Consider the following 121,896-nt stretch of genomic DNA (forward strand, 5'->3'; position numbering starts at 1 on the left):
AGGTTCGAAAAAATTTTGAAACCCACCACTGCCCTGAAGACAGCAAAGCATGAAAGGAAAAACAGTAGCAAGATAGAAGGTTTACCTAAGGATGGATTCTGCCACTCTTGTCAGGAAAGATTGAAATCTGGTGCCTGTGTGTGTGTTTGTGCTATTTTCACTGCAGTATTCTGCCTTGGCTGCCTTAAGGGGATTTAAAAAAACAAAAACAAAGGCAGGAGGGCGATTTTTCATATATTCAGTCATACGTTTGAGTTTCTTGATTGTAGATTTCTAGACCTTCAATGTATTAAGCTTAGATCACATATGCACTGAAGGAAACAAACTCCATCTGAAGACAAAGGAAACCCAAGCGAATTTCAAGGTTTTGCTCCAGAGCAAACAGTTGCCATGGAGATGGCAGCGTGCCAATACAGGTGCCACGTTTCAACATCCTATTTTCAAATTCTGGATGGTAAGCGTGTTGTTGAATATGTCAATGTGTCCTCAATTAAGGCAGCGGTTCTCCCCCAATTCCATGGGAGTAAGCCTGTTTCCCTTAAGGGCTCTCTCTTCTAGGGCCACTCAGTTAATAAAATAAACAAATAGCTTAATGGGGCCAATCTCTGGTTCTCACCAACTTTCGGCTTTCTGCTGGAATATTTTCATAACCTGAGGGAGAGATCCCTGTAGCCCAGGTGAGATTTGATAAAGGGCTAAACGTAGCAAACCTCCCAAGGAGTCTGTTTCGTTGCGTGGCACGACAAAACCGCGCTCGACTAAGCCGCGCCCGATTAAACCGCGTCGCTGACGTCATCAACAGGGCGACAACAGCGAGCGCGGAGAAAGAAGGGCGCTTTAAATAGCGCTTTGAAAGCAAGCCGATTCAACTTAAGGTAAGGGTTAGGTTTAGGGTTAGCTTTAGGGTTAGGTTAAGGGTTAGGGTTAGGTTTAGGGTTAGGTTAAGGGTTAGGTGTCAGCTTCTGCTTTGCTGTTGCTTCAGCTGCCATTGAAACGGGGAGGGAGGGCATAGTATTTGGGTGGGGTTACTTATTATGCTGGAGGAAGATTCTGGAGGTCTTTGGATGGACAGACTACGCATGCGTGGATGTTTTCCCACCTGGGTTAACGGCACCGACATTCCATCTTCGTGATGCCTTTTGAAGTTATCTCACACCTGACACTTGAAGGACTTATGATTGGACTAGGCCTATGATGCCAGGGGGTGTGGAATGGGCTATTCTATATATCAACTGCTTTCGCGCCTAATTAACCAGACTTTGCTATGCAACCGCTCTTTAACCATTTTTAATTAGTAAAAGTACATTTGATTTTCCACAAAATGGAGTCTCATGGCTTTCTTTCCTAATTATTAAATGGAGAGGTGCTGACATTAGGGTTAGGTTTAGGGTTAGGTTAAGGGTTAGGATTAGGTTTAGGGGGTTAGGTTTAGGTTTAGCGTTGTTAGGTTTAGGTTTAGCGTTTACAGCGTGCTTCTGTCTCCGCGCTGTTGTCGCCCTGTTGATGACGTCAGCTACGCGGTTTCGTCGAGCGCGGTTTAGTCAAACGCGGTTTTGTGGTGGAACCATTTTGTTGTTGAATCTAACAGTATGTAAAGACAATAAATAAATGCTTGCATCAAAATGTGGTGGCACTTGTCAATTGTGGCAAGTCCTACAACGTTCGCTCTTGCCTATTTTATTTTTCCATTCCTTTTTCATTCCTGTAGATCAGTGTTTCTCAACCTTGGTGACTTGAAGTCCACAGGACTTAAAGTCTCCAAGGTTGAGAAACACTGCTGTAGATTTTTCTTATTCTCAAAGGGGTTTTCGGGGAAATTCTTGGATCCTGGATTTTAAAAGATTTTCATGAGAGAAAGAAAAGTTATTGCTGCCCATCAGTTCATTGCTAAACTCATTCAGAGTTCTTACGCACTCTGTTATGAATTGGATGGCTGGATCTTCAAAATAAAACTGATCTCCAGAAAGTACATGAGTATATATATATATATATCATCTACACAGTCCAGAGCATTACCACTATTTCATTACAGCATATTGTGCCTAATGCCTGGATAGTTTTATTTGATAGCAGTTGTAGCAGAGATGTATCTGGCCTTTTGGGGTTTGATTTAATGCTATCTGGTGAAAAAAAATTGAGTTGGGCTGATGATTCTGCATTTCTGGGAGAAGCGACATAACTTAAGCAGAAGGAAATCGTGTCGGTTCAGGAATTATATGGGCCCTTTTTCAAATGGTATTGGCAGAGAATTATCTCTGTTGCTGTCTTCTCTACATCTCCACCATCACCATTTTCTCAGTCAAAGGGTTGTTAGACTGGTTGAAGCATACCACTGGGCATGACCAGTTCAAAATGAAAAGAAAGTTCAGAGCTAGCGAACCATAACCAGACTAAAACTTAATAATGATACATTTGATGTGATCAAAATATGGTGCGTTTTACAAAAGCAAAATGTAGAAAGGATAAAATCAGAATTGGACAATAACTAATCAAAGAGATCTGGGTAGCCTGGGAATCTGATTTTTTTTTTCCAGAAAATTTTTATTTTTTTATTCTCTTACATACATTTTAAGTATACATTCACATAATTCTTCTTTACATTTATCATTCTTATACATTTATTATTTCATTTAATAGGATATAATGTACAGTTTGGGTTGCTTTGTTTACCATCCCTTCCTCCTGTTGTAACACCACTTTATTTTCCCTTTCTTTTCTCTCTCCCTCCCTTCTCTACTTTCTTCCTTCCTCCTCTCCTTTCCCTTCCTTCTTCCTGTACCTTTCTCCTACTCCTGCTCTTCCTCTTCCTACCCTCTCTCCTCCTCTTTCTCTCCTTTCCATCCTCCTCTCCTTACCTCTTTCTTTTCACCCTCTCTCCCTTCTCTACTTTCTTCCTTCCTCCTCTCCTTCCCCTTCCTTTTTCCCTTACCTCTCCCTTACTCCTACTCTTCCTCTTTCCCTTCCTACCCTCTCTCCTTCCTTTCTCTCCCTTCCATCCTCCTTTCCCTTTCCTTTCTCCCTCCCTCCCTTCTCTACTTTCCTCCTCTCCTTCCCCTTCCTTCTTCCCATACCTTTCTCCTACTCTTGCTCTTCCTCTTCCCCTTCCTACCCTCTCTCCTCCTCTTTCTCTCCTTTCCATCCTCCTCTCCTTACCTCTTTCTTCTTTCCGCCTGGGAATCTGATTTGATGGAGTTATAAATGCATGCCAGTTAATGGCTGCAATAAAATTAAGTGAGCAACCACAAACCTTTTCAATATAAAATGGGTAAATGTTTCAGGCAATCCTTCATGACAAGTTTTTGTTTGATTGGAAACCTCATAATTTCCTTTCAAAAACAGTGGTGGACATTAGGTCTTCCAAGAGTTAGGTGTCTTCTCAATTTAGGAATTTTTTTAATTTGTTTTGGGTTCCTAGCCGCCTTGAAAAATGGTAAGTCATGGCCTCAAAGCCCATCTTTTGACATGGCAGCCAAGTCGGATATTCTTGGCACTCTGTTTAAAAGTATAAAATTAATTTATACTTTTAATTTCTGTGGCCAGGCACTTGTACAAGATTCTGGATGACTTAACAAAGGTTGAAGCAGGCAATATGTACAATTTAAAGCAGTACATATAGCCACACTAGGAGATAAAACCATGATAATTTATAACAAGCCATTTAGGAAATCAAGCTTATTTTTGTTGGTGACCTCGGCTGGGTATCTTTTGAATTTACCAAGCAATTTCAGTGTTGATAGCTGCAGAATTTTATCTAAACATCGTTTTGTATCACGAAACTGGTCTTCATACTTATATGCTGCTGCTTCTCAGACAGAGGTTCTTCACTGCTAAAAGGGCCATGTTTTTCTGCTGTAGGACATCTAAAAATGTTGCAAGAGATTGTCCACTTTTCAAGAGCCTGGCATATGAATCATGTTTCCATCTACATATTAGGCAGGACAAAGCTGAGTTAACAGGTCTGACCCAGTGGTGGGTTTCAAAAATTGTTCAAACCTACTCTGTGGGTGTGGCCTCCTTTGTGGTAGTGGCTTGCCGCCCATGTGACCGGATGGGAGTGGCTTGCCACCCATGTGACCGGAAATGAAGATGCCGACGACACTTGTCAGAACTATCTTAAATTACCACACACACAGCACTGGCATGCATAAGAATAGGATGTCAACTTGTTTTTTAAAAGGCATCTTTGGTTTGCGTTAAAACAACTTCAACACACGCAATGTTCTGATTGCACCACAAACGCAGTAGTCATCCTTACCTTCCACAGAGGCACTGAGTTTTATAAATATGAGCATGATAGTGTAGAACAATCATATCCAAGGACCAGTGGTGGGTTTCAAAATATTTTGGAAGCTCTTCTGTAGGTGTGGCCTGCTTTCCGGCTCCACTGGTGGGACCTCTTCTAACCGGTTCGGTAGATTTGACGAACCGGTTCTACCGAATAGGTGCGAACTGGTAGGAACTCACCTCTGGAAGGAGGGCACATTTATTGTAAATATAACTATCTAGTCCTTTTGCTGTAAGTCTGAAGGTATCAGACGTGTGACCTAAAACTCTCACCTCCATCCCCATTAAGTCAGCGCAGCATGATTCCATTGGTTTCTTGTTTGTTGTTGATTTAAATTAATATTGGACTTATACTGTTGGTAGCCTTTTTGGTCCTATTTCAGATGTCCAGTTCTTCTTCTTTCTCCCTCCTTGTCTTTTTCTCAGGCCTCTTCTGCTCCAGAAAAGTGTCCAAGTGGTACATTACTCCAAAGATTATAACTTTTCTTAGGAACTACACATTCACTCATTCTATTGGCTGCCCATCCGACCATAGGGTAACTCTGGGCAGTTTACAGTCATAAAACTATAGCTATACCTATACATTAAGATATAAATAAATTAAAACCAAACATTAAAATATAAGGTCACGTGGGGAGGGTGAGGTAGAATGAAAGGAGGTGAGATCTGTTGTTAATCAACCACCACCATTGTGCTGTTTCTCCACTGGGGCCTGTCAGGGTGTTTAGGCCAGTGTTTCTCAACCTTGGCCACTTGAAGATGTCCGGACTTCAACTCCCAGAATTCCCCAGCCAGCGAATGCTGGCTGGGGAATTCTGGGAGTTGAAGTCCGGACATCTTCAAGTGGCCAAGGTTGAGAAACACTGCTTTAGGCCCTTATGAAAGCATAGGAGCCAACCTCACATCTGGGGGCAGGGGGCAGGCAAGAAGTTCCAGATTGCTAGATATATCCTTCTTGATATCTGAGAGAGAAAAGCTGGGCTAGGCTTCATCCCTGGAGCTTCCTCTTTGAATATTTTGAGCCATTTCTTTTCATGGTTCTCTACTAGCAGTTTGAAATAACAAAGAGAAAATTCCTACCGGACAATCTAAGAAGAGTGAGGCCTCCTTCTGCCAATTTTCCCCGAGAGGTTTCCTGCCCTACAGCCAGCCTGCCTTTGTCCACTGCACTATTTTACACATGCTTCTCCTCTCAGAAACTGGCCAGCTTCAGCATCCCTCCTGGGACTTGGAAAGAAAAGCAGAAAATCTTGTTGAGTCACAAGCTCTCTGAGTAACCTGGACAAGTCATTATCCTGACATCAGTCTTTTCATCTTTATTATGGAATGCGGGTTAAGTTTACTATAATATTTGGCGTAGTCTCAAATGTTTGCTCTGAGGTGACAAGTCTGAGTATAATTGGAGCATGTATGCACACAAAATAATTCTCAGTGTACAGACCAGTGATGGGATTCATTTTTTTTTACTACTGGTTCTGTGGGCGTGGCTTGGTGGGCGTGGCTTGGTGGGCGTGGCTTGGTGGGCGTGGCAGGGGAAGGTTACTGCAAAATCCCCATTCCCTCCCGATCAGCTGGGACTCGGGAGGCAGAGAATAGATGGGAGCGGTTGCAATCAGAGGTGGTATTTACCGGTTCTCCAAATTACTCAAAATTTCTGCTACCGGTTCTCCAGAACCGTTCAGAACCTGCTGAATTCCACCTCTGTAACAGACTAAGATACTTTTAAAAACATTGTCCATATACAGATGGTGTGTGAAACTGTTATTTTAACAAAGTTACAATTATACAGACCACCCATGAGATCCTTTTGTAAAACAGCCACATTTCACTTATAGTGTTTTATCTGGAGCTGAGATAACTATTATACTTGGAAAGTTTTCATGTATTCCCAACACTTTGTCTTTTTGTCTTCTTTCTACCGAAATCTATTGAAAAGGGTAAACTGAAACAGGAGCACTACTGGTTGGGGAGATAATGATTAGATTAGATTACATTTAATGAATTTATAGGCCGCCCAATCCCGAAGGACTCCGGGCGGCTTACAACAAATACATTTAAAAAATAGAAAAGTTAAAACAGAGAAGCATAGATTTAAAAAAAAAAACATCATCATACACCCAGTCCAATCAGGGTTGGACCTCGGTCATGAGGTCAACAGCCCGGGGCCTGCCGGAATAGCCAGGTTTTAATAGCCTTTCGGAAGGCCATGAGAGTGGGTAGGGTCCGGATCTCTGGGGGTAGCTCATTCCATAGGATCGGAGCGGCTACAGAGAAGGCCCTCCCCCGGGTGGTTGCCAGCCGACATTGTCTGGCTGACGGCACCCGGAGAAGGCCAACCCTGTGTGATCTTATCGGTCTTTGGGAAGTGTGTGGCAGAAGACGGTCTCGCAGATATCCGGGTCCTAGGCGATGTAGGGCTTTAAAGGTAATGACCAGTGCCTTGAATTGCACCCGGAGACCAATAGGAAGCCAGTGCAGCTCGCGGAGGATAGGTATAATGTGTGTTTACCTTGGTACACCAAATATCGCTCGCGCGGCTGCATTCTGGACTAGTTGTAGTCTCTGAACACTTTTCAGGGGCAGTTCCATGTCGAGCGCCAAACTGAAATATAGTAGGAGGGGTTTCTCAGGGCAAGGTAGATGACATTTCTTTCCTTCTTTATTCCTGCTTTCTCCTCCTCCCTTTTTTTTTAAAAAAAAATTAAGGGTTGCTAACTAATGAAATAAAACTATATTTCAGTTTTTAAAGGAATGACATCTTTTATATTCTGCTTTTTGAAGAAATAAATTGAAAGATTCGTTGCTGTTGTTAAACCAGGAGTTTGAATCAAAGGCCCCATCATTTTTTTAAAAAAGAGCCGTGGTTTGTACTGATTTGCTAGCCGCCCTGAGTCCCCTTCGGGGGAAAAGGGCAGCATATAAATATAATAAATGAAATGAAATGAATGAATGAATGAATGAGATTATAGTTTTTCCCTTTCATTTTAAATAGGAAGGAATTTATGAGTCAAAAAGGCTGGGAAAGAAATACTGTCTCTTCTGCAACTAATGCTTGCCAGTTCGAACGAAGACTACAATCTCACCTGGAAGAAAGTGAAGCAGGTGGGAAAATATTGATTATAAACATGAAAAAACAGACAAGCGGGTTTTCCATCTGCACTATGAAAATGACCAGAATCTGCAATGAAATTGACAGATGGCAGGAGCGGAGTTGGCAGAGGGGGGGTGGTTGTGCATTGTAAAGACAATTTTTTGGGGTAACATTATTGTCCATTTTGCAATCATCTTTACTTATATCCAAGCAGAGCATCTAATTTTAGCTCTGTACTGGGTGCTTCAAAATTTCCAAAGAAGACAACTATTTGTGGTGTTTGAGAATTGGGATAGAGAATCGGGTGTGGGAGAGGTCAGACCAGAGGTGGGTTCCTACCAGTCCGCACCTATTCGGTAGAACCGGTTCGTCAAATCTACCGAACCAGTTAGAAGAGGTTCCACCAGTGGACCCGGAAAGCAGGCCACACCTACAGAAGAGGTTCCAAAGTTTTTTGAAACCCACCACTGGTCCTTGGAGATGATTATTCTACACTATCATGCTCCTATTTATAAAACTCGGTGCCTCTGTGAAAGGTAAGGATGACTACTGCGTTTGTGGTGCAATCAGAACATTGCGTGTGTTGAAGTTGTTTTAACGCAAACCAAAGATCCCTTTGAAAAAAGAAGTTTACATCATATTCTTATGCATGCCAGTGCTGGGTGTGAAGGTAATTTAAGGTGGTTCTGACAAGTGTCGTCGGCATCTTCATATCCGGTCACATGGGCGGCAAGCCACTCCCATCTGGTCACATGGGCGGCAAGCCACTCCCACAAAGGAGGCCACACCCACAGAGTAGGTTCGAAGAATTTTTGAAACCCACCACTGCCTCCTTCCTATGCTAACTGAGATATATCTTCTGTCTATGGATGTACTGGAGCTGCCAGTTGTCCAAGTCACTGTACTCTTCCAAGAGTTAAACTACATCTTTACTTTTGTTCTATAAAATAATAATACAAATTGATTAGTCATCTTGTATTGACTAAGAATTGTATTGACTCAAGAACGGAAACAGAGGTTGACATGTAATGTTCTCGTTTTTTTTTACTTGCCTCCTCTTCATGTTTTTGTTATTATGTACTTGTAACTTTGTTGGAACGTACATTTCCCAAAAACTGTGATTCAGGTTTTCTTTGTGCTCTTCCAGTATAGCGAGTACATTGCAAGATTTCAATATATTAAATACTGTATATTTTCATCTTAATGCTCTTGCATAAATCTTTCCACTATGATCTATCTGGGAAGTATAGATTAAAAAGTCATAATCTTGGTCGCAATTGCTCTAGTGGTTTTGTGTGTACCTCTGGAAAAGCTTACAAGGAAATGTTCTGCCATGTGAGCTGTGGGATATGATAAATTAGTGCACAATTTCTTCATGTCAAATATTTATTTTATTTCTTTAAAAAAAAAACACACACACAAATATTTCATCATTTGTCAATCATTAAGACATTGAAGTACATTTTTTTTTGTATGTGCCCCTCCCTCCCTCCCTCCACCCCCCCAACCCCCCTCCTCCTTCCCCCCCCCCCCCAACTTCCCAGAACCCGTACACGGTATGGATTTTTAACAAACACAGTCTAAAATCTATTGAGAAAAAAGAAATAAAGAAATTAATGACATTCTACATTGACCTTAGCTTCTTCTTACTGAACTAACTTTTAACAGTTTAAATCATTTCTGATCTTAAGCATAGGCTAACTGGAATTTCTTGGTCCCGTATTTATTTTGTATATAGTCAATCCATTTTTTCCAGTCTCATTTATATCTCTCATTTGAATGATCTTTAAGATATGCCGATATCTTAGCCATCTCGGCTAAGTTTGTCACTTTCAATGTCCATTCTTGGATTGTAGGCAAGTCTTCCTTCTTCCAATATTGCGCCACCAACAGTCTTGCTGCAGTTATTAGGTGCAGAATCAAATTAGTCTCTAAATTAGTGCACAATTTCTAATACCTCCTCCGAATCAGAAATTTGCAAAGCAAAATACCAGATGAAATCTTTTTATAAGGGTGTTACCAAGTGAGAAAGTGCAGGTGTCAGAAAGAGGTGAGTGCATCTCACTGTGTGTGTGTGTGTGTGTGTGTAGAAGCTCACTGGTGCTATTTGATGTTTACAGTGAAAAACACATCTGTGGAGGCTTTTGCAGGCTGGTGGGTTTCCATGGAAACACTAGTGCCAGCATCCCAGTAGTCTGTTAATAAATGGATGTCTCTATTATTGTTATATCTCAAAAGTCAAGAGCATGGAGTGAAAATAAGCCTTGTGTTATTTCTTTGGGTGTAAAGGAATATTAATTACCAAAAAACTCCCATAATGGAATATAAGCAAAATGAAGAAAGACCCAGGGGTGTTAATCCAAATGATATCAGTGATATCCAATCAGCACACGTGTTTGGAAAATACACTCCAGGACTTCATTTCACTGGATTTAAAGTGCTGCTTCCAGTGCTGAGCCAAGAGGCAGCAGAAGTCAATGGTAGCCATTCAGACCTCAGAGCCTCCAAGGTTTGTCAATTTACATTACTAATCAAGGGTGGGATTGAGGGATTTGAGTTTCTTTCGCCCTTCAGGCAGTAAGGCCAAAATAAGAAATAAATAAACAACCCGACTTTTTCGGGGTTGATACTGAAATTAGCCTGTTTCAGGCTACCCAAGAACAGAGTCTGCTATGGAGCTCTCCAAAGAAAGATGCAATGTTTTATTTGTTACCTCCTCCCCTCCACAGAAGGAGCGAGATTCCCTGTCCAGAGATGTTATGCAAACTGCTATGGCAAAGATGGTGCTTTCCCCACAGAAAAGGGACAGTAGGAGACACATTTCTCTTCCTCAAGGAGAGTGAGCACAATGGCAGATCATTTAGCTCAGTGTTTCTCAACTTTGGCCACTTGAAGATGTCCGGACTTCAACTCTCAGAATTCCCCAGCCAGCATTCGCTGGCTGGGGAATTCTGGGAGTTGAAGTCCGGACATCTTCAAGTGGCCAAGGTTGAGAAACACTGAGCTAGCTGTTCCTCGGAGTAGCTGAACATTGAGGCCAAGAGCCCAAAGCAGAGGAGATGAAATCTAGAAGGGTCTTCCAAATAAATTAGGAGAAAAGGTGCCCACATCACACAGAGCAGGCCTGCTTAATTCTTTGGGTAATCAAGCTCGACCCATTAGGGCCAGCTCTAAACCTATTGGAAGGTAGCTTTTATCATCCAGTTTTCAAAAGAATTTATCTGAAAATTGGTGTCTTCTCCATACTTTCCACTTCAGTCCTCCCTCCTTTCCTCCCGCCTTCCCTCCCTCCCTCCCTCCCTCCCTCTCTCTCTCTCTCTCTCTCTCTCTCTCTGTGTGTGTACATCAAGTGGAAATAAAATCCAAGATTCCACCACACATATTATTTGTAATTGCCAAGGAAGGTAGGGGAAAGGAAGGAAGCATTAACATAATAATTCCAAAGCTCGATGTCCAGTGGCCATGAAACAATTTACGTGCTGTTTTCATAACAATGCAGGAATAATTTGCTTCTCCCAGATGTCCTTTCATTTTACCCCTCTGGTCTATAGTCCAAATCCATTTAGTTTTGCCAAGATCAACCACCTTTTATAACATTTTGTCAGTTAAGATTTGAAACATAGTGTACCTGGTGTTCCAAAAAACAATCTTAAAAAGTCAAACTGGCTAAAAATGCAAAGAGGAGGGAAATACGATGGATATTAAAGTCATGTCTGCATCATATTACAATATAGGAGTAATCTGCACAAGTGCAGAGGAGATATAAGGCAAAAAAAAGACATGTTAAGTTGAATTGGGAAGTTTCCTAAAGCTTACTGAGAGAATCCCTCAGAAATTGCAGTAGTTGAAGCCAAATCTCTTCGCAAATTTCTGTGCCATTCATAAATTTCCAACTGGTATGGTAAAAAAATACCATAATGTTTTAGGCTAAATATGGATTTTGTTTGTATTACAATCTTATAATCAGAATGCCTGATTTTGCATTTCATGTGATTAAGTGTGATAACAGTATGATAAATGACCGATTAGCCAATTGTAACAATAAAGGATATTATATCATTAATTTTTGGCAGAAGTTAAATTAATGTCATTATTCTAAAACTGTAAAGAAAAGTAAGTTATTTTGCCAGCTCATTCAAGTTTTCATTATAATACAAATAACATGTTCTATATTTGTTTTTTTTTAATACAAACTGCCTTGTCTTACATTAAATGAAATAGCTTCTTAATTGTTTATTATTTAAAAGTAAACATGGTTAGATTTTTACCATGAGCCAAACCCCATGTAATTTTATTGAAGTAACTTCAATGACTGAATCATTCATGCTAATGATTTTGAGAGAAACACCTCTGGGGCCAGGAGGCATCCACTTTGTTTGCCAAATCAAGTTGTTGCATGTATCATGTGAGGAAAGTACAAGAATCCTGATTCTGCACTGCTGGCAGAAATGTCTACACAAGCATCTTGATATTCTAGTTATAAACAAAGTTTATTATTTTTCAAGAGAGGTGAAGAGAAGGTAGGAAGAAAAGAATTAATTAGGTCCAAGCAAATCGTCATAAAACAGCAACAGCTTTAGGATTAAATTGAAGCTTTACATGGTTTGGCTCCTAGGGAACGTTCAGAACCACCTTCTCCAGGTAGAATCATCCCAAAGGGTGGTTATCTATCCTCAACCTGAGAAAGATGAGTTCATGGGCACCTGCAGAGAGTGAAGAGCAATGCCTTGACAGAAAGAGGAGAGATTCATTTCCAAAGAAGAGAAAACGTGGCTTAAATCCAAATCATGAAGAATGGATATTAAAACATAGGTACCTGTTCTGACCCCCCTCGTCCTACACCAAAGCACGCCGAGACAAAGATACTTCAAGGATTTATTAACATACAGACAGCACTTTGGCAGCAATCCAGCACTGACAAGATGTTGGCAGCAATCCAGCACAGACTAACCTTGGCAGCAATCCAGCCTGCCAAGCTAGCTACGAGAGTTCTCCAGCTCTAGTAAATAAGTTGACTCCTGAAAAAGGGCGTGTGCACAATCATTCCTTTTATAGTCTTGAGAGGAGCCTAATTACCACCAGTTGAGGGCAATCATCTCCTGTAACTGTGTAACTGTTCCTACGCCTATTAGCTCTCCGTTGCCGGGTATCCAGGAACAACTCCCTTGTCTCCTCCCCACTGGTCCAAGGCTCAGGTGCCTCCTGGTGATTTGAACTCATCTAGGGTAGATAGATGCTCACTTATCCTTTTCTTCCCTATTTTAACTTGTGTTGCTAATTTGTTTTTTGTGGTGCTGTTTTTGATAGGTTGGATTGTGGTTTTTTTTCCCCTTTGTGTAAAGACAGTTGCAAAAAAATGAGTTAAATAGTCCTGCTTTCTCCCTGTTGCTTGTCACCTTCTTGCCACTTTCTCCCAGCAATGGACCAATTTCCTTTTTTTCATTTTCTGAGGCTGGTTACAAGTCATTGTCACAATCCTCAACAATCAATTCATTCAAAATATTGTTTTTAATCTGCAATCACCTCTTCTTTAAGCATCTCACCCAATTATAGTCTCATCAGCCATACCTAACAAGAGACACCATACGGATCTTATAGCAATAGCAATAGCAGTTAGACTTATATACCGCTTCATAGGGCTTTCAGCCCTCTCTAAGCGATTTACAGAGTCAGCATATCGCCCCCAACAACAATCTGGGTCCTCATTTCACCCACCTCGGAAGGATGGAAGGCTGAGTCAACCTTGACCCGGTGAGATTTGAACAGCCGAACTGCAGAACTGCAGTCAACTGAAGTAGCCTGCAGTGCTGCATTTAACCACTGGGCCACCTCGGCTCGGCTCGGTAAGGGATCTTGCCCTTACCCTTAGGCTGCCAGGCTGAAATCAAACAGAAGAGCCCAGAAGAGATAGCCAGCAAACTGGTTCACCTGGGCAATTAAACTCACTATTTGATTTGAAGATGGCACAGCGTTTATCAACCTGGCAACTGATTTCTTCGTAATGAGATAAACCTATAAATGAACCTCCAAAGATTGATTGACTTAATTGGGAGTTGAATCAGTTAGATTGCAAACGTGAATGTTTAACTAGATTTCAGATACAGTCTTTCTCATTAAAGGTTCCCGTGGCTGATTGCTTTCCATGCAAGTCAGTTAACATGTTAGAGCAGAGCCCCCAGCAAGAAACCACATAATTGAAATAGGTATTAATAAGTAATAAAAGTTCTCTCTCCAACTACTGAATGATACGCGGGGATAGAAAGAGAAGCCAAGATACATGGTTTTGTGTTGGGTTCTACAACCCAAGGCAACAGCTCCTTGTTGTTCCTAGCAAGTCTCCTTCCAAGTGAGGATGCTGGCCAGGAACATTTATTTTATTTTCAGTTCCCATCGCACAATCCTAAAATAACTTATGCAGCACAAAGCTTTTGAAGGTTAACATGATTTTGGAAATGCTGTTAAACACTGAGCAATTTAAGGGATAAGAAGGAATATATAAATGTGCATAAATATAAACAATTTCATTGTATTTAATAGCAATACCAATAGCAGTGAGACTTATATACCGCTTCATAGGGCTTTCAGCCCTCTCTAAGCGGTTTACAGAGTCAGCATATTGCCCCCAACAACAATCCGGGTCCTCATTTCACCCACCTCGGAAGGATGGAAGGCTGAGTCAACCTTGAGCCGGTGAGATTTGAACAGCCGAACTGCAGATAACAGTCAGCTGAAGTGGCCTGCAGTACTGCACCCTAACCACTGCGCCACCTCGGCTCTTTAAGTACAATGACAATAAAGATTATACTTACAAACCATTTGTATGACCAGATCTGGTATGAGTTTCCAGACAGCATATTGTTGCAACAATTTGCTATTAAAATTATCTTTATATAGCTGCTAAATATCATGCTGTATAAACATCATGCTGTTAACAACAAAACAACATGAAGAAGAAACTGGAATTTTGGATGTCATCCAGATGGCTCGTTTTCTCCATTTCATTAATCAAAGTCAACTGGTGGTGGAAGATGATGTTCCTTCTACACCATCAGAATCTACCACTACAACTAAGACAGAGGGGATTAGAGAGTAAAGAAAGATTTTTGTTATTGGACTTTATTACTCTGGACACTCAAAATGTGACTCTTAGTGCATAACAACAATGATAAAATAAGCAAATGGTTTTTAAAAATTAGTTAGAAACAATTAAAACCGCAAGTGCTCACTCACCACTTGTGATCCCCGTGACGTGCGGTGAGGTTTATGGCTGGTGAGGCAGCAAATTTTTTAAACTTGTGGACTTCAACTCCCAGAATTCCACAGCCAGGCATGCTCTGTTCCGATTTAAAGTGACAGCATTTCTTTTTCTCCTTTGCTAAATAAGTTTCCTTCTTTCTTTTTCTTCTCCCTTCCCCTCCTTCCTCCCTCTCTCTCTCCCTCCCCCCTCTCTCAAACACACACATACACACACACACAAACAAAGTTGCACTAGGATTCAGAAAATTTAGGTTTTCCTCCTCAGCCCATGTTAGCAATACCACTAGCAGCATTTTGGCTGGCAGGTGTAAGTAGAAATGGAAATTCATTCTACTGAAAACATTGTTTTTGCTTATGATTGGATAATTAAAATTTCAGAAGACCCAAAGTCATAGTATTAGAGTGTTACATAGTGCATAAACTAAAGAACTGTCTCAATATGCTCCCTCCCCCTTCTCTCAAACACACACAAAGTTGCACCAGGAGGATGAAGTTTGAATTCCTCCCCCTCCCTCCCACCCACACATACCTTTTCCAGCTGTTTCAGAGAGGATTTCAACTCTGCTCTTGCCTGCCATCAGGAAAAGAAAAAAAAATGTAAAAGGAAAAAGGCAAGAGCTGAGGTCAGGCTGAGCTAGTTGCTGCCAGAGTCACCGTGTGGATGACTCTGCTTAACTGTTTAAAAAAGCCTCTAAAAAGCGCCCTCTACAGGAGGAGGCAGGAGAATGATGTGCCTCATCTATGTTGGTAATTTTTAGGCTTTTAACCCTTGCTTAACTCTGCTCGAGTGATCATAAAACAGCTAAAGTCAGATTAGATGAGGCACCTCGTTCTCCTGCCTCCTCCTGTATGTGGTTCATTCATATGCAGTCCTCCCATCTGTACATAAAGCACTAACAATAACTATTAGTGTAGTTTCAGCTACAAGTGTATGTTTTAATGCAGTGGTCTCCAACCTTGGCAACTTTAAGACCTGTGGACTTCAACTCCCAGAGTTCCTCAGCCAGCTTTGCTGGCTGAGGAACTCTGGGAGTTGAAGTCCACAGGTCTTAAAGTTGCCAAGGTTGGAGACCACTGTTCTAATGGGCATCTATCATTCAGCTGTACCTCCCCACTTAAGGAATTTGAAAATTCTTAAAAAGATCACGAGTTTCAGCTTCTATAGGTCAACTTCCTCATCCTCATGTATGTGTTCCTAAAGGCCAACAGCTCAGTTCACTGAGCCCTTCTCCACGTCCGAGTGACATGCAATTCACAAAAATGGTCATCATGCTTCCCGCTGGTGCCTACTTACTATCAGAAGGCAGAGAATGATATTAAAATTCAGTTCCTCTTTGAGTTTGCTGGGGTCATTAAGCAAATCATTCGATCGTTAAGAAAAATCTGTTGATCCCCTGTTGATTTTGCTTTTTGGAAACTTCTTGGAGAAGTCGTAAAATGGTGATCCCATGAGCCCTGGATGCTGCAGCTGTCATGAGTGGTTCACCGACAAATGCACGCCCAACAAATGCGTGCCAACAAAACCGCGGTGACAAAACCGCGACGTCGAAAGAGCACCCACTAAAGGGGGTCGACAAATGCGCGCCAACAAAAGCTTGCCATCAGCAAACAACACGAAAACAACGTAAAAACAACGTTAACAACCCTAACCCTAACCTAAAAAACCCTAATCGCGCTTTTGTGGGCACGCTTTTGTTGGCGCGCTTTAGTGGGCGCGTTCGACGTCGCGGTTTTGTCAACGCGCATTTGTCGGGCGCGCATTTGTCGGGTCACGGTGTCATGAATGTACGCTGGTTGGCAAAGTGTCCAAATTTTACTCAAATGACCATGGAAACATTGTGATGGTTGTGTTGTATAGGTTTGTTGTGTGAGGGGAACGAAGCAGGAGCCATGGAATCAGAGAGTAAGATGTTTATTAGTAGGTGACAAGCGATTCAGAATGTGTTACAACTGTCACAGTATTTATACTCTCAGGTACCAACTGTCATTTAACTGTCATTACAACCACCAATCACAGGCTGTGCTTCGCCCGACCAATTAGAACGCAGCACAGGCTGTTGCTGGGCTATAACACTCCTTCCCCCCCAGTTATTTGCATACGTGTATTTTATTTGCATTTTTCGTGTTCATGTTCAATTGCAATTACAATTTATTTATATTTTTGTGTTCATGTTCAACATTTACAATTTATTTGTATTTTTGTGTTCATGTTCAACATTTACACTTTATTTGCATTTTTTTGTGTTCTTGTGTTCATGTTCAACACCAACATTTACAAACTCTTTTACAAACTCTCCTTCCCCCCAGTTATTTGGCACATTTTCATATTCACATTTGCATATTTAACAGGTTGTAAGTGAAAAAGACTGGTTGTAAGTCACCTTTTTCAGCACCATCGACTTTGAACAGTTCTTAAATGAATGGTTGTAAATCAAGGACTACCTGTAGTGGTTAAGGAATCAGGCTAGAAACCAAGAAAGTTCTAGTCCAGCTTTAGACACAAAGCCTAAACCTTGGGCCAGTCTCTCTCTCTCTCTCAGCGCTAGGCGCTTTTTCTGAAAAACTCTTGCCAAGAAAATCAGAGGGACTAATCCAGGCAGTCACCAGGACTGGAAAAATAGTGACTCAAAGGCCCACATCCACACAAAAAGCTTTAGTACATAGCAGAGGTACATAATTAATCAATCAAAGGATAGGTAAGTTGCCCACACATAAACTCAAATCAAATTCTGCCAATAGAATTGCTTTAGACTGAAAACTTAAAGAAAAAAAATTCACCTTGAAATCTGAAAGTTAAACTATTTAACTACATTATCAGCTAAGGCTTGGGAGAAGGGAGAAACCCACAGCGGAATGCGATACAATTAGTTGCGCTTGCCAAGTGAAGCTAAGGAAATAAAAGCATTCTTGCTACTCGCTTTAATTATTTCTTAATAAGAGCGCAAAGCTGTTTGAAAACCTTTGACAAAAATATTTGAAATAAAGTCTTGCACTGATTTTTTTCCCCCAATTATGAAAACTCACAGGATGCAATCACATCAGCCTACCCAACAGTGGGTATTTTTGTGGAAGTAAAATGGAGATCCCTCTGTAAACTGCCTTGAACTCCTGGAGAAAAGATATATATATCTAATAAATAAATAACCACGGAATGCTGCAAGATCCCTCTGAAAAATATTGGCTGTAGGTATCGTATGGACCTCCCCATCATGACATTCATTTTTATTTATTCATTCCATTTACAGCCCACCAGATTCTCTCCTCCAATTAAAACAAGCTTTTGCTAATAGAGATATTGAGTGACCGAAAGTAATTTAGCAAACTTCTGCAATTGGGGTTCGCTTTGAACCTGGGTCTCCATAACCTTAGGCAAATATCTTAATTACTATCATATGCTGGGCAATAATATCATATTTTAAAATTATCAACATGCTGTTTGGCAACTTAATCTGCTTAAGCATTTGCCTCTAAAGCTTGTGGGTGTTCTGACGGTTTTGTAGCCTCTGAAAGATTTTTTTAAAAAAATAAATGATTTCAATGGCATATAATCAAATGTCTTTATCAGCAGCTAAAAGAGACAGATAAAAGCAATTACAAACAATGTATATGATATCTGGGATAAAGAACTGGATAGTCCTATGCTTTTTAAATCAACAATAGTAGGCTTCAATAGAGTCTTTATTTAGTACAAAAAATGTTTTATCCAGTTTTTTTGAGACATGTCAAAAAATGTGTAATGATTGTAACCCCCATGATGACTGAGGACGTCATTTGGGAATTACAAATAGAATGTAAATACAAGATTTTTCTATATGTCCTATTTTCACATTTTGATCAGAAGAGATCAGGTTTTTAACATGCTTTTGCAATCATGGCTATTAAGAATACATGTGTTCTATTTGGCTATATCCCAGGTATATTGAATTTGTTGGCATATGGAGGGTTATGAAAAAATCCTATGAGAGGCGGAGTCAAAATAATGTTCTTGTAGCATTGAAAAGAGAGGTCTACATCTAACTTATATCTATGGATTGTAATACTGGATTGCTGATATTGTGAGTGTTTCATGAATTTTGAACGTGCTCTTTTTGAGAGACAGCTGAAGAAGAGACTCACATTTTCTGCATCATCAATGTTTCTCTAATTATCTATATATGTGCATACAAACACACATTTCTCCTTTGTCCCAATTACTCATCAAACATGAGTTTTAGGGGTGCTGATGTATTAAACTGTGCTGTTTCACAGTATTTGATATGCAAAGATACCTTGCTCCCTTACACATGATTAAAAAAAGTTTGGTGGGTGCTCAGGGAATAGTCAGGCACAGGAAGGGTTTTGTGATTCCCAGTGTTTTCTTTTCTGTGGGAAATGGGCCCAAATGTCTCTTTGAGTGTTTGCCGAAAGAATTATCCTAATGTATCCTGCATAAGTATAATTCTTTTAGCCAGCTCTAATGCTGGAAATCACATAATTAATTCTCTCAAGCTTGAAGAAGCTGTGAATTTCCAGAAGATGGCGGTAGAATCATAGGCTATCTGTTGGATGCTGCCTCCTTTAAATGTGCTGTATTGGGCTCTTACTCAGTAAGGCAAATTCAGAGGAGAGGTTGACGTACTTATAATCCTCAAAATAAAATGCATGTTTCAGGAATTATGCAAAAATAAACCAGTCTGTACTTCCTATTAAAATATTTTACAGACAGAACATAGTGAAACAGACTGGCTCCAAGTTAGCAAAAGAGTATGACAAGGCTGCATATTCTCCCCTTATTTATTTAAACTAAATATTCAATGCTATATAAGCTGATCTGGAAAATTAATGTGATGTATAAAACTGAAAGAAGAAATATCAATAACTGTTGTGGCCCAGCAGGAGCCGTTGGAGCTGCCACCAGACTCCAACAGCGAGGGGCCCTCTGAGTCGGCTCTGGAGGATGTGGAGGACCCTGGACAGGGTTCTGACTCCGAGCAGAGAAGCTGGTTGGCCACCAGGAGGCACCTGAGCCTTGGATAGTGTGGAGAAGACAAGGGAGAGTGAGCCGGAAGCCAGTAGTAGCTGTTGTTCCTGGATGCCTGGCACCGAAGAGCTAATATGCGTCAGGAACAGTTGCGCAGTTACAGGAGGTAATTGCACTCAGCTGGTGGTCATTAGGCTCCTCTCCAGACTATAAAAGGGCTACTTGTGCACACGGCCCTCTTTGCAGAAGTCAACACAGAATCGAATGTCGGAGAATTTTGTATGAGCTTGGCAGGCTGGATTGCTGCCAAGCCTTATCTGTGTTTATTGCTGCCCAAGCTTGTCTGTGCTGGATTGCTGTCAAGGACATGTTTCTCTGTTAATTAAATGCCGTAATTAATCTCTGGCTCGGAGTGTGCTTTGATGTGGAATGAGGGGGGTCAGAACAAATAACTATGCTGATGACATTATCTTGATACCTAAAAATGCAAAGGATCTGCACTTCCTAGTAATAAAAGCAGAGCAGCCCAATGGAAAAAAATGGGACTCAATTTTATAAAGAAGATAAAATTAATGACAGAAGGTAGAATGACCAGCCTCAGGATTGACAATGAGAATATCGAAATAGTGGATCATTTCTGCTTTTTATGGTAAATATTATTAGTAGGTACAGTACGAGCTGTTAAAAAATAGGCCAGAGAGTAGTATATGGCAGAGCAGTTATGAAGGCCTTGGAAAAGATATTCAAATGTCACGATGTGTCTTTACCAGCAAAGATCAGAAGGGTGGAAGTCATAGCATTCCCAATGACACTCTATGGAAGTGAAGATTGGACTTTGAAGTGTGGGAAGTTATCACCCAGCCCGCTCCCAGAAAAATGAAATATCCTAGGAAATATTGAAAAGGCAGAATATTTCTCTGGATATGAAAAGAAAGAAACATGTTTTGAAAGACAGAATAGCTGCCTGTAGCTTCCTGCCCATCCCCACTGTTAATGGGCCATTAAGAAGGCCAAGCTAGTCCCTTTTACATAATAAAGACTTCTCCATTGCAGCCCCAGGGGGGATGAGAATAAAGGCATGATAATATTGGCCCTTTACTCAACTGACCACATGGCATCTGAGAACTCAAACAAACCTGGATTCAACACACAGCCTAGAGAGTTGCCCCTGCATGGCCCCATGGGAGTCTGACAACCAATCAGAATACATTTCTTACACAGGAACAGGAAACAGAGGGGTGGGACTGAAGAGGTTATAAAAAGCCTAGCAAGCCCCTCCCTCAGCCCTTCTCTTCTTCTCCACCAACATTGAAGCATGTGATCCCCTTTTCTGTTCAGGGCTCAAGCCATGTGGTCCTGTCCACCAATAAACCATCTTTCCAAGCAGCCTCCATGTCTCCAGTGTCTTTTCCCCCACTTGGAGCCGAACCCAGAAGGACATTTCTTTCATCAGAAGAAACAGGACAAGAACAGGACTGATGCTTTTGAAATTTGTTATTGGAGAAAATTTGGTATAAGAACATCACTGATAGCCAAGAAAGCAAGCAAAGGGCTTGTTGAAGAAATCAGCTCAAAAGTTCTCACAAGGGGCAAATGATTAGGGTCAAATTACCCTGTTTCAGATATATTATGTGAAAACCTAACTGACAAGCATCAAGGTGGATTGACTCGCTTACAGCAGCTAGGATCATCGGAAGACATGAATGACTAGGTTAAGGACAGATTGTCACAGAGAAAATCTGTCTATTTGGTGGCTAGGAATTAAAATGATTTTATGGCACACAAACGGTCACACTAATGTTACTCCTTCTTTTTTCTTTCTTTGCTTATCTTCTGTGAAATAATTTAGGGTATTTTATAAAAACAGAATTGTAAATAGCTACATTTTTAAATCTGAGGTCAATGGGTGGATGGATGCATGGATAGATAAACTGAAAAATCAATTACTAAATTTACATGGTATATATACAGTATTATTTACCCAATTCTAACTTCGACAAAATAATTAGTTTTAGACATGAGGGAAGCAGGTTGCATAAATATAGTTTATTATTTTATGAATGACAGTACTGCAAAGCTTGAGAACCTTTGTTTTATCCTAATTTGTATATAATTGAAGCCATGCAAATGTTTGGATCTCAGTAGGGTTTCCGGACTCCATTTCTAAGGGAATTTCTCACAGCAAAATATTAAATTCTCTTTCTCTATAGAACATTGTAGCAGAAAGGAATTATAGCTGTGCCAGTCCCATGAGAGTAGTTTCTTGCTTTAATATCCTGCCATCTAACTTGCAGAGAAGATACTACTAGAAGATAATAGTTAATTATCAATTTAGACAAGAGGAATATGTTGCTCTTCTGAGCATTCAGTCATTATTTTCAGCTTTTGAGTTTGGCCAGAAATTGATGTGGTCTACGGAGAAAGAGATCATAGTCATTGTTACTTATTCCTGCTATCAAAAATAATCATCTATTATTATAATAAGGAGATTATGAATGAAAGATAGAAATGTATAGTAGGGAAAACACTAACTGCAAAGAAACCGATTCGGAACTGCTGTATGATATACGATGGAACTTATTGTTCCTACGTTGTTTTTAATGTTATATGATTGTTTTTGTTGATGTGTTTATGTGTTTAAAATAAAAAAAAATTATCGTCAAAAATAAAAAATAAAAAGAAAATAATCATCTATTTTATGTTATTGAACCCACACATCAATCTATACATGATCAGAAAAATTGGGAATGACTGCCCAGCCAGAATCTGAATTTCCACTAGGAGAAAATGTACTGCCTTCTACAGCATCTCAGAGATTCTTTAGCACACAGTAAATTCCACATTCTCAGTTGTGTTTCCCCATCCTTCCCTCTCAAGAATGCTGTTTTCCCTTTTTTCATGGGAATGAATATTAATGTTTTGGGTTGTTATCTCATTTATTAAAACTCCAGCCTGGAAAATGGAACACCTGAGATTTTTTTAAACCATGTGTTTACCAAAGGACTAAGACTTATAATAAATGTGAACATGTACAAGATGTTCTACAGATGGCACCTTCCACCAGCGAGAATTGCAAAAATGTTCCTGGAGTGTTCACCTATCTGCTGGAAATGCAACAAACAACATGGAACATACTACCAGATGTGGTGGACGTGCACAGCTGCGAAAAAGTATTGGGAAAAAATAAAAGATTGGCGAGAGGAGATTACTACACACCAAATTGCACTAAAAGCCGAATTATTTTTGTTAGGGATTATAAAAGGAAATTATGAAACAAATATTAGAAACGTAATTTTACACATCGTTATGGCAGCGAGAATTATATTCTCACAAAACTGGAAAAATAATTATATACCAACAGAAGAAAATGTAATTAAAAAAATATTGGATTGTGCAGAGACGGATAGGCTCACGAAAGAACTAAAAGAGAAAGATGAATCTGAATCCTACTCCTTATGGGATTTATTGTACAATTGGCTAGAGGAAAGGAGGGGAAAAGCAGGGAAGCAAAAAAGAAAGGAAGACAGATCAACAAAACAATAGACAACTACAAAACCAGAAAAGATTTAAAAGACTAAAATATGAGATAGACTATAGCAAATAAATATTACGCAAAATGACATAAATGTAGTAAAAACTGTTACACATAGAATATATAGAATATTCCATATAGAATGAAAAAAATGTATGAAATAATGTAAATGCACAAATATATAAAGTCATAGTTAAAAAAGATTTAATATATTATATACTTTACAAAAGGACATAAATGTAGTAAAAACTGCTATCCATAGAACATTGTTCTGACCCCCCTCCTCCGTCCAGGAACAAAAGCCGAAACCAACGTAATTGAGAAGGTTTCTTTTAATCAGTCAAGACTCTCGTTGGCTGCAAGCCACATAAACAAAGAGATAAGCACTCTGGCAGCAAGTCCTACAAAACTAAGCAACAATGCAAACAAGCTCCCACGGCAAACCAATTCGCCAAGTCGGTTTCTCTTAATCGTGAACGTTGACTTCTGCAAAAGAGCGTGGCACAAGCAGTCTCTTTTATAATCAGGAGAGGATCTTAATAAGCATCAACTGAGCATAATCATCTCCTATAATTACGCAGTTGTTCCTGCCGCCGAGTAGCCCTTCGATGGCGTGCATCCCGAAACAACTCACAAGTGTTTTCCGGATCACTCCCTCTGATCCAAGGCTCCAGTGCCACCTGGTGGCCAACCAATCTCTCCTCGCCCTGCTCGGAGACGGCACCCTGTCCAGGGTCCTCTAACTCCTCCAGGGCCGACTCATAAGACCCCTCGCTGTCGGAGTCTGGTGGCAGCTCCAACGGCACCTGCCGGGCCACAACAGAACATATAGAATATTATATATAGAATGAAACAAAATGTATGAAATAATGTAAATGCACAAATATATGAAGTCATAGTTAAAAAAGATTTATTGGTATAGATAAAACAGACACAACAGATAGGTAAAAAAAATGTAATGTGTTGCAAAGATGTGAAGTTTGTACCAACAAAATAAAATTTATTTAAATTTTTTTAAAAAAAGACTTACAATAAATGCCAAAAATAACAAAATGTTTCTTTCAATATATAAGGAATAAGAAGGAAGTTAAGAAAAAGTTCAGTGGGAGAAGATTCAAGACGGTGACAGGCAGCGGGGAGAAAGTAGAACTCTTAATTCCTGCTTTGAATCTGTCTTCATGCGAAAGGGAAAAAAATAGTGCATCGTATCAAGGGCAACACTGTGGGAGATAGAATAGGAGGGCTGGTCAAAATAGGCCCCAAAATAGTAATAGAACATCTATCCACTTCAGATGAGTTCAGATTGCCAGGACCAGAAGGTTTACATCCCAGGGTAGTGAAAAAAGCTGGCAGATGTAATCTCAGAAGCACAGAACAAAATCTTTCAAGGCTCATGGAGAACAAGGGATCTGTTACACTGGACTGGAAAAGAACTGACGTGGCTCCAATTTTCAAAAACAGGAAAATGGTAGAACCAAGAAACCACAGACCGAGCAGCTTAACATCAGCATCTGGGGAAATCCTAGAAAAGATCATCAAGCAGAGGATTTGTGAGCATCTAAAAATGAACAAGGCAATTATTAGAATCCGTCGTAAGTGTTGAATACTAGCGCGGGAAATACGAACGCGTGTATAAAGGACTCCTTTCCTGATTGGTTCACGGGCGGAGCCGGTTCAATCTTCACCCTGATTGGTCGAGCTACTCGACGCCCCATTGGCTCCTCGTTCAAACCCGGGGGTATAAATGTTTGGCGCGAACCACGCCACGTTGAATCGCAGTTTACTATGAGCTGAATAAAGTCACTTCCTCATACTTTCTTGTCGCGTCCTTCCCTTCGCTCCAAGACACAAAACTGGCGACGAAGGTGGGATTCCGATTCCCGCGACCACGGAGAAGAACAGCCAGCTGCCACCGCGTCTGAACCAGCTCGAACGCTATCTCAGACTGAGAACCCCGGCAGCGAACGCGAAATTTTCTCCGCCTTTCCTCTCTCTCTCTCCGCCTCCACACCACGATGGCATCGTCGCTTCCTCCTTTCGCGCCATTCGGCGTAGCCACCGGAGAATCATGGGACGGGTTCATGGAGCGGTTCGAGTGTTACCTGATCGCCTCGAAGAACCAGGCTCAGACCGACGAGGAGAAGTGCAGCTTCTTCCTGTCCTGCTGTGAGCCTTCCATGTTCGCCTCTGCGAGAGCCCTGGCCGCCCCGAGGCCAGCCTACAAACTTGGGTGGGACGAGCTGATGTCCAGGCTGAGGAACCACTACGCTCCCTCACCCTCTCTATTTGCACGCCGTTTCGCTTTCCGCCGCCGAGTGCAAAAGCCCAATGAATCCATCAGCCAGTTCCTGGAGGCCTTGCGCACTGTGGCCGCCCAGTGTGATTTTGCAGACCTGGAGGAGAACCTCGCGGAGCAGTTTGTGTGCGGGGTCCGCGACGTGCAATTGCGCAGCCGCATGCTCCGGAATCACAAAATCACCCTGTTGCAAGCCGTGGAGACAGCACGAGCAGCCGAACTGTCCGAACAATCCACGGCAGACATGGAACGCCTCCAGCTGAACCCCTCCGCGCAAGCCGCCGCGGGGCCGTCCACCCAGACGCACCTCGTCGACGACCTCTCCCCTGCCGAAGACGAGGAGGAGGAGGAGGAAGAAATCGTCGGACAAATGAGGATGCAGCCGAAGCGGAGGCCACCCCAGCAACCACCGACGCCCGCTCAGCCAGCCGTAAACGCACCTTGCCGCGGATGCGGCGGCCGCCACAGCCGCGCAGCCTGCCCGTTCCGTTCTGCCGTCTGCCGCCGCTGCCGAGGAGAAGGGCACCTTGCCAGGGTCTGCCGGGCTCTCCTGCCAGCCCCATCGTTCATGCAGCCCAGCGACCAGCGCCAGGCATCGCAACCGCAACGCCGCCAACAGCCACGTTCCGCGAGGCGAGCTGAGGACTGCCATTCAACCTACCAGCCCTCCAACGCCGACTGCGTGGTCTACCAGGCATCCCCCGTTCCCGCTGGTAGCCGCAAGATAAGCACCGCCGTCCGACTCGAAGGTCAGCTTTGTCAAATGGAGGTGGACTCCGGGTCTTCCCGCTCCCTCCTATCTTGGGCTTTGTTTTCCCGCCTTTGTCCCGGGGTTCCCCAGAGCAGATTGCGCCCCGTCGGGGTCTCCCTCCTAGACTACCAGGGAAATGGGATTCCCACAGCTGGGATATTCCACATCCGGGTGGAATACGGGAATTTTAAGGGGAGGCTCCCAGTCCTAATCGTCAGGAACGACCTGCCCGCTCTCCTGGGGTTGGAATGGTTTCCCGCCTTGGGCCTCACCATAGAAGGGGTGCACAGGGTAGTTCCCCTCTCCGCAGATAGCGTCCTAGACGAGTTCGCGGATGTGTTCGATGGGAGATTGGGTTGTTACAAGGGCACCCCCATTTCCCTCTGCCTTGATCCCCAGGTCGCTCCCGTTAGGCTGAAGGCACGCAGGGTCCCTTTCGCATTGAGAGCAAGGGTAGACGCTGAACTGGATAAACTTATCGAGCAGGGGGTACTCGAGCCCGTAGATCACGCCCGTTGGGAAACCCCCATAGTCCTCCCGGTCAAACCCGACGGATCGGTGAGGATATGTGCCGACTACAAGTCGACCATCAATTTGGCCCTGCAGGCAAACCCGTATCCGGTTCCCGTAGTGCAGCACCTACTCCACTCTTTAGGACAGGGCCGCATTTTCGCCAAGCTAGACATGGCACAGGCCTACCAGCAGCTTCCCGTAGACGACGATGCGGCTACAGCCCAGACCATCGTCACCCACCGCGGGGCCTTCCGTTGCCGCCGCCTACAATTCGGCGTCTCGGTCGCCCCTGGGATTTTCCAGAGCCTCATGGAGCGGCTGCTCCATGGGCTCCCAGGCGTCGTTCCCTACTTCGACGACGTCCTGGTCGCAGCCCCCAGTCACTCGGAACTCCTGAAAACACTGCGGGAGGTCCTCACACGTTTTAGGGAGGCAGGACTGAAATTAAAGCGCAGCAAATGCGAAATTGCTGTTCCTAAAGTCGAATTCTTGGGGTTCCTCATTGATGCACAAGGCATCCACCCCACTCCTTCCAAAGTTGCCGCCATCAAAAACGCACCCGCACCCACCTCTAGGGCGGAATTACAGGCCTTCCTGGGGCTTTTAAACTTCTACGCCCCTTTTATCCCCCACAAGGCGTCACTAGCTGAGCCGCTACACCGACTACTGGACCGGTCGGCGGCCTGGAAATGGGGTAGCCGTGAAGCACACGCGTTCGCGGCTATAAAGGATATTTTAACTTCATCGGCAGTCCTAATCCAGTACAGCGATAGGATGCCTCTAATTCTGACTTGCGACGCCTCCCCCTACGGCGTAGGGGCGGTTCTGAGCCACATCCTCCCGAACGGCTCAGAAGCCCCCATAGCTTTCTATTCCAGGACACTCTCCTCCACGGAGCGGAACTACAGCCAAATCGATAAAGAGGCCCTGGCTGCAGTCTCCGGCATTAAGCGGTTCCATGACTACCTCTACGGTAGGAATTTCACCCTGGTCACGGATCACAAGCCCCTCCTGGGGCTACTGGCGGGCGACAAGCCAACTCCCCCCATTTTGTCCCCCCGCATGACTCGGTGGACGGAGTTCCTAACAGCGTATTCGTATACGCTGTTATACCGTCCGGGCAAACAGCTAGGGCACGCAGACGCTCTAAGCCGTTGCCCTCTGCCAGAGACGGACACAGCCCACGTGCCCGCGCTCTCTGTTCTGTCCATCGCCGAATCCGACCTCCCCGTCTCGGCCGCGGACGTTGCAGCCTGCACAAAGGCTGACCCCGTCCTATCTCAGGTTGCTTCATGGGTTTTGAGGGGGTGGCCCACGGAGAAGGTAGCGGAAGAATTCCGTCCATTTAAAGTGCGACAAGCCGAACTCGCCCTTCACGGGGGGTGTCTTGTCTGGGGGGATAGGGTAGTGATCCCCACAGCCCTGCGGGCACGAATCCTGCCTGCACTCCATAAAAACCACCCAGGCATAGCGCGAATGAAAGCGTTAGCCCGTAGCTATGTGTGGTGGCCCTTGCTAGATTCCGAAATCGCAGATTATGTAGGCCGATGTAGAATATGCCAAAATTCTAGGCCGAATTCCCCCACAGCCGCTCCTCGCGAGTGGGAAATCCCTAGAGGCCCATGGTCCCGCTTACATATTGATTTCGCCGGCCCCTTTCACGGCCGAAACTTTATGATAGTGGTAGATGCTTACTCTAAGTGGGTGGAGCTGGTAATCATGACCTCCACCACAGCGGAGAGTACAGTGAGGGCCCTGCGTAAGATGTTCGCTACCCATGGGTTACCGGATGTGATAGTTTCCGATAACGGGCCCCAGTTTACCTCCACCACGTTCCAAGAATTCCTGGCCGAGCAAGGAATCAGACACGCGGCCACAGCCCCCTATCACCCAGCTAGTAATGGCCGGGCGGAGCGCGCAGTTCGCTCAGCGAAAGAAGCCTTGGGCCGCATGGGCCAGGGCGACTGGCAAGATAGAGTGGCGGCTTACCTCTTGAGCCAACACTCCATACCCTGCCCAACGACTAATAAAAGCCCCGCGGAGCTCTTGATGGGTAGGAGATTGCGAACACCCCTAGACAGACTCCATCCACTTTACGCAGGGGATCTGCCGAGCAACCTGGGGGCCCTCCCTTCCCACGCGTTTAAGTTAGGGGATCCTGTATGGGCCCGCTCTTTTTCTGGGGATCCATGGTGGGTTCCCGCAACCATCACAGCCCTGACTGGCCCCTGTTCCTTCAGGGTCGGCCTGGCCGACGGAATACAATGGAGGCGCCACGTGGACCAATTAAGGCGTCGTCTTCCCGCGGAAACAGACGGCCCAAGTCCCTCAGACACCCGCTCTCAGCCGGAGCTACCTTCGTTGACTCTTTTCCCTTCGGACCGTTTCCAACCGGGGAACGGGAGACAAGCCGATGCGAACTTTCCAAACAGGCGCACCTCACCCGGCTATTCCCTTCCTCAAACCCCTTATCGAGACTCTGAACCTACACCCCTACCGGACTGCACGGAGCCGCCACCGGACACTCCGGCCGCCACGGAAACACCGCCCCGGACAGATGGACTTCGGGCACGGGGCCCGGGGCCAGCACTCTCTCACGGGACCGCACCGCAGGTTCACCGCCCCACCACAGACACGCCTCCGCCGGCGGCTTCCACCCCGTCGACGGCCGCCGGGGAGCCACGAAGATCGGGACGAGAACGCCACCGTCCCGCCTACCTACAAGACTATGTTTGCCCTTCCTAAAGGAACTCTTTGACTGGGGGGGGAGGGGTGTTGAATACTAGCGCGGGAAATACGAACGCGTGTATAAAGGACTCCTTTCCTGATTGGTTCACGGGCGGAGCCGGTTCAATCTTCACCCTGATTGGTCGAGCTACTCGACGCCCCATTGGCTCCTCGTTCAAACCCGGGGGTATAAATGTTTGGCGCGAACCACGCCACGTTGAATCGCAGTTTACTATGAGCTGAATAAAGTCACTTCCTCATACTTTCTTGTCGCGTCCTTCCCTTCGCTCCAAGACACAAAAGTAAGTTTGTTAAAAACAGATTGTGCCAAACAAACCTTATTGTGGGGGCCATGGTGGTGCAATGGTTAGAATAAATAACTGAAGAGCCGAGGTGGTGCAGTGGTTAAATGCAGCACTGCAGGCTACTTCAGCTGACTGCAGTTCTGCAATTCGGCTGTTCAAATCTCACCGGCTCAGGGTTGACTCAGCCTTCCATCCTTCTGAGGTGGGTAAAATGAGGACCCAGACTGTGGGGGCGATATGCTGACTCTGTAAACCGCTTAGAGAGGGCTGAAAGCCCTATGAAGCGGTATATAAGTCTAACTGCTATTGCTATTGCTAGAATACAGTATTACAGACTAACACTGTCCACAGCCAGGAGTTTGATCCTCACTGGCTCAAGGTTGACACCCATTTATCTAGGATGGGCAGAGGGTTGAGCTGGAGGACCTCCAAGTTCCCTTCCAGCTCTATGATTCTATATTTGTATCATTAAAGCTGTGCAACACCTATGTACTGGGAAGAAAACAATTTTTAGCTGGGTGAGAACATTTCTGAAGCCACCTTCTATACTATCAGTTGGTACAGGAATTCTCATCATTGTTAAAATGCATGATAGGTTTTTACCATTGGTAAAAAAAATACAGCAGAAAATCCTCAGATTCATCCAAGACAGATCATCATGACATTGTTGCAGTTATCTTAACTTCGTGGAGAATGCTCTGCTCTGTGACACGATGGGCATATAATGTGCAACTTTATATAAACACCGCTTTCCTTGATTTAATATATCTTGGCAAATATTAGCATAAAATCAGAGCTAGCATAAGGCAAATGTCATTTTCAAAGCTGCTGTGTGTATTATGACTATACTGTATTTCTTTTTTTCTGTGACTGCTTCAGTATTCTGTATGAGGATTACCTCATCTGGCCCTGCTTTTAAACCCCAAATTAAAAAAATTGCTTATGGTGCAAATGGTTAGTGGTGCAGTGGTTAGGGTGCAGTACTGCAGGCCACTTTAGCTGACTGTGAGACTTATATACCGCTTCATAGGGCTTTCAGCCCTCTCTAAGCGGTTTACAGAGTCAGCATATCGCCCCCAACAACAATCCGGGTCCTCATTTTACCCACCTCGGAAGGATGGAAGGCTGAGTCAACCTTGAGCTGGTGAGATTTGAACCGCCGAACTGCAGCTAACAGTCAGCTGAAGTGGCTGCAGTACTCCACTCTAACCACTGCGCCACCTCGGCTTCATAAGAATGATGTAAGGTCCACGAAAGTCAATTTGTGACTGAAACTCTGAAAATTTGTAGCTGAAAGAACTGAATCAGAGAGAGCATTCCAGACTTTGACAACTCTATTATGGAAATCATATTTTTATAGTCAGGTTTAGAAGGATTTACATTAAGTTGAAAGCGGTTGATAGCGTGCCTATTATTGCAATTAAAACAAAAAAGTCATAAGAGCCGAGGTGGCACAGTGGTTAAATGCAGCACTGCACGCCATTTCAGCTGACTGCAGTTCTGCAGTTCGGCTGTTCTAATCTCACCGGCTGAAGGTCGACTCAACCTTCCATCCTTCCGAGGTGGGTGAAATGAGGACCTGGACTGTGGGGGCAAGTTGTTGACTCAATTTGCTAAAAAAAATTGTAAACCGGCTTAGAGAGGGCTGAAAGCCCTATGAAGTGGTATATAAGTCTAATAAATAAATAAATAAATAAATAAATAAATAAATAAATTTCTACTAACTTTGTCTGTTTGGTTTATGCTGATTTTGATCAACATTTTTAACCAGATAAATTAAATGTTTGTGTGTGTTTGTGTTGCTAATTTAATTTTTTCATTCTTCTTGAGTAATTTTAATGAAAAAGTGGGATATAACTATTTTCAGATTAATGAATTAAATACCATTGAATGTCTTCGCCTCATTTGGGTTATCACAAAGTGGTTTTGAAAGGCCCAAATTTATAGTTAGTTCAAAATGCAGCTACCAGAATACCTACAGGAGCAGCTGTAAAAAATAATAATAATCATGTAACATCAACCCTGAAGGAGCTTCTGCCTTCTATCATTAGAAATAAGTTGCTGGTGTTGATCTACGGTCTCTTAACAGAATGTGGTCAAGAAACTCTCTCCCTGAGTGTCAGATTGTCAATGTTTTCCTATCAATTGGGGAAATGCATCAAACAGGAACACAAGGCACAGTATGGTGTCTAGAACGTGGGTTGCTGCCTGCAATATTACTGACTTTTTAAATTGGATTGAGATTCATCATTTAATGAACGATGCAATAATAATAATAAGGAAAAAAAACAATGTGTTAAAATAATTTGGAAATAATTTGCTTTTTAAATTAGAGCTCAGTGTAAGACTAAATGAAATGAAGTTTGCTTGCATAATCTTTTATTTTTTAGTTGTTTTGTTTTATACGTGGAATGAAAAAGTAGATTTTTAAAAAAAATAACAGTAGCATTTGCACAAAGGTTGCCCTGCTTATCCCACGTAGACTTCATAGAAACATGGACAGATGGTAGTAGGCATCAGCATCAAGGATCCGTAACAAAAGCAACAAAAAAACCCCACTATTGCTAACATGGGAACCCAACTCTGCAACAAACCCAGATGCCGAGGTGGCGCAGTGGTTAGAGTGCAGTACTGCAGGCCACTTCAGCTGGCTGTTATCTGCAGTTCAGCGGTTCAAATCTCACCGACTCAGCCTTCCATCCTTCCGAGGTGGGTGAAATGAGGACCCAGACTATGGAGGCGATGTGCTGACTCTGTAAACCGCTTAGAGAGGGCTGAAAGCCCTATGAAGAGGTATATAAGTCTAACTGCTATTGCTATTGCTCTTTCTTTCTTCTTTCTTTCTTTCTTCTTTCTTCCTTCCTTCCTTCCTTCTTTCTTTCTAGAGCCGAGGTGACGCAGTGGTTAAATGCAGCACTGCAGGCTACTTCAGCTGACTGCAGTTCTGCAGTTCAAATCTCACCGGCTCAGGGTTGACTCAGCCTTCCATCCTTCCGAGGTGGGTGAAATGAGGACCCAGACTGTGGGGGCGATATGCTGACTCTGTAAACCGCTTAGAGAGGGCTGAAAGCCCTATGAAGCGGTATATAAGTCTAACTCCTATGTCTAATTTGCACCTACATTTATATCAATACTACCATCCCAAGCCCAATATGCTTAGCCTATCCTATTTTTAAAGAAAAAGTAGTAATAATAATAGGAGGAGGAGTCATTCTTAACTGGCAGACAAGCAGCCAGCTGGGCAATTTCCTCCCTTTTCAATTTTTGAGAGACCCCCCCCCCCCCCAGGCTTTATACGTTTTCAGTTCTGGTTGACAATTGATTGATTCACCTAAGCATTTAAGTGTGTTGGTGTTGTTAGGTCACCTCTGGTTTATTTATTTATTTGTTTAAAACTTTTATAAGCCGCCCAATCCCAAAGGACTCCTGGCGGCTTACAAACAAAATATAAAAATAGCAGTAGACTTATATACCGCTTCATAGGCCTTTCAGGCCTCTCTAAGCGGTTTACAGAGAGTCAGCATATTGCCCCCAACAATCTGGGTCCTCATTTTACCCACCTCGGAAGGATGAAAGGCTGAGTCAACCCTGAGCCGGTGAGATTTGAACCGCTGACCTGCTGATCTAGCAGTAGCCTGCAGTGCTGCATTTAACCACTGCGCCACCTTGGCTCTTAAAAACATAAAAACAATACAATTTAAAACAACAATCATCCATCAAGTTCATTCTAGTCGGGGCCGGACCACAATAGCGAGGTCAACAGCCCCAGGCCTGCCGGAACAGCCACGTTTTTACGGCTTTCCTGAAGGCCATGAGAGTGGGTGTGGTCCGGATTTCCGGGGGGAGCTGGTTCCAAAGAGTCGGAGCAGCCACCAAGAAGGCTCTCCTCCGAGGGCCCACCGGCACCCGAAGGAAGCCCAATCTATGGGATCTTACTGGTCGCTGGGAGGTATGCGTCAGCAGGCGGTCTCGAAGGTTGTCCTTATCGCCCTGGTTTAAATATTTTAATAAACTATTATAATTGCATTAAATGAATGTTGTTTAATAGCTTTACGTTTTTAGGTGTAATTTTAGGTGTAATAAGAGCCGAGGTGGCGCAGTGGTTAGGGTGCAGTACTGCAGGTCACTTTAGCTGACTGTGATCTGCAGCTCAGCGGTTCAAATCTCACCGGCTCAAGGTCGACTCAGCCTTCCATCCTTCCGAGGTGGGTGAAATAAGGACCTGGACTGTGGGGGCAAGTTGCTAAAAATAAAAAATAAATTGTAAACCGCTTAGAGAGGGCTGAAAGCCCTATGAAGTGGTATATGTCTAATAAATAAATAAATAAATAAATATCCTGCTTTAGGATTACAGTTAAGATGAAAGATCACTTTCACATAATAATTTGAATTGCTAGACATTGATCTGGTTTCATGAGATTGATAATACAAACTAGGCTACAAGAAAACGTTCGGTTTTTCTTCTAAAGCATATTTTTTTGCTCATGTTGAAAGTAGCACAGCGGCGTTAAACTATTCTCTATTGATTTCCCAAAGCTGTTTGAGTGAAAAGTCTTTTTAGCTAATTGGAAAACAAATACACTTTCTAGAAGAGAATTGTTTAATAAAGTCAAGCCAAGCAATTACCCAAGTCTTTGCTTTAAGTAATGGTGACAGCTGACAACTCAGTGGCAAATCAATTGCTAGTAAGTTTATTGTCATGGATCAGGAGGGCTGTTTCCACCGGTTTTGTACTAGCAGTTCTTTTATAATGTCATTGCATTCAGGATCATTTTGTTGCAGTCTTGTTTAACCCATTCTGTAAGTTCAGCAAGTAAATACTGCAGCAACTGGTTGGAACTTAAGAGGCAGTATGTTATTTTTAATTTGCCACTGGGAGGGGAAAAATCACCAGGTTTATTCCTACTGATGTGTTACATGGTCAAATTCCTCCATATAAACCAGAGGTGAGTTCCTACCAGTTCGCACCTGTTTGGTAGAACCGGTTCGTCAAATCTACCGAACCGGTTAGAAGAAGTTCCACCAGTGGACCCGGAAAGCAGGCCACACCTACAGAAGAGGTTCCGAAATTTTTTGAATAGCAATAGCAATAGCAGTTAGACTTATATACCGCTTCATAGGGCTTTCAGCCCTCTCTAAGCGGTTTACAGAGTCAGCATATCGCCCCCAACAACAATCCGGGTCCTCATTTTACCCACCTCGGAAGGATGGAAGGCTGAGTCAACCCTGAGCCGGTGAGATTTGAACAACCGAACTGCAGAACTGCAGTCAGCTGAAGTAGCCTGCAGTGCTGCATTTAACCACTGCGCCACCTCGGCTCCTTGAAACCCACCACTGCCCCCCCGACACACAGACACAGACAGACACAGAGAGAGAGAGAAAGAGGAAGAAAGGAAGAAATAAATAAAGAAAAAAGAAAGAAAAAGAGTGAGAGAGAGATGAAAGAAAAAAAGAAAAAGGGGACAGAGAGACAAAAGGAAGGAGGGAAAGAGAGAGAGAGAGAGAGAGAGAACACATGGCCGGCAAGCCACTCCCACCAGGTCACATGGCCGGCAAGCCACTCCCCAAAGGAGGCCACACCCACAGAGTAGGTTCCCAAAAAATTTGAAACCCACCACTGGTATAAACCAAGATATCAACAATTACAACAAGCAGCTAGCAGCAAGATGGATGGAGTTACGGTGGTGATGAGCCCATTGCTGGAAGACCTGAAAGATCAGGTTAAGGATAAATCATAATAGGAAGAAATCTATGTGGCCAGTCCCTCATGTACATTGTTCAGATTCCTGACACAAAGGAGATTGCACTCCAAAAGTTAATTATTTATCAGCACAAAAATTCATGTTTTTTACATTTTCATAGTACTGCCTCGGGGAAAGGTCTTAGGTATCCCCTAAGAATACAATAGTTGAATAAATAGTTTCTTATTTTCTATAATTTATTGAAACAATGCTGTACAGGATCACTGAAACATTTCCTCTCAGCTGTACGCATTTTAATTAGCAGTCAATGTTCATCCAATTATCTTTCTCTGAAAAGTATTTGCAAAATGATGAGAGCCTGACTGTGTATTTGCAAAGCATCTCATTATTAATGCATACAGCTCGCAACAATATTCTCTTGCTAGGGTGTGAGTATAATTTTTAGAAGGAGTTTGCATCTGTGTTGCTTGAAAATAGTTTGGTAGGAATTAAGCCAGTGTTTCTCAACCTTGGCAACTTGAAGATGTCTGGACTTCAAGTCCCAGAATTCCCCAGCCAGCTGGGGAATTCTGGGACTTGAAGTCCAGACATCTTCAAGTTGTCAAGGTTGAGAAACATTGAATTAAACAATTACAGACTATGAGTGAAATTTAATTACACCATTTTTTTTTAATCACAAACAACTCTTAATTTTCCATCAAAGCCAAAGAAGAGTGCAGTTGTGTCTTTCTTGATTTTGCCTGATGCTCTGGTTTGGATCACACACCTCACTGCTTCTCAATCATACATTTTTTTCCAGCATCATTTCATTCCATTTTCCCGTCGTTTTCTATATGGAGTTTTCCAGGCATGCATCCAAATTTCATTTCCTTTCTAGCTCTCTATTCCTATTTCCATAAAGCTTTTTAGTCATTTTACTTTATCTTGATAATCATCCAGACTAACTACTTCCCTTTTCTCTCCCCCATGCCTCTGAACCTTTGTTATATGTAATCCTCTTCTATCTTCTTCTCCATACTCCTGTCCCAGAATACAGCAGCTTCTGTCCATCTTAGATATTTCATAAGATACATTAAGATATTTCATTGATTTTCCTTAAATTGGTTACAAACTTGTTCTGTCCCCCCTTCTCCGCTTTTTAACAGATGGCAGGCAGACAAACTTAAAAGGAACTTTCTTTATCAGGTTAATTTTAAGATTTTATAAATCCCTAAGAAACAAGGTAGATTTGGCAGAACCAAATTTCAAACTATACAATCAAGCCAACTGTGTAACTTAAATAACAACTTAGATGATCAATCAATCAATTAAAAAAAAACATAGGACTTTGTGAGCTTTGCCCATTTCATCATGTGCACAGAAGGGCTAAACGAATGTAGGATTTAAGAGGGGATGCGAGGAAGTAATGGGAAGTCAGGGTGGTTATGCAGATGGAGATTATATATGAGGCAGACTACAAGTACTTGCATTTTGTTTCCATTTGATTAGAAAAATGATGCAAGCACTATTTGCACCAACATAAGTTGCCCACCTCATGCATTTGATTAAGTGAGCTGTGATTTGATTAAATAAGTTTATGTCTTTCAGTGCAGTATGTTAATCATAGGGCTACAGCAAAGGTGCTGTAGACTTATTCTGATTTTTAGCTAGCATACATTAACATAGTTCTTTGTGTTAATTATTTCCCTCTGTAGAAGAAGGGAAAATTAAAATGTGGGAGTTATCAGTCGATGTCAAAAATAGTCTCATTTGAAGAACAGTTCTAATACAAAATTTAATTCAACTTGGAAGCTATTTATGTATCATACACCAACTTTAGATTTCTCAAACTTTAATATATTCTTGTTTGAAGTTTTAAATAAGGAGATGGTTCTTTATTCTGACTTATGGTTCACATTATAGTGGCTATCCTTTGAATTATTGAGTGGCAGTTGACTTTAATAATGTTCTGAATTTTCAAATTGACAGATAACTTCAATCTTCAGCATTAATCTAAATTATTTTATCACATTTTTATTTAATCATATATTGCTTGTAAAACATATTTTCTATTCTTTTTTTCCTTTTCTTCTTGGTTCTGTTTTTTTTTTTTTAAATTTCCGCTGCAATAGGTATGGAGGGAAAATGAGAATGTGAGAGAGATGATAAATTATCTAGATAGATAAATGACAGATGATAGATGATGGATGGATGGATGGATGAATGGATGGATGGATAGACATAGATAGATAGATAGATAGATAGATAGATAGATAGATAGATAGATAGATAGATGATAGATAGATAGATAGATAGATGATAGATAGATAGATAGATAGATAGATAGATAGATAGATAGATAGATAGATGATAGATAGATAGATGATAGATAGATAGAGATAGATAATAGATAGATAGATGATAGATAGATAGATAGATAGATAGATAGATAGATAGATGATAGATAGATAGATAGATAGATAGATAGATAGATAGATAGATAGATAGATAGATAGATGATAGATAGATAGATGATAGATAGATAGATAGATAGATAGATAGATGATAGATAGATAGATGATAGATAGATAGAGATAGATAATAGATAGATAGATAGATGATAGATAGATAGATAGATAGATAGATAGATAGATGATAGATAGATAGATAGATAGATGATAGATAGATAGATAGATAGATAGATAGATGATAGATAGATAGATGATAGATAGATAGAGATAGATAATAGATAGATAGATGATAGATAGATAGATAGATAGATAGATAGATAGATAGATAGATAGATAGATAGATAGATAGATAGATAGATATGGATGATATATAGGTAGATGATAGATAGATTAGATAGATAGATAGATAGATAGATAGATAGATAGATAGATAGATAGATAGATAGATAGATAGATGATAGATAGATAGATAGATAGATAGATAGATAGATAGATAGATAGATAGATGATAGATAGATAGATGATAGATAGATAGATAGATAGATAGATGATAGATAGATAGATGATAGATAGATAGAGATAGATAATAGATAGATAGATAGATAGATGATAGATAGATAGATAGATAGATAGATAGATAGATAGATAGATAGATAGATAGATAGATAGATATGGATGATATATAGGTAGATGATAGATAGATTAGATAGATAGATAGATAGATAGATAGATAGGTAGGTAGGTAGGTAGGTAGGTAGGTAGGTAGGTAGGTAGGTAGGTAGGTAGGTAGATAGGTAGATAGGTAGATAGGTAGATAGGTAGATAGGTAGATAGGTAGATAGGTAGATAGGTAGATAGGTAGATAGGTAGATAGGTAGATAGGTAGATAGGTAGATAGGTAGATAGATGATAGATAGAAGATAGATAGATAGATAGATAGATAGATAGATAGATAGATAGATAGATAGATAGATAGATAGATAGATAGATAGATATGGATGATATATAGGTAGATGATAGATAGATTAGATAGATAGATAGATAGATAGATAGATAGATAGATAGATAGATAGATAGATAGATAGATAGATAGATAGATAGATAGATAGATGATAGATAGATCATGGATGGATGGATAGATGATAGATAGATAGATAGATAGATAGGTAGGTAGGTAGGTAGGTAGGTAGATAGGTAGATAGGTAGATAGGTAGATAGGTAGATAGGTAGATAGGTAGATAGGTAGATAGGTAGATAGGTAGATAGGTAGATAGGTAGATAGGTAGATAGGTAGATAGGTAGATAGGTAGATAGGTAGATAGGTAGATAGATGATAGATAGAAGATAGATAGATAGATAGATAGATAGATAGATAGATAGATAGATAGATAGATAGATGATAGATAGATGATAAATAGATAGATGGATGGATGGATGGATAGATAGATAGATAGATAGATAGATAGATAGATAGATAGATAGATAGATAGATAGATGATAGATAGATGATAAATAGATAGATAGATAGATAGATGGATGGATGGATGGATAGATAGATAGATAGATAGATAGATAGATAGATAGATAGATAGATAGATAGATAGATAGATACAATAGATGATAGATAGACAGATGATAGATAGAGGAATGGTTGCTTCAGGTAACCATTTTCCTTTCCTGGTGATCTCACAAGTTGTGGAGTAATGCATGGCCTTTTGGTTTCCACTTACTTATATATTGGTATTAATCTTCAAAAATTATCGTAGGCAAAATAATGCAATTATTCTTATTCTTTCTACAGGAATCTTTTGAAGATTATTCTTATTAGAGAATTGGTTGGAAACTGTGTTTTTCCATGCTATATTCTTCCTTCAGTTCCTTAGAGCAGTGTTTCCCAACCTTGGCAACTTGAAGATGTCTGGACTTCAATTCCCAGAATTCCCCAGCCGGCATTCGCTGGCTGGGGAATTCTGGGAGTTGAAGTCCAGACATCTTCAAGTTGCCAAGGTTGGGAAACACTGCCTTAGAGTACTTGGAGCATTCAGTGAGACATCCAATACTTCTCTCAGGAATGATCCTAGCAGCATTTTGTTGTCAAATAGACGACTCGTGGTCCCTTCTTTTCTTTCACATAGGGACAAATAATTTTGTCGAGAATGACACCAACTTTGACTTGAAAGTTCTGTGAAGAAATCTGAAGAACTTGGGGCTTAGGCAATGTTTTCACAGAACAGGGCTAGAAAGGGGAAGAAAAACCCTGCAGGTGACTGAGAAAGGCTGTGAGAATGATGTGAATACATTTCTGAGTTCCTTATCTATGTTGCCTGGATGATGGACTTCTGACATCTTGCAAGGTCTGGGACAAGGGTTTTGCTGAAACGTAACATCTTTAATTGGAAGGCTTCAACTGAATCCTGAGGCAGATTGAAGTTCAAATCCCCCAAAGAAGAAATTCAGATCAATATTTGTGTTCTACAGGCTACGCAAAAGAGGAACTGTAATAGAGAGCAATAGAGCCAGCTTGGTCTACGGTTAAGACATCAGGCTAGAAATCAGCAGAATGTGGATTCCAGTCCCATTTTAGCCATGAAAGGCAGCTGTGTGACCTTGGCCAGTCTCTCTCTCCCCCCCTCCTTCCCTCGCTCTCTCTCTCTCCCGCTCTCTCTCCCCAACTCATCTCATAGAATTCTTGGGGAAAATAGGAGAGGAAGGAGTTTGCCGTTTTGAATTGCTTATAAAGTAATAAAGGTGGAATAAAAATCAAATAAATAAATAATAAAATAAAACTTTTTATTAAGGTCATGGTTTTCTTTGTCTCCATGCTAATGTTCAGAATATGGGAAATAAATAAATAACGCTTGTTTGCCTAGTAAAGGAAAGCAAATATTACATTATAGTTGCAGCTGAGTTCTGGTAGAAATATAGTATTTGCAGGATACAACTGATCATAAAGACCAAGAGCAAAAGAAAGGGAGAGGTTAAAATGTAGGCTAACAATATTCAGGTCTGCAGAGTTACATTGTTAATTAAAAACATTCATGTCTGCATCAAAATCAATTAGCGGCACTGTTCACTGCATCTGGGTTTAAATAAATGGGAAAAGTAGTAAAAGCAGTTCTGTGATGGACATCCTTTACTGGCCACCCAAACAATATGACGTAGTTATTTTCCTGTTGTGGTCCAGCAGGAGCCGTTGGAGCTGCCACCAGACTCCGACAGCGAAGGGCCCTATGAGTCAGCTCTGGAGGATGTGGAGGACCCTGGACAGGGTTCCGACTCCGAGCAGGGCGCAAAGAGGCTGGTTGGCCCCCAGGAGGCGCCTGAGCCTTGGGGAGGAGACAAGGGAGAGTGAGCCGGACGCCAGCAGTGAGTTGTTCCTGGATGCCCGACACTTGCGCAAGTACAGGAGGTAATTGCACTCAGCTGGTGGTCATTAGGCTCCTCTCCAGACTATAAAAAGGACTGCTTGTGCACATGCCCCTCTTGCAGAAGTCAACGCAGGAATTAATGTCGGAGAACATTATTGTGAGTTTGGCAGGCTGGATTGCTGCCACGGCTTATCTGTGCTGGATTGCTGCCCAAGCTTGTCTGTGCCGGTTTGCTGCCAAGGACCTGTCTGTCTGTTAATTCAATGCCGTAACTTATCTTTGGCTCGGAGTGTGCTTTGGTGTGGATGAGAGGGGTCCGAACACTTTCCTAAAGCAATGCTGAAAATGCTTTCAAAGATGCCTGGAGTAGTAGGGAGGAAGGGATTTAATTAACCTGACATCTCTTGAGAGACAAATTCTGCCAAGTTTAATTCCTCCCGAAAATTCCTAACTTGTCCTGCTCGCAATTTTCTTTGGAAATGGGAGAAGGCACAGTGGAATCCTTGACTTAACAATAGCAGACAAATTGGGAGTAGTGGGAACTTGGGGGAGGGGGGAGTGAGAAGGGAGAGGAGGGGAAGCGCTGGAGCCAAAGTTTTTTGCCCATATTATCATAGTTTCTTTTATTTGTCCATCTTCCATTTTAAAGCTTAAAAATAACATTGCCCTTGGCAACAGTTTTAACACAGCAGAGAGAGAAGCACTTCACAGTAAAAATGTTTCCTGGGAAAGCTGGCATAACCCATGTACTTTGACTGAAATACATGAGTTGAGACTGATTTATTGCACGCTGCTCTTCCATTGTGATAAGCCAGATGAGAGATTTAATGTCAGTGCAGAGTTGTAGGATTTGATTAATATGAATCAATATCCTTAATACGCAGATGAATAAAGTCCATATTTTATATGTGCACGACTATCACTAGTGGATAATTAATGAAGCCTCCCTCAATGTGGTCACTCCAGGAGGAAATGCTGAATCTATAGCTGTCACAATTTCCTGGCAGAGAGGACAATAGGTGTTCTGGGTATTGTAATCCTACTGTGTTTGAAGAGCGCTCAATTATGGATTCATACCTTCAGTGTTTTGTTAACCCTGATATAATGATTTCATTTCTAGTAGTGGAAAAAAAAGGTTAGACTTTAAGTGGCACAAATTGCACCTAAATGCTTATGCACAGATGCCAGGGCTAAGCTAGAATTACAAACATGGGAACTAGAGAAGTCAAAAGACAGATTATTTTTATATTTCCTCAGGTGCTCAAGACTCCTGGAGAAATATTGCACTTACTTACTTGTTTTTCAGGTCAGCGTTGACTCCTGGTGACTACCTGGGCTAGTCCCTGAAGTTTTGTTGGCAAGATTTTGTAAGTGGTTTTGTAGCAGCAGATTGAGGTTTTGTTTAGCAATCTACTTACGAAAGACCAGGACTCGAGACCACAAAGGTGCGAGAGAAACAGCTTTAATGATGCATCGAGTTCAGCGTGTTCACAGACCAAAATCTGAACTGCCTGGGCTCTGCCCAGGATGCTACTTTTATGCCGTGTTCCACACTGTGCATTCTCAAGGCGTTTCCATACACGAGACAAGCATGACATTTTGAAAAGGAGAAGTTCATTTGGAATGTTACAAACAGAGAAGTACATAGGAAAAATACAAAAAGAGAAGTTCCTATAATGTCTTAAGCTATCGGCCATTTCACCTCTGTTCTACCTGGCTTCCTGTGCCCCTCCTTCACAGCGTCTTGCCACACTGTTCCCATAATATTTTTAATACTTATGAGGAGGTTAGGAGTCAAGAAGTCAGGAAGTCAGAAGTTAGAAGTCAGAAGTTCAAGTCAAGTGCACTAAAGTGAAATGTCAAGCTAATATAAATTTATAAGGTCCATTCTATTAAGACCACCTAACCTGGCCAGCCACCTGTGCACCCCCTCCTGCCTCAGTTTCCCATTGCCTCCTTTCTAGAGTTGGGAGAGAATGGCTGGGGCAAGATTGCCTTTATGCCCAAGGTGGGGACTAGAATTCACCATCTCCTGGTTTGTAGCCTGATGCCTTAACCACTACACCAAATTGCCTCTCTGCATTTATTTAGGCTTTTCTGTTTTGGTTTTAATTTTGTTGGACTGAAATGTACTTCTACAATATTTTGTTTGTTTGTTGTTTGTTTGTTTATTGGATTTATATGTTTGTTTGTTTGTTTGTTTGTTTATTAGTATTTATAGTCCTTCTCCCAAGGACTCAGGGCGGCGTACAACATTTAAAAAAACACATATTACAAAAGTTAAAAAAAATAGAGTATCCAAAAAACAAACCCAATTAAGATTAACAATAACATTTAAAATTCAATTAAAATTAACAATAATCAATCATTTATTTTATTTTGTTCAGGCCAGGCTGGCTTGCTGGAAAAGCCAACTCTTTAGGGCGCGTCGGAAGGACCGGAGGTCGGGGATTATGCGAAGTTCCGGGGGCAGCTCATTCCAGAGGGAATAGCAGTAGACTTAGCAGTAGACTTATATACCGCTTCATAGGGCTTTCAGCCCTCTCTAAGTGGTTTACAGAGTCAGCATATTGCCCCCAACAATCTGGGTCCTCATTTTACCCACCTCGGAAGGATGGAAGGCTGAGTCAACCCTGAGCCGGTGAGATTTGAACCGCTGAACTGCTGATCTAGCAGTAGCCTGCAGTGCTGCATTTAACCACTGCGCCACCTCGGCTCTTGTGGGAAGGCGCTCCCACAGAGAAGGCTGTCCCCCTGGGGGTCACTAGCCGACACTGTCTGGCCGACGGCAGCTTGAGGAGCCGAGGTGGCGCGGTGGTTAGGGTGCAGTACTGCCGGCCACTTCAGCTGACTGCTATCTGCAGTTTCAGCGGTTCAAATCTCACCGGCTCAAGGTTGACTCAGCCTTCCATCCTTCCAAGGTGGGTGAAATGAGGACCCGGATTGTTGTTGGGGGCAATATGCTGACTTTGTAAACCGCTTAGAGAGGGCTGAAAGCCCTATGAAGCGGTATATAAGTTTAACTGCTATTGCTAACTGCTATAACTCTGTGGGATTGCACTGGACGGTGGGAGGCTACCAGTGGCAGTAGGTGGTCTCGCAGGTATCCTGGGCCTTTTCAATTTATCTGGCCATAACTTTCCACCAATGTGGTTCTCAACTTGTCCAATCTGCATAGAAATCTTTTTTTTTCATCTGACAATAATTAATGATCTTATTATTATTATTATTTATTCATTTAGTGACAAATGACAATGCAAAAACGTCACCTTGAGCATTTAATATGTCCAGATAAATTTGAAAATCTGCAGATGGGCCTCTGTTGGAAGATAAATAAATAATCCAGCGGGAAGCTGAATCACTTGACTAAGAGCCTGAGCAGGTAAAGATCCTTGGCTCTTGTGTATGCAGAAAGGACGGTCAGTGAGGCTCCTCAGAAGAAGAGGCTTGACTCAGGAAAATAGGCAGGCCTGAATCAGCAACCTTCTGGTGACCAACAACTTTCCAACCCTGGTCCTGACTTCCTGAACTTCTAATACCTCGACTGACCTTTGGAGTGGTATGCCATTATGCTCAACTTTGATTCCTGGATCTTGAATTTGTCCAAGAGCCAAGGTGGCGCAGTGGTTAAATGCAGCATTGCAGGCTACTTCAGCTGACTGCAGTTCTGCTGTTCGGCTGTTCAAATCTCACCGGCTCAAGGTTGACTCAGCCTTCCATCCTTCCGAGGTGGGTAAAATGAGGACCCGGATTGTTGTTGGGGGCGATATGCTGACTCTGTAAACCGCTTAGAGAGGGCTGAAAGCCCTATGAAGCGGTAGATAAGTCTAACTGCTATTGCTAACTGCTATAACTCTGTGGGATTGCACTGGACGGTGGGAGGCTACCGGTGGCAGTAGGTGGTCTCGCAGGTATCCTGGGCCTTTTCAATTTATCTGGCCATAACTTCCCACCAATGTGGTTCTCAACTTGTCCAATCTGCATAGAAATCTTTTTATTTTCATCTGACAACAATTGATGATTTTATTATTATTATTTATTCATTTAACGACAAATGACAATGCAAAAAAGCCACCTTGAACATTTAACATGTCCAGATAAATTTGAAAATCTGCAGATGGGCCTCTGTTGGAAGATAAGTAAATAATCCAGCAGGAAGCTGAGTCACTTGACTAAGAGCCTGAGCAGGTAAAGATCCTTGGCCCTTGTGTATGCAGAAAGGACGGTCAGTGAGGCTCCTCAGAAGAAGAAGCTTGACTCAGGAAAATAGGCATGCCTGAATCAGCAACCTTCTGGGGACCAACAACTTTCCAACCCTGGTCCTGACTTCCTGAACTTCTAATACCTCGACTGACCTTTGGAGTGGTATGCCATTATGCTCAACTTTGATTCCTGGATCTTGAATTTGTCCAAGAGCCAAGGTGGCGCAGTGGTTAAATGCAGCACTGCAGGCTACTTCAGCTGACTGCAGTTCCGCAGTTCGGCTGTTCAAATCTCACCGGCTCAAGGTTGACTCAGCCTTCCATCCTTCCGAGGTGGGTGAAATGAGGACCCGGATTGTTGTTGGGGGCAATATGCTGACTCTGTAAACCGCTTAGAGAGGGCTGAAAGCCCTATGAAGCGGTATATAAGTCTAACTGCTATTGCTATTGCTATATGGAACTTCATCTTTTGAAGTAAGCATGTTGGGTTTCCTGAGCAACACCATTCCTGTGTTGTCATGAAAGTTATACCAACCTGAAGACCTCTTACCTGTGTATGACTCGCACTTATAAAGGCTGACACAGGATATCATTTAACCACCCATCGGATTGTCTTGCCAGGGTTAGGGTTAGCAAGTAATTCTGACACGTGTTTTCACAGATATTGAGGTACGCCCCCAGATCTGTGGTTTGAGCAGTTTTTTAAATGTATCTAAATTGGCAACTAGTCTCATTATGTTCTATCTGTTGATTGTGGTTGAAAAGACTGTTGTTTTTTTTATTTATAATAGTTGCTTATCAGCTTGAAGCAGCAGCAAATAATTGTTCTGTATCAATGGAATTAGCACGCTATTCACAAAAGTGTGGAGAGGTATTATAGAGTTTACCCTTTATGTAGATTCATGTTATTGGAAACCCTGTCTTTCAGTAAAACCATAGAAAGAGGCCACCAGAGAGTGATAGTACTGCTTTTACAAGATTTACTTATATCAGCTGAACATCCAATAGAACAACTTGCCTTCAGAAGTTGTGGGAGCTTCACCACTGGAAGCTTTCAAGAAGAGACTGGACTACCATCTATCAGAAATGGCGAAAGGCCTCCTGCTTGAGCATGGGAGGGGGGTGGATTGGACTACATGACCTACGATGTCCCTTCCAGCACTGTTATTCTGTTCTGTTCACTTATGCCTTGAGTTGAATACAAGCTTAAATTGTACCATTAATGTGTAAGGAAGTTATCACCCAGCCCTCTCCCAGAAAAATGAAATATCCTAGGAAATATTGAAAAGGCAGAATATTTCTCTGGATGTAGAAAGAAAGAAACATGTTTTAAAAGGCAGAATAGCTGCCTGTAGCTTCCTGCCCATCCCCACTTTGTCAATGGGCCATTAAGAAGGCCAAGCTAGTCCCTTTACATAATAAAGACTTTTCCACTGCAGCCCCAGGGGGATGGGATTAAGGCATGATAATATTGGCCCCAACTGACCACATGGCATCTGAGAACTCAACCAAACCTGGATTCAAAACGCAGCCTAGAGAGTTGCCCCTGCATGGCCCCATGGGAGTCTGACAACCAATCAGAATACATTTCTTATACAGGAACAGGAAACAGAGAGGTGGGACTGAACAGGTTATAAAAAGCCTAGCAAGCCCCTCCCTCGGCCCTTCTCTTCTTCTCCACCAACATTGAAGCATGTGATCCCCTTTTCTGTTCAGGGCTCAAGCCATGTGTTCCTGTCCACCAATAAACCAACTTTCCAAGCAGCCTCCATTTCTCCAGTGTCTTTTTCCCCACTTGGAGCCGAACCCAGAAGGACATTTCGTTCATCAAATGAACCAATAGATTTCTGTTCTTTGTCAGATGCCTAAAGAACCCCATAGCAACACTGCAGTTACAAAAGTGAATCTCAGTCTCCTTCCTTATTTCCAGCTTGGATTGATATGGAAGGAATGTCCCATCTTCTACCTTAATCCAACAGAGAAATACATAAATTAGAATTTGTTTTTCTTCAAACAACAATACAGCACTTTTCTGTATTCAAAGGATTACAATGGGACACAGCCGGTGAAGTAATCACTGGAGAGCTCAAAGTCAGAATATTCAGCTTGGTTCCTCTGCACTATATGCATTCTTTTAAAATAAAACAAGAATATTAAGACTTGCAGATGTTAAACTCAACACATTTCTCTCCAGAAGTGCTTGAAGGAAGTCACAAGGTCACAAGGTACAGTATTATCCCTGCAGTGGTGGGATTCAGCCAGTTCGCACCTATTCGGGAGAACCGGTTGGTAACTTTCTAAGCAGTTTGGAGAACCGGTTGTTGGAAGAAATCTCCTTTTGTTTTTTCCTACTTCACAGGGCTAATCCTGTAAGGAAGGCAGGAAGGAAACATTCTGGTGTTGTTTCTAGCCTAATCTTTATTGCCCTGCTTACAGAAACTGCCTCTCCAATTAACCCTTATTACCATTGTAACAACTAAGGCGAAGTGCCCATCGACCTGAGTGACATTGACTTGGCCACGCCCACGTGATCACATGACCACCGAGCCCCGCCTACCCAGATGGTCATTAGGGCAGAGAACTGGTTGGTAAATTATTTGAATCCCACCACTGTATCCCTGGTAATCTAGATGTTTAGTGCTTGAGAGATCAGTACCAGCTCTTGTTTCCCTGACCAAAAGAATACTGGGCTGATTTCTTAGGATTGTCTATTTCGGTTGCCAAGAAACATATGTGTATTGGTCTGATCTGCACAATACTGCATAATGAAGTAAATGGTTTAGGAAGCGATAGAATAGATCAGTGTTTTTCAACCTTGGCAACTTGAAGATGTCTGGACTTCAACTCCCAGAATTCCCCAGCCAGCGAATGCTGGCTGGGGAATTCTGGGAGTTGAAGTCCAGACATCTTCAAGTTGCCAAGGTTGAAAAACGCTGGAATAGATGATATTATATCAGCTATAGGAATGCAATCATATTTTGACTTGTTTATCTGTGAAAAAAGCACAATTAGAACAGGAAAAATCTCCCCGAACCAAGGGAAGATTTTCAGCCATTGGAGAAAACCTTGCCAACTTCATCGGTTTCCCACTTCTGAACTAGAACAGAGGTCTGAATGTCAAAAGATTTTTTGTTAAAATATACATTAGAGTGTGTGTTTTTGCACCATCTGCTAAAATCCACCGTATTTTTTCCTGTACCTTACGTCAAGGCACAAGAGCTGAATTTTTTTCAGTGGAGATGACAACTTAATGGTTTGTAAACATTAGGACTATGGAGGGAATGGGGCTTTGTTTATGGAGAATATGCTGCAGCATCCCCATGATCACGTGATGACAATTTGGGTGCATGGTGACTGGCACAAACTCACCAAACCAGCGGTCATGCTAAGGCAGGACTACAAGTCAATGTTTCCTATTGATTGGTCAAAGACACCAACTGCCAGATCTTTTAATAGCAATAGCAATAGCAGTTAGACTTATATACCGCTTCATAGGGCTTTCAGCCCTCTCTAAGCGGTTTACAGAGTCAGCATATCGCCCCCACAATCTGGGTCCTCATTTCACCCACCTCGGAAGGATGGAAGGCTGAGTCAACCTGGCCGAACTCCACTCTTTCCTTTTCCTTTCTGTCCTTCTTCTAACTTCCTTTCTTTTTCCTTTCCTTTCTCTTTGCCTTTCCTTCTTTTCCATTTCCTTTTCTTTCTCCTTTCCTTTTTCCTTTCCTTTCTCTTTTCCTTTCCTTCTTTTCCTTTTCCTTTCCTTCTTTTCCATTTCCTTTCTCTTTTCCTTTCCTTTCTCCTTTCCTTTCTCTTTTCCTTTCCTTCTTTTCCTTTTCCTTTTCTTCTTTTCCATATTTTTTTAGCAGTAGCTTTAGTGCTCTTTTAAATAATAGACCGGGGGCTCGAAGCCGTCATGGACTGGATGAGGATTAACAAGCTTGTGCTCAACCCAGAAAAGACCGAGTGGCTGTTGTGTTTTCCTCCCAAAAATTCGGCCATTAATCCAACACTCAGGCTGGGGGGTCAAATTTTACACCCCTCAGAGAGGGTTCGCAACTTGGGAGTCCTCCTGGATTCACAGCTGTCATTCGACCATCATATAGCGGCTGTGACCAGGGGGGCATTCGCCCAGGTACGCCTGGTGCGCCAGTTGCGACCCTACCTGAACCGGGAGGCCCTCACAACAGTCACTCGGGCCCTCGTGATTTCTAGGCTGGAATACTGCAATGTGCTCTACATGGGGCTGCCCTTGAAGAGCATCCGGCGACTTCAGCTAGTACAGAACGCAGCCGCGCGAGTGATTGCGGGTGCACCCCGATTCACCCGCATTACACCTATCCTCCGCGAGCTGCGCTGGCTACCTGTTGATCTCCGGATGCGCTTCAAGGTGCTATTGACCACCCATAAAGCCCTACATGGCAGTGGATCTGGATACTTGAGAGACCGCCTTCTGCCAATTACCTCCCTACGGCCTATAAGATCTCATAGGTTAGGCCTCCTCCGCATCCCATCGGCCAGCCAATGTCGGCTGGCAACCACAAGGAGGAGGGCCTTCTCAGTAGCGGCCCCGACCCTTTGGAACGAGCTCCCCGTAGAGATTCGTACCCTCTCCACCGTCCAGGCCTTCCGCACAGCCTTGAAGAACTGGCTCGCCCGTCAGGCCTGGGGATAAGGACCACTACCCCGCCCGAATGTTGTATGCATGTTGCGTATTATTTTATTATGTGTTGTTGTCGTAGTATTGTATTGTATTGTATTCCCCTCTCCCTGGTTTCTGTGAGCCGCCCTGAGTCCCCCCAGGGAAAAGGGCGGCCTACAAATAAAATCAATTCCAAAAAATTCCAAATTCCAATAGAGCAATATTTATAGTTGCTTGGCCAATTTATCTGTTTCCTCCCGCAGGTGTTTTTTAAGAGTTTTTTTCTCTCGTTCTTCAGATATGATTATTAATAACAGTTCTGCTGTCAGTCCATTGTTGACAGTTCACTGTGAAATGTAAGTTAAGGGGAGTATTTTTTCAGTTTTATTACAGCTTCACTGGTCTTGGAAATGAGGAATAATAAAAGCCAAACTAACAAAAATACACGCTAACCAACAGCGGGGACAAAATGGAGGGGATTTTCAGAGATGGATGACCATTGCACATCAAGATTGGAAGAAGCAGAAATGGAATTATAAATACCATCAACACAAAAGGGAGTTTGCTCAGAAGCTGAAATGCACCAAGTGAATGAGAGGAAGAGTGGGAAGCAGAGGAGAGAAGAAAGATAGGAAGAGAGGGACAGGAGAGAGGGTGAAGGGTGGAAGATGAGGTGTATAAGGAGGAGTGGTAAGGAGAGAGAGAAGAAGGAGAAAGGAAGGGGAAGTAGAGTAGAAAAGGATGGAGGGAAGACAGGATGTAGAAGAGTGGGAAGCAGAGGAGAGAAGAAAGATAGGAAGAGAGGGATAGCAGAGAGGGTGAAGGGGGAAGATGAGGTCTATAAGGAGGAGTGGTAAGGGGAGAGAGGAGAAGGAGAAAGGAAGGGGAAGTAGAGTAGAAAAGGATGGAGGGAAGACAGGATGTAGAAGAGTGGGAAGCAGAGGAGAGAAGAAAGATAGGAAGAGAGGGACAGGAGAGAGGGTGAGAGGGGAAGATGAGGTCTATAAGGAGGAGTGGTAAGGGGAGAGAGAAGGAGGAGAAAGGAAGGGGAAGTAGAGTAGAAAATGATGGAGGGAGGAAAGGATGTAGAAAGGGGAAGGAGAGAGGGGGAAGAAAGGGTCGGATAAGGTATAAATATGGTGTATGGAGAGCGGAAGAGCCAATAACTGGGTTTTTCTTTTTTTTTCTTTGGTAGTTGATGGTAAGATGAATTGACGTAATTACTTAATAACACAACATGATATTGACTATGTAAGAGTATACATGTGATTATATGCTATGAAAATGGAAAATAAAAAAAATTCTATGCAAAAAGAAAAAAGATTGGAAGAAGCAGCTTTTTGGCAATGCCTAATAAAGCGGCTTAAGATAGAGTTTGGTCTTTGGTGTTGGGGAAGGTGTGTTATAAGCATCTCTGGATGCTTTTGAATAAATTCTTAACTTTCTGATTATGTTTGATGTTTAATAATAAATTTGATGTTTAATAAATTTATAGGCCGCCCAATCCCGAAGGACTCCAGGTGGCTTACAACAATGCATTTAAAAAATAAAAAAAGTTTAAAACCCAGAAACATAGATTAAAAAAGACCACAACATACACCCAGTCTAATCGGGGCTGGAACTCAATCATGAGGTCAACAGCCCAGGGCCTGCCAGAATAGCCAGGTCTTAATAGCCTTTCGGAAGGCCATGAGAGTGGGTAGAGTCCAGATCTCTGGGGACAGTTTATTCCAGAGGGTCGGAGCGGCTACAGAGAAGGCCCTCCCCCAGGTGGTTGCCAGCCGACATTGTCTGGCTGACGGCACCCGGAGAAGGCCCACCCTGTGCGATCTTATCGGTCGTTGGGAAGTATGTGGCAATAGCAGTAGACTTATATACCGCTTCATAGGCCTTTCAGGCCTCTCTAAGCGGTTTACAGAGAGAGTCAGCATATTGCCCCCAACAATCTGGGTCCTCATTTTACCCACCTCGGAAGGATGGAAGGCTGAGTCAACCCTGAGCCGGTGAGATTTGAACCACTGACCTGCTGATCTAGCAGTAGCCTGCAGTGCTGCATTTAACCACTGCGCCACCTTGGCAGAAGACGGTCTTGCAGATATCCAGGTCCTAGGCCATATAGGGCTTTAAAAGTAATGACCAGCACCTTGAATTGCGCCCGGAGACCAATAGGAAGCCAGTGCAGCTCACAGAGGATAGGTGTGATGTGGGTGTACCTTGGTACACCCAATATCGCTCGCGCGGCTGCATTCTGTACAAACTGTAATCTACTAACACTTTTCAGGGGCAGCCCCATGTAGAGCGTGTTACAGTAGTCAAGCCTTGAGGTAACAAGGGCGTGAGTGACTAGTGATTAAACTAGAAAGGATGTAAATAAATTTCCACATTCTAGAATTAATGGCTGGCAAGGGCCAGACTGCAAAGGCAAGCTTAATCTGTATGCACTGTGTTAGTATTTAAAGATCCTGGTTAATAACTATATTAAAATTGTAATTTGAATAAATCCTAATGCTATCACTCAAACTCCTCCTGAAATCTTCAATAAATCCAAGTTTGTTTGCTAAAATGGCTGACCTGTTTATAGTTGATGTTGAGACAAGGAACGGTACTCCAGTACAATATTATCTGACTCAAATTTCAGCAACTTAGATTTGCAATTTTCCCTAACCATTGCCCTCTGGATGAGTTGAACTATTTCACACCGTCGTTCTAGATAGTTTCCCAGGTAACTGTGTGCACAGAAGGGAATCTTTGGCTGCATTGGAAAAAGCAGTTGCGCTCTTATTATTTGGCTCAAAATTGATGAAGCATGAAGCATTACACAGAAAAATATTAAGCAGAGGTTGTTTTGAGGTTTTGTTTTTGCAATTTGAAGAAATGCAATGTTATTCTATCTCTTTGAATTGCCTGCCACTTTTGAGGTTGGGAAATATCTGAACGTAAAGACATTACATTTTTTATTTAGCAGCGCTCACAGACTTTAAGGTATAATTTGATGCTGTTGTTGGATCAATTTAGATATGGTTGGGATTGATGGTCATGCAAACATAGGAAATCATGAAAAGAGAGCTTTTTATTTTACTGGATTAATATAATTAAAAAACAAAAAAAAATGAGTACAAATAACATATATAAAATAGTTGATTCTGGTGTTTTGTTTTTCTAGGATCACATGATAATCTTTTTTGATATGAATACAAACACAGTTAATCCAAACGTCTTTAATCAATTTCCAAAATTTTGGAATACAGTTTAACAACATTTTAAATCTTAACTCCCAAGAACCCGGTCACCATGGTAAGAGTATTCGGCCCATGAGACGTGATGAAGGAGCATTACCAAATATATGCACTAACGTAACTTCAAATGTATTACTTTCCCTTAACACAAAGGGAAAAAACAGTCCAACCTATCAAAAACCCATGGAGGGAAGTATGCAGTTCAGTACCCCAAGACTCTGTTTTAGTCCCAGTACTCTTCAACATCTTCATCAATGATTTGGATGAGGGGATAAATGGAGAACTCATCAAATTTGCAGATGACACCAAGCTGGCAGGAATAGTCAACACTCCAGAAGATAGGCTCAAGATACAGAAGGATCTTGACAAACTTGAAGATTGGGCACTATCTAATAAAATGAAATTCAATGGTGAAAAGAGTTAAGGTTCTACATTTAGGCAAGAAAAACAAAATGCACAGGTACAGTATAGGTGGTACCTTCCTCAAAAGTAGTAACTGCGAGAGGGATCTTGGAGTCCTAGTGGACAACTATTTAAATATGAGCCTGCAGTGTGCAGCAGCTGCCAAAAAAGCCAGCACAGTTCTACATAAACAGAGGGATAGAATCAAGATCACGTGAAGTGTTAATACCACTTTATAATGCCTTGGTAAGGTCACACTTGGAATACTGTATTCAGTTTTGGTCGCCACGATGTAGAAAAGATGTGGAGACTCTAGAAAGAGTGCAGAGAAGAGCAACAAAGATGATTTAGGGGACTGGAGGCTAAAACATATGAAGAACAGTTGCAGGAACTGGATATGTCTAGTTTAATGAAAAGAAGGACTAAGGGAGACATGATAGCAATGTTCCAATATCTCAGGGGTTGCCCCAAAGAAGAGGGAGTCAAACTATTCTCCAAAGCACCTGAGGGTAAAACAAGAAGCAATGGGTGGAAACTAATCAAGGAGAGGAGCAACTTAGAACTGAGGAGAAATTTCCTGACAGTTAGAACAATTAATCAGTGGAACACCTTGCCTCCAGAAGTTGTGAATGCCCCAACACTGGAAGTCTTTAAGAAGATGTTGGATAGCCATTTTGTCTGAAGTGGTGTAGGGTTTCCTTCCTAGGCAGTGGGTTGGACTAGAGACCTCCAATTCTGTTATTCTATTCTATTCTATTTTATTCTATCCCATTCCATTCCATTCTATTATTATTACAATCCCATCACAAGAACCAACCTTTTAAAAACTTCCATTCATATCCATCCATTGAAGTAATTGTCAATAAAAATATTTTTGTAACTTCTAAAAAATATTTCTCTAAAACATTCAAAATCACAAGTCACTTAGCTAGTTTTGGCAAATATTTTTTTGTAATTCTTCTAAAACAAATTATACATTTAAAATTGATTTACTGATTAGTTAATTAAGGGTAACCCATCATTTTACAACAAAGATTATTCCCAAGAATCAGTCTCTCATGAAAATAAGAATTACTTTTTCATTTCTTAACCAACATTGTCCAGTGAGATCTGGACACTTTTAGTATTGAACTTTCAGGAACCAATCTCTTGTCAAGATTTCAGAGAAGACAAGTAATAGTTCTTCAATGTAGCTGGTACAACGGTATATAATCGATGTCATCTTCATTTGAGTAGGAGATTAATAGATTTTCTCAAAGCTTTTTTTAATATTCCATTTGAAAGTAGCAACTTTTAAAGAGAAAAATTGGGAGTTTCTCTGAACAATGTATATGGCTGCCCATTTCATTCTCATAACTATGTTTGGATATTTGTATTCAAACTTAATCATTAATTTGATTTACAGTAACCTAATAAATAGCAATTCTTAAGTTATTTTCTTTTTTATAACATTTATTTTTCCCAAGAGATTCACGGGTACTTTCAACCATTTAGTAATGTCACCATTAAGTTGCTTTAGACAACGTGAAGTATTCAAATCCACAAAATAATCATCCCAACATATTTAACAGAATGTGAAAACAACTTTTTAAATCATATTTCCATAGAAATATTTTTGCCAAGTTATTTAGATTTATTCCCATTTATTGTGTATAAAGATTTTTGCCATAATGCTAGTTAATAGGGACATTTATAATTGTTATGAAGGTTCAAATATCATCCTCAAAAAAAAAACACTGTAATATTACAGATTAAAGGACCGATTAGGTTTCCTTGGATCAGGAACAGTGTGTTCTAGCATAGCTGTCAAGCAGTTTTCAGAGCTATTTTGAGTTCACTCGACGAATGTATAAAAACATCCATATTTCAAGAACAAGAACAGGCAATGTCTTCAGTTTCAGGATGAACTGTCTGAAAATATTTTTAAAAGTGTTAATAGTATCAGCCGTATTGGCAAACAGTCAAAAATTTCTACCTACAGATTCTAAATATTGCATCTGACGTAGTTTGGCTTCAGAAACAGAAGAGTAGGGTGTTTGCAGATTGATATTTTGAAAATTATATAATTTTAACAGTTCACATCAAACATCCAAGCAGAAGGACAATAATATGACTCCGCTGGTTTGTTTTTGAAGTGCAGTAAGACAAGTTGATAGCAAAGTTGATGGGAAATGCATGGAAAATAAAGAAAGTTCAGGTTTTGTTGAGTTAGTTCTATCAGCACTGGAACTATTGGAATTGCCCTTGGCCCTGTTTTTATGTTCTCCATCTAAGAATACTAGATTAGTAATAGTCATCATTTAGCTGAATCAAGGGCCCTGACTCAGAGTCCTTCAAACCATGGAGAACAGTAGGTTGGGGAGCCTACTGCCAGAACAGATGAGATGGCCATAGCCAATTGTTAATTGGGTTTGGCTTTCTCCTCCTAGTCTAACTATATTAGCAATAGCAATAGCAGTTAGACTTATATACCGCTTCATAGGGCTTTCAGCCCTCTCTAAGCGGTTTACAGAGTCAGCATATCGCCCCCTAACAATCCGGGTCCTCATTTTACCCACCTCGGAAGGATGGAAGGCTGAGTCAACCCTGAGCCGCTGAGATTTGAACAGCCGAACTGCAGAACTGCAGTCAGCTGAAATAGCCTGCAGTGCTGCATTTAACCACTGTGCCACCTCGGCTCTACATACAATTTCCCATGAAGTAGATAGGAATATATTTAGCATCACTGGGAGAGAAACTTCAGCAGTGTATCCAAGGAAGTTCAGAGTCATCTAGTGCACATTTGGAACAGAGAAATTCTAATGATTATAGAGATCTTCTAAGCAGCAGAGTACCTAAACTACTCTGTAAGCGTTCCTTCATTCTGTGAGCAGGATTAAAGTAAAGAAATAACCGTACAGACTTTAAAAGAATCAGAAGCAAAAAGTTTTAAGTGAGTAGTTGAATTTGGGTTATTGTTTATTTTAAAATATGTTGAAGTTTATCAAATAAACAATACATACCTCCATAGGAAAGAGGATTGTTAAAACCTGTTAAGAAGGGCAATTGACTTATTTCATTAAACAAATAGATAAGGAGACAGGAAGTTGTGAAAGATTACAGATATACATATATGACAGAGAGAATGAGAATGCTCTTTCATAGTTCCCTTTCTCTTTTGGGATTACAATTAAAAAAAACAAAGAAAATGGCCACTACCTGAAAATCAGTAGAAATTAGAGACAATGGAAGATCATTTACAAAGCAAATTACAGACAAAGGATTAGTTCAGAGATTTAGAAGATGTTTGACCAGCTTGGGAAGAACATCACAGCAGCAGTGACTGAATCTGTAACTGCACCGATAATTGTGTCAATTAAGGGATCTGACTATACTTGAAGGGAGAACGGAAGAAAGACTTGTAATAACATTTGTAAATAATTTGTAACGAAATTTGTAAATGAAAAAGATGAATTAAAAAATTGACGAAACTGGGATACAGGTGGATGGTGACTGCAATTGGGACCAGGACTGCCATTGCTAAGTGACATAACTGTAAAGCATGAAGTCACATGAGCACATCATCTACTGATGGCAATCCAGGTAGTCCCAGGGGTCATCCATTCCCAACCCAAGACATGTGGGTTGTTAAGCAGGAAGCAAGGGAATCTCAGGTAAGGGGTATCGGGGTATAGCAAGGAATGGCGAAGGCCCTACGAGATCCGATTTGGGCCATTCACAAGAGGTGCTCAGATAGTCCAGGGAAAGAGGGTAAGGGGCAGTGGTGGGATTCAAATAATTTATCGACCGGTTCTCTGTCCTAATGACCAGGTGGGTAGGCAGGGCTTAGTGGTCATGTGACCATGTGGGCGTTGGCTAACTCAACATTACTCAGGTCGATGGGCACTTCGCCTTAGCTGTTCCAATGTAAAAAGTATCCAGCCCCACTTTAATTGTGAATGTTGTTGTTTTTTAAATTTTGTATTGTCTTATTTATCCCCCTTCCCTTTTTTATTGTAAGCCACCCGGAGTCCTCCGGGAGTGGGCGGCATACAAAACTAATAAACTAAACTAAACTAAACTAAACTAACTAAACTACCAGAAACAAACCAGGAAAGAGGGTCTTTGCTACTCCCATCTATTCCAGAGAAACTCTCCTCCAGTTCCAATTACTAGTTTTGGGGTACCCATTGATTTATTCTATTTTATTGTTTTGAATGAGGTGAGGTTGATCTATCTCCCAAAGAAAGGAAGAAAGATTAACATCTTTAGTCACATACTCTGCTTAACCAGAGGGATATGACCAGGTTGCACTATTGAAATTATTTAACTTTTTGCACTTTTACCTTTTAATCAGTAAGATTTCTCAGAAGTATTTTTAGATGGCACACGCTTCACCCCAAACGTTACTATTTCAGCCAATTTGGGACAACTGGCTGGTAAGGGACAACTGGCTCTCTATTTGAGAGACCGCCTTCTGCCAATTACCTCCCTGCGTCCCATCAGATCGCATAGAGTTGGCCTCCTCCGTATTCCATCCGCCAGTCAGTGCCGACTGGCGACTACTCGGAGGAGAGCCTTCTCTGTTGCGGCTCCGACACTATGGAACAATCTCCCCGTGGAGATTCGTACCCTCACCACCGTCCAGGCCTTCCGCACAGCCCTCAAGAACTGGCTAGCCCGTCAGGCCTGGGGATAATCTTATTTTCGCCCCTCCCGAATGCTGAGTGAATGTTGAGTTTTACTGTCTAATTTACTTTGTGCACATTTCTTTTTGGTATTGTCCTACACTCCCCTTCCTTTTTTGATTGTAAGCCGCCCTGAGTCCCCTCAGGGAAAAGGGCGGCCTATAAATAAATAAATCTACAATCTACAATCTAAAATCTAAGCAGCGCACCAACACTCAGTACTTTAATTAGACAAGAAAAAAGAAGGAAAACTTTAAAAACACAATGATTTATGTATATGACAGACCATTTGACAATATTCAATCATTTTAATGCATTCATCAGCAGCCTATTCAGTTCTACAATTCTAAAATAAATAAATAATAAATAATCCAACCACAGAAAAACCAGTAATTTAAACATGCAAAAATCAAACACTTTTCAAATAGCACTGATTTGAATATTATGTTATCATTGTTGAATGGTTCGCATCACCCCACCAAAATATGGGAGAAATATGAACGAAAGGCAGCTGAGTGAGGAGGTGATATAAAAGAGACAACTTGCAAACAGGAAATCAGTTTTTGCATTTACTTCGTTACTTTCCCCTGCGCTTCTTTTGGGATCATTCAAAAAGTAAGGCTGGCAATTCAAGAGGTATAGAGGAGCAGCAAGCAGAAGGAGGATTAAGTACTGTATTTTTCGGACTATAAGACGCTGAAGACTATAAGCTTTAGCTTTAGAGGAGGAAAACAAGAAAACAAAAATCTGCCTCTGCCTCCCAGCATCCATCCGGTATTTATCTGGCTAGTGTTCTTGCAGGAAACAGCAAACACCCTGGTCAGGTTCAGCAGATTATCGCAGCCCCGTGGCTCATCGGGGTTCCGCTCCATTGCACCCACCACCGGTCAACGGAGCTGAGCTGCCGCCGCCGCCGCTACCAGGGAACACTGGAGCCTTCGCTGCCAAGCAGTTGGATTGGCCTCCTGAAATACTACCGATCAGCTGTTCTAGGCGGTGGGATTGCCACTGCCGATTGCTACAGCCTAAAACAGCTGATCAGTGGTATTCCGAGAGGTCGATCTAACCACCGATCAGCTGCTTGGCAGCAAAGCTCCAGCGTTCCCCAGCAGCGGCGAATAGCGGCAGCAGTGACAGGCAGTGGTGGCAGTGAACTCCCCTCACCCACCGCAATATTCGCTCTATAAGAGGACAGACATTTCCACCCATTTGGGGAGGGTGGGGAGTGCATCTTGTACTGCGAAAAATATGGTAACTGTTATTCACCTATTGTTCCCCTTTCCAGCTCCTTGTTGGCATCTTACATTCTCAGTGGTAAAATGTGCTGCCAAATATTTACTTTAGCTTTAGATTGGCTTTACATATAAGATCGCACAGGGTGGGCCTTCTCCAGGTGCCATCAGCCAGACAATGTCAGCTGGCGGCGCCCTGGGGGAGGGCCTTCTCTGTAGCCGCTCCGACCCTATGGAATGAACTACCCCCAGAGATGCGGACCCTTCCCACTCTCATGGCCTTCCGAAAAGCTGTCAAAACCTGGCTATTCCGGCAGGCCTCAGGCTGTTGACCTCACGACTGAGGTCGAGCCCCGATTAGACTGGGTGCATGATGTGCTTCTTTTAATCTGCTTTCCTCTGTTTGTTTTTTAACCCCTCTTTTAAAATTTATTTTCTGTAAGCCGCCTGGAGTCCTTCGGGATTGGGCGGCCTATAAATTTAATAAATCCAATCCAATCCAAGAAGGCATCAAAAGATTGTTTCAATTCTATAATTCTTGTATGAGAGATTTCTGCGAATAGAGCTAAAGTTTTACGAATGAAGGCAAATATTCATGTCCCAGGATCATTTTGCAGGATTCAATCTGGATCGGTCACTGGGTCCGGAGTCTTCTGAAGTTTCAGACACATGCTAACTCATTGGTAACCTCACATTGCACTGAACAAGGAATAAATTCAATTTTGCAGCTACTAAGATTGTTGGATGGGCAGGCACAAAAATAACCAGGGAAATGATTGAAGCCTGGAAAACGGCCCCCTTGTCAGTCAACAGGAGTGCTGATTTACCACCAGCTTATCAAGTACTTAGGAGGTGAGGGCTTGGTAGCACAAGGAAACAACAGCCAAGGACTTAATAGCCAGCCATCAATACTTCAATCAACATCTAAAAAAGCCACACAGAACAGGCAGCATATCAATACCACACAGAGGATAGCCCAAAAGACACATTCTGCTAGAGAGTTTCCCTGAAGATAAATAAATCTGAAAGCTCGGAAGACTAAACCTCTCATCCCAGTGACTGACACAGATTACAGCTAAAGTACATTCTGAGTAATCTTGATAAGATTAATAACAGAATACAGAGTTGGAAGGGACCTTAGAGGTCTTCCAATCCAACCTTCTGCTCAAGCAGGAAATCCTAGACCATTTCAAGCAAATCGTTGTACATTTTGAATGAAGGTTATTGAAATCTTAGACCATTCCTGTAAAGTTTTTTGTTTTACTGAAAGCAAGACCTAACTTTATGTAGGGCAAAATAATTCATATAGTTAGTCCTCAATTTGTTTGACATTATAACGGCACTGAATTTCAGATTTTGCTTCTTTCTTATTAGAGAAACGAGTTTAAAATGTCTGCCTATTTGAAAAATCAAAGGCACTAGTCCAGTGTTTCTCAACTTTGGCAACTTGAAGATGTCCGGACTTCAACTCCCAGAATTCCCCAGCCAGCGCATTCGCTGGCTGGGGAATTCTGGGAGTTGAAGTCCGGACATCTTCAAGTTGCCAAGGTTGAGAAACACTGCACTAGTCAAAGAAGTATACTTGGAATTACTTTTTGAAAGAAAAAAGGGCCATTTATGCCACCATAGTTTTTAGCTGGATAATAAGATTCTAAATGAACTTTGCCAACAAAAAATATTTTGCGGAATTTTCTGGTTTTATTATTTCTATATTAATTGCCACTTGGGGTCTGTATTCCATTTTGAATTTTCTGGTCGTATTATATTATTTATAAAATTTGTCTGGTCACCCAACTCAACTTGGTGATACCAGGTACCTCATAACACAAAAATGTAAAATTTAAAAAATATTTCAGGGCTTTTATACAGTCAAAATGTCATCCATGCTAGGTTCTGACTATAATATAGATATGTGTAGATTTGTAATACTTACTTTGAGAGGAAAAGTCTTCAAGTCAGAATTATATTAAGATTTAGGACTTATTACTCAACATCGCTGATGAATATAGTTTCTTTTTGCTTCCGAATTCTTTTTAAATGTCAGTTGACTCAAAATAACGGTATCTAAATGTTATCATTGTAAGAACCTTTGCTTCTTGCTAACACGCAAATATCATGCAACAAAAAGTCATTATGAAGAGACCAGAGTTCAGATGATGAAGAACCATAATCTCCACTCAACATGATTTTGGATACATTACTAGTTGGAGAAAGTCTCTGGCTAAGAAATCTGTACATGGGTCTGGATTAGGTGAGTCGAAATAAAAGTTGGGATGGCATTTTCACATTTGTAATCCTTTGTCTGCGCCCCGAACTTTTAAAGCGATGCCTCTATTTCCATTTGGTTCGCTTCTTCCTCAAGAAAACATGCATGATTGTTCTGAAGTCTAGAAGGTTTTTTGAGAGAAATACCATCCAGCCTCTTCTCTTCCTCTTCATCAGCCTCTTCCTGAGCCCACTGGGGAATGCAGTCATGTTCAGAGTTGCTCCTAACATACCCAGGCAAGTTTATATGGGCATCATTCTGCCCTGGGCCATTCCTACATGCCTTGCTGGAAACCAGCCTCATGCGGGAGCTGGCACCCATGTGAGCGTGGCTGCTGGTGCTCTGAGTCACGTTAGTGAGGACAGAACCACAGTGAGAATTCCCACAAGGAACAGTCCTCTTCCAGTCCATGGCCAAGTGCCACTTAGCCCATGTCTTCTTGAGTTCAGCCTGCACCTAAGGAAATAGAAAATGTCCACATCAAAAATGCTAGCAAGAAGCTTATCTCACTTTTGCTTAGAATTAAGTTTTTCCTTTAATATTATATTTTCAACTGAATATAGTGCATTCTGCCACAAAAATGTATAGTTTACTGTTCTGACCCCCCTCGTCCTACACCAAACCACGCCGAGACAAAGATACTTCAAGGATTTATTAACACACAGACAAGACGTTGGCAGCAATCCAGCACAGACCAGACCTTGGCAGCAATCCAGCCTGCCAAAATAGCCACGAAAGCTTCTCCAGCTCTAGTGAATACGTTGACTCCTGCAACAAGCGTGTGCACAATCATTCCTTTTATAGTCTTGAGAGGAGCCTAATTACCACCAGATGAGTGCAATTATCTCCTGTAACTGCGTAACTGTTTCTTACGCCTATTAGCTCTCTGTTGCCGGGCATCCAGGACCAACTCCCTTGTCTCCTCCCCACTGGTCCAAGGCTCAGGTGCCTCCTGGTGGCCAACCAGCCTCTCTGCGCCCTGCTTGGAGTCGGAACCCTGCCCAGGGTCCTCCACATCCTCCAGAGCTGACTCATAGGGCCCCTCGCTGTCGGAGTCTGGTAGCAGCTCCAATGGCTCCTGCTGGGCCACAACAGTTTACTAGTGTAGCACACTGTTTAAGGTATTGGATTGGGACTAAGGGAGGCCAGTTTCAGGTTCCCCGCCCCCCAACCAAAATATTATCTGGATGGTTTTAGACAAGTTACTATCACTTCTTAGCCAATAATCCCACAGAGTTATTGTTGCAGATGAATTGGAAGAGTGTATTTACTGACCACTTCTGTAGAGGAAATATGGGATATAATAAATACATTATAATTAAAAATAAATAACAGATAGTGAGTAGGGGACTATGTGTAAAAGAATATGGAGCAGCAGTACTACAGCACATATCATGGGGAAACAAGGGGTCGCTAAGAGCACAAGCTTTGCTGACAGAATTAGTTTCAATTCTATTCCCATTGTCATGAGGATTAGAATTGATTTTAAGCAAAACAAGAAATGCTCCAGAGTAAAAGTTGCATGTATATATTGGTTCTAGTGACTGTGAAAAATTACAAGTCTTCAAAAGAATACTTTTTTGTACTCTGTGCAAATGCTAAGACTAGTAGTTAATGTATTAGTCAGACCTCTCAACTTCCTTTCTATGCCAAAAATAAATCTGAAGAGACAATTAACCAAGTTGAACAGGTATATTAAAAGGGAGAGCTGAATCATAAGCAAGATTCTGATGCATACTTTTGCATCCCACTTATTCTTCTACTTGACCACTCAGTTAAGATGGACATCATTCACTTTTTATTACTTAAATTGTTTGGTTTTTTGTTTTTTTTGTAAAACAGGATCCAATAATACCTGACTTACAAAACATGCTATCACCTTCCATGGCAACATTTCATTGAGCACATAATCACAAATAAAATGCTAGGAGTCAGGGCAACCCATATAATCTCTCTCTCACGCAGAGAAAGTTCCAGTTGACATTAATCAAAGACAGCTCCCATTATGTAACTTTGTAACCAACAAATCCCATTGATTTAAATAAATGTACTCTAAACATGAATAAATTTGGATTTAAACTGTATCTACCTGCCCCGTGCCAGCTCAGTGTAGCGGCGGACGTGATGTGCCGATGCCTGGAAGCTGTCGGGATCTGGATGGGGGTGAACAAACTTGTGCTCAATCCTGATAAGACTGAGTGGCTTTGGATGCTGCCCCTGAAGGACAGCCTAGACAGTCCATTCTTAACCCTGGGGGGTGAAAATTTACACCCCTCGGAGAGGGCCTACATTTTGGGGGTCCTCCTGGATTCACAGCTGACACTGGAACACCATCTGTCGGCTGTGACCAGGGGGGCCTTTGCCCAGGTTCGCCTGGTGCACCAATTGCGGCCCTATTTGGATCGGGAGGCACTTCAAACGGTTACTCATGCCCTTGTCACCTCAAGGCTGGATTACTGCAACGCGCTCTACATGGGGCTACCCTTGAAAAGCGTTTGGAGACTGCAGCTAGTTCAGAATGCGGCCGCGCAAGCGATATTGGGTGTACCGAGGTACACCCACGTTACACCTGTCCTCCGCGAGCTGCACTGGCTACCAATTGGTCTCCGGACGCAATTCAAGGTGTTGGTTATTACCTTTAAAGCCCTACATGGCTTAGGGCCAGCGTACCTGCGAGACCGCCTACTGCCACATACCTCCCAACGGCCGGTAAGATCCCACAGATTGGGCCTCCTTCAGATGCTGTCAGCCAGACAGTGTCGGCTGGCGGGTCCCCGGAGGAGAGCCTTCTCTGCGGCTGCTCCGACACTTTGGAATCAGCTACCCCCAGAGATCCGGACCTTGCCCACTCTCATGGCCTTCAGGAAAGCTGTAAAAACCTGGCTGTTCCGGCAGGCCTGAGGCTGTTGACCTCATTGTTGAGGTCCAGCCATGATTAGAATGAATGTATATGGTGTTGTGATTTTAAACTGTCTTTTTCTTATTTTCTTTTTCTTCTTTCTTCTTTTGTAAGCCGCCCGGAGTCCTTCGGGATTGGGCGGCATATAAATTTTAATAATTAATTAATTAATTAATTAATTAATTAATAAATAAATAAATAAATAAATAAATAATAAATAAATAAATAAATAATACAGTTATGGAAACCTATTCTGAACCTGTAATTATTTGCTTCTTCAGACATGAACATGCGTATATACAACCCATTACAACAGAGACAAATGATATAGTTGCTTCTGCTTACTGTTCTACAGCTAGGAAGGAAGAGATTTAATTCAGGTAAATTAATATATTCTGCAGCAAAGGAGGAGGAAACATCCGAAGAATTCTGAAGTGAAAGATGAAATCTAAATCTGCTTGTCTAGAGACTGGGCAGAGACAAGCAAAACCCAGGAAACCAATAAAAGAGAATATTTGTAGTCATTACCCAGGGAACTCTCATTCTACGCAATCAGTTGGGAGCAGAAAGGTTCTCTTCTCCAGGTGAGCTTTTAGAAAAGGCTAGCTTTGTTTTCCCTTTATTCTTTTGCTGCCCTCTCTGGAGGAGATGGTATTTGTTCCCTGATTGCCTTCAACCAGGTAAGAAATCCATCCCAATTTGGAGAAGAGGTGGAGAATCAGAAAGAAGCAGGTATCCATGCTAATGTTGAACCTTGGCTTTTTCTAGTTTCATTTCGTGACGTTGTTTCCTTACTAGAACAATGGGCCCTATCCAACAATATGAAATTTAAAGTGGAGAAAAGCAAAATTTTACACTTAGGCAGGAAAATCCAAAGGTACAAGTACAGATTAATCGAAACTTGGCTCAAAAAAAAAGTAACTGTGAGGGGGACCTTGGAGTACTAATGGATGATCGCTTAAACATGAGTCAAACAGCCAAAAAAGTGAATGCAATCCTTGGTTGCGTAAACTAAGATAACATGAAGTATTAGTACTGCTTTATAAAACCTTAGTAAGGCCACACCTGGAATCATGCATTCAGTTTTGGTCACCACATTACAAAAAAGATATTAAGACTTTGGAAAAAGTGCAGAGAAAAACAACTAAGACAATTAAAGGACTGGAGACTAAAACATAGGAAGAACAGATGCAGAAATTGGGTATGGTTAGTCTACAGAAAAGAAGGACTAAGGGTGACTGTTGTGGCCCGGCAGGAGCCATTGGAGCTGCCGCCAGACTCCAACAGCGAGGGGTCTTATGAGTCGGCCCTGGAGGAGGTGGAGGACTCTGGACAGGGTGCCGACTCCGAGCAGGGCGAGGAGAGACTGGTTGGCCACCAGGTGGCACCGGAGCCTTGGATCAGAGGGAGTGATCCGGAAAACACTTGTGAGTTGTTTCGGGATGCACGCCATCGAAGGGCTACTCGGCGACTAGAACAACTGCGTAATTATACGAGATGATTACGCTCAGCTGATGCTTATTAAGATCCTCTCCTGATTATAAAAGAGACTGCTTGTGTCACGCCCTTTTGCAGAAGTCAACGTTCACGATTAGGAGAAGCCAACTTGGCGAATTGGTTTGCTGTGAGAGCTTGTTTGCATTGGCCTAGGTTTGTAGGACTTGCAGCCAGAGTGCTTATCTCTTTGTTTATTTTGGGCTTGCAGCCAACGAGAGTCTGGACTGATTAAAAAAGATTCTCTTTTACATTTATTTTGGCTTTCGTTCCTGGACGGAGGAGGGGGGGGTCAGAACAGGTGACATGACAGCGGTGTTCCAGTATTTAAGGGGCTGCCACAGTGAAAACAACCAGTGGCACAGCTTTTGCCTTCAGAAGTTGTGGATACTTGATCACTGGAGGCTTTATCTGGAATGATATGGGGGAGTGATGGCAAACCTTTTTCACCTTGGGTACCAAAAATATGTGCATGCGCTATTGCACCCGCTCACATACCCACCCCATAATTTAATGTCCCCCACACACCATGCCCCCTGCGCATGCATGCATGATGCCCCCACTGCCCCACACATGCGCACACAGCTTTCTTGGAGACTGGGGAGGGCAAAAACGCCCCACGCCCCCCCAGAGGCCCTCCAGAGGATGGAAACGGCCCATTTTCTGACTTCCGGTGGGCCCCGTAGGTCCATTTTTTTTGCCTTCCCCAGGCTGTAGAGGCTTTCTAGGAGCCTGGTGAGGGCAAAAAACGGCCCAACACGCAAACTGGAAGTTTGGGAACGGACTTCCAGGTTGCCTGTTTTTCTCCCTCCGGAGGCTGGAGGGCAAAAAACAGCCCAATGCGCAAACCAGAAATCCGTTCCCGAACTTCCGGTTAGCGTATTAGGTGGTTTTTCACCCTCCGGAGGGCAGAAAATGGCTGAAAATCAAGGCGGAAAATCAGCTGCCAAGTGCGCGCGTGTGCCTCGCGTGCCCTCAGAAATGGCTCTGTGTGCCACCTGTGGCACGCTTGCCATAGATTCGCCATCACGGGAATAGGGAGGTTGGACTAGAAGACCTCCAAGGTTCCCTTCCAACTCTATTCTGTAAATAAACCTGTTTTGTTCTAAGCCATCCTCCTTTTTTATGCCTGAAAAATGAATTATGAATTACGTCCCAAAGGTTTTTTTTAGGTATTTTCCTTTTCCCTTTCTTCCAATCATTAGCTCCTTGATCTTAACATTAAGCAAGGCGTATTTCTAAGGCTCAGCAGATTCATTTTTGATAGCAAATTTAACCTACTGTACATCCCAGCTACTCTGCTAGCTACTGAAAGGCTAGCTAGCCACAAACAGAGGTAGTTTTCCATGAACATCACCTTGAAATTAGGAGATACAAACAAATTTTCTCCGTAGAGAAAAGACTGTTGGGAGAGTGTAACATGGGGGCGGGGGAGAGAGAGAGAGAGAGACAGAGGAGAAATCCCTGTGCACAAGTATGAAAATACATACATACACACACACACCACATTCCAACTGCACCTCCATTATCCACTAGAAACTTACCTCTCCATTACAGTAGCAATAGATGATAGAGACAAAAAATCCCTGAAGGAGGAATTGAGAATAAGAATTTAAAAAGGAACGTAATTATCGTTACCTTGACCCAAAAACTAAATGAATATGAATATATGAATATATTTCACAATAAAAATCTATACCTATAGCATGGACCAGGTTTATGGTGACAGAGTTAGAGTTAAGGTTATTATTGTTATAAGGATTCAAGAATCTGGACTACGACTACCATTAGGCATTATTGTACAGATTATTGTACAAAGAGCCGAGATGGCGCAGTGGTTAAATGCATCACTGCAGGCTACTTCAGCTGACTGCAGTTCTGCAGTTCGGCTGTTCAAATCTCACCGGCTCAGGGTTGACTCAGCCTTCCATCCTTCCGAGGTGGGTAAAATGAGGACCCGGATTGTTGTTGGGGGCAATATGCTGACTCTGTAAACCGCTTAGAGAGGGCTGAAAGCCCTATGAAGCGGTATATAAGTCTAACTGCTATTGCTATTGCTATTATAATAAAGTTATAGCTAAGGTGAATGTTAAAGTTTATAGTTAGTATTGACAGCAAGGTTAAGTTACAGTTGGGGTTAGGTGCTTAGTTTATATAAGGTTTAAGGCTTATTATTTGTTTTTACGGCCAAATTTTAGGGTCGAATTAGGATTAGGTTTGGCTCAGGTAGGAGATAGGATTAGGTGGATAGGAATAGGATTAAATAGTTTTGGTAAGGTTTAGATTTAGTGCTAGATTGTTGCGTGTAGTTAGAGCAATATTGGAATGAGCATTAGCCAAATGCTAACAAAATCTAGTATTATTAAATTAGTGTTACAGTTTGGCAAGGTTTAAAATAGTACTAAATTAAGGGTTGGATAATATTGGTGTTAGGGTTCATGTTTACTACCGTATTAAGGTTAGGGTTAGGGTTAAGGGTTAGGTATTAAGGTAGCAGTAGAGTTTTAGGGTTAGTTCTGCTGTTAGTGTTAAAAATAGTTTTAAGATTGATTTAGTAATGGCTTTATAATGTAAATTTAACATTTTCATTGTGTGGGTAACAGACTCCTATCACCTGGCCTGGCTGGGTTTTGTTTTATTTTTGAAGGTATAATGATCAAACATTAATAGAAAGAGTTTGTGAAAGATTTAAGATTGGTTTGGGCTTTATAAATGCCCTGGGGAAACTAGACTCAATAAATTTTGTAGTATAATGCAAGCACATAATCTCCTTCTTTTAAGAAAGAATGTGTACAAGATTTGCAATGTGTTACTATTAGTTCTTAGATTTGTTAAAACCCACAGCAAGAATATAGCTTTATCCGTAAAAGGTATCTTCTTAAAGATACCATTCCACTTTGTCAGTCTAGAAATAATTTTACAGTGATCTTCAATGATCAGGTGATGCAATGGAAAAAGTGTAGAGGAAACAGAAGAAGAGATTCTGAAATGTTATACATTTATACATTTCATTTCAAAATAAATTTAATTAGCAGATTTTGATGGAGCATAATAATTTCTGTGTCATATAATATATGTGGGTATATACATATGTTTGTGTTGTATTTATGCTGATAAATAAATAAAGGGAGACTAGTATAGATCTATTTCAAGCTATTTAGCTCTCATCAGGTAGCCATACTTTTACTGGGATTAGAACCTGGGCTGTATTACATTTTAGGCAGATGTGTTAACCACTAAGCCACAAGGTTCTCCTCCTTTATCAGCTGAGCCAGGGAAATCGGTATGTATTTAGTGTCACAACCCTTGGTATGCCCAAATTTGTGACACTAAATACATACCTATTTCCCTGGCTCAGCTGATAAAGGAGGAGAACCTTGTGGCTTAGTGGTTAACACAATTGCCTAATGTAATACATCACAGGTTATAATCCCAGTAAGGGTATGGCTAGCTGATGAGAGCTAAATAGCTTGAAATAGATCTATACTAGTCTCCCTTTATTTATTTATCAGCATAAATACAACACAAGAGAGACCGCCTTCTGCCAATTACCTCCCTGCGTCCCATCAGATCGCATAGAGTTGGCCTCCTCCGTATTCCATCCGCCAGTCAGTGCCGACTGGCGACTACTCGGAGGAGAGCCTTCTCTGTTGCGGCTCCGACACTATGGAACAATCTCCCCGTGGAGATTCGTACCCTCACCACCGTCCAGGCCTTCCGTACAGCCCTCAAGAACTGGCTAACCCGTCAGGCCTGGGGATAATCTTATCTTGCCCCTCCCGAATGCTGAGTGAATGTTGAGTTTTATAGTTTAATTTACTTTGTGCACATTTCTTTTTTTTGTATTGTCCTACACTCCCCTTCCTTTTTTGATTGTAAGCCGCCCTGAGTCCCCTCAGGGAAAAGGGCGGCCTATAAATAAACTACAACCAACCAACCAACCAAATACAACAAAGGCAACAGTAAAAAAATATTGGGTTTCTATCTGGATGATCTCTTGTGACGAGCCGATAGACAGAGATAGGAAGCAGTAGGCTTTCTCCCATATTTGGGCATACCAGGGGTTGTGACACTAAATACATACATATGTTTGTATTTATTTGCCATATGCATGTAACGTATATTGGAGGTGGTGACTCTCTGAGAGCTGTATGCAACAAAATTTCATTTGAACATATGCTGATTAGTGTACAAAGTGACAATAAAGTTATTCTATTCTGTTCTATTCCTCCAGGATTGTTGCATTTTTCATTCATGCAACAGAGATTGGAAAGCAATAAATGTTATGATCACTGTGCTGAGGCTGTATTTCATTTGCTTTGCCCCAAGGACTATATTGTTTCATAAAGTAGGCTCAGTGCTCACTTCACATCTTTAATGCAAAAGATTTTAAGTGCAAATACTGCTAAAGAATCTTGGATCGTCACATACAGTGCATATAAAAGATTTTTTTTTAAATAAACTCCACCGATAAATATTTTTTCAGGGCTTTCTTGTGCCAATCCTTTGAGAAAACCACAGAAGGATATTGTGGAGCTTTAGAAGCAAACAGATTTCTTATGACATGGGATTTGAGAACGGCAATCAATTTTGCTACAATTGCATATCAACTCCTGTGGTCATGTTGTAGAAAAAACAGGACACACAAGCCAGCTCTTCAGGGAAGGAATAGTTTATTGCACAAGTTCAGAGACAAAGGCCTGAACCCTCTAGTGACAGGCAGGCAGGAAATCCCTTATATAGTTTATCGCGTTCAGATAAAGCCATCCGTTAGTTTTGGAAACACCCCTCAAGATTTGCCCTTGGGTTACAGCAATATTATATCTACGGGAAGTTATAATGCATAGTCAGCTAACGGAGCAGAGTAGCTCGTATTTTGAGGAAGTTAAATGTGTCTTCCAGACAGTCAAGCCAGCAAATACATTAAAATAGAGACTTTGCTTCAGCAGGTTTCATGTGCCTCTAACCCGGGTCTAACCTCACCATGTCCTAAAAGCAAACCTTTGCAATTTCTATATATGAACAGTTAAAGCGTAATATCATGAAACCCTAGTTTGGTTCAGGCTTAAGGCCTACCTTGGTTCAGCCTGCCACCTCAGTCAAACTGAAAGATCAAAAGCTAGCTACATCTGGAGAACTATGGGGGATCTGGTGCTTCTTTTATGCAGCATCTTCAGCAGAAAAGAGGAACAAGAAGCCCTTGGAATCATCTCTCTTCCTAGTCTTATCCAGAGGACTTTAGGATTGCTTTTCAGAGTTTAAGAAATGTGTGCAGACTAAATTGCATGCTTACAATATACTGTAAGTATAATTTGCTTTTCAATTATTGCTGAATTTTGGAACATGCCGTTCCTTTTCATTAGTTATCCCTTGCAGCAAGAAATATGGCAATGTGGCCAGTTTTGTAACTGAACATTTGAGTGGTTCGTAAGTGATAAGTCGTAGTAGTAGTACCATGCCACCAGACCTGGAATGAGTTGAAGAAGAGTTCACAGTGCATCCGGATCTCCCAGCCCAACCCAGTGAAGGTGTGAGGTAGGCACACAAAGACAATGTAATGCACGCCAAAGACGAAGGTCAAAATTAAAGTGGATTTTGCTAGTTTTCTGGAAGAAAGTTAAGAGAAATTATAATTAGGAGGTGCTGCATATGATGAACATGGCATAAACAGCAATCTTACACATTCCAAGTTTCTTAGCTATGAAGGGTATTTGCCAAACGGCAATGTGTAAGTTTGGACAAAGCAGAGTCACTTCTGTGGAAGCTCTACCTCAGTTCCCCCTTTTTGACTTTGTGGACAAGAGGGGTGGGGGTGGGGGTGGGGGAGGGAGGGGATGGTTCTGCGCGTGTGGTGGGCAAGCACATGCACAACTCATTTGCATGAGCACCAGGCACGTGTGCCTGCCACACGCACAAATGGAGCATGCTCACATGCTGCTTGTGCAAGTTAAGGAGCTGAGGTGGCGCAGTGGTTAGGGTGCAGTACTGCAGGCCACTTCAGCTGACTGTTATCTGCAGTTCAGCGGTTCTAATCTCAGCGGCTCAAGGTTGACTCAGCCTTCCATCCTTCCGAGGTGGGTGAAATGAGGACCCAGACTGTGGGGGCAATAATGCTGACTCTGTAAACCGCTTAGAGAGGGCTGAAAGCCCTATGAAGCGGTATATAAGTCTAACTGCTATTGCTATTGCTATTGCTATGCTCATGTGCTCACCCTCCCACTTCCGCAGCCCAGCTCTTAAAGGCTCAAGGCTTGGTAGTGGGCTGCGGCCCAGGGACTGGGGACTCCTGCTCTACCTGGAGTAGTTGCTGAACTCACTCGGAGCCTAGAAATCTTTATTTATCTGGTTAAACCACAGACCAAAGATGTCCTATTCTTCAATTTGATGCTGGAAGAATATTTCTGGAGTTGTTTGGTATGATGCTTGCCATTCTTCCTATTGCTATAATCTCATGACTATCTTTTCCTGTACAGTACATACCCCTGAAGTTACAAGAGCCTTGCACCCCTAACCCTTTAGAAAAAAAAACCAGGGGTGTTCAAACTTGACAGCTTTAAGACTTGTGGACTTCAACTCCCAGAATTCCTCCTCCAGTCATGTTGGCTCAGGAACTCTGGCATTGAAGTGTGGAAGTCTTAAAGCTGTCAAGTTAGAAGAGCCTTGCACCCCTAACCCTTTAGAAAAAACCCCCAGGGGTGTTCAAACTTGAAAGCTTTAAGACTTGTGGATTTCAACTCCCAGAATTCCTCCTCCAGTCATGTTGGCTCAGGAACTCTGGCATTGAAGTGTGGAAGTCTTAAAGCTGTCAAGTTAGAAGAGCCTTGCACCCCTAACCCTTTAGAAAAAAAACCCAGGGGTGTTCAAACTTGAAAGCTTTAAGACTTGTGGATTTCAACTCCCAGAATTCCTCCTCCAGTCATGTTGGCTCAGGAACTCTGGCATTGAAGTGTGCAAGTCTTAAAGCTGTCAAGTTACAAGAGCCTTGCACTCCTAACCCTTTAGAAAAAAACCCCAGGGATGTTCAAACTTGAAAGCTTTAAGACTTGTGGACTTCAACTCTCAGAATTCCTCCTCCAGTCATGTTGGCTCAGGAACTCTGGCATTGAAGTGTGCAAGTCTTAAAGCTGTCAGGTTACAAGAGCCTTGCACCCCTAACCCTCTAGAAAAAAAAACCCAGGGGTGTTCAAACTTGACAGCTTTAAGACTTGTGGACTTCAACTCCCAGAATTCCTCCTCCAGTCATGATGGCTCAGGAACTCTGGCATTGAAGTGTGCAAGTCTTAAAGCTGTCAAGCTACAAGACCCTTGCACCCCTAACCCTTTAGAAAAAAAAACCCAGGGATGTTCAAACTTGACAGCTTTAAGACTTTAAGGTTTAGATAGGACTCTTAGAGGCGGGTGGGGCAATTGGTGAGCCAGCCAATGAATGAAAGATAAATTGATTATAGAATATATGGTTCACTGTGTTACTCGTTTCTGTAATCATTTTTGGAGAGACCAGAATCAGAAAGAAGTCTGTCAAACATTGAAATTTCTAGATTTAAATCAAATTCTGCAGACAACACCAGTAGTCAGAAATGATTCCACATCCCCAACCATCGACACTTTCTTTTAAGTTTAAATTCATACAGAGCTTGGTGTTCAAAACCTGCTAGCAATTTGACTACATGGCCTTTTAAATCCAATAGAAAACATGGCGATGCATATAGGCACAGATATTGTGTGTGCATATTTTCCCAGAGCTGGGGTTCAAAGAAGCTTGAAAAACTGTGATGTAGATCATCTAATTCAGCCTTTTAGATGATGTAGAAAATTCAGGGAAGATGTTTCCCTGTCTTCTGTCTGAGAACATCCATAACTGAGGTTGATCTATATGGTTCCACCACAAATCCACGGTAGACTAAAGCGCGCTCGACAAAAGCGCGTACGTGACGTCATCGCAGCGTGACGAAAACGGGACACTGTGAGCGGTAAATTTAAAATTAAAGCGAAAACCTTACCCTAACCCCCCCCCAAACCTAACCCTAAACCTAACCCTAAACCTAACCCTTAACCTAACCCTAAACCTAACCCTAAACCTAACCCTTAACCTAACGCTAAACCTAACCCTTAACCTAACCCTAAACCTAACTCTAACCCTAACCCTAACCCTAACCCTAAACCTAACCCTAAACCTAACCCTTAACCTAACCCTAAACCTAACTCTAAACCTAACTCTAACCCTAACCCTTAACCTAACCCTAAACCTAACCCTAAACCTAACCCTTAACCTAACCCTAAACCTAACCCTAAACCTAACCCTAAACCTAACCCTTAACCTAACCCTAAACCTAACCCTAAACCTAATCCTAACCCTTAACCTAACCCTAAACCTAACCCTTAACCTAATCCTAACGCTTAACGTAACCCTAAACCTAATCCTAATCCTAACCCTAAACCTAACCCTTACCTTTATGTGAATCGGCTTGCTTTAATTTTATTTTAATTTTAATTTAATTTATTTTAAATTTTATTTGTCGCGCTGCTGATGACGTCATGTACGCGCTTTGATCGGGCGCACTTTAGTGGACCGCGGTTTTGACGGGTCACGGATCTATATTATCTTAAACAAGCTTTTCCTAATGCTAACTCAGATTAATCCTCCTATGCCTTGAGCTCATTATATAGTCCAGCCATCTGTGAAAGTAGGGAAATTATCTTTTTTATACAACCAGTCCTTCAGAAGTCCAACCTGGCTTTTCTCCTGGCAAAAGATAACCAAAGTATTTCCAAACAGAAGACTTCTTCATTACAAGTTAAAAAAAAACATCGTATCTGATCAAATCAGTTCTAGTAGAGACTGCCTCTGGGAATACATCATACCTATATTGCTTTCTGACATCGTAGCCAACAGCATTGGTTTCCCAAATTTTTGTGGCCAGAACCCTCACAGTATTCAGGAACAGGACAAAGTTCAGCTGTAAAACAGAATTGTTTTATTCCATCATCTTTTAGAGGTATGTTTTGGAATGTTTTGAGGACATATTTAGATAAGATAACTGTTATTATCATTTATTTTTTTTACTGTGAGCACACTGACCCACATTAAAAATGAAATTCTGTTGCCTGCTCTCAAGAGAACACATCCATAACACACATATACACATACTACATTACACACACACACACACACACACACACACATATGTTGTATTTGTGCTGATAAATAAAGAAAGGGAGAGTAATATAGATCTATTTCAAGCTATTTAGCTCTCATCAGCTAGCCATACCATATATGTGTGTGTGTGTGTGTGTGTGCGCGCGCGCGCATGTCTTTTATTTGTGCTGATAAATAAATAAAAGGAGACTAGTATAGATCTATTTCAAGCCATTTAGCTCTCATCAGCTAGCCATACCCTTACTGGGATTTGAACCTGTGCTGTATTGCATCTTAGGCAAACATCTTAGCCATTAAGCCACAGGTCTCCTCCTTATCAGCTGAAGCCAATGAAGAAGGTATATATTTAGAGTCACAACCCCTGGTAAGCCCCAATTATGGGAGGAAGCTAACTGCTTCCATCATCTTTCAATCGGCTCGTCACAAGAGTTTGAATCCCAGTAAGGGTATGGCTAGCTGATGAGAGCTAAATAGCTTGAAATAGATCTATACTAGTCTCCCTTTATTTATTTATCAGCACAAATAAAAAACACAAATATAACAAAGGCAACAGGAAAAATATTGGGTTTCTGTCGTGATGGACTCTTGTGACGAGCCGATTGACAGATGATGGAAGCAGTTAGCTTCCTCCCATAATTGGGTATATATATATATATATATATATATATATATATATATATGTATGTATGTAGGTAGGTAGGTAGGTAGGTAGGTAGGTAGGTAGGTAGGTAGGTAGGTAGGTAGGTAGGTAGGTAGGTAGGTAGGTAGGTAGGTAGGTAGGTAGGTAGGTAGGTTGGTTGTATTTGTGCTGATAAATAAATAAAGGGAGACTGGCATTGGCTGGCAGATGGGATCCGGAGAAGGCCTAGTCTGTGCGATCTAATCGGTCTCTGGGAGGTAATTGGCAGGAGGCGGTCTCTCATGTAACCAGCCATTGCCGGAAGACTCAGTTTGGAAGCCGCTGAAAAAGCCATGCTGGGATGGCATCGGCGGTGGCAGCGGAGGTGCTCTGGCTCTGCAGGGAGAGCTGAGCCAGGGCATCGTGAGCTGGGAGGCGCGCAAGCGGAAGTGGAACAGCTGCTCATGCAACCCACCTCTCCAGCCATCCAGAGCGCCATTCACTAGCATTTCTAACGCGTCAAGCCATGGGAGCCGGGCGACGGCAAACAGGTGCTCACGCGGCTTGGCAATACCTAGGTCAGTGAATGGTGCTGTGCCCAGCTGGAAGGGGGGTTTGCTGGGTGGCTGCTCGTGAGCATGGTCGCTTCATGGCTGTTGTGTTGCACTGCTATGACAGCGCAACACAGCCGTTAGCCCCTGAGGCTGTGCCCAGCTGTTTGGGGTCCCGCACACAAGAGAGCAGCTGCCTGAGCAAGACTGTTGGTGGCGCAATATTGGAAGAAGGAAGACTTGCCTACAATTCAAGAATGGACATTGAAAGTCACAAACTTAGCCGAGATGGCTAAAATATCGGCATATCTTAAAGATCACTCAAATGAGAGATATAAACGAGACTGGAAAAAATGGATTGACTATATACAAAATAAATACGGGACTAAGAAATTCCAGATATCCTATGCTTAAGACCAGGAATGATTTAAGTTGTTTAAAGCTAGTTTAGCAAGAAGGAGCTAAGCTCAATGTAGAGATGTTATTAATTTCTTATTCTTTTCTTCTCAATATATTTTAGACTGTGTTTGTTAAAAATCTATACCATGTACGGGTTCTGGGAAGTCGGGGGGGAAGGTTGTGGGGGGGTCGGGGGGGAGTGGGGGGAGGGACGGATATATATTAGGTTAGACAAGATGTGTTAGATCCCAATGTGATGTGACTTCACATGTATACTGTTCTTTTTTTAACTTTTCTTTAAAAATAGGATAGGCCAAGTATATTGATATGTAGCGGAAATACACCAAGGAGCAGAGGAGTGGGAGAGAAGAAAGATGGGTAGAGAGGGATGGGAGAGAGGGAGGGAGGGAAAGGTGAGAAGAAAGGGGGGGAGTGGACGTGGAGAGAGGAGTGGTAGAGGGGGAGGGGAAGTAGGGTAGAGGGGGATGATGGAGGGAAGATAGAAAGTTGGAGAGTGGTGGAAGAAAGGGTGTATGGAGAGCGGAAGACTTATATTGGGTTTCTATTTTCTGGGGCCTTGTTGACAAGAGGAATTGATGCAATTATTGTTTTATGCTGTATGGCGTTGGCTATGTACAGTATACATGTGAGTGTATGAAAATGAAAATAAAAAATAATTTAAAGAGAGCAGCTCTTTGGGCAGCCCCAAAACAATAAGCCCTCCCCTGATAATAAGGCCCAAGCCATATTTTGTGGGTCATAAGAAAATAAGACCCTGTCTTATTTTCAGGGAAACACGGTAGTTACCAAAATACCTCTTTTCTGAACTTCACACTGAGCACTGGAAAGTAGCAAAGCTAGAACAGACGTATGAAAAAAAATAAATGATGCATCATTGTATTACAGCTTGGTTTTAAAAAAAAAAAAACCCAGTATATTTAGACTTCCATTTGCAACTAATTGCAAGAAAATAATGCCAACAGTATTGAGTTATCCTGCTGCCTAAGTGAGCCAGACCAGAAACTGGCACATCGGGCTCGGAATGGGATATCTCACTGTGACCAACTCAACACAGGCCAACTCGCTGCAGCACAATTCAGCACGGGATGACTAAAGAGTGGGGGGAAGTAGAATTGCAGCTCACGCCAGCCTTGAGGACTTCTAACTTGAGAAGGTTGAAACCTAAAGCATCACAAGGGCTGCTGCAATTCACTTGTCTCTCTCTTGCATTATCCCGAGATGAGTTGTCCCGGGGTGAATCAGCCAGAGTGAGTCGGTTGTGGCGAGTTAGACACAGCGAATTGTCCTAGAGGGGTGATGGTGAAACAGGATTCATCCCAAGAGATGCACCACAAAGCAATGTACCTTGCTGATTAAAGTACAGAATAGGACTTTAACAACGTATTTTAACTGCATCTTTTACTTTTTTCTAAAAGGGGAAATGTAATTTTATCTTTCAATAGGCAATTTAAAGTGGCAGCTTTGGAAGGAGGTAGAGTTCAGCGTTGAAATAATTCAAGCTGCTCAAAAGAATAAAAAAGCAGTGCGATAGCTTGGCATGTATTCCAAGAATGGGGTGTTTTTGTTCTCACATATCAAAAGCAGTCACAGCATCTCACTCATGATTGTGGCATAAAATGTCATCTCCTGCTCCATAAAGTACAACAAAAAGAAAAGCATCAATAAAAGTGATTGCTCAGTTCTTTGCCAGCCAAAATGCTTTCTTGCACAGAGAAAAACTGTCCAGGGGTATGGAAGAGGAATTATCAAATGAGAGCAAGCTCCTAGATTAAAAAATAAAGTAGCAATACTGTAGCTGAAGAACAGATCTGATTGTAATAGAGCTATACTTTCAAGCCACTCTCCTCTCCTTTCCCTCGAAAGACTGGAAAAAGAGAAAGGGCTTCAACTTTCAGTCTTTCTTTGAAAATAAGAACATAGAAAACTACCTTTAAGTGAAGTCAGATGTTCTCACTCGGAATTACTGTCTGCCTGCTGATGGAGGCATTTTCCCAATCTGGGAAAAGCAAGAACTGAGGCTAAGATTTGCATAAGAAGCATCTAAACACTGAACTACAAGTCCCCTCTCTAATGGGTAAATATAATTATGGGACTCAGCAAGCTTGAAAGAATAGCATAGCGACATTCAAACTATTGAAATATGGGTTGGAATATGCTGAACGATGAAGTGATGGGGGGATGATTGGTGTCTACCTTCTACGTCACAATCTGTGTTGTTAAAAACAATATGCAAATAAAAAATAACAAATAAGGATGATCGGTGATATGGGATGATGTGGGATAGTGTCAAAACCTTGTTGGACTCTCATAGTCACTAAGGCAGAAGAGGATAGAGATGCCAATCTCATTTTATACGTAACATTCTTTTGCAATTGTCTATAGATAAATACTAGGGTTATCATAACTAATATCTACCTGAGGGACCGCCTCCTGCCATTTACCTCCCAACGACCAATAAGATCACACAGATTGGGCCTCCTCCGGGTGCCGTCAGCCGGTCAATGTCGGTTGGCGGCTCCCCGGGGGAGGGCCTTCTCTGTAGCTGCTCCGGCCCTATGGAACGATCTTCCCGTTGAGATCCGGACCCTCACTACCTTCCCGGCCTTCCGCAAAGCGACAAAGACCTGGCTGTTCCGGCAGGCCTGGGGCTGTTGATTAGTATCCAGCCCCACTCTAACAGTATGCATGGTGCGAAATTTTAACCATTGTATTTTTATTATATATATATGTGTGTGTGTGTGTGTTTTTTCTCTTGCCTGTAAGCCGCCCAGAGTCCCAAGGGAGTGGGCGGCATACAAATGTCAATAAATTGAAAATTGAAATTGAAATCTGCAAAAACAATGAATAATCATTAGATGGTAAGAAAGAGATGTCATTTTCTATATCAATAGAATAGGATAGGATAGGATAGGATAGGATAGGATAGGATAGGATAGGATAGGATAGGATAGGATAGGATAGGACAACAAGGTTCAATCAGAGGTGGGTTCCTACCGGTTTGGCCCAGTTCGATCGAACCGGTAGTGGTATGGTGGCCTGGGTCACTGGAATCGGCAACAACCCAGCCCTGCCATGCCTCTGAGCCAGTTCCCCAGTTACTGCCATCACTGCCGCCATCTTTTTTTTAGTTCTGTGCATGCACAGAACAATTTTAATTGAATTGTGCATGCGCGCGCAGCGCACATCCAGCACACACGCACGAGCGAAGCTCGCACACGAGCAAACTGGCAGTAAAGCCGGCCGGACCCCACCCCCCACCCCCCGAGTTCAATGTTTACTAGATACATATATATGAGTACTCTTACCCCAATAGCCACTAAAATTGGAGTTTGGTATATCCATTTTATATTTCCAGCATTAAGCTCCCAGCATCTGTGAAATCAAGAATCTATTTTTAATAAACAGGGTAAACATAAACAGTCTCTGTTAGGAAAACAATCCAACGGTTGGGTTGGCAATATATAAATCATGTAACAATGCTATACCTGTTTCTTTAAATCATACTGTAAAATGTGATTGGTTGCTGTTTTCCTCAATCGGCCATAAGAGGGAGCCAGAATGACTGTTAGCTCTCTGTTTAATTAGATGCTGGGCTGATCTGATCTAAGTGTTTTGGAAGCTGGCTGTTAGAAAGTGCTGTGAGCTGTTGTAAGTTTTGCAACTGCTAGCAAACTTTGAGTACCAGACTGTTTGTATGATTATTTGGATTATCCCTTAACTGAAAGACATTGATGACTGACTGTCTTATCCGTGTATGACTTGGACTGTTTGATGGACTCTGATACCTCTATTTCCATGGAAGTAAAAGCCTATTTAAACTTCAGTGTCTCTGTATGTTGGTTTGTGTGTTCTCCAACACAACTCTTACAACGCTTCTCTGAACGCACTCGCTCTCCTAACGGGGAGCTTACCTAACACTCTCAATGTATAATTACTTTTGGTTAGATTAGATTCATTCTGGAGAATGTACAGAATAAGTTTCAGGATTTTAAAGATGATTTTGGGTTCCTTCACCCTTAATAAACCAAGGCAGGTTTCTGGAGAAGAATAAATAAATATGTCAAGTCTCATGTTTGCTTTGAGTCTGGAAAAAATAAGAAAATGATGCAATTTTCAGAAATACCGGTAATAAAATAATAAAACTCTTTTTCTTAGTTGAACTAGTATTGAGATGGAAGATGGAGAGTTCAAATATCGGAATGTCCAGAGAAAGTCTGAAAAAAATATGTGTGGAGGAATGTGTGTGCCAATGGTGGGTTTCAAAAAATTTTAGAACCTCTTCTGTAGGTGTGGCCTACTTTCTGGGAGTGGCTTGGCAGTCATGTGACTGGGTGGGCATGGCCAACTTGTAAAATGTTTTGAAACTCACTTAACAACGCTCGTGCTTAGCTTTCTGTTGGCTCAGAAACTCTGACATTTGAAACACGCAAGAAAGCAGCTGCCTGGCTGCCCCAAAACAATAAGCCCTCCCCTGATAATAAGGCCCAAGCCATATTTTGTGGGTCATAAGTCACATCTCTGGAGGGATGTTTATGATAGCCATGTGGGATATCTTACTTTAATGTCTGACTAGAGATAGCCATGGGAACGTGTGTTTTATTGACTCCCAGGGCAGAAGAGTTAAGGAAGCATCTTCAACACTTGTGTATTGGTCGGAATCTGCATTTGGAGAAAGGGGAGGGGTCATTATCAGCTTAATCCCATTTGCATTGCCTAAAGGTTTTCAGATGCTGCTCTGCCTCTAATGGTTTCCATCCTGCTTGATTAAAGGTTCCTTTTGAAATAATCCGTTTCAAGATTCTTTACTTTCTCAAGTTAGGAGAGGAGCCATTACATGCAGCAGCAAAAGGCAGTTGGAAAGAAAGGGTTAAACATATCGTACAGACGGCTCGAGAATAGAAAATCAGTACATTTTTGTGAAATCCCTCAAGTGTTCAGCTCAGCTATTTTATTTCAAGTAATAAAAGTTGTAGATGAAACTGGCATCATCCACACCTTATTTTTAACCTCTGGATGCTGTGAGATTCAATTCAGGGGTTATTTAAGCACACTGAGAACCATTTTGGGTCTAGTGGTTAAGGTTCTGGGCAAGAAACCAGAGGACTAGAGTTCCAATTCTGACTTAATCATGAAAGCCAGTTGGGTGCGTTTGGGACAGTCGCTGTCTCTTAGTCTAACTGACTTCACAGGGTTGTTGTGCAGAAAATAGGAGGAGGAAGGAGTATTAAGTATGTTTACTGCCTTGAATTACTCATAAAATAAAGGCGGGATAAAATCTAATAAAAATAATCTTCAGATAGTTTGGATCTTAAAACCTTAACTTGAGATTACGTTGAGGAGCCGAGGTGGTGCAGTGGTTAGAGTGCAGCACTGCAGGCTACTTCAGCTGACTGCAGTTCAGCGGTTCTAATCTCACCGGCTCAAAGTTGACTCAGCCTTCCATCCTTCCGAGGTGGGTGAAATGAGGACCCAGACTGTGGGGGCAATATGCTGACTCTGTAAACCGCTTAGAGAGAGCTGAAAGCCCTATGAAGCGGTATATAAGTCTAACTGCTTTGGAGCCGAGGTGGCGCAGTGGTTAGAGTGTAATACTGCAGCCACTTCAGCTGACTGTTATCTGCAGTTCAGCGGTTCTAATCTCACCGGCTCAAGGTTGACTCAGCCTTCCATCCTTCCGAGGTGGGTAAAATGAGGCCTCGGATTGTTGGGGGCAATATGCTGACTCTGTAAACCGCTTAGAGAGGGCTGAAAACCCTATGAAGCGGTATATAAGTCTAACTGCTATTGCTATTGCTATTATTTTGACAAAAAAAGAACATAACTGAAAAGACAGCTCTGGGAAAAGATTGAGATTAGAACAGACACCATGAATAAGTCAACGTCTTTTAGAAATGAGGTGACTATTTGAAGTTGGGTGGTAAAAATGTGAGCATCCTGGTTCCATTAATAAAGCTGCCCTATTTAGATATGGACATCCCAGGTGAAGTTGCTCCTGTTGTTGCTTACACTGACCTGTATTATTTGGACCTGGAGATTCTGTGAGGTTTAATTGCCTACAGCCTCAGGCAACAAAAGAGTGTGGAAGGCATCCAACACCATTAAAATTGAGACAGTGATATCTGCTTCAATTACGTCAAATTCCCAATGTTCAACAGTATAGGAATTGTGGCATTTTTTCTTTATTTTATGTACTCTCCTTTTACAGAGCCATTTACACTTTCCACTTCATCGTAGAAGCTGGACTCTTTCAATGCACAAGAAACACCACAAGCTATTTTGTATAGGCAGATGTACCTCATTAAGGCTTCGTAGCATGTCCTCTACTTCATTTCTCCTTCCTAACAAGCTACTGAAAGTGAGAGAGGGAATTTAACATCTGTTGGGGGTGGGTGGGAGAATTCTGGCGATCCTGGAAGTTTGCTTGTTAGTTTGTGCTGTTTTATTTTATGCTGATTAAAGCAGTGTTTCTCAACCTTGGTAACTTGAAGATGTCCGGACTTCAACTCCCAGAATTCCCCAGCCAGCGAATGCTGGCTGGGGAATTCTGGGAGTTGAAGTCCGGACATCTTCAAGTTGCCAAGGTTGAGAAACACTGGATTAAAGCATTCTATGCCTATATGGATTTTACAACTTATTCTGCTACCACATAATGAAAGAGAACAGCTGTAGCAAATAGCTGTCTGGCATTTCAATACTCTTAGAAGCATTAATTTTTTTACAGCAACATTAACACTAAGGTAAGAGAGATTATTAATGTGCAGCAACTGGCTTCCTTCCAGTTCTCTGAGTCTTAGTGTAACGCATCCTAGGGTAAAATTCAGGATATTCTGAAATCACAATCTATCAATCTAATTTTAGGGGGGGGTGTCAGGGCCGGATTTTCCTATAGGCTAACTAGGCTTCAGCCGAGGGCCTCAAGATCAAGAGGGGCCTACATTCAAATTGTTAGCAAAATTAAAATTACACTATTCTAAAAACAGTGAACACTAAAACACTGAACCGAAAATAAGGAGAAATTCTACGCATATGACTAATAAACAAACAGAAAAATGTATTGGTTAAGATCGTTCCAGCGCCGCGGCAGTTGGGGAGCCCGCCCACGTTCCCGGCACCGGTGGTCGGGCAAGAGGCGCGGCCGCTCCCAGTAGCCGCCCCGTCGACGCGGAGCCCACCAGCGGCCAGGCAGGTGAGGGCAAAGGGGCCGAACCGGGCAGCTGAGCGCAGCAGGGGAGGCGGCTGGCCTCGCTGCCTTTGCCGCAGAGCAGAGCCGCCCTCCGTCGGGAGGCCAGCTATATATATTGATATATATTGATATATATCACAGTAATGATGTCTTTTATTGTCTCTCATGTAATTTACAAACTTAAAAATGGGAGGTGAAAGGGCCTCATAAGTGGAATAACCTAGGGACGCTTTTCATCTAAATCCAGCCCTTGGAGGGGGTGCACATTTCTTATAAAGGAAATGCACCTTTAGCAACCCAGATTCTTTGAAACTCAACTTGTCTTCAGAATTAGGATGAGATAGATGAGTGTCTAGAAAACAACTGTTTTCTGCTCAGTGTAGTATAAAAGAACAACAACAATAGCACTTAGACTTACAGCCCTCACAGTGGTTTACAGAGTCGGCATATTGCCCCCAACAATCAGAGTCCTCATTTTATCAACCTTGGAAGGATGGAAGGCTGAGTCAACCTTGAGCCTGGTGAGACTCAAACTGCTGGCAGCCGGGAGTCAACAGCCGTAGCTTGCACTACTGCATTCTAACCACTGCGCCACCGAACTCCTTTCCGTATAATTGGGTTGCAAGAAAATGCAGCATATCCACAAATAATTGCCCGTATTTAAGATCAAAAACACAACTTCGATTCTTTTAGCATTTCAGAAGTTTACTTTCTCCCTCCTCCCCAAATAAAGGCATCATTAGGACAAGGCTTAGATAGGATAATTTAAAAATCCATTTAATCATTGAGGGAGAGATAGTTTGTTTTAAATCTCTTTTTTAACTGAGCACAATTGTGTCACTATCAGAGCATTGGCCGTTCCTCTCATTACAAATGTTGAAAAGGAAAAAACTTCTACAAAATCTTGGCTGTTGTCCCAGGTGGAAAATCCTCTCCCTTTAAAAGTGCCAGATAGGAGACAAAAAAAACCATAGAAAGCTGGTGGTGGCATTTTACTAGGAGCTTTCTCCTCTTTAGGATGAGGAAATATGAATGGTAGAGGAACAGTGGTGGGATTCAAATAATTTAACAACCGGTTATTTGCCCTAATGACCATCTGGGTAGGTGGGGCTCAGTGGTCATGTGACCATGTGGGCATGGCCAACTCAACGTCACTCAGGTTGATGGGCGCTTCGCCTTAGCTGTTACAACATAAATAAGGGTTAACCGGAGAGGCAGTTTCTGTAAGCAGGTCAATAAAGATGAGGCTAGAAACAACACCAGAATGTTTCCTTCCTGCCTTCCTTACAGGATTAGCCCTGTAAAGTGGAGAAAAACAAAGGAGATTTCTTCCAACAACCGGTTCTCTGAACTACTTAGAAAGTTACTAACCGGTTCTCCCGGATAGATGCGAACTGGCTGAATCCCACCACTGTAGTGGAAGTGATGGACAAAGAGATGCTAAACTCCAGTCCTAGTGGAAAGCTCAAGGAGGAGACAAGGGGAGGAAAGAGGCAGTGAGAATATTTAAGGTGCTCATTTCAGATTTGTTTCTGAAACCTTTACAGCCATACATAAGAAAATAATATTGTAAAAAAATAGCTCTTGGCAAGGAATATACATGACAAAGAATCATCCTCCCACATGCTTTTTTAAAGAGCAATAAATTATTTAACTGGCATTTTCCTTCCTGAAAGAAATGTATCATGATAGGAGCTAATCCTTTTTAATTCCTTTTTTTTATTATTTTTAGAAAACTGTGCATTCCAACTTTTTCTCCTGATAGCATTTTGATAATTTTAATAAGCCTTAAAGGTGTAAAGTGAGAACTGAGACATGTGGAACATTTCTAAAGTACTATTCCACTGGAAGAAGTGTCAACAATATGTACTTATTCATCCTGAAAATAATGGTGATCAGGCTAAGTGGAAAAATGCAATCCCTTTTCTGAAACTAAGCAATCCTGGGTAATCATCAGAGGTGGTGAGGAAATGGACAATGCACTTGCCTTCAATTTCATAATTTGTGTGCAGTAAATGAATAGATTTGGTCTCCATAGTGCTTAATTCTGACTTATTTGCACTTTTTGTAGTGAGTCTTTAAAATTGTTTTGATGCTATTCTGAAGGGTTCCACCACAAAACCGCGTTCGACTAAACCGCGCTCGACGAAACCGCGTAGCTGACGTCATCAACAGGGCGACAACAGCGTGGAGACAGAAGCATGCTGTAAACGCTAAACCTAAAATTAACCCCTAAACCTAAACCTAACCCCCCTAAACCTAACCCTAAACCTAACCCTAACCCTTAACCTAACCCTAAACCTAACCCTAAACCTAACCCTTAACCTAACCCTAAACCTAATCCTAACCCTTAACCTAACCCTAACCCTTAACCTAACCCTAAACCTAACCCTAAACCTAACCCTAAACCTAACCCTAAACCTAACCCTAAACCTAACCCTTACCTTAAGTTGAATCGGCTTGCTTTCAAAGCGCTATTTAAAGCACCCTTCTTTCTCCACACTGGCTGTTGTCGCCCTGTTGATGATGTCAGCGACGCGCTTTAATCGGGCGCGGCTTAGTCGAGCGCGGTTTTGACGGGTCACGATTCTGAAGAACATGCCATATTAGTTTCAGTTGATGAGGGCAGGGAACGTAAACAATACATTTGGATTAAATAAGATTAAGCCACCTATAGTTTTTATCCATAACCATTCCAGTAACTTTCACTAAACCAGACAGACTGACTGAATAGACTTATAGATGCTGTTTTGCAATGTGGAATGGTCCAGATGCTTTAAAACTGGCAGTTTTATTAGATTTTTTTTTTTTAATCCTATCTTTATTACTTTTATATTTTTCGCTCCATAAGACACACTTTCCCCCACCGCCACCCAAAAGTGGTGCCAGTCCTTTGGTGAACAGCAGCCGGGTCGCAGCGGCTGGGTCCTTTTATAGTACTGAACCCCCCGCCTTTTCTGTCTTTGTCAATGCCTGCCTCGTCTGTCTCTTTTCCGCAGTCAATAGGCAGAGCTGGCACATGAAAGGACACCTATCTGGGGTCTTCTCAGTTTCCACCTGGTATTTTTTTTCTCATTTTCCTCCGCTAAACCTAGGTGCGTCTTATGGTCAGGGGCGTCTTAAGGCGCGAAAAATACGGTAAGAAACTCAATGCAGTGAACATACATAATACTCCTTCCTCCTCCTATTTTCCCCCACAACAACCCTGTGAGGCGAGAAAGGATGTGCTGAGCAAGGACTGGCTGGCTTTCATGCTTAAGGTAGGACTAGAATTCACAGCCTCCTGGTTTCTAGGCCAGCACCTTAGCCACCATACCTTAAGAAATTCTAGACCAGTGTTTCTCAACCTTGTCAACTTGAAGATGTCTGGACTTCAACTCCCAGAATTCCCCAGCCAGCGAATGCTGGCTGGGGAATTCTGGGAGTTGAAGTCCAGACATCTTCAAGTTGACAAGGTTGAGAAACGCTGTTCTACACTGTAACTATTATCCAATCTCAAGTTCTTTCTTTTTTCCAGTACTTTTTTAACGAAGCAAATTACATCGATTCGTAATTTTTTTATCTAGGCTTGGTACCAAAATAGCCTGGTTTTCTCTGATCGAAGATCTCTATTAAGTAAGGAAATTGCAGTCTTGAAGGTTCTCCAAGGCCTATCATCACCTTTGATGGCTCTGGTTGCAGGGTGTTGATAGCATCATTAGTGAGCTATGAGTGAAGGCAGGACACAATTATTTCACTCTGATCTTTAGGAGGAAGTTTCAAAAGGCAGAATTAATGACCATTTCTACAGAACCTTTTTTGTGGATTCCTGTGACATTCTATCCTATGTCCCACATTCTTAAAAACTTATATGAAGCCTTTGGATGAGATCAGCCAAAGGTTTTAGACTGGCTGAAGGGTTATCAGTCTTCTGCAACATTCAACTGTACACCTATCAGGCACGTAAGTTAGATGAGGATGCTGAACTAGTGTAAACACTGTGTAATAGGATGGATTAAACACAGAGATGGGTTCCTATCAGTTCACACCTATTCGGTAGAACCAGTACGTCAAATCTACCGAACCTGTTAGAAGAGGTTCCACCAGTGGACCCGGAAAGCAGGCCACACCTACAGAAGAGGCTCCAAAAAATTTTGAAACCCACCACTGCTAAAGGGTTAGGGGTGCAAGGATCTTGTAACTTGACAGCTTTAAGACTTGAATGTTTCAATGCCAGAGTTCCTGAGCCAACGTGACTGGAGGAGGAATTCTGGGAGTTGAAGTCCACAAGTCTTAAAGCTGTCAGGTTTGAAGACCCCTAGGTTTTTTTTTCTAAAGGGTTAGGGGTGCAAGGATCTTGTAACTTGACAGCTTTAAGACTTCCGTGCTTCAATGCCAGAGTTTCTGAATAGCTACTTGGACCGACCTAAGTACTAATTCATAATTTCATATCTGGTCACATGGGCGGCAAGCCACTCCCATCTGGTCACATGGGTGGTAAGCCACTCCCACAAAGGAGGCCACACCCACAGAGTAGGTTCGAAAAATTTTTGAAACCCACCACTGGATTAAACACTGTGCAATAGGATGGATTAAAGTGAAATTCAAGCTTGATAAGGCTGTAGTGGTCTGAGTAGATGTTTTTTTGTGTGTGTGTTTCTTTTTTCAAAAATTGTTTTGGGTGGCTAGGTTACATCTCCCCTCAAAGAGCAGGTTTACAGTTGGGCATTATTTCAACAGAGTTCATACAGAGAATTGAGGGCAGTGAATTCAACTTTTAGCTCAGTGCAGAGGTCCGGTGAGACATAACTGCGTGACTGCCTATCCTCTGCCTAAATAGTTGCACTGAAGGGTAATCCCTTAATTCTCTGGATAACTGGTTCTACTGTTCAATAGCAATAGCAGTTAGACTTATATACCGCTTCATAGGGCTTTCAGCCCTCTCTAAGCGGTTTACAGAGTCAGCATATCGCCCTCAACAACAATCCGGGTCCTCATTTCACCCAGATAGATAGATAGATGATAGATAGATAGATAGATAGATAGATAGATAGATAGATAGATAGATAGATAGATAGATAGATAGATAGATAGATAGATAGCAATAGCAGTTCGACTTATATACTGCTTCATAGGGCTTTCAGCCCTCTCTAAGCGGTTTACAGAGTCAGCATATCGCCCCCCACAGTCTGGGTCCTCATTTCACCCACCTCGGAAGGATGGAAGGCTGAGTCAACCTTGAGCCGGTGAGATTAGAACCGCTGAACTGCAGATAACAGTCAGCTGAAGTGGCCTGCAGTACTGCACCCTAACCACTGCGCCACCTCGGCTCTCTTCAAGTTCCCTTACTATTATAATTTTCTTCTACATTTAGTTAGACCATTAGAAGGGATCTGTCTCTTAAATTAAATCTTTTATTGACTTCAGAGCCACCTCGATTCACAGGAATGTAATATAAATATACTTATATAAATACACCATATTGCATACTCCAGAAGAATAAACTTTGCAACTTTCTTCAAGAAAGACAAATATCATATACTTCTCCGATTTATCTTTCCAAGACTAAGTCTTCATCATTCTTTCAATCTCTCTTTAGGATTTATTTCTAGGTTTAGGTTTAGGTTTATTAGATTTATATGCCGCCCTTCTCCCAAGGACTCAGGGCGGCGTACAACATTAAAAGAAACACATAATACAAAAGTTTTTTAAAAATTAAATAGAATATCCCAAACCCAATTAAAATTGACAATGACATTTTTTTAAAAAATAAATAAAATTAAAATTAACGGTGATCAATAATTTGTTTTGTTTTGTTCAGGCCAGGCTGGCTTGCTGGAAAAGCCAACTTTTTAGGGTGCGTCAGAAGGACCGGAGGTCGGGGATTATACGAAGCTCCGGGGGCAGCTCATTCCAGAGGGAAGGCACTCCCACAGAGAAGGCTCTCCCCCTGGGGGTCACTAGCCGACACTGTCTGGCTGACGGCACCCTGAGGAGGCCAACTCTGTGGGATCGCACTGGACGGTGGGAGGCTACCGGAGGCTATTTCTAGTCTTCAGATTGTCCTCATCGTCCAGCTCAAAACCTTTTCCAGTTTGACTGATTTTTTTCCAGTGCAATGCCAAGAACTGGAGTATGACCAATGCAGAGTGAAGCAGAATTATTATTGGCCATAATCCAGACATTTTTTTCCTATGGGTACAGCCAAAATGTGGGTGTCTGTTTTGCAGTCACATCATTGAGTCAATATTCTGTTTCCTGATCCGGAAGAATTCTAGAACTTTTTCACAACGATCATAATTTCTGTTCCAATTATCCTTCAACTTGCAAGTTTGCATTTGCTTTCTGTTTCCTAAATGAACATTGTACGAATTTATTTTCCCTACTCCAATGTTGACATTTCAAGTTCAGGTAGCTTTGGAGGCTCAAAGTATTGTGTATCAGCTATGGTTGATTCATCAACTATACCAACGCTGGATAGGAAAAAATTAAACATAATGAATCGTGCTGTAGTCACTTTCAGGCTGAATCACTGTAATGCATGATTTTAGTGGTCCATTAGATGATCCACAGGCAAAAAGATGATTATTCATGTAGAGCAGCACTTAGCTGCTAAAATTCCGACTAATTTAGCTAAGGTTATTAACAGTAGATTTATTTCTTGAACAATTTTCTTTCTTTTTAACAGTAATATAGTACAAAGAAGAAATAAAGCTTTCTTTGTTCTACTCTAAAATGCTCTTCTTTCAATATTCTATTCGAGGCTCAACTCCACATGTAGAGACTCCACATGTAGAGATGATCTCCCCGTGGAGATTCGTACCCTCACCACCCTTCAGACCTTCCGCACAGCCCTCAAGATCTGGCTATCCTGCCAGGCCTGGGGGTAAAGACTATAGTTTGCCCCCGCCCGAATGTTGAATGAATGTTGTTTGATCTTAACTACATACTGTATTTTTATGTTATTGTACGTCTTCCCCTCCCATAAGTTGTTAGCCGCCCTGAGTCCCCTCAGGGAAAAGGGCGGCCTATAAATAAACGCAACTGAAACTGAAACTGAAACTGAGACTTCCTAGGTAGTTGGAAAAGCATCTAGTATCAAGTTAGTTGTTCACACCCTTCCTTGCCCCCTTTCCCCCAATTCCTAAGAGATTATGTGAATGAAATAAGAGGAGCCCAACCCTATTGGTGAACCTAGGTACCAAGATCTAGATTGAGATTATAAAGTTCAGCAGACCAATATTTCAATAATTGACATCAGATTGTCAAGATAAACTAGTATTTATGACCGCTGAATCCTAGCACAGCTCATCAAGACTTTGAACTGCATTATAGCAGACACTTCTCTTGGCCTACATTGTGATAGATGATAGTTAAATCAGATAGACCTTTATATTTTATTGTGGCCACGCACAAGAGAGAAATTGTTTTACAGAAATCAGAAACTTAAAGCTATAATGAATTCTCACCCCTAAATATTTAAAGTCTGCTGCTATCAGACTCTCTTACAAGCGATAGCAATTGGGACTTAAGCAAGCAACAAGCCACAAAGATCTTATTAGTAGATTTAATAAGAAAGGGAAAGCACACAAAACACCAATTAGTATGTATAGATGAATCAAAGCATGGTTTTATATAAGTGAGAGGAAGCCTCTCTCTTCGGAAGGCAAATCAGCCCACATCCAAACACAATTTACACAATGGCATCTAACCTCTTTATTAATGTAAGGGCAATCCAGCTTCACTGCAGCTTTGTGTCTATGCCAGTGTTTCTCAACCTTGGCCACTTGAAGATGTCTGGACTTCAACTCCCAGAATTCCCCAGCCAGCGAATGCTGGCTGGGGAATTCTGGGAGTTGAAGTCCAGACATCTTCAAGTTGCCAAGGTTGAGAAACACTGGTCTATGCTATTCATTAATTATCCAGGCATGCTTTTTTTTTAGTTTTACACAAGATACAATCTTTGCTTTATCAAAATTACCCCCTACATGCTTGCCAAGCCTAACCAACCTGGGAGGCTCCGGATCTGATAGCTTCAAAGGAGTGCTATGTGATTACATATAGTGTATGTGCACATTATTTGCGCACAAAATCCCTACACATCACTAAAATTAAATTCTGTTTACATTAGTAGTAATTACTGTTATTACATTTGCTCACCAGTGTCAGTTATAATTGTGCAACTGTGTGGAAAATAGCTCAGCAAAGCAGCTAAAAGAAAGGCACAACTAATGATAATGGATGCTCACCAAAGACTAAATAAAACTACAGCAGCCCATTATCTACCACAAAACATAGTATCTTCCGAAAGGTCGCATCTACAAAATTGAGGATACCAAATAGGATATTTTGCAGCTTTGGAAGCAGCATTAAAAACTACAGGGCTTACCACGGAGAGCCAAGAAAACGTATTATGAGCCGAGGTGGTGCAGTGGTTAGGGTGCAGTACTGCAGGCCACTTCAGCTGACTGTTATCTGCAGTTCAGCGGTTCTAATCTCACCGGCTCAAGGTTGACTCAGCCTTCCATCCTTCCGAGGTGGGTGAAATGAGGACCCAGACTGTGGGGGCGATATGCGGACTCTGTAAACCGCTTAGAGAGGGCTGAAAGCTCTATGAAGCCGTACGTAAGTCTAACTGCTATTGCTATGAACAGTTCTCCATAGTGGGGAGAGTAGCATCCAGATTGGGTTGACTTCATTGGCTCATTGATTGGACTGAGTCTGACAACACAGTTAAGCCACGCCCCTGTTGCTGGGCAAACCCAGCTTCCGACTCAGTCCCTCAATGAGGACAGATTGTCTTAACAGTTTTCCAGAGAAGTGATATATTGATATATTTTGTCTGAATTTCATTGGAATTGTTGGATAGTGAGTACTATTAGTGTAACTACAAGATTCATAGGCTGGGACTTTGACAGCCTCGCCTGAACCCCTTTAGGGGTGGCGGTAGCCTCGTTTTGAGTTCAAAAACCAGACAAAAACCAGTCCTGGGCTTATTAGCAGGACATGTCGTATTTTGGGGAAAACACGGTAAGTTCCTCTATTCAGACCTGTAGTAGCTCATATATCTTTTTTAAAAATTCATGATTGTGATTCACACATTCGTTGGATGTTATCTAAGAGACTGTAGGTGGTAGGTAGACCAGTAACATAGCTATTGTCCTTCCACTGAAAAAAAAAAATTAAGGAAACCTCTGCTTTATGTCCACTTACCTTGTATCTGCCGTTGCTGCTCTGACTGCTACCCAGGCCGCTACAAAGATAGCTGGGAAACCTATAAATAGGAAAAATGGATTGCTTACTGTTAAGATTTCTCTTGAGAAATTAAATAAAACATGGGCATTTTTCTTAACAGCATAGTTTGACGTATGGAACCCAGACACACCCAAAAATTGTTATTATCCTGTAGAGCAGTGGTTCCCAATCTTGGCAACTTTAAGACTTGTGGACTTCAACTCCCAGAATTCTCCAGCCAGCAGAGCTGGCTGGAGAATTCTGGGAGTTGAAGTCCACAAGTCTTAAAGTTGCCAAGGTTGGGAACCACTGCTGTAGAGGCCAGCTGTAGGAAGGATGGGAAGATACATTATTTCTCTTTTTGTTAGAAAAAAAAGGTGAAAGCCTAGCAAAATCTTAATTAGCAGGCTTAATTGATAAAACTTTATTCTGTTAATAGTTGCAGTGATTTTTGTATTAGCTTACCAAATGCGAGCGAAAACAAGAGAGATTAGCCCATCACGGTTAAAATGAATTCTCATCACTCGGCCAGACCATAATGGCAAAAAATAACTTTATAGAATCTTGAGATATAAGCCATTGCTTACTTGGATTCATACTTTTAATAAAATCATTACGTACATTATGTAAGTGATAGTAATGTTCTTTTATGAAATAGTTGTGAGACAAGCACACTCTCTGACAAAAGAATATCCAGTAGAAAACAATCTAAGAAGCTCAGAATTGTATTCTTTGGTTCTTGGTGCTCCCTGAGCTTGATTATTTCCTTGAAAACATTCTCTTTTCTGGCTAGGTGGCATCATTGGTGCACACTAAAGATATTACCTAACCAGGTAATGTAATATCTGCAAGAAAACTACCAAACACAGAGACCATCGAAACCCCACATCCAGTAAAAGCTTATATTCAACATGAGATGAAAGCAAATATTAAAGTCTAAAATGCAATCCTATAGGAGCTTATAACACATGTAGATTAATGGGATATTTACTGAGAGTTTTTCAAATTTCAATGGAACCTAAGTAAAACTACAGGGCGGGGCATAACCTTTTCCTAGGGGGTCACAGCAACACTTGTAATAACAACACAAATAATTCATACACCATTCGAAAGCCCATCAAAAACTGAGTTTATTGACACGATTTAATAGTCAGTATGACCACCATTAGCCCTTCGAACAGCATTCAAACGAGGTGGATAAGAACACAACAAATCTTCAAACAGTTCCGTTCGATTTTCCAGATTTTTCAACACAGTTTCCAAATTCATTCTCAAAGTTTCAACCGAAACAAATTTAACATTTAATAGCTCATTCAATTCAGTTTTTTATGGGCTTTAAAATGAGGTGTCGCGGAAGTTGTAAACTGCTGTCGATCTTGCTGTGACCCCCTAGGAAAAGGTTATGCCCCGCCCTCTGGAAAATCTGGAAAATCGAACGGAACTGTTTGAAGATTTGTTGTGTTCTTATCCACCTCGTTTGAATGCTGTTCGAAGGGCTAATGGTGGTCATACTGACTATTAAATCGTGTCAATAAACTCAGTTTTTGATGGGCTTTCGAATGGTGTATGAATTATTTGTGTTGTTATTACAAGTGTTGCTGTGACCCCCTAGGAAAAGGTTATGCCCCGCCCTGTAATTTAGGCTTCTTACTTGACATATGGTCGCCTGGGATTGATTTGAGTGAATGTACAAAAATTAAATTACCTAAATACCGTGTTGTCCCGAAAATAAGACAGGGTCTTATTTTCTTTTGACCCACAAAATATGGCTTGGGCCTTATTATCAGGGGAGGGCTTATTGTGTTGGGGTTGCTGGGCGGCTGCTCCCTTGCGAGCGGGTTCCCGAAGAGCCGGGCACAGCCTCAGGGGTGACCAAGCTCATGAGCAGCCGCCCGGCAAAGCCCTCTGCAGCCGGGCAGAGTGCCATTCACTGACCTAGGGGGTATCCCTAAGATGTCAAGCCACGTGGCGCTCTGCCCGCTCCCCAGCTCCTTCAGCTTGGCACATTTGGGATACCCCCTAGGTCAGTGCATGGAGCTCTGCTGGCTAGAGAGGGTGATTGCACGAGCGCCTGCTCTGCCCCCAGTTCGCATGCCTCCCAGCCTCACCATGCCCTGGCCCAGCTCTCCCTGTAGGGCCAAGGCACCACTGCCGCCGCACTTCAAGCATAACTTCTCCGGCTTCCAAACTCCAGAACTCGACATCTGATTCTTCCAGCAGCAGCTGCTCTAGGAGTGCGCTCTCTGGTTGTGGGCCAGCTGCCATAGGGCCCACAACCATAGAGCGCACTCCTAGAGCCAGAAAAGAAGTTATGCTCAGAGCGCGGCGGCAGTGCCCTGGCTCTGCAGAGAGAACTGGGCCAGGGCATGGTGAGGCTGGGAGGCATTCGAGCTGGGGGCAGAACAGGCACTCACGCAATCACCCTCTCTAGCCAGTAGAACTCCATGCTCCAACAGGCGCCAAGTCGTGGGAGCTGTGGGGGCAGGCAGAGCACCACATGGCTTGGCACCTTAGGGATAGCCCCTAGGTCAGTGAATGGCACTCTGTCCGGCTAGAGAGGAGGGTTGCCGGGTAGCTGCTCGTGAGCGTGGTCACCTCATGGCTGCTTCACCCCTGAGGCTATGCCCGGCTCTTCGGGAGCCCGCTCGCAAGGGAGCAGCTGCCTGGCAACTCCCCCCTCTGACCAGGCAGAACACCACTCCCCAACCTAGCGGTATCCTGAAGGCGGCAAGCAACATGAGTGCCTTCCCCACCACCTACTCCCACGGCTTGGCGCCTTCGGGATACCGCTAGGTCAGTGAGCGGTGCTCTGCCTGGCTGTAGGGGGGTTGTCCAGGGGGCTTATTTTCAGGGGGGGCTCATATTTATGGCCACACGAAAAATGTGGCAAGGCCTTCGTTTCAGGACAGGTTGTATTTTCGGGGAAACACGGTAGATGTAACACATTAATCTAGAATACATTAATGATTGATTCCAACCTTTGTTTCTGGATACATTAATATAATTAAGGTCAATATAACGATATACCTTTCCAATAAATGAGAGTAGGTATAGTATTGTCTCAGTTTTAAAGAAAACCAATTCTTGAATGAAAAACAATGTATCTTACCCCAGCCTATTAAGATAAAACCCCACAGGTACTTGGTTTCCGAAAAGAAGGCCACAAATATTAAGCTGTGCAGATAGAGACCTTCGACCAGGATCCAATAGTAATTTGTTGCCAAGAAGTAAATAAACATAACCACAGTAATCTTGCACCACACCTATTGATCAAAAACAAAAAAAATATCCAGCAGCTGTATTGGGGGAAATAATTAAATGTAACTTCATTGTCAAACTTCATTGTCAAAAAAACATTAAATAGATAGAACGAGGCATTAAAACTAAGAGCAGAGCTGCTCGTCATACTTTTCAACATTTTTTTATTGTTTCCTGAGACATACTTAAAATTTGTGACAATAAAGGAATTCAATAGGAAAAACAACCCCATTCAGTTACTGCCAAATATTTAAATGCTGCCTGTCTTATATTAACATTTTTTTTATATCAATGTTGCTTGTCTGAGATAGTTCACTGGGGTACAATGCAGTAATAATGAGCAATTAAGTTGTGTTGTACCAACTTCCATTTATCCCAGATAGCCAAAAAAGTGAGAAATACGGCTCAAAATATTTGGAAGGCAAATATTTGTCTGTCTGTCTGTCTGTCTATCTGTCCCTACCCTCCCTCCCTCCCTCCCTCTCTCTCTCCCTCTCTATCTATCTATTTATCTATCTATCTATCTATCTATCATCTATCATCTATCATCTATCATCTATCATCTATCATCTATCATCTATCATCTATCATCTATCATCTATCATCTATCATCTATCATCTATCATCTATCATCTATCATCTATCATCTATCATCTATCATCTATCTATCTATCTATCTATCTATCTTTCTATCTATCTATCTATCTATCTATCTATCTTTCTATCTATCTATCTATCTATCTATCTATCCATCTATCCATCTATCTATCTATCTGATTCAGAGATCTTTCCTTAAAAAACAAATATCTATTGAGAAGTTGAAGTTCACAAACAAGCAGACAAAGCTCGTTCATCAATAATGATCTGGGGGGGAAATGTGGCGTGACCCGTCAAATACGCGCCCGACAAAACCGCGCCAACAAAGCCGCGGCGAGAAAAGAGCGAAGTCTAAATCGCGCCCACAGAAGCGCGCCGATAAATGCGCGCCGACGAAAGTGCGCTATCAACAAACCACGCAAAAACAAGGTAATAACCCTAAGGGTTAGGTTTAGGGTTAGGGTTAGGGTTATTACCTTGTTTTCATGTGGTTTGTTGATAGCACGCTTTCGTCGGCGCGCATTTATCGGCGTGCTTCTGTGGGCCCGATTTAGACTTCACTCTTTTCTCGCCGCAGTCAAGCGCGCATTTGTCAGTGAATCAAATGTGGCCAATGTGAAGTAGCTTTCTATATAGTCCAACACAAGCACGGAACTCCTTAATGTTTTATAAAATGATAGCCCAATCAAGCAAATCTGACCTCCTAGACCTCATAAGAGCCGAGGTGGCTCAGTGGTTAAATGCAGCACTGCAGGCTACTTCAGCTGACTGCACTTCAGCAGTTCGGCTGTTCAAATCTCACCGGCTCAGGGTTGACTCAGCCTTCCATCCTTCCGAGGTGGGTGAAATGAGGACCCAGACTGTGGGGGCGATATGCTGACTCTGTAAACCGCTTAGAGAGGGCTGAAAGCCCTATGAAGCGGTATATAAGTCTAACTGCTATTGCTAACTGCTATTGCTATTGCTATTGCTATTGCTATTGTTATCTGCAGTTCAGCAGTTCTAATCTCACCGGCTCAAGGTTGACTCAGCCTTCCATCCTTCCGAGGTGGGTAAAATGAGGACCCGGATTGTTGTTGGGGGCGATATGCTGACTCTGTAAACCGCTTAGAGAGGGCTGAAAGCCCTATGAAGCGGTATATAAGTCTAACTAACTAACTAGTCTTGCTTCTGAACAGTGTAAATTCAAACAACTATCCGGTATTGTATATATCCATTTCATGAAATTGGTCTTCTTCTACTCTCTTGCCAAAAAGTGTTGCCAACAGAAATACCAGTATAAGATTTTGTGTAAGATGGACAGATTAGCTACATGCAAAGAAAGGGTTTTTGCTATTGTTCCAAAGGTGGGCCCAAGACTTTATAGCAATAGCAATAGACTTATATACCGCTTCATAGGGCTTTCAGCCCTCTCTAAGCGGTTTACAGAGAGTCAGCATATATTGCCCCCAACAACAATCCGGGTCCTCATTTTACCCACCTCGGAAGGATGGAAGGCTGAGTCAACCCTGAGCCGGTGAGATTTGAACCGCTGAACTGCTGATCTAGCAGTAGCCTGCAGTGCTGCATTTAACCACTGCGCCACCTTGGCTCTTACCATCTTACCTTGACTCTTACCATTCCCTCAGATGCTCCAGCAGGTAAGCCGGAGTTAAAAAATACTATAGGCCAAATGGCATTTCTAATCTATGTAATATGTAATCAAGAAAAGATTATCTTCTACTTTCACCCATCCTGGTTAATTATACGCCCATCCCTGTTGTTTTTTTTCAATTGGGAAGCAATCTAAATTAACACATATTCTCAGATATTGCCATTAAAGTTTATTATTCCAAATTACTTTAAACAAAAGGCAGTATTTACACAGAAATATTCAGCACATGGATGGAAACCAATGGCTACTGGTTTTGGGTCTGCTGAAATGCATCACTTAAAGGACCAGAAATGAGTTTTGGGACTGAAATGGTCAAGGAACAGACATTGAGTCTGAAATTAATAGTTTTTATGGCTGGGGAAACTCTGGAGAGGAAGCAATACTTACATACTGAGATCTGTCCATTACTGGAGTCTGATTAATATTTTGTAGGTCACTTTTGAGTAGGGAGTCAAAATCTTTGTCTCCAAAATGAGGATGAACAACTTTATCTTTAATAAAAATGCTGGTAGCTCTGAGCATGAAAGAGACAAACAGATGCAGATGTATACAATTCCGGGTGCAGTGGAGCCTCCTAGTTGGGGGGAAAAAAACTTTTTAAGGGGTCACAGAAGGATCATATTGTTTAGTGTCGATTTCCATGTAAAAAGTGAAACTAAAATTCTCCCTTATTTTTGGTCTCTGGCATCAAAGGTGCACTCTTTCTGAACACAGTAGTTCCTTTTTGAAATCTTAATAAATAGCTATGAGACATTATTTAATTTTCCTCTTGAATTTGGATTTTTTTTTAAAAAGAGCCAGCTCAATAAGTATCAAAACTCTTGTGTGTGTGAAGTGGCTGTATTAATCTTAACAAAAAAAAAGACAAAATGACAATTTTGAACAAATAAGGATATGTGCATAATACAATTCAATGAACCTGCTTTTAAAAACAGAAACTATTTTCGCCCTTTGAGACAAAAACGTTTTCTACATTCTAATCAAAAATACCTGTTACCACAAAAACATTTTCTCCATGAATTATTTCGTGGATTATCTATTTCACATTGCTTTCCAGAAACGATTCAGCTGTAAAATGATGTTCTTTGCACATGTAAATTTAAGGAGGAAGGATTGAGCGTGAGCTCTGTCGTGATGCCTTTTCAGAGAGCATAGCGTCTCCAAAAAACCCGAAAAAAACTCTACTCTGCTGAATAATCCATAATGCTCCAGTTTATACCTATTTTGCTTTGGCTCAACTCAGCGATGTTGGTAAATAGTGGCTTGGAATTCAGAATGATATGTGATCCCGTGTATCATGATTTATTGAACAACCTACCATTGAGACACTAAATGTTTAATGTATTGGGTGAATCTAGATTGTTTGTGATTGCAGAAGTTTGGTGCTAAGCAGGGTTTGGGAGGCTGAGATTTCAGCCACAGAAGGAGCAGAGAATAAGTTTAATCCTTTTTTTACTTCTTTTTTTCAAAATCCTAGGATTTCATCTTAGCAATAGCAATAGCAGTTAGACTTATATACCGCTTCATAGGGCTTTCACCCTCTCTAAGCAGTTTACAGAGTCAGCATATCGCCCCCAACAACAATCCGGGTCCTCATTTCACCCACCTCGGAAGGATGGAAGGCTGAGTCAACCTTGAGCCGGTGAGATTTGAACCGCCGAACTGCAGATAACAGTCAGCTGAAGTGGCCTGCAGCACTGCACTCTACCCACTGCGCCACCTCGGCTCTCATCTTCATAGGAGCCAAGGTGGTGCAGTGGTTAGACTGCAGGCTACTTCAGCTAACTGCAAGTTGCAGTTCGGCAGTTAAAAATCTCACCAGCTCACTCAGATTTCCGTCCTTCCAAGGTGGGTAAAATGAGGACCCAGGTTGTTGGGGGCAATATGATGACTCTGTAAACCGCTTAGAGAGGGCTGTAAAAGCACTGTGAAGCGGTATATACTCTAAGTCTAAGTGCTATTGCTTTCGCTATAAACACTGATTCATTTCTTTTTCTGGTTCTTTTTTTACTGTTCCAAATTGTAACTTACCATGCACATATGTGCGTGTGTGTAAGAGAGAGAAATGCATTTCCATCGAAGATATTTTGTTGGATACGGGTTTTAATTCTAAGCCATGAAACTCAATTTTAGTATCCTGTCTCATTTATCACTGTCAGCGGAAGACTATGAATTGCAGATGAATTGGGGGGGGGCGATTTAAATGAATTACTTCATTTAAAGAGATAATTATGAATCAGTGGCCTGCAAGCCAAAATCATCTCAGGAAGCCTCCCTGTGCACCCCACTCAAGGCATCTCATCCCCACTGTTTATGGCCCTTCCTCTGACTTATCTATCTCCCCGTTGGGCTTTAGACCATGATAAGCTTGAGATGATGCCCAGCTCACAATTTCTACTTTTTAATATTCCTTTCTGTTCTACTCAAATTGTACAGCTAACATTAGATTTTCTGAGTACTCTGATCTGGATGAAACACTACTATATAATTTCTTTATAAATATAAAGATATTATTTTTATAAATAAAAATAAAATAAATACCTCTTTGCTCCTTCCATTTCCACCACCACCCCACCTCCCTCTGTTATCTAATTAGGTCCCCACTCAATACCACCTCTGCTTGCTTAAGCTTTGGTTTCTTTCTCTCTAAAATGCGATATTTTGATAAAATGAAAGGAAGAAAGAGACCAGATTTGCATCATATGAAGCCATAGATTGCCTTAAACAAGGTCTAAACCTAGTGGTCTCCAACCTTGGCAACTTTAAGACCTGTGGACTTCAACTCCCAGAGTTCCTCAGCCAGCAAAGCAAAGCTGGCTGAGGAACTCTGGGAGTTGAAGTCCACAAGTCTTAAAGTTGCCAAGGTTGGAGACTACTGGTCTAAACTCTAAACCATCACCATCAAATATTATGTTCATAAATCATGACTTAGAAGTACAAAGTCGGGTATCAAGGTAAAGCAAGCCACGTTTTGGTTCAACACGATGACTAAACCCAGCCAGATAGTGGTATAAGGATTAGGGTGAGATACATGTCTTTGTATTTGTGTGTTGTGAATGCACGCAACGTAGCCTTTGGCCTACCTCCGCTTGCCAAAAGTGATCAGTAAATATCTCACCTGAAGTAGCTAATGATGAAAATAGCCACAGTCAGAGAGGAGAAGGATATGGAGTATCCCACTGTGTACATGACAGAGAGACCTTCAAAGAATTTCCTCTGAAGAAACAACAACAGAACTTCTCAATATCAGGTTCACTCGGGTAGAGAATTGTTAGCTGTGACTTTAATCTTTAATTTGTTTCATCTTAAAAATCAATAATTTCTTGCATGTACTTTTTACGGAACGGAACTGAACCTGGGACGCACTCAACAGCTACAGCTGCCATGTTCAGAGCTAGTCTACTAATGGCGCATTGAAAGATGTCATATTCTAAAGAACCACATGAAGGCAAATTTCTCAGGAAATAGCATGTTAGACAACTAATTTCTATTTTGTTTTCCTGAGCATCAGATCTCTTCTGTAACAAAAGAGAACATGACCAAGGGACATGGAGAAGAAGATCTAACCAGTTAAATTCCGTGTGTCCCGTATTTATGGATAGCATCGTGTGTCATAAGAGATATATAGGTGCTCAATATATAGGTGGCGCAGTGGTTAAATGCAGCACTGCAGGCTACTTCAGCTGACTGCAGTTCTGCAGTTCGGCTGTTCAAATCTCACCGGCTCAGGGTTGACTCATTCACTCACTCACTCGACGCCTCTTCACCCAACGTGGGTATAGGCGACTTCCATGGAAAGGTATGGCGATCCATGGAAGCTGTTTCGGCTGGATATACCCAAGGGGACGCCAGTCCCAAGGGTCGACAGAGCCCGATTGGTGGGAACAGGGGGCACCACGTGAAGGCCGGGTTGTCGTTTGATAGTTGAGAGGCTATATTTGGCGCATCAACTATCCTTGCCCCCCCAGGGTTGACTCAGCCTTCCATCCTTCCAAGGTGGGTAAAATGAGGAGCCGGATTGTTGTTGGGGGCGATATGCTGACTCTGTAAACCGCTTAGAGAGGGCTGAAAGCCCTATGAAGCGGTATATAAGTCTAACTGCTATTGCTATGGCTATTTTGCAACGGCCCTTTTTGTTTCTCCCCTCCTTATATGGATTAAGAGCCCATACCTTTCGCAGACTGATTTCTGTTTGCAGGAAATGGAGGCACTCCGAATAATTAGACCATGTTCGGTTTAAACTGAGCACATAAGCCCATGTTCCATTTGAATCGCAATGTCGGAAGGCCATCCCTGTAAGAAAGAATTGATATTTCCATTAGTTTGATGCCGTTCTTCTCTCCCTGATACCACGTAAGGCCAATAATTCAAAAGGGAAAGGAGCATACCTTGGTGATTAAAATCATAGATATAAGAAGGACAAGGCACAGCTAAGGTTTTTCCTGCTGACCCCCTGGGCCAGCAGATGACACCATCCCATTCGGGAAAGCACTCCTCTCCTGCTGAAAAAGGAAAGAAAGCAGTTGTCTAGAGCAGTGTTTCTCAACGTTGGCAACTTGAAGATGTCCGGACTTCAACTCCCAGAATTCCCCAGCCAGCATTCGCTGGCTGGGGAATTCTGGGAGTTGAAGTCCGGACATCTTCAAGTTGCCAACGTTGAGAAACACTGGTCTAGAGACGCCAGGGAACCGCTTGAAGAATCTCATCTAAAAAGCACATTATTATTATTATTTTTAGAATATTTTCCCCAAATTAGCTGGGAAATGTTACTGATGAATAAGAGAATATACTTTCCTCTTCAGAAACTGAAGCTATGAACAAAGGAGAACAAAACACAGGCACTTTAGCTCATTTTGGTAAATAATTGCGATACTCACTTGACTGTGTGTATGTTTATTATAGAATAGCCATATTATCTGTTGTAGTAGCAGGCCATTGCAACTGAAAACTACAAGGAATGTAACACGCCATCTTGCTTATATTCCACATTTCTTATTTTCTATACTTTGCCAAGAATCATTTCATCAGTGCAACCATTCTGTGAAATAGGAGGGCTAAAGATTTCCCTCTACTTCAAAGTCAGCTCTACTGCTTATGAATGAACTGTTTTTTTTAGGTCCTAGAGCCACAATCCTGGACTACCTTAACTAGGAGTAATAATCCCACCAAATTCAATATAATAGCAGTTAGCAATAGCAGTTAGACTTATATACCGCTTCATAGGGCTTTCAGCCCTCTCTAAGCGGTTTACAGAGTCAGCATACTGCCCCCAACAACAATCTGGGTCCTCATTTCACCCACCTCGGAAGGATGGAAGGCTGAGTCAACCTTTGAGCCGGTGAGATTAGAACCGCTGAACTATAGCAATAGCAGTTAGACTTATATACCGCTTCATAGGGCTTTCAGCCCTCTCTAAGCGGTTTACAGAGTCAGCATATTGCCCCCACAGTCTGGGTCCTCATTTCACCCACCTCGGAAGGATGGAAGGCTGAGTCAACCTTGAGCCGGTGAGATTGGAACCGCTGAACTGCAGATAACAGTCAGCTGAAGTGGCCTGCAGTACTGCACCCTAACCACTGCGCCACCTCGGCTCTATGTATAAAGACAACTAAGTAAATCCTTCCTGCTTGAACTCTGCGTAATGTAATACCAACTCCTCTACTCAAGGGAGGCATTCAGTTAAGCTCAGATTTTAGGGGGAAAACCCCTCTCTTAAATCTCTGGGACTCAGTGCCAAATTGTTCAGAGAATACCATCTCTGAAAATAGATTAGAACCTTGTTCAGACCAAAGTCTCCAAAAAAAGGACTCTTTCTTCAGAAGGAAATAAAGATACACTTTCAGGGAAATTCTAACATCTTTGTAGTTTCCACACATTTTCCCTAAATCTGACAAGGAATTCAACAAGTCAGCAAGGGCAAGAAGCAACTACTTGTCTTTTTAAGAAGCAACTACTTTATTCGTTATTCCGCTACTCCCGCACCGTACGAAATGCAGCATTCCGACAAACACAGCTCTGCTTAATCTGGGTGTTGTTGCCGTTGTTCTTTAGCATTCCTCTCGCTTAGTTACAAGGTCCATGTATTTTATAGTGTGCTTGTTTAGTTCTCACAATGAGGCTTATCTATACACGATGAGAGGATGCAGAGAATCCAATCGGCTTGGTGAAATTGTTGATCTGGGCCGAGAGCAAGTAATTGGCCAAAGATATTCAGAGACTAAGAAATAACAGCCGGTAGTCTTCAGCTTACAACTGTAAGGGAGCATTCCATTTATGGCTTGTAAGTTGTGACAGTCTTAAAGTGGATCATTGTGTGACCAACTTGATTCTATGACCAATTTTTGTAGAAGCTGTTAAATAAATCACCGTGGTCATTAAGGGAACCTGTGGTCATTAAGCAAACTGCAGATGTTAAGCAAACCGCCTTGTTCAATGTGGGGCATTTTTTGCCGAAAACTGGAAGCAAGCACTGGCTTTCAGCGAAAACAACTGCAGGACACTGCTCTAGCTAAAATATTAGATGACAAGAGCCGAGGTGGCGCAGTGGTTAGGGTGCAGTACTGCAGGCCACTTCAGCTGACTGTTATCTGCAGTTCAGCGGTTCAAATCTCACCGGCTCAAGGTTGACTCAGCCTTCCATCCTTCCGAGGTGGGTGAAATGAGGACCCAGACTGTGGGGGCGATATGCTGACTCTGTAAACCGCTTAGAGAGGGCTGAAAGCCCTATGAAGCGGTATATAAGTCTAACTGCTATTGCTATTGCTATGTTAAGATTCCTGAGTTCATGTGACCATTCCATGAAGTGCACATTTCTGTTTCTATGCATGCCACTCATATGTCTCTAGGCAGTCTTGGATCTGAGCCACCCAGTGCCATCCTATTTAAGTAATTTTAGTGCAGCCAACACACCAGCTGCATTCAGATCTCTCAGATAATGTTTGAAGGGGAAAAGGGAGCATCAACATGACTGGTACACACAGCTGAAGATAAAACACAGCCAGAAAAATAAACACCAAAATATATTTTGCCTCCTCAGTTTCATTACTTCAGAGAAGAAAGGGGGTGGAGAGGGGAACTATATCTGGAAATTAAATGTGTGGGGAGTTCTTTTACTAAACGAAAATTTTGCTCTCTCGTGTTTCTAAATTGCATTATTCATTGCTATTGCAGTGATTTTTTTAAAAAATTCAGGATCAGATCTTTCACTGCCTGGCATCTATCTAAATTGATTTCTCTTTCTTGTTTATCTATCTTTCCTTGTGCTTTATTAAATCAGCAATTATAGTGAACATAGCTTTTTCGATTTTTTTCCCCGTTGTGTTTCTGTTGAGACTTGGATTCTCCTACCCCAGGAGGGAGGTAAATATTTAGAGCTCATGTTGTCATCATGTGACATATTGTGACTTCCCCCCCCTTTTGCTTAAATGGGGGTGGGGTGTCCAGTATGTGATGCATCCGGACTGCAGAACACAAGTTTGACACCCCTGATTTAGAGCGAAGTTGAAAGAGGAAGATATCCATTTAGATCTCTTCTTCCCTCTTTTTCTTTCGGCGATGTATTTTTGCATCGAAGTAGCCCGTCATTCCTTCTAATTTCTGTTTGAAGCTCTGATTCTGCTGTGGTCCCTTCTTTGATTCACTTATAATCAGGTTTTCTGATTTTCAGCTGAGTCCTTAAAGTAGCCTTACTTTTTCTAACCTGAAAAATTCATGAGCAGCAGAAAGGTGTTTGCACCAGGTCCAAGTCTCTTCTGAATGATTCTTGTTTTAAATGTGTTTTTATTTTTCCATTTCATTTTCGTACAGTCACATATATACTGTGCATAACCGGGGCCATATAACATTAAACAATAAACACAGCCATTCCTCTTGTCGGCAATACCCCCCAAAATAGAAACCCAATGTACCTCTTCAACCCTCCATACACCCTTTCTTTCGCCCCCCTCCAACTTTCCGTCTTCCCACCATCATTCCCCTCTACCCTACTTCCCCTCCCCCTCTACCACACCTCTCTCCCGATGCACTCCCTCCCTTCCTTCTCCCCCTCCCTCCAGTCCTCTCTCCCACCCTCTCTACCCCTCTTTCTTCTATCCCTCTACTCCTCCCTTCAGTGTATTTCTACTATCTATTAATATATTCAGCTTGTCCTATTTTTACAGTGAGATTAAAGAGCAACAGTATACAAGTGCAATCGCGTTACTATAAAATCTAACACATACTATATATCCCCCCTCCCCCCCTCCCCCCTAACACACCACTTCCCTTCCCCCCCCCCCGACTTCCCAGAGCCCGTAAACAGTATAGATTAACTCTTCTGAATCATTCTTGAACTGTGCAGGGTTCAGTAGCTCATTCCAGACTAAAACTTGACATCAGTGCTGTAGGCAGCCAGAAGAATATTGTGGATGGGGCAAAGAGATTTGCTGCTGTCAGCAAACTTTAAACAATCTTTGTACCTGAATTTTAGGTTTAGGTTTTAGGTTTAGGTTTATTAGATTTATATGCCGCTCTTCTCCCAAGGACTCAGGGCGGTGTACAACATTAAAAGAAACATATAATACAAAAGTTAAGAAGAAATTAAACAGGATATCCCAAACCCAATTAAAATTGACAATGACACATTTTTTTAAAAGAATTCAAATTAAAATTAACAGTAATCAATAATTTGTTTTGTTCAGGCCAGGCTGGCTTGCTGGAAAGACCAACTTTTTAGGGCGCGTCGGAAGGACCGGAGGTCGGGGATTATACGAAGCTCCAGGGGCAGCTCATTCCAGAGGGCAGGCGCTCCCCACAGAGAAGGCTCTCCCCCCTGGGGGTTGCTAGCCGACACTGTGTGGCCGACGGCACCCTGAGGAGGCCAAATCTGTGGGATCGCACTGGACGGTGAGAGGCTACCGGTGGCAGTAGGTGGTCTCGCAGGTACCCTGGGCCTAAGCCAAGGAGCGCTTTAAAGGTCATAATTAGTACCTTGAATCGCACCCGGAAGACAACCGGCAACCAGTGCAGGCCACCTAAAAGGGGCGCAACATGGGAGCACCTGGGTGCCCCCATGACAACCCACGCAGCCGCATTCTGGACCAGTTGAAGCTTCCGGGTGCTCTTCAAGGGCAGCCCCATGTAGAGAGCGTTACAGTAGTCCAGGCGAGAAAGGACGAGGGCATGAGTGACTGTGCACAGAGCATCCCGATCCAGAAAGGGGCGCAACTGACGTACCAGGCGAACCTGGTAAAAGGCCCCCTTTTAGACAAGAGGGTAATGAAAACATCCATGTTTTCAGCACAGAAGCCTTTAAGGGTATGTTTCCTTGCATTCCATCCATGCCTACATTTTAAAATAATTTTTAAAATCCTGGTCAGAATATGAAGAGAATTAAATGACTAAAATACCCTTACCTCTTTCTTCTTCTTGTACCTGAGCTGTGAGATTTTGTTCACATTGAACTTTGGCCTCCAGAAGGAGATAAATCTGATCCTCCATTGTAACAGTATTATCCAATTCTTCCTAATAAAGAAAAAACAGTGTGGAAATCAAGCGAGCGATGAATAGAATTCTTTGTGTAGAGGGATAGAAATAAGAAGAAAGAAGCTTTTAATGGTTGTACACACAGCTTAGCTTTTCTTTATATGTTGCTTCAAATTTGAAGGGCATCTTTCAGATTCTTAAAAAAGGGATGAAAATTCACATATAATTTTTTAAAAAAGCTGTTAAAACAAACATTTATAAGCCAGAAATGAACAGAGAACTCCCATGGTCTTTTTAAAGAGATAGGATCTGTTGAGTTGCAGCCTCAAGTGTGCCTACTACTGCTACTAGAACCACTTTGGCCTTTAGTTTCCACATCCTCTCCCCTACTTCCCTCCAGCCCTGGTACTTCTACAGCTTCTCATATTTCTTTTTTCCTGAGGTTGCTGTTTTAGTCTTTATAAAACCCTTTCCAGGGACTGATAGCGAGTTCTTGTCTTGCCATGGCATTTCCTCTCCTTGATCTTGCTCCTATGTCTACTGCTGCCTCGGTCGCACGTGCATGTGTGTGTGTGTGTGTGTGTTTCCAGTAGCCTTTAGCATGATATTCTAGCTATTCAAAAATGAGAAAATGTAAAATATAACAGTCTGGATCTAATAGCAACATCAGAGTCAAGTTTCCCTTAAAATTCTCCCTCTGGAATGGTGCAGAGGTGGGTTCCTACCAGTTCGCACCTATTCGGTAGAACCGGTTCGTCAAATCTACCGAACCGGTTAGAAGAGGTTCCACCAGTGGACCCGGAAAGCAGGCCACACCTACAGAAGAGGCTCCACAATTTTTTGAAACCCACCACTGGTCCTTGGATATGATTATTCTACACTATCATGCTCCTATTTAGAAAACTCAGGGCCTCTGTGAAAGGTAAGGATGATTACTGCGTTTGTGGTGCAATCAGAACATTGCGTGTGTTGAAGTTGTTTTAACGCAAACCAAAGATGCCTCTTAAAAAACAAGTTTACCATCCTATTCTTATGCATGCCAGTGCTGTGTGTGGGGTCATTTAAGGTGGTTCTGACAAGTGTCGTCAGCATCTTCATATCCGGTCACATGGGCAGCAAGCCACTCCCATCTGGTCACTTGGGCGGCAAGCCACTCCCACAAAGGAGGCCACACCCACAGAGTAGGTTCGAACAATTTTTGAAACCCACCACTGGAATGGTGAGATCTCAGAATGGAATTTGTTGTATGTATTTATTTATAACTTTAATCTCTACTTGAAACTGAACTTGAGGGTAAACTCTCAGATTAACTTTAAAGCTAGAAAAAGGGGAAAAAATGAATTTTAAAGCGATACATGCAGTGACACTTCCTGGAACGCAATGAATTAATTATTAGATTGTTATGCTCAGTGTGCATCTCTCCTGGTGATTTCCTCTCTGTTTTTCCATGCACCCAGTTCTTTAATTGTCATGAACTCATGCAGAATGATCAAAGATGAGTTCATATCAGTTCACAGTAATCATTTAAATCAAGTAGCAAAAGAAAAAGCCTACTTGTGTGTCTCTTCTCTTGTGTTAAATAACTCAGCTAAGCCATTAGGCCCATTCAACACAAGCAGCATTATTACAATACTAACCGAAGAAAAGAGGTTGATTGGAATCAGATTTCCTGCGGCAAGGTTTAGCAGTGAGACCCACTCCGAATGACTTGTCTGGTCTTCCTCTCACCCATCTCCAAGTGCTTGTTGAAAAGTTCAGTTAGCACTACAAATCCCCCCCCCCCTTTAAGCCAAGAAAATTCTCTTTGACCTTGTGCTGGCAAAATCAAGCAGTCATGAAAACTCCTGCTATCTACCCATCTTAAATATCTGCAGTTTTCAAAAGGAAACAATCCGGCACTGATTCGTCTTTCTAGAGATTCCTACAGTTTTAGGTTCTGATTTTAGGACCTGCATTCAGCTCAGATTTTTTTGTTGTACATACAGAGCTCAACCACAGCAAGAGTGGGGGGTATCTGCTAATTAAACGTTAGTACTTTTTCACAATAGGTAACATTCTCGCCACGAGCCGAGGTGGCGCAGTGGTTAGAGTGCAGTACTGCAGGCCACTTCAGCTGACTGCTAACTGCAGTTCGGCAGTTCAAATCTCACCGGCTCAAAGGTTGACTCAGCCTTCCATCCTTCCGAGGTGGGTGAAATGAGGACCCGGATTGTTGTTGGGGGCGATATGCTGACTCTGTAAACCGCTTAGAGAGGGCTGAAAGCCCTATGAAGCGGTATATAAGTCTAACTGCTATTGCTATTCTGAATATAGCAGGCATATTATCCAAGGCCACCCTATCGGGAAATGTCCAAGTCAGAAACAGTTTCTCAATTACCAAAGGAAAAATGGCAATCTTTGTTATTCCTCATGCATGTGAATCTCCCAGTTCAAATCTCTTCTTAGTTCTCCCACTTCACTAAGGGATTTATTTTTCGTTAGTTTTGCCCACAAAGACATCTTTCTCGCCATCAACTTTGAACACACATTTTCTCCTGCCAGGCTGGGCTTTTGTGGAGGAGAAAGCAGCATGAACAATTAGCTCTGGCAGAACCCCCCAGCCCCGATTCCATGGGGCTGGGCTGGGCTCCCTTGGGTCTTTTTTCTTTTTAATTTTTTTTTAATTTTATTTTATACACATAAGCACATCAACAGAACACATAAACACATTAACAAAAATAACCACATAACTTAAAAACAACATAGGACCAATAAGTTCCATCGTATATCATACCGCAGTTCCGAATCGGTTTCTTTGCAGTTAGTGTTTTCCCTCCTATACATTTCTATCTTGCGTTCATAATCTCCTTGTTCGTTATCCATTTTTATGTACATTTCTTTATTTATTTATACTTAGCTACTTATGATCAAGTATTGTTTACCCATATTGTGCTTTATATTTTTACTGTCATCTATTCCCTTACATGCAGTTATAGGTATACATTCACATAGTTATTCTTTTTCTTTGCCATTCTTATATTATTATTATTCCATTTAAAAGGTTATAAGGTATAATTTGGAATGTATTATTTACCATCCTTCACACCTGGTATGATACCACCTTATTTTCTCTTTCTTTTCTTTTCTCCCTCCCTTCCTTCTCCACTTCCTTCCTTCCTCCTCTCCTTCCCCTTCTTCCTTCCCTTACCTCTCCCCTACTCCTATCCTCTTTCTTCTCCTTCCTACCCACCTCTCCTTCTCTTTCTCTCCCTTCCACCCACCTCTCCTTACCTCTTTCTTCTTCCCCTACCTCTCCTCCTTTTCTCTTTCTTTTCTTTTCTCCCTCCCTTCCTTCTCCACTTCCTTCCTTCCTCCTCTGCTTCCCCTTCTTCCTTCCCTTACTTCTCCCCTACTCCTACCCTCTATCTTCTCCTTCCTACCCTCTCTCCTTCTCTTTTTCTCTCTTCCTCCCTCCTCTCCTTCTCTTTCTCTCCCTCCCACCCACCTCTCCTTACCTCTTTCTTCTTCCCCTACCTCTCCTCCAGATCTCACCTTATTTTCTCTTTCTTTTCTCCCTCCCTTCCTTCTCTACTTCCTTCCTTCCTCCTCTCCTTCCCCTTCTTCCTTCCCTTACTTCTCTCCTACTTCTACCCTCATTCTTCTCCTTCCTACCCTCTCTCCTTCTCTTTTTCTCTCTTCCTCCCCCCTCTCCTTCCTTGAGTCTTTTATGTGGCTTTAAAATTGGGAGGAATCAAACTGGAGGATGCTCCCCCCCCCCTCTCATTAGCTGTTTGGTAGCTATAAGTGATAGAAAAATTGCAAACTTTAGAAAGAGCAAGACCAAGACCAATAAATACAAAATTCCAATAGAGAAAAAAAATGTGAGAAAATGAAGTTTTTCACTGACCAGCCAAAACAGGGAAGGGATTCCAAAGGAAAACTATTTTCCTATTCCAGAGGTCTTTTGGCCTCATAAACCAGCTGGGTCTTTTTCTTTCCTATTACCCATGTTTCATCTTTCCCTCTCCCCCTCTTCCTTCTCTTCTTCAATGATTTCTAGCTAATTCAGAGCTAAGGATGTCCACCCTTTGGAAATGTTCTGAGATCTTGCAGAATCACAGCTCTTCCCTGCTATTCAGGAAAACAGGGCTGCTTTTGTTTCACTAGTTCCTACCAGACTAAAAAAAAAAATTCTGAAGACAGGAAAAAGAAAGATTTCAGAGTGGATATGTGATAAATGGAAGGTGGAGAAAAGTGGGGGAAAGCTGATAAATCATAACAACGATGAAACCGAGCAAAAAGAGAATATGGTGATATATGGTTCAGATTTCTCTTCTCTCTGCCCGCAAAGTCAATCTTTCAGGTTCTAGCAGATGAATTCATTCCCAGCCATTTGTCTCTGTTATGTAGTATATAAAACAGTAACAATACAATTCCTAATATTTTACTACTTTGTCCAGTTCTACTCCCTAATAAGTATAACCAGCACTGTTGCTCAAGGATTTCAGCCGTCATGACAAAAATGTATTCCATAACAGGTACTTCTGCTGACATTGCTAACATTTCCCAGTGTTGTATTTTTGGGGATTGCTTTTCTTTCTTTCTTTCTTTCTTTCTTTCTTTCTTTCTTTCTTTCTTTCTTTCTTTTATTATTTTAAACACATAAGCACATCAACAGAAACAAACACATAACTTAAAAACAACATAGGAACAATAAGTTCCATCGTATATCATACAGCAGTTCCGAATAGGTTTCTTTGCAGTTAGTATTTTCCCTTCTATACATTTCTATCTTGCGTTCATAATCTCCTTGTTCGTTATCCATTTTTATGTACAATTCTTTATTTAATTATACTTAGCTACTTATGACCAAATATTATTTACCTATATTATGCTTTATATTTTTATTGTCATTTATTCTCTTACACAGATTATAGATATACATTCACATAATTATTCTTTTTCTTTGCCATTCTTATATTATTATTATTCCATTTGGAAGGTTATAAGGTATAGTTTAGAATGCTTTGTTTACCATCCTTCGCACCTGCTAAGACACCACCTCGTTTTCTCTTTCTTTTCCTTTCTCCCTCCCTTCCTTCTCTACTTCCTTCCTTCCTCCTCTCCATCCCCTTCTTCCTTCCCTTACCTCTCCCCTACTCCTACCCTCTTTCTTCTCCTTCCTACCTTCTCTCCTTCTCTTTCTTTCTCTTCCTCCCTCCTCTTCTTCTTTTTCTCTCCCCTCTACCCACCTTCCCTTACCTCATTCTTCTTCCCTTACCTCTCCTCCACATTTCTTCTCCTACTTTCTCTCCTTCTCTTCCTCTCTCTTCTACCCTCCACTCCTTTCCATTCCTTCGTCCCTCCATTCTCTACTTCCTTCCTCCTCTCCTTTCCTTCCTTCTTCCCTTCCTTTCTTTTTCTATTGTTATAGGGGTCTCTTTCAGATCCCAGTTCATGTTTTCTTGGGGATGGTATTTCCACAAACCCAAGTTTGTTTCATATCCTTTCCTTTTTTCTCTAGGCTTCTACAGTCTATTTTCCAGCTATCGTCCTGATTTGAATTCACAAATCTTGACCCCCTTGTTTTACTCATAATTATTATTTTTGAGTGTTATTCTATTTTTTTCATTTTATTCCTTTGCTTTGGGGGATTGCTTTTCATATTGCAGAAAATGTACCTACCATGTGTTCAATTCTTGTTTAGATTTTTTTTTTAAATTAAAATATGCATTTTACAAGTCGGCTGTTGCAACTAAATCCATGCAATTTACAGTATCTTCACAACTGCCGCATGAAATCAGTTAGCCGGAGTAAACAAAAGGGCTTCCTCACAAATGTGTGTAACTCCAGAAGAATGTATATGAGATTTTAAAGTAATTTCACTTTTCATTCAGTTTTTCCCCAACACGTCTTTCTGAAGCTTGTCTCAATCTGAGAAGATGGATGTCAGCCTCTGTTTCGCTACTTGCCTTCGGCTGCCATTGAAATGGAGTGGGGGGAGGCATGGTATTTGGGAAGGGAAGTTTTAATGATAGGAGGGATTGTGAAAAGGGAGTTTTGTTCTCACCATCTACTGGGCATGCTGGGAGATAGTGATGGGAGCTGCCAAGGCCAACTGTCCTGCATACCAATCTGATGATGCTCCTTGAAGATGGAACTAAGGGATTTGCAGATTGGACTATGGGATGAGGGTTACCTGGGGGAGGGGGTTAAAATCGGTTTCTTTGCAGTTAGTGTTTTCCCTTCTACACATTTCTATCTTGCGTTCGTAATCTCGTTACTCATTATCCATTTTTATATACATTTCTTTATTTATTTATACTTAGCTACTTATGATCAAGTATTCTACCACTGTAAAGTCAGTACATATACCTAGTAAAAATAGCTGAGGAGTAAACTTTATCCTTCTTTTAAAGATATTTTGCATAATCCACCATATTTTTATCCAAAATGCCTTAACCTTTTGGCAGGTCCACCATATATGAAAATATATAGCATCAAGAGAGCCACATCTCCAACATTTAGGCTGTAAGTTCGGATACATAGAAGCCAGCTTTTTAGGATCTAAGTGCTACTTATGATCAAGTATTATTTACCTATATTGTGCTTTATATTTTTACTGTCATCTATTCTCTTACATGCAGTTATAGGTATACATTGACATAGTTATTCTTTTTCTTTGCCATTCTTATTTTTTTATTATTATTATTATTATTATTATTATTATTATTATTATTATTCCATTTAAAAGGGTATAAGGTATAGTTTGGAACGCTTTGTTTACCATCCTTCACACCTGCTATGACACCACCTCGTTTTCTCTTTCTTTTCTTTTCTCCCTCCCTTCCTCCTCTCCATCCCCTTCTTCCTTCCCTTACCTCTCCCCTACTCCTACCCTCTTTCTTCTCCTTCCTACCCTCTCTCCTTCTCTTTCTCTCCCTCCCACCCACCTCTCCTTACCTCTTTCTTCTTCCCCTACCTCTCCTCCACATCTCACCTTATTTTCTCCCTCCCTTCCTTCTCTACTTCCTTCCTTCCTCCTCTCCTTCCCCTTCTTCCTTCCCTTACTTCTCTCCTACTTCTCCCCTCTTTCTTCTCCTTCCTACCCTCTCTCCTTCTCTTTTTCTCTCTTCCTCCCTCCTCTCCTTCTCTTTCTCTCCCTCCCACCCACCTCTCCTTCCATGGGTCTTTTATGTGGCTTTAAAATTGGGAGGAATCAAACTGGAGAATACTCCCCCCCCTCTCATTAGCTGTTTGGTAGCTATAAGTGATAGAAAAATTGCAAACTTTAGAAAGATCAAGACCAAGACCAACAAATACAAAATTCCAACAGAGAAAAAAAATGTGAGAAAATAGTTATTCTTTTTCACATCTTGATATCTATGATTTCGCGCGCTTTGGCCTCAGATCTTGCTTTGCTTCGCTGCTACCTTTTCATAACCAGTAAAAGTACTCTTAATTTTGCAAAATGGAGTTCAGTGGCTTCGTTCTTGGTTGCTGAGGGAGGCTGGCTTGACAATGATGTTATCACACTTAAGCGTCATCCCCCAATGTTTCGGACAAGCCTGTGTAACGTTCCACACGGAAACTGCATTTCAGGCTAAAGATCAGGCCGCCGATTTCAGATCCTCCCCATGGCTTTTGGCTATTCTACATGCGCTGCCTCTTCTGTGGTTGCTCGGACCCCCATTCTGCACACCGCTCTCTTTAAAGATGCTTCCATCGCTTCTATCCCTTGCAAACGGCGCCAAGAGGATCCATCAACCACAACCCAAAACAGCCTACGGTTAGAATGAAATGCAACAGAAGAGAGAGTCTTCCACTTCCAAAGAAGCAGAGCTACTCTTCGGGTGGAAAGAAAGAAACAGCTTTTGGCTGTGAGGAGCAGTGACAGGAGCAATTTTCAGCCCGACGGAAATGGGGATAAACCCCCATCAGACAAGATTAAGAAGGAGCTGAAGCTCCCGAGATCACAGTTCAACCGTTCTTGGACTTGGAGGAAAGTAAATTATAGGGAATCGATCTGAAACTGGGAGAATTCATGTGCCGTTAACCAACAGCATCGATTTTACCTGACCCAGATTCAAAAATTGTCCTTTATAAGGAGAGGAAACACAGGCACTTAACAATAGTGCGTTAGCCTCCTGGCTGTTAAGGCACGGAGGCTTCGGATCAGTGTTTCTCAAGCTTGGCGACTTGAAGTCCTGTGGACTTCAACTCCCAGAATCCCCCAGCCAGCTCTCGCTGGCTGGGGGATTCTGGGAGTTGAAATCCACAGGACTTCAAGTCTGCCAAGCTTGAGAAACACTGCTTCAGATAAATGGCTTCAATAAAACAATAAACAGGATCAATGGCTCAGCCTTAATTGTCTTAAAAATAAGTATTTCACAGGTAAGTGAAGCAGTTCAATCTAGAATATTTTTGATAATAGATCACTTTGTGATCTAGTGGTTCTACCCCCAGCTTAGAGACCAGGAGACTGGGAGTTCTAAACCTGGAGATGCTGCTTCACTTGCTGTTTTTTCCCCTTCCTTTGGGAGATAAAACAGGACCTGGGGGAACTGATTTGGGGGGGGGGGAGTTTAGCCAGATGTTTTCTTTCTCTGGGGAGCTGGGGGGGGGTAGGATGGGGGGGGCAATTGCTCCTCTCCAGGATTCACAGCCACAAGGGCTCCCTTTCCAAAGGAAGGACCCCCCCCCGCGATCGCCCCCATCCTGATCAGCGCCAGCCCCGCGCGACCCATTCCCCCACGGGCTGCGGGGGAGGGGGTCTTGGGGGGCTGCGGGGGGGGTCTTGGGGGGCTGCGGGGGGTCTTGGGGGGCTGCGGGGGTGTCTTGGGGGGCTGCGGGGGGTTTTGGGGGCTGCGGGGGGTCTTGGGGGGCTGCGGGGGGGTCTTGGGGGGCTGCGGGGGGTCTTGGGGGGCTGCGGGGGGTCTTCCCAGCAGCCCTCCCTCTCCACCCTCCCCTCCCCAGACCCTCTTCAGCCTTGGGGGCTCCTGGGGGGCTCCCTTACCTCTGCCAGAGCCAGGAAGCAGCCGCCCATTGCCAGGAATGCCAGGACGGCGGGCATCCTCGGTCTCTGCGCCGGGGAAAGTTGCCAAGGGCTCCGAGGGAAAGGAGCGGAATAGCAGGGAGGAACCCAGACGGGCTGAGCGGCGGGACAACGTCGCCTTCTCCTTACCACCCGAGGCGTCCAAAACTGGGCGGTGGAGCTGAACTAAACCGCGGTGAACTTCCCGGGCACCGGCGCTGCCCAGGAGAGGCGAGAAGCCAGGCGCGCCCGGAGAGCCGCGGACGGACCCTTCCTTCTCCCCTTCCCACTCAGGACCGAGGTCAGGCGGCTCCTGCCTCGCTTTCTGGGCTGGCCCGACCCGGACACTCCGCGTGGGACGCTCGGGGCCACTCCAGGCAGCGGCGGATCCTTCCCTTCCCTCGGAACGGGGTTCCCAGCCGCTCCCGATCCTCTGGGGCGCGGAGGACGGTCAGGTGCAGGGAGGATCCCTTTGCCAGCCTCACTTGGAGCTCCGGGAAGGCGAGACGGTGAGAAACCAGCTCCCTCCTTCCACCACCGCCCATCTAGTGCCAATCCCCCCCTTTCCCATCTTGCAAAATGGGATGGTGCGAAAATGAAAATAAATAAGGAGATCCGACACAAAAGGACTTGCAGAGCCATATATGCTGCATGAGAGTTGTGGGAAGTTATCACCCAGCTCTCTCCCAGAAAAAATGAAATATCCTAGGAAATATTGAAAAGGCAGACTGTTTCTCTGGATGTGAAAAGAAAGAAACATGCTTTAAAAGACAGAATAGTTGCCTGCCCATCCACACTTTGTCAATAGGCCATTGAGAAGGCCAGGCTAGCCCACTTTACATAATAAAGACTTCTCCACTGCAGCTGTAGGGGGGGGAAGGGATATTACTCAACTCTCCACATGGCATCCGAGAACTCATCTATAGATTCAAAACAGCCTAGAGAGTAGCCCCCTGCATGGCACCATGGGAGTCTGACAGCCAATCAGAATACTGATCAGAATCAAGAGTCCTGCAGGATTGGGCGGCCTATAAATTTAATAGCAATAGCAATAGCAGTTCAACTTATATACCGCTTCATAGGGCTTTCAGCCCTCTCTAAGCGGTTTACAGAGTCAGCATATCGCCCCACGCCCAGTCTGGGTCCTCATTTCACCCACCTTGGAAGGATGGAAGGCTGAGTCAACCCTGAGCCGGTGAGATTTGAACCGCTGAACTGCAACTAGCAGTCAGCTGAAGTGGCTGCAGTACTGCACTCTAACCACTGCGCCACCTTCGCTCTTTATATAATATATAATATTTTATTTATTAATAAATAAATAAATTTAATAAATAAATAAATTTAATAAATAAATAAATTTAATAAATAAATTTAATAAATAAATACATTTAATAAATTAATTTAATAAATAAATAAATTTAATAAATAAATAAATTTAATAAATAAATAAATTTAATAAATAAATAAATTTAATAAATAAATACATTTCTTACACAGGAACAGGAAACAGAGAGGTGGGACTAAACAGGTTATAAAAAGCCTAGCAAGCCCCTCCCTCAGCCCTTCTCTTCTTCTCCACCAACATTGAAGCGTGTGATCACGTTTTCTGTTCAGGGCTCAAGCCATGTGGTCCTGTCCACCATTAAAACCATCTTTCCAAGCAGCCTCCATGTCTCCAGTGTCTTTTCCCCCACTTGGAGCCAAACCCAGAAGGACATTTCTTTCCACAGAGTCAGGCCCCCTAGCCTAGGAATCTTTATAAAAAGGAAAACCGCTTTGCTTGCAAAATTGGGATTGCACCCATAGAGAGGGAAATTGGAAGCAATGGAAGCTTCAGTTGGCACCCAGCCCTACAGCCTGTTTCCTAGAAAACTAAACTCTTCACAACTGCCTCAAACCTTAACAAAAGCCACCTGATTTTCTAGACGGATGAGGCAGAACACAAACTATAAAATAGATGATTTAGGCCAGTGTTTCTCAACCTTGGCAACTTGAAGATGTCCGGACTTCAACTCCCAGAATTCCCCAGCCAGCGAATGCTGGCTGGGGAATTCTGGGAGTTGAAGTCCGGGCATCTTCAAGTTGCCAAGGTTGAGAAACACTGATTTAGGCAGAAGTTCTTCTGTGTTTTCTTCGACTCCACACAAAGACATTAACGAAGCACAAAGAAATTTACCACCCAGCAGCGACATTGCAGTAACTTTCCTAATTTCCCAGAAAAGCAACAAGTGGGAATTTTTGGGAGCTGTAGATTGTGTGTGTGTGCCTCTGAAGGCATTACAAGAGAACCATGTTAAGTCTTTGGTGACAAGTCAGGAGTCTGGTAGCACCTTTTCCAATTAACACATTAAAAGGTGCAAGTTTTCATGAGCCGCAGCTCGCATCAGATGCAAACTCCTGATTTTATGCTTCAGAAGATCTGCTTATGTGACACACACACCAGATGCTCCAATTAGAAAGAAGGCAACGCCAACACAGCGCACCAGTTCCCAGTCATTTTGTGGGCAACAGAGGCGTTTGTCAAGCTCCCTAGAATTGTGAAAGAATCAACAAAATGCTCCGTTTCAAGTCTGATCCACCCCGTTCTATACTATTTTTTTTCCCCTAAAATTCATTCAAAGTTTTCTTACCTAATGTGTTAATTACCGATTTCCAAATATGTATTATACATTTGAGTTGAAATTTTGTTAAAAACATTTGGAAATGGTGAAGCCAGAAGTTGTCTGTTTGCACCCCTGCATGGCAAAATGTAGCAATCAAATTTATGTAATATCTCTACTCCGGGGGTGGGTTTCTCGCCCCGTTCCAACCGGTTCGGTTGGAACGGGGCTGGCGGCGTCCTTGTGCACGCATGCGTACTAGCGTCTGTGCGATGCTCCAGCTGCTCCTGGAGGATCGCGCAGGCGCTGTATGCGTCCTGCGCATGCGTGGAAGCGCAGAACTCATCAAAACCAGGTAAGGAACACGGGCGCGCAGGTGGGCCCTTCGCCGTTCCCGGAAGTTACTTACTTCCAGGTTCGCCGACCAACCGGTTCGCGGGGACTGCCGCGAACCGGTTGAAACCCACCCCTGCTCTACCCATAACTTTAGTACATAAATGGTTCAAACCAATCTTCTCACGTTACAATGCCAAGATTAGTATTTTGTGGCACGGATGAAATAAATCAGGTGGGCACAACGGATAATATTTTGATTATTTTATTTACGCTCTATGTACATAATTTTGTAAATGGAGAAAATGTATTTAAATAGCTTAACATATCAGAGTCATAAAAAACACATCTCAACTGAGATAAAAAATATGCACATTATATACATTAAATAAATAATCTGAAAATATTTTATGGTTAACATGATAATTTTTAACGTTTTGATTCAATTATTTTTCCCAATTGTAACAGACCATTTCTCAGAGTGTATTAAACAATGTCCATTGTTTAGATTGCAGCAATATGGACCACCTATTAAGTTGCGTGATATGCGCATAACCCCTTTTTACTATTGCTTAACAGAATAGTTAATAAAGTTCTATCTTTCCCACAATTGTAGACTTAATTAGGCACAAAAGACAAAAGAAATCTATACATATTTCAAAATTAAAAGGACCTCATTGGAGTGAGCACAACTGTAATACTGTTTAAAATATTTGCTTCCAGAATACTATATTAACACATCACCTTAATTTAAAGATTCATAAACTAAATAACGTATCAAGATTTGGGGGGCCTACCATACATATTTCTGATATAAAATGTTGAATGGTATTTATTATTTTTTTCGACATGTAAAGAAGTTGTTGTTATTAACAGAATTTGAAATGTTACAATCTTCAGAAGAATTCATTTAAAAAAAGAAAGAAACTGCTTTGCTTTCTAGCTAAGGTGCTCCTGAATATTTTTCTATAACGCACAACTCCAATCACCATTAACTTGTTGGAAAATCACATCAGCTGGGTGTATTGTGTCGTGACCCATCAAAACCGTGGTCCACAAAAGTGCGCTCGACAAAAACGTGCATTTGACGTCATCACAGCGCGACGAAAAAAATTAAAAATTGAAATAAAAATAAAATTAAAGCAAGCCGATTCACATAAAGGTAAGGGTTAGGTTTAGGTTTAGGTTTAGGTTTAGGGTTAGGTTAAGGGTTAGGGTTAGGTTTAGAGCGTTAGGGTTACGTTTAGCGTTAGGTTAAGGGTTAGGTTTAGGGTTAGATTTAGGGTTAGGTTAAGGGTTAGGTTTAGGGTTAGGTTTAGGGTTAGGTTTGGGGGGGTTAGGGTAAGGTTTTCGCTTTATTTTTACATTTATCGATCACAGCGCGATGTTTTCGTCGCGCTGTGATGACGTCAAATGCGCGCATTCGTCGAGCGCGCTTTTGTCTACCGCGGTTTTGTGGTGGAACCGTATTGTGTAACAGGGCAAAATGCATGTGTATGGTGTACTTCGCTGTGTTTCAATTGTGGCAAGGAAGATGCGTTAGAGCTGGTATATGACATTTTC

At 42.3% G+C, this 121,896-nt stretch overlaps 1 protein-coding gene across 1 annotated transcript; it reads right to left on the bottom strand.

Annotated features, from left to right (window-relative positions):
* Nucleotides 1-61,610: 61,610 nt before the first annotated feature.
* On the bottom strand, nucleotides 61,611-117,668 carry PTH2R (parathyroid hormone 2 receptor). Its single transcript, XM_087706626.1, has 13 exons — nucleotides 117,383-117,668; nucleotides 108,318-108,426; nucleotides 103,314-103,427; nucleotides 103,097-103,218; nucleotides 102,044-102,141; nucleotides 99,313-99,499; nucleotides 96,526-96,679; nucleotides 93,396-93,456; nucleotides 80,326-80,392; nucleotides 75,136-75,230; nucleotides 71,741-71,879; nucleotides 67,818-67,859; nucleotides 61,611-62,336 (listed from the first exon to the last, which is right to left on the bottom strand). The coding sequence occupies exons 1-13, from the start codon at nucleotides 117,437-117,439 to the stop codon at nucleotides 61,932-61,934; spliced, it is 1,650 nt and encodes a 549-aa protein (XP_087562752.1). The 5' UTR covers nucleotides 117,440-117,668; the 3' UTR covers nucleotides 61,611-61,931.
* Between the last annotated feature and the right edge of the window lie 4,228 nt (nucleotides 117,669-121,896).

This window comes from Thamnophis sirtalis, unplaced genomic scaffold (assembly GCF_051295495.1).
Source record: "Thamnophis sirtalis isolate CommonGarterSnake01/CBP01778 unplaced genomic scaffold, rThaSir2_p1.2 scaffold_1, whole genome shotgun sequence".
In the NCBI taxonomy this organism is placed as follows: Eukaryota; Metazoa; Chordata; class Lepidosauria; order Squamata; family Natricidae; genus Thamnophis; species Thamnophis sirtalis.

Excerpts from the sequence above, each read along its gene's own strand:
- PTH2R (XM_087706626.1), bottom strand. The coding sequence starts at position 117,439 with ATGCCCGCCGTCCTGGCATTCCTGGCAATGGGCGGCTGCTTCCTGGCT. Across the intron at positions 102,142-103,096 it reads CAGAAATCAGTCTGCGAAAG|AGGAAATTCTTTGAAGGTCT; the intron begins GTATGGGCTCTT and ends TTGTTTCTTCAG. Across the intron at positions 80,393-93,395 it reads GCAGCAACGGCAGATACAAG|ATGCTGGGAGCTTAATGCTG; the intron begins GTAAGTGGACAT and ends TTGATTTCACAG.